Genomic DNA, 143,819 nt, shown 5'->3' on the forward strand with positions numbered 1-143,819 from the left:
CTGGTGTCTGTGGGAGTTCATGGAACTTTGTGTGAAAATTTGTTTGTGTGCTTTGAGACGCTGTAAAAAGAGACACGGCTGTGTTGGGACTGAAGACATCATCGGACATGTGATTGGCTGGTTCGACCTCGTAGCTGACAGGTGGAACTCCAGAGGCGTCCTGGTACTTCACGTTATCGTTCATGATGTTCTTTTGTAACTGATTGCCCAGAGAGACGTGGCAGTAAAATGCTTCGGATACAACTTGTGTTTAATTTTTCCATTTACAGAATGTTTTGAATTATTTTCTGATGAGTCTCTCTGATAATTGTTAGCTCTCAGCTGCAACAAAGCTATTCTGCTGCTACACAGGACAATTTAACCAGAGATTCATAGTGTGGGTTAAAGGATATGGTCTAATATATTTTTAAGTCTTGAATGTGTTGAATGATTTATTCCTATTAATAAAGGCAGACTGGTTAAGGGAAATATTCAAACTTCTTTAGAACAACGTCGATGTTGCTCAGCTAGATTTTGGATATTTCTGTTTATGGCCAAATGAGCCATTTTGAATAGAGGATCTGGGCCTGATGAGCTGATTCATCAACGGTTCAGTCTGCAGAGATCTGAAGCAGAGGAGAGGTGTTTTTACTAAATCATTTTAAAATGATTGCTGGTTTTAATTCCTAACTGGAGTTTGCAGATAAATTAACAGACTATAGCGATGGTTAAAGGCATTTCTTCTAAACTAAACAGAAACTGGAACAGAACATCCTGATGAATAGAGCTGTTCTGCAGAGCGTGTTTAAAACACTCCCACACTTTACCAACGTTTAGCTGCAGCGTGTTCTCCACAACAATCCAACAATCCAATCCAACCAGGGAAGTGAACACCTTTCAACACGCGTGTGGAGTTTTAGTTAGTGGTTCGTCAGTTGTGTTACACTTCTCAGCCCCTGATTGGATGATTTTGATGACAATCTTTTCTCACAAACTTGGTTGATGTTGATGTGTTAAAATTGAAATACTGAATCACACCTAATTTAGGTAAACAAACATCAGTTTCATTGCAACCCACAGAAGATGCAGTATATTTGCTTCTTTCCATAATCCCAAAAAGGTAGAACAGGATTTACTGGAATCTAAACTTGTGCACACATGGCAACAGGAAGTGAACTCTCCCGTGCTTATTTTAGACTTTACATAATAGTATTTCATAAGCAGATTCTGGAAACAGATCGGACTGAAGTCAGATTCAGATGATGGGATATTAGATCAGCCCTGCCATCCTAAACTCTGCCCTCTTCTCAAAGGATGTAGTGCTTGGTCCTCCATGTGACAGCTGACTGCTGGTGAAAACACTCATACTGATATTATAATAATACATATAATAATATTATTGTATTACACAATAATTTATGAATACAATAAAGAATGCATTTTAAATTAAATTAACTGAGGTGTGAAATTAACTGAAGTGTGCCTTGTTCACCAGTCAGTGACTGGTAACTCCAGGCACTTGTGTTCCACACACCAGTACCTCCACACTGGTGCACTTACAGGTGACTAATCCTAGTTCTTACAAGTAACTGATAGCAGCATGAAACACACTGAGCATGAACAACCAAATGGAGTGGTTGTGTTGGCTTCTCTGTGCAGAGGACTCATTTTGAAAAGTTTGATTGTTGTTGCCACAGTGCACTCGAAAAAGGAAAATGAACTAATGAATGAGTGAGAAGAAGGAGAAACATGCTCTATTCATCCCCGAAGGAAAATTCTTTTTCCATGTTGGGTGATGGGGCCTTGCTCAAGGGCGCCTCGGCAGTGCTCAGGAGCGTGAACTGGCACCTCTCCCAACTACCAGTTAACGCTACAAAATTTTTGGTCCATGTGGGTCTTGACCCGGTGACCCTCCGGTCCCCAGCCCAAGACTTAGTGGACTCTACTGCCGCCCCAAACTGTTACTGTTTTCAGGATCATAGTCAGAGGTCTACATCTGAACGTTAAAAAATATTATCAAATGTGTAGTAAAAATAATCAAAATCATATTAATTCAAAGAAAGTGTTTGTTTAAATGAGACTTAAAGCTGGAAACAGCAGTGTAATTAAACAATGTCTGACATCAGCATTGTTTACATTAAAATATGTTCTAGAATCAGAATTCTTTGTACAGTATTTTCCACACTACACCTAAAAGCCTATAATTTTATCATAAACCTACAGTGCACCTTATAATCCGATGCACCTTAGATGTGAAATAAATTTTAAAATAAACAATTCATTAAAGGTGCGCCTTATAAACCAGTGCGCCTTATATTGTGGAAAATACTGAAGTTGTGCAGCAACCACGTAGGACAAATATTCTATCAAACAATATTGAGGGGAAAAAAATGTACTTTTATTCCTGCTTCCCTTCCTTCCGCTTCTAACGTGCATTGTGATTGGCTGTCACAGAAACCAGTAGCCAATCAGCGGCCACCTGCTATGGAGGAAGGAATAAATGCAAGATGGCTGCTCATATAAAAACAGTCATCTGGGATGCCCTGATCGTGCGACAAAATCACTCTTTACACCTGATTCGGCTGACGTATTTGTCCTCGGGGGCCTCCGAAGGTTAGCTGTAGCTCCGGGCTGGAACTCTGTGGTCTCCACTGGCAGAAGGAACCGCGGAGAAGACGGCACAACGGGGCGGACGTGAACTGATGGTGGACGGAGTCCTCGCAGCGGAGTGGGGTGCTCACGGCCGCCGGGCCCGGCTAGCTAGCGCCAGCTGCTAACGGCTCAGGACTGCGTTCCCTGCCCGCTGCTAAGCTAACGACAGGGAGCGCCCCGTTTCTGAGCGCCGGTCCTGCTGCGGGACGCGAACCGACACACACCCGCCGGACATGGCTGTTTCCAGGTGAGACCGACCCCCCCCCCGGCTTCACCTGGGTGTTCAGTTAGCCTCTAAACCTGCTAATCCCTGCTAGCATCCCCTGCTAATGAACGGTATGGCGGCGGCTAACGTCAGCTAGCGAGCTAACGGGCAAACCCTCCGGTGAGAGGCTAGCGGTAAAGCAGCTCCGGGACACCGGTGAGCACACCGGGACGGAACCGGGCCCCGAACTGTTTGGGATGGAGCCGCGGCGGGTGCGAGGTGTCCGGGCTGATGCCCTGGAACCAGACCGGATGGGGGGGTCACGGACGCTGTTGGTGACCCAGAACCCCCGGCTGGAGGTTCAGCTCTCCAGAACATGTCGATCCGGTCAGCCCGCTGAGCTGGACCGCTAACAGTCCGGTCAGGGCGGGTGTGGATACCAGGTCCGGTGGTCTCAGGTATCTGGGTCTCCAGCTCAGGTGTCACCTGGGTCAGGCTCTGGCACCTGTAATCTACTGGATTATCAATAGATTACCTGTGAGCTCACTGTAGCCTGCTTGTGTTTACACTAACAGTGTGTGTAGTAATAAAGGGAAGGTGGTGTGTGTAGGTGGGCTCCTGCTGCTCAGCGTTTTGTTCTGACTATAGATAGAAACCATTTTATTGATCCTCAGAAAGGAGTATTGAGATGATTTGAGGTAAGAAGTTAAAGTCGTGGATGTTTGATTCAGTGTTTCGTGACAGATCCAGTGGTTCCTGTACGGGTAGACGTGGGGTCATCTGTGGGGTCACAGGATGGTGCCACCACTGTTTTGTCCCTGTTATAGTTCAGATCTTGAGTTATTAAACTGATTTCTTTTCTGTTTAAAAGGTTAGAAGGTGTTTGTTTGTAGATATGGGTTTGTATCCATGGTTTCTGCCGATGCCCCACATGATCCAGATGTAAACACGCTCGGGAACGTGGGTAATGTTCCTGCTTTTGGCAACAGAAAGAGAGAGAGCATCATGGTGATGATATATGAAATCCATGTTTATTTTAAAATGTGAAAGAAAGAACATTTGACACAATTCTACCTGTTATTAAAAGATGACGACAAATTCCTTGTCTTGAACAGTGAGCTGGTTAAGATGTGAAGCTGCTGGGGGTGTTGGTCTGTTGGGGTGTTGGTCTGTTGGATTAGTCTGAGGATGGTTCTGTGGAAAGTTCACCAGATCCCCCTCAACGTTCAGCTGGGCTCTCGTTCACTAGTGATCTGCTCTGCCTGGTAGATTCTTTCAGTATCTTGTCAGCATCACATTTATTTATGTTTGTTTGTGTCGTAAGGCTTGATCGTTTGTTTATCCTGCTTGACACCGGAACAACACCCGTCACCAGGAAAGCAGCAGCCCAACAGCTTGGAGAAGTGGTCAAACTCCATCCACACGAGCTCAACAACCTGTCGTCAAAGGTACGTTGGACCGATGTGTTTAAACACTCTAGTAAGACAAAATGTGAGGTGATGGATTCTGTTTTGTTGTTCTTCCTTCTCTTTACCTGTAGAAAATAAAATCTCCTGTCTTTCGTTTGCAGGTCTTGACCTACCTCAGGAGTCCCAACTGGGACACTCGTATTGCTGCAGGTCAAGCTGTAGAAGCCATTGTGAAGAATATTCCTGAGTGGGACCCGACCCCCAAGCCTAAAGATGGTGAGGTGCTAGGCGTGTGTGTGTTTGTGCGTGTGCGTGTGCGTGTGTGTGTGTGTGTGTGTGTGTTTGTTTGTCTCGGGGCTCTGAACCAGAATATTTTGGCTTCCGGTTCGTTCCGAGCAGAAACAGAATTATAACGTTTAGGGTTTTACGTTCCACCCAAGAATTGATGTTCCTGAAGTTCCCGAACCGGTTCATAATGTTCAGTATAAATATTAATAGGTAGGCAATTAAAGCAATTAGTTGACATAATGTAGACACGTTCCTACAGTAAATATAGTACAGCAGCACTGATCCAGTTTCGGAACAGAGGATGGAGAATCAGGGAGAGACGGAGAAGGTGCAGCAGCTGATGGTGGAACAGAGTTTGTGTGTGTCAGAGTGTCAGAGGTCATCGGGGAGCAAACACACGAAGCATCTTGTCATCGGTCAAGAACAGAAAGAAAACACCGATAAATGTCCGGAGCGTCAGAGGAGGACGTCCACCAAAGGAGAGTAATGTCTACAAAGCTTTAGGCAGAAGGGACACACTGCACTAGAAATGACTGGCAGAGGTTGGGAGACTCTCTACTCCTTGACTGATTTGCCTCAACTTCTCTCTGCTCTCATCACACATTTAGTGAATGACAGGAAGGGAAACATGAAGTCAGATATTTATTCCAAAAACGAAAAAATACCAAAACTTTATTAACCGGTTTACAATAATTTTCTGTTCCGGAACATTAAAAAATGTTTTTGTTTTCGTTCCACGAGGCGGTTCACAGCGCTGCTCTGTCCAGACTGTCGTCCATGAAGTCGTGTTATCGGTGAGGCTCCCGTCATTCCAGAACTGAACCGTGGGATTTTGTTCTGTTTCCCCAGAGTCCAGTGAAGACGCGTCTCCTGAAGACTCGTCCTGCGACAGGCTGACCTTCTACCACTTTGACATCTCACGCCTGCTCAAACACGGGGCCTCCCTCCTGGGATCCGCAGGAGCCGAGTTTGAGCTGCAGGACGACAAAACCGGTTTGTACTCGCCCTCCAGTTTGACGGATCTTTCTTTCTCTTCTCGTTTTGAGATCCCCTGTTGGGTGGAAGTTGAATTTAGCAAGTTGTTCCTGTATTGACTATAAATCTGTGAGTTTTCCCTCTGTGACTGTTTGGGGTTTGTTTCCAGGAGAAATGGACCCAAAGGAGCGTCTGGCCCGCCAGAGGAAGCTGCTCCAGAAGAAGCTGGGTCTGGACATGGGTGCTGCTATCGGCATGGACACGGAGGAGCTGTTCAACGACGAGGACCTGGACTACAGCTGCCAGACCAGAGGACAGGGGGGCAAAGCCGCAGCTGGATGCAGCTCCCGCAACCACATGGTGGGTCTCCTTGTCGTTGTCGTTGTGGGTTTTGAGGTTTGTGCTACATGCATCATCATCTTGAATGATGATGTCATCATCCCCAGACATCCTTTCAAATGAAGGGGTGAGAAAAGTGTCCCAAGATGTCAACGTAAACCCGGGCATTTATCATCACTCAGAACCTTTACCGGACACACAGCCCAGATCATCAGCGGCTGGAAGTTTTCTTCAGTCTCAGTGGAACCACACCAAACGAATGACTTCCATCCAGTCTTCAGTCCTCAGCCCACTGGACCCGCTGTGTTTTTGTGTTCAGGTGTTGATGATTCCTTGATCTTCTCCTTCAGCCGGTTTCTTCTGGTCACAGATATCGACTCCAGTTTCCTCCCGTTTGTTCCTGATTTGTTCTTCTGTTTATTTTCCAGACATGTCGCTTTAATGTTTGTGTGTCGATGCTTTGATGTCTTCTTCTACTCCCTTGTTCCTTCTACACGATTGACCCTCTGTCATGTGACCAGTCCACCTGTGTCCCCCGTCACGGGTCCTCAAGTACTTAAAACTATTATCAGAGATTAACAAGACTTATTTCTTCAAGCAGATAATTGTGGAGCAACGCTTTACTTAAGCAGGTTTTGTATGCTGTCCCTACCCAGCACAGGACAGGACAGTTTGGCTCTTTACAGAGTCTACACCCCCCACCCTTAGACCAGGCATCTCCAAAATCCGGTCCACGGGCCAATCACGGCCCGAGGTTGGATTTTTTTATGGCTCATGCCTTATGTCTAAAAATGTGTTCTATTTGACCCTCAGACAGAACGCAAACTGAACCTGCAGTTCCGTTACTCACCTCATGGAGGCAGCGCCGTGCAATACGTGTCAACGGCCATAAACCTGTGTTTAATTCAGTCACGTGGTCCACAGCTGTTTGTGTCTGGTTAAATATTAAAATCCTAATCAGCGCCACTGTTTTTTTGTTTTTCTCAGCCCCTTCAGGCCGCTGAGCTGATCGACTCTGAGTTCCGGCCAGGCATGAGCAGTCGTCAGAAGAACAAGGCCAAGAGGATGGCAAAGCTGGTGGCCAAACAACGATCCAGAGACATGGATCCAAACGAGAAGAGGCGAGTCCACACGTCTGCACATGTCTGCTCTAAGGGGAGCTGTTTTTGATCGTTACTAATGAAGGCTTGGTTCTGTCTCCACCGTTCAGTAACGACAGCTTTGAAGGGGAACCTGAAGAGAAACGGAGGAAAACCACCAATGTCGTTATTGATCAGCCAGCAACAGAGAGCAAAGTGTTAATCGACAATGTTCCAGATAACTCCAGTCTCCTGGAGGAGGTAAGAGGGCAGAACGAGTCAGTGGTTTCATCGATGTAAAATCCTCATGAACTCAAGGCCCGGGGGCCAAATGTGGCCCTCCACATCATTTTATGCAGCCCACGAGAGCATAAAAGGTCAGAGTGTCTAAAAATAGTTGATCAAAAGTTTGCTTTGACCAGGACTACATTTCCCACAATGCAGTAGTTCAGCCCATTTTAACGTTGACAAAAACATTGTGAACAAAGTTAATGTCCTAACTCCTGTCTGATGTTATTTTTCTTTATTGATTGATAGTTTGATCCTTGATTGATGGAGTTCTGTGGGTTTAATGACCTGACAAATGAAAAGGATTTATGTTAGAACAGAGAAACAAACAAACATGTTTTTTCTGTCTAACTGTAATGTTTGGAACTAGAATCAGTCATAAATTATTACTTTTACATTAAGGAGTAGTTACATTTAGTTTACATTACATTGAGTTACATTGAGTTACATTTATTAGTTACATTTATTAGTTACATCCGGCCCCTTGAGGACAGCCGTGATGCTGATGTGGCCCTCAGTGAAAATGAATCTGATGGTTTTAATTTCTCTTGGCTTCTATTTCAGACAAATGAGTGGCCTCTGGAGAGCTTCTGTGAGGAGCTCTGCAACGACCTCTTCAATCCTTCATGGGAGGTGAAAACACAAGTTTCTTTTTTTTGAGAAATAAAGTTGAGCTTAGTTTGAACTGCCGTCAAACATTTGAATTTGAGTTAATCTGAGACTAAACTGTTCCCCAGATGATATTTAAGATCTTTTCAGAACCAGTGCTATACTCAAAAAACACAATCTTGATATGATCTTAGTCTCTAACGTCCGAACGCTTGTCCAAAGGTTCGTCACGGTGCGGGTACTGGTCTCAGGGAAATCCTCAAGTCCCACGGTGCCGGGGGTGGGAAGCTGTCGGGCAGCACTGCAGAACAGGTGCGTTCCAGCATTGCTCCTAAACCTTCAGTGGGAACGGAACACGACGTGAACGGCTCTCGTTGTTCTTCAGATGTTCCGGCAGCATCAGGAGTGGATCGAGGACCTCGTCATCAGGCTGCTGTGTGTCTTCGCTCTCGACCGCTTTGGAGATTTCGTGTCTGACGAGGTGGGTGTGGACAGGAGGGGGATCTACGTTGACTGACCTTTATAGAGTGGAGTCACACGTGAAGTGAGATGCAATGAAAAAGGTTCCTGATTTGCTTTTGTCATGTAAAGCATGGAAATAAGACGCGTTATGCATATTTTCAATATTTTCGATGCTTTGCTCGGATCATTTTTTCTTCGCTGAGTGCTTCAGCAATTTTTTGCCCAATCTGAGCGTAAAGATTTCAATTAGTCATCACTAGTTCAGTTTGACAGATTCATTTTTTACAGTGCGCCTTATAATCCAGTGCAATTTAAAGGTGAAAAGGGTTTAGAATATGCCACTCATTGAATATGGAATATGCCCCATCACTGCTCTTCTAATGCGGGTGTGTAACAGGATCCAGTCTGCTCAGGTTCTCTCATGAGGATGTTTGACTAACGTTTCCTTTTCAGACATTTGTTCTACCTGACAGGTGTGGTTAATTTCTCAGGTAGTGTAATAAAATTAAAACAAATAACATCCTCGTGCTATGAACTGGACCGACTCCACCTTGTGCATCATCTAATAAGGCTGGGGACCTGTTGTACAACCGTTTCCAGGTGGTGGCTCCCGTCAGGGAGACGTGTGCCCAGGCTCTGGGCGTGGCCCTTCGACACATGAATGAAGTCGGCGTTTCCATGACGGTCGATGTCCTGCTGAAGCTGCTCAAAGAAGACCAGTGGGAAGCTCGTCACGGAGGCCTGCTGGGGATCAAGTACGCGCTGGCTGTCCGGCAGGTACCGCGCGTGAACGCTTACATCAGCAACAACGTGGGAAGACTTTGATTTGCCTTCATCTGATCTCATGCCCACGTCTGTCTGCGGGGGCCGTGGCTTTCTTAGGACCTCATCTCTGTTTTACTGCCCCGGGTGCTTCCTGCCGTTACCGTGGGCCTGCAGGACCTAGATGACGACGTCAGGGCGGTGGCAGCCTCAGCCCTCATTCCTGTGGTGGAAGGCCTGGTACTGCTGCTGCCCAGTAAGGTCAGCCATGTGTCACACACAGCCAGTTACTATGCAGAGTGTTATACATTTGGAGATCTTAGATTGACTCAATTCTATCTTTTGCATTGATTTTTTTTATGGTGTAAATGAAAGTATAGAAAACAAAGACTCAATAGTTCCTTTGACACGAGGCTCTGCACGTCTTTCAGGTTCCTTTTATCGTCAACACGCTTTGGGATGCTCTTTTGGACCTGGATGACCTCACTGCCTCCACCAATAGCATCATGACGTTGCTGTCGTCGCTGCTGGTCTACCCACAGGTGCGTCAGTGCAGGTGAGTCCAAGAGAAAAAGGTCGTTTTTGGTGCTACTGACTGATTTTTGTTGGATGGAAAATTGTGACTGGACACATCCAACACAGCAGTACGGGCAGAGTGGAGTTTATTTTCTGTATTTACATGAACACATTTCCGTGTCCGTCCCAGCATGCAGCAGTCGCTGACGGTCCTGGTCCCTCGGGTTTGGCCGTTTTTGAGACACACCATCTCATCTGTGAGACGGGCAGCGCTGGAAACACTTTACACACTGCTGTCCAAAGCCGACCAGGTAAGTGTGACACCACACCTGGGTAATCAAGTGAAGTATTTGTCAGTACAGGTAGTCCTCAACCTACGAACATTCGACTTATGAGCATTCAGAGATATCACCAAACACGCTCCGCCACGTCAGACTGTTGTCCTGCAGTTCCCCTTTCTGCCACAACCCCCGCGGGGCAGCAGCGCTGCGTTCACTTAACTCCAACACTCGTCTCCCCCTCTTGTTGTTGTTGTTTGTTGTCTCTGTTAGCATCTCAGAGCGTGAGGCTTCGTACCTTGGATACTTAACTGTTTATCATGCATGACAAACCAAAGGCTAGTGCAGGTAGTGGTCGTGGCGACCATCTCTCTGATGACGACTCTGACTGTTTTTTTTTTTTATTCTCATGGATTAAATTATAAGGAGAAAAAGTTTACCGTAAACTAATCTGAATTAAAACGATCGGGTGAATCATGAGTGACACTTAATGGTAGATATTGGAATTACACGTACATATTTTAATATGATTGCAGTATTTTCCGCACTATTTGTTTGTTTTATAATTTATTTCACATATAAGGCGCACCGGATTATAAGGCGCACACAATAAAAAATAAACACAATTTATTTGATAAACTGCAGCGGCTGTAGTTGCGCAATCCGTCCACTAGATAGAGCCGCACTCAGGCAGTCATGATTGCATTCATGACTTCCTGACTACCTTTGAATGGCCCCTACTGTTATGTCAATAATCCATTCTGAGCCTCATCAAGGAAACCTGATCACTTGATCACTTTGCCATCTTAGAAAGAAGTCAACACGCATATTAAAAAACCTGACATTAAAAACTGCTTATATTCATTGTGAGTTCAGTCAGTGCGAACAGAGTGGATTATTTCCTGATCTGAAGTTTGAAGCAGATATTTAAGCTCTGACATTCGTCTACGTTTATTAATTAAATATTGTTTCGATCGATCGGTAGTCCAGTCGGAGGTGAGGTGCAGCTATTTGCTGCTGTGTGTCCTAAACAATTCTTAACTAGTTTTAATGTCAGGCTTATAATTTACTGACAAACGTGACGCTGTTTTACTCCTAGAACTGACTCTAACGTCGGTGTCTCACCGCTGGGAATCTCACCGCACGTCACTGCAGACAGAAAACACAAGCCTGAATGCGCCCCTCCGCCCCCCCAGAGCTATCAACTACATTTGTAAATCAATGTAGCACACCCGTTGACACCTTTGTCTAGCAGACCACTCAAGAACAATTCAGCTTACAAACAACCAGTCTGAACCAGTTGTGTTGGTATACTGAGGACTACCGGTATATAACGCTGGTTGACCCGTTACACAGTCCATACCCCAGACGGAACCTTTTGTTCCTCAGAGCTGTGCTGCGTGGATCAACCCCATCCTGCAGGAGATGCTCCGACACATCTTCCAGTCCTGCATCTTGGAGAGCAACGAGGAAATCCTGGACCTGGTCCAGAAGGTATGTCTCATGGGCGGGGCCACCACTGGGTCTGGTGGGTAAAGTTCCTAAGAAGCTTCGGTCCGTGATGAAGGGGGTCATGGGTAAGTCTTTTTTAATCAGGTCTCCACTGGTTCACCGTCTGCAGGTTTGGATGGAGCTGCTGTCCCAGGCCCCCCAGCAGTACGTGGTAGCGGCCAGCTGTCCCTGGATGGGTGCCTGGCTCTGCCTCATGATGCAGGCCTCACAGATTCCCATCGACCTGAACATGCTACTAGAAGTGAAGACCCGTTCCAAGGTACCAGGCCGAATTCACGACTACAGGAGACTCCGAACGCCTGCTGTCTCTTCATAACGGTGACTGTTCTGTTGGTGCAACAGGATAAATCGTGCACAAAGGCACGGCAAGCAACCAATCAAGTGAAGGAAACGGTGCAGGAGTACATCGCAGGAGCAGAGACGGTGACGGACGACCCGGTGACCAGAGACTACGTGGTGATCCGAGCTCGCCTCACGGCTGCTAAGTAACGTCTGGTTTTTGCTTCGAATGGGAAAATTTGTTTTCATGATCTTGAGCTGAACTGAAGTTGGTCTCTGACTAAATTTGCAGTTATGTAACAACGACATGCTGACGCTTGTCTCTGTCGTGGTCACAGGTTGCTGGGGGCTCTTTGTCGGTGTATCTGCGACCCTCAGCTCAACGCTGTTTCTCAGGAGATCCGACCGGCTGAGTCTTTAGGTCAGCTGCTGCTCTTCCACCTCAACTCCAAGTCGGCGCTGCAGCGTGTCACTGTGGCTCTGGTGCTGTGTGAGTGGGCTGCACTGCAGAAGGTGATCAGAGCAGCTTTCAACAGAATACTGCACATGAGCAGAACAGACGGACGTTCTCATCGTTTACACTTCCTCTGTCTGTGCCTTCAGGATTGTGAGGTGGTGTCATCTATGGTTCTGCCTCGTCTCCTGGCCATCCTGTCAGAACACTTGTACTATGATGAGATCGCCATCCCCTTCACACGCATGCAGAACGAGTGCAAACAGCTCATTGCGCTGCTGGCTGATTCCAACATAGACCTGCAAGACCGCCTCAACTGTAGCATCTTCACTATCGATCAGGCTAATGACCTGGTGAGAGCATCCGATCACTAGCGGTGGATGCTAGTGATTGGATTTCTTATAATTATTCAGTCGATCCTGCTGTTGTGTTGCTATGGTGATGTTACGAGGGCCACCAGCGTGCCGGGTTCTATTGTGGAGTGTAAGATAATCCCACAAGAGGACGCTTCACAGAATGTTCAAAATTAGATGTGCTGCTCTTTGTAGGCAGCAGATCCGACACAGTTGGTTTCTTTTAACTATTCTGAATGTCTGATATTGTAGATGATATTGATTATTTAGTGTTCTGACCGGTTTACAGTCCTGTCATCATTTTTACATCCCGGTGTAGCAGTGATGAAGTGTAATTCAGTGTTCGTCCTTGTGTTAGTCCATCAAATATCTTCACAAGTGTTGCAGATAAAAAGATGAAAGAAAAAACACATTACTCGGGCAGCAAAGGGGATGAAAATGAGATGATGACCTTGACCTTGAGAAAACTAGGTCAAGGTCAAATTTCAACTTTCATACTGTTTTTGCATGTGTCTCAGGAACTGTAAGACAGAAAGTCAAAACAAAAGGCGTAATATTCAGGGAGGCAAGGGGATGAAAATTGGATCACAAGCGTGACCTTGGAAAACTAGGTCAAGGTCAAATTTTTACTTTTACATCTATTTAGCTACGCATCTCGGAAACCTGAGGAGATAGTCACAAAACAAAAAGCAACATTTTCAGGAAGCCAGAGGCACAAAAATGTGACGATGACCTTCACCTTTGGTGAAAGGTTAAATACTCGATAGTTCAATATAGAATTCATTACTGCAACCATTATGAAAGTAATGACTGTCTGTTTTTTGGGTTTTTTTGAAAGCGTAAACTACAACGTGTGAGTTGGCACATAAAGTATTCCAAAGTTACACATCATCCGACTGTTTTTCTGTCAAAGCTGTCATTTCCTCAAGTACGTAGTTTGTTAACTGACAGTTCCTCTTGTTCCTTAGGTGACCACCATTTTCACGGAGTCAACGGTGGGCCTGAACGTGAAATCCAAGCAGTGGCAGGCGCTGGACAGCAAACGACAGCAGGCTCAGGCGACGGTGATGGAGACCAGCACAGAGTGGCAGCAGCTGCACCTGCGGGTCCACATGTTCACAGCCTGCGCGGTGATCAACCTGCAGGCGCTTCCTGACAAGCTGAACCCGCTGGTCAGGCCCCTGATGGAGGCCATCAAGCGGGAGGAGAACACGCTGGTCCAGGGATACACCGCTGCTTTCATAGCAAAGCTGCTGCAGCAGTGTTCCACGCGCTCCCCGTGCCCCAACCCCAAGATCATTAAAAACCTCTGTGCCTCCGCCTGTGTCGACTCCATGGCCACGCCCTCGTCTGCGTGCCCGGTACCGCCCACACAGGAAAATGCTAAGGGTAACACAGCACAGTCTCTGTTTTAATGTATTTATCAGCAGAAGTCCATCAGTTATTGACTGTTTCTGATGCCTTTAGGCAGTGGATTGGAGAAAGACGGCCTGCATCACATAGTCAACAAAACCCGGGGTATCATCACCCTGTACCGACACCAAAGAGCAGCGTTTGTCATCACCAGTAAGAGGGGCCCCTCCCCTAAAGCGCCAAAGACCCCCGCCACAGACCTCCCTCCTGGCAGCACCATCAGCGCCGATAATGATGAGGTGGAACGACACCCTAGAACCCTTCACTCCATCACCTGGAGGTCTGTTTGTAATCCCTGTGTGTCTGCCTGTTTGCTTTTAGACCAAGAAGCCCTTCCTCATCCAGAGACGGGGGGCGGAGTTCTCCCTCACCACTGTAGCCAGGTACTTCGGTGCTGACCTCACCAAGTCTCTGCCGTACCTGTGGGAGAACACAGTGGGGCCCCTGAGAGCGGTGGTGACTGACAGTCAGTGTATCGGTACGTTAACGGGCTCCATCACTGTGGCCACGCCCACTGGAAACGACACGACATTTCAAAGCGCTTTAACAGACAGAGAACCCCAACAGAACCCCCCCAGAGCATCAGAGACAGAAGTGGGAGAAAAACACACTCATTGAGGAAGAAACTCCGGGCAGGACCCAGACTCGTCTGGACCAGTTGGGTGGGAAAGGAAACACAATATGGGGATAGAGACGGGGTCAGATGACGGATCCCTTTCCCTAAGACGGCTAAACGTGCAATAGATGCTACAAATACAGAGCACAGTAATCGTGACGTCATCACGACAATCAAAGTTTGCTGAACGTTGTTCATACAGAGTCCATACCATGAACCTCTCAGTCGTTTCCACACAGCCTGATTTCCGGTTCCAGCAGGAACTTGACCTCTGCCCCCAGAATCTACTGGGAACTGGTTGATGGCCATGGTAACTGTGTTTGATTGGTCGACCTGAAGCCTGTGTAGAATCCGACATGAAGGCTGTGAACAAACAAGCTGAACAGATCCACAGGACCCTCACCTCCGTACCGCTGACGCACTAGTTCATACCAAAGGAGGCGTGACCACACACACATCGTGTGTCTGTTGTGTGTTCAGACAGGCAGGCCCAGCTGGACAGAGGAGACGCTGCAGCGCAGGACCTGGTCAACTCTCTGCAGGTGCTGGAGGTGATGGCTGGAGCCATGGACGCAGCGCTCAAACCAGTGGTGAGACGCCTCCAGCTGGTCTGACTGCTGGTGACGGCTCTGATGCCGTTACAGTACTAGAAAAAGATATGATGAGTTGGAGAAATGTTGAATTAGCAGAGTTATTAGTATTTCATACGGAAGGAACTTCTTCTCTTCCTGCAGCTGATGGAGCACCTGCCCCACCTGTTCACGTGCCTGCAGCACCCCTACACGGCCGTACGCCACATGGCAGCACGCTGTGTGGGGGTGTTGAGCAAAGTAGCCATGCTGGAGACCATGAACAGTTTCCTGGAGTGTGTGCTCCCCTGGCTGGCTGCGATTGAAGACTGCACCAAACAGGAAGGCGCCGTGGAGGCTTTAGCATGTATCCTTCACGTCCTTCCTTTCCTGACGGCGGCCTGAGGCGGTCGCTGCTGTGTGTCTGTAGAGTTCTGTCCTTGACGACCGTCCCCTCAGGTGTGATGGAGCAGCTGGACGTGGACATCGTGCCCTACATCGTGCTGCTGGTCGTACCGGTGCTGGGCCGCATGAGCGACCCCAGCGACAGCATCCGTTTCATGGCCACGCAGTGTTTCGCCACCCTGATCCGTTTGTTACCCCTAGAGGTAGGAGCACGCTAACGGGATTAAATCATAAAGCATAAAGCCTTCTAAACAATAAAACCAAACTGTTATTGATCACCAGGCGGGTATTCCAGACCCCCCAGCGATGTCCACCTACCTGATCCTGCAGAAGGCCAGAGAACGACACTTCCTGGAACAACTGCTCGACTGCAAAAAACTGGAGAACTATAAAATCCCCGTTCCCATTAAGGCTGAACTCAGGAAGTACCAGCAGGTGTGTGTCACCAGTTAAGGCCCCTCCCTTGAGAACACCCCCAAACTTAGTGATTGTGTCTGTGTGTGTCTTTGTGCAGGACGGAGTCAACTGGCTGTCCTTCCTCAATAAGTACAAACTGCATGGAATCCTATGTGATGACATGGGCCTGGGCAAGACGCTGCAGTCCATCTGCATTCTGGCGGGGGACCACTACCAGAGGTAATCTGATACCTCCACAGGGAGGAACGGTGTTCAGACATTCTGACATGAGCTCCTCAGCGCTGTGGGATGGGGTGACGTGACGATGTGTTCAGGTTTACACCGAAATAAAAGAGAAACGCCCATGTGGTCTCTCTGTAAAATGTTTGAATCCCGGTGTGTTGCAGGATGTTGCAGTCTGTGACTGCATTATTTCTAATTCATTCTGTGACTGAGCTTGCAAGACAAACATTTCCCCATTTAACATAAATTATTTTAAGCCGTTCCAACTTTATTAAAAAAGCCCTGAACCCCCTAAATTATGACAAAAACGCATTTATCAACCAATAGAAGTGAAGACGTTGCCTGTGTCCGTATATAAGTCACTACAAAACCATTAAAAGCACATCGTATGTTACTGTACAATAAGAACATGGTGAAGTTTGAGCTGGGTGTGTTCCTGAGAAAAGTGTTGGTCTTTTGTGTTTGACGTGTTGTGAAGGATGAAAGTACTGAAGCCAGCTTGTGTGCCGTCTCTCCAGGGCTCAGGAATACACCAGGACTAAAGCTGCAGAGTGCGTCCCCATGCCGTCTCTGGTGGTGTGTCCCCCCACGCTGACCGGACACTGGGTTGACGAAGTCGGCAAGTTCTGCTCTAAAGAATACCTGAACCCCCTGCATTACACCGGGCCGCCCACAGAACGCATGCGGTAAAGTTGACTCACTTATGACCCGTCTGTATCTAAAGGGCACAACGTCCACTTTCTAGTTTCATGTTTGGATTCAGGTTCCTCCTCTTGTGTGAATGAACCCCAACAAACGTCTTCTTTTCCAGGTTGCAGCATCAAGTGAAGAAACACAATCTCATCGTCGCGTCCTACGATGTTGTTCGGAACGACATCGACTTTTTTAAGTGTGTGTCTAAAATCCGTCTTTGTGTTGTGGTGTTGTTGTTTTGTTTATTTTCATTTGTATTCATTTCATCTTTTTCAGGAACATAAAATTTAATTACTGTATCCTTGATGAGGGTCATGTGATCAAGAATGGGAAAACCAAACTGTCCAAAGCCATTAAACAGTTGGCTGCCAACTTCAGAGTCATCCTGTCAGGGACGCCCATACAGGTAAGGCGCCACCTCAATGATTTGTCTGTTGAGTTTGTGTTTCTAATTGTTATTTAAAGCCCCTCAACCGCCACCTTAAGGTGGTGACGATGGTATAAGAGAACCTACAAAGAAGTTGAGCTGTTTGTTATAAAAAAAAGACGTAAATCTGATAAAAATACGACACCTATTGCACAATATGACAAGAAAAACATTTATTTTAAACATAAATTACAATGACAGATAAAAGGAATGCAGAGTTATTTCCTAAAGATATACAGGACAGTACATACAGTACATAAGTTCTTTGATAAATTTAACAAGGTTGGAGTTTTTTTTTATTGGAGGATGAGAATAACTGCGTGAAATTTAGGCAGTTTGGACAAGATGTAATGAAATTCATCACCAAGAGTGTCAAAACAAATGGGACAGGATGAAGCGATGTAGTAACTATACAAATACCATTGATCAGCTATAGGGAGTGAATGATTACCACAACAGAATTTCACCAGAATATTTTGATCGACAGGGAGTACGATTCAAAACATAAATTACCTTTTAAAGAATCTATAATTTGAGCAGAATATATTCCTGTTAATCTCATCTTGCCAGTCTTGGGTAGATATATCATCCAATATTTGATTAATTACAGATTTAAACCACCAAACGTCATTGTTCTCAACACCATCCCAAAAAAGCCGAAAAGCCGGCATCCCTGCTCAAACTGTTGCCCCTGTGACTCTGGTCTGGATCAGCAGTTGAGATCAGGAGAACGTTAATCTGTGTCATCCGTCCCCAGAACAACGTCCTGGAGCTCTGGTCGTTGTTTGACTTCCTGATGCCGGGCTTCCTCGGGACAGAGCGCCAGTTTGCCGCTCGCTACGGCAAACCGATCTTGGCTAGTCGCGATGCTAAAAGTTCTTCACGGGAACAAGAGGCCGGTACGTCAGCTCCCTGATCCCGTCTTTCTGACTGAATATAGTTTGTGGAATGACGCTTGTTTAAGATGAAGACATGAACTGTCCCTCTAGGCGTTCTGGCGATGGAAGCTCTTCACCGACAGGTGCTTCCCTTCCTTCTGAGGAGGATGAAAGACGACGTCCTCCAAGATCTTCCACCCAAAATAATTCAGGACTACTACTGCAACCTGAGTCCTCTACAGGTACCGTCACTCCATCGGCGTGACTGAAATGTCACCATTTACAGGGTTTTAGCCAAGGGTCAGTACTTAGTGTTAACAATGTAGGGTACCAGAGGGCGCTAATAGGAACTCCACAGCTCCACAGCGATAACCTGTAGACTCTGGACATTCTGCAGGTTCAGCTGTATGAAGACTTTGCCAAGTCTCGAGCCAAGGTCAGCGTGGAGGACAGCATCTCTGCTGCGTCTGCAGAGGAGGAGGAGAAGCCCAAGCTGAAGGCCACGGGTCACGTCTTCCAGGTCTGTTCCTCAGAGACTCGCCTCCTGCTGCCGTCGCAACGGAAAGCTGCTCGGTTTCTGTTCACCAAAGCCCGTTTCTGTTTGTCTTGGAGTCCAGCGTCTTTGTTAGCATGCTGCTGCGTGTCTGCCAGTGCTACTTCTTGATTAGCGCACAGTGTTCTCATTAGCGTGTGTCTTTGATGCAAAGCTCTCAGGGACAACAAATGTTTTACTGTAAATACTTACAAAAAATTAATCAATACTGCCTTTTTGTGCGATAGAATATTGGGAAAAAAATTCACTTCCATTCAACAAAAATATTCACAATTAATTTTATACACTGTTATAATCACCCAAGGGGAAATTAAGAATGCACACTCTAGTTTTTTTTTTTTTAGTCAATCACACGCATGCATGTTAGTGTGTACAGACCCCTGTAATACACACAACCACACACAGGGGGGGCTGTAAGCATGCAATGGGAGGTAAAGTGGCCATAAGAGTAGATGTTATTAATAAAATCATTAAAGTTTAGTTTTTATATTGTTGACAAAACTCAGTCCTTGCGTACGCTTCTATTGTATGTTCTGTTATTACTTTTGGGATGTATAAACGTCGTGTTGGGATGCACACATTTGTTTGTAGCGCATCCCAGGGATGCACTACTTCCTGGAGGTAACGTGAACGCTGAGTGCAGACCGTTCTCCTGATGAACACCGTCTGAAGCCCTTCCTGTCTCCCCCCTCTCAGGCTCTGCAGTACCTGCGGAAGCTGTGTAACCACCCCAGCCTGGTGTTGACCTCGCAGCATCCTGAGTACAAGCGCATCACGGAGCAGCTGTCTGAGCAGAACTCCAGCCTGAGGGACATCCAACACGCCCCCAAGCTGTCTGCTCTGAAGCAGGTGAAGACCAGCGACACCCACCAGCCACGCCCCAGAGCATGATGGTCCGTCTGATATTGAAATCTGCTGTGTCTTGTTTGCCAGCTGCTGCTGGACTGCGGTCTCGGTGACGGGGGGGCGTCAGAGGGCGGCACCGAGGCGGTGGTGGCCCAGCATCGCGTGCTCATCTTCTGCCAGCTGAAGAGCATGCTGGACATCGTGGAGCACGACCTGCTGAAGCCCAAGCTGCCCTCGGTCACCTACCTGAGGCTGGACGGCAGCGTGCCGGCCGGCCTGCGCCACTCCATCGTCTCCAGGTCAGTGGGTCTCTGAACGCTGCTCCAGAGCGCCTCCTGCTGGCGTGAAGGTGAACTACAACCACGTTTCACCTCCAGGTTCAACAACGACCCCTCCATTGACGTGCTGCTGCTCACCACCCACGTGGGGGGTCTGGGCCTGAACCTGACGGGGGCAGACACGGTGGTGTTCGTGGAGCACGACTGGAACCCCATGAGGGACCTGCAGGCCATGGACCGCGCCCACCGGATAGGACAGGTACGGCTCGGGCCACGCCCTCTGATACCGATGACAAAGTCGGTTCCACATTCTTTGGGACGAGGCTGCGTGTTGGACATGTTGGACATGTTGGACACACAATCCCAGTACAGCGGTACCTCTACTTACCAAATTAATTGGTTCTGGAAGAAATTTCATTAGTAAAAATTTTCATAAGTAGAGACGCGTTTTCCATTCAAATGCCCTAATCCATTCCAAGCCCCCCAAAATTCAGACATAAATGTTTTATAAAGCATAAAAATGCATCAAAACATGTAACAAATACATGTTACGATTAGATTATTACACAATAAATGAGAGTTGTGTATAACGTAAAAAACAAAGAACAGAGTAAAGAATAATAATGATGGTCATTTACCTTTTAACTGCTGTCCTCATTGTTTTTGCCCTCTTTGGTTCATGCCCTCTTGCCCCCCCATGAACAACAGAGTGAATTCCAGTCCTCCTTCTGAACTTCTCCAACCACCCACGCGACGCCTTAAACTCCTTAAACTTCCTTTAGTTTTAATAACGTGGTGATTGTAGATGCATTACGGCCATATTCTTTGGAGAGATCAACTAAACGCATCCCTTTTTCAGGCTTTCTATCATCTCTTGCTTTGTTTGTACGGACAAAAAAACTCTTCATCTTTTCTTTTCCTCTTTTCTCCGTCACTTTCTTGGGGTCCATAGTGAATACTCTAAAAGTTAATATATTTACGTAAAACTATCAGAACACCTCGTGGGTCGAGGGCAGAATGACGAGAACGCTGCATAGACACCTATCTAGCTACACACAGAGGTCCCTCTGAGCCAATGGGATGCCAGGATGCTAGGTAATAGCCAATGGCAGAGCAGCTATGAGAATGTTGCGTTCAGGAACCTGTGGGAGCTCAGAGTATCAGCCGATACTGTGTTTTTACCTTTCGTAACTCGAGGCAATATTTTCCTGTTGAGGCGTTTCGTAAGTAGAACATTTGGTATGTAGAGACGTTCATAAGTAGAGGAACCTGTAGTTGTCGTTGTGTTTCTGCAGAAACGGGTGGTGAACGTGTACCGTCTGATCACGAGAGGAACCCTGGAGGAAAAGATCATGGGTCTGCAGAAATTCAAGATGAGCATCGCCAACACCGTCATCAGCCAGGACAACTCCAGCCTGCAGAGCATGGGCACCGACCAGCTGCTCAACCTCTTCACTCTGGATAAGGTGAGACCCCCCCCAGCAGGAGGAGCCTCTTGAAAGAAAGACAAACAGTGACATCACTGGTTCACATGCAGCTGACTCTACTGTGTGTGTGTGTGTGTGTGTGTGTGTGTGTTTCAGGGTGAAAAGGGGGAGCCGTCGCCATCGACCTCAGGGAAGGCCTCCATGAAGTCTGTGCTGGAGGGGCTGGGGGAGCTGTGGGACCAGCAGCAGTACGACACCGAGTACAACCTGGACAGCTTCATGCACTCCCTGAAGTAGTACCACACACACACACACACACACACACACACACACACACCTGCTGGCCAAGCAGGACCTGGTCTCAGGTTGGATCCCTGCTGCTCCTCCATCGTCACAACCTTCGTTTCCATGGTTACCGTACCAGTTCAAACACAGCCAATGAAGTGGTAACCACCCGTCTGCCGCAGGGACCGTCATCTTTTTTAAATCATGTTCCCAATCCCAGAATTCCTTGAGAGCGAGTGACCCACGTGGTCAACGCCGCCGTTCAAAGTTCATCTTTCTGTAGCGTTTGTTACAAAGTGTCCGATCTGATGCTCTACCCATGATGCATCAGCAGAGTAATCAGTGTTAACCACATCCATCCTCCCCACCAGTCACCGTTTTTAAACCCCGACGACCGGCGCGCCCCCCCATCCCACGCGCTCTGATTTTTGCACAATGAAGGGAAAGTGGGACGACGGAGCTTCCTGGACAAACGGCGAGGACTTTGAACGCCACACGGAGCTCACTGGACAAACGGCGAGGACTTCGAACGCCACACGGAGCTCACTGGACAAACGGCGAGGACTTCGAACGCCACACGGAGCTCACTGGACAAACGGCGAGGACTTCGAACGCCACACGGCAGCCTCTTTTTGGCGCGAGCTGCCGGCGTGGCCACGCCCCCTGACCTCCAGGCGGCGTCAGACTGAACCCGACTCCTGAAACTCACCACAAGTGTTTTAAAAGAATAGATTGTACATATTATTGTAGCTGCTGCTTTTTGTTTATGAATGTGGAATTAGAATAAATTCTGCAGATCTTTTGAATCACGCGTGTCTGGATGATGGTTGTCAGGTTATTAAACCCACAGAAGTCCATCAATCAAGGATCAAACTATCGATCAATAAAGAAAAATAACATCAGTGATAGACTTCAATCAGATCTTCATGTCAGACGGAGCCTTACAGTGGAGAGCTTTATACGTGATCATGAGGACTTTGAATTGTATTCTATAATTAATCAGGAGCCAATGAAGTGACGCTAGGACAGGACAGATGTGTTCTCTCCTCCCAGTCCAGTCAGCACCCAGGATTTAATATCCCTGAGGCAGGTTTCTAATTTAATTAGTTGGTCGGATTAATTTGTTTTAATTGATAAATATAATTGGGTATCGTCTGCATAGCAACAAAAATTAATGTCATGTTTTCTTATAATACTCCAATGGTAACATTAACAGAATGAACCCCAGAATAGATCCTTCAGGTACTCCACAGGTGAGAGTCTCGATCTGAAGATTATTAAGGTGTCAAACATTGTGTATTTTCAGAACACACACACACACACACACAGAATCACATGACCAGCGTGTACTGTATGCTCCATTCTGCAAATTTTATTTTATTGCCCGTTCATTTTACACTGTGAATCACACCAACCACCAATCTGCTGTTTGTGAGTCGATTTTTTTTTCCTCTGTAGATCATTTTCACACTAACGTAAGCAACATCAGCCAATGAACACATAAAGCTTAGCATTTCAAGAATCAAGACACTTTAGTAACAATAATAAAGTTTCTCAGCTCCTAGAAATAAAAAAGGTGAACTTGAAAAAAACCCCGAAAACTTTAAAGTAGCATCGGACAACTAATTTATTCCAAGTAAAAATACAAAATAATATTAATGACTTTGACCAGATATGAAAATCTCCCCCAGAAACTAGTAATGGTTGAGTCTGCAAAAGAAAAACATGAAATGAAATTTAAAAAAATAGGCAAAAATGTTTAAATTCCTTTCCTTTTTTGCAAACCTTTCTAAAAATAATGGAAATTTCTCAGTACAAAGGCTACATTACTACTGCAAGGTACTAGCAGGTAGAGTAGGTAAATACACAGTAGAAAATGATTTTAGTGAATCACAATGCCTGCAATGAAAATAATTCTGCAATAAAGATTCTGCGTCTTTTTTCTTGTTTTCTTCTTTTCTACAAACGGTACAAACAGTATTGCACATTACAACAAAGAATCAAGGTTGTTTAGCCTTAAAAATGGGACTAATTCAAGTCTAGTGTGAACAGAAGGCCACCAGTTTGTTGATGCACCTTTGAGCTTCCATCAAGTTCCGGCTGAAAACACTCGTCTTTAAAAAAATAACTCCGTCGTTCAGCGACGCTCACCAGTCCTTTAATTCCAACAAGCACACCGTCGCTTTGCTTTTTTCTTTCTTTTTTTTTACGAAACAAACGGGAGCACAGATTGTAGGAAACATAAAAAACATCTCTTAAAAATAATAAACAGGATCTCTGATTATCTGAATAGAAATATAGAAAAACATGGGAGCCGTTTTCCTGTCTGATGCTTCCTCCGGTGAGACGCCTCAGATCCTCTCTAACTACAGCGTTAGCGATAAAAGCTCTGGATCCTTCAGCCGTCTGTCAAAAATAAACTCTTAAAACAACAGCAAACAAGCATGACAAAAAAAAAATCAAAAATCAAAAAAACAACTGTTAAATCACTTCTTTTGAAGAATTAAATTAATATATTTTTTCTTCTGAATAAACTCACTTAGAAAATATCAGTTTCTCTCCTAATATATTTCAAAAATTGAGGTATTGCAAAATATCTAGTCAGTCAGAAAAGCACACTTTATCCGCTCAGTTCGTCTTCACAAAAACAACTGCCGACGTCAAAACCCTTCAGATACAAAGAGTAGTGCATAACAAACACGCGTCACAGAGGAGGAACGAACACGGAAACGCTGCTGGGTGTGGGGGGGGGTTGGTGGGGGAGTCACAAAACACCCAGGGTTCACGTTGCTAAGGAGACGGTTAGCGTTGAGGTCACGTCTTCTGTCGGTGAGAAAAGATCTGCTCAGATCGGCTCTTCTAGACAAACAGAAACATCTCAAGTCAAACTGGGGGGGGGGGTGATGAAGAGGAGGGCCAGTGGGGGGGGGGGGGGGTTGACACAGAACAACCACGACTCGTACAAACAGAGGGGGATGAATGACCCCCATCCACAACCCAGTTCAACCAGTGTCTCCGCTCGCCCCCCCGGCTCACCCCACCCCAAAGCCAGAACCGCAACCAACAGTTCATTAATGTGAACCGCATCAACCATAACCCCCCCCCCCCCCCCCCCCGTGATTGCACTGCTCACTATGTGTGTGATATCGTGTGTTTAGCAGGTCCAATACTTCAAGCTTTGCAGGAAATATCTGTTATAAATACAGAACCCCCCCCCCCACACACACACTGTCCTGCTCTACGTCTCCAGTAGCTTCACTGGTTCCACCCCCACCCCCACCTCCACCTGGAGGCGCCGCCGCTTCTCCCCCGTGTGTCAGGGGGTCATGTGACCTCTTTGGTAGCATTCTGGGACACGGAATGCGTGACCTTCATCAACCAGGGAACCAATGGAGAACCTCAGCTCACACCGTGACCCACACCAGTGTGTGTGTGTGTGTGTGTGTGTGTGTGTGTGTGTGTGTGTGTGTGTGTGTGTGTGTACACTACTAGAAAGATTCACAGGACTTCTACGTGGGACAGTAACAACAGTTAAAGCAGGTCACAGTTCTACTCACACCGAACGACACGGTAGAAAAATTGCACGATTATATGAACAGTTACTTCACCTCTCAGACGGTCACATGATCATCCTACATCCGTCACATGATCACCCTACATCCGTCACATGATCACCCTACATCCATCACATGATCATCCTACATCCGTCACATGATCATCCTACATCCATCACATGATCATCCTACATCCGTCACATGATCATCCTACATCCGTCACATGATCATCCTACATCGGGTTGTAATTATTAAGGAAGAGTATTTTTTTGGGGGGGTGGGGGGTGCAGGAGCAACGTCCTCCGGTGGGCGTGGCTGGCCGGTGGGGGCTGTGTGATGGTTTTCACACCCCCCCCCCCCAGCTTCATGCGGTCACACCTGCGTCTGTAGAGTTCAAACACAGGCAGAATGGAATAGAACAGGTGATACTGAAGTGTTAGCATGCAGCAACCTGATTGAATGAAACATGCAGTTAAGGGGCGACGCCCACAAAGGTAGCCCCTCCCCCCTTTGATAGCTCCTCCTCCTTGATTTTTTTTTATTACACCCTTGCCTGAAGAAAGCGCGTGTTTCCTCCAGGGGTTTAGCAGCAAAGCCGTCGCAGCTTCAATTCTTTTCTTTATTTAACGCTAAAAAGTCTTTTTAATAAAAACTGAAGACCATGAGGTATTAACCCTTTCAGAGTCCAAACACACGCGTGTTACTCTTCCTGCCCACGTCAGTGGAGAGTTGGGTGCTACATCCGACGCCACCTACTGAGTGTGTGTGTGCTGAATGGACTCCTTTGGTAATGATTCTTTTTTTTGGGGGGGGGGGGTGCATGCTCCTCTTACGTAAACTGTTAAATGATCTCTATATGTATGGATACAAAACTACATCTATATTTTAAAACGGACGCCCCCCCCCAACCCCCACGTGATTCGGTAAGGACGGTGCTCCCCCACCCAGTCAGCAGGACGGGAGCTGCCGTTCTGGGTTCTCTGCATGCGTCTAGATTTGGGTTTTGTGCCAAAGTGCAAATTGTGAGTTGATGGACTTTCACATTTTCACGTCCCTCCAGGTCTTCATCAGGCTGGAGCTGGGGGGGAAAGTTTGTCTGGGGGTGGGGGGCAGTGCTGCCCCCCCCCCCCCGGAGGATCAGAGGGATGCTAGAACTCTTCAGGGGTCAGGTGTGAGTGTGACGGGGCGGGGCTGACGCGTGACCCCCCCCTTCAGCTCCAGCGGAAGGACACGTGGCGAGGCCGGTCGCCCCCCTCCTTCACCAGGGGCTTGTGGAACTCCCTGCCGGCGCGGGAGTGGATGCTGGCCCAGCAGAACTCGCAGTAGTACTGCAGGCAGGTCACGTTGGCACAGAAGAAGGGGGCGAACTTCCCCCCACAGCGCCCCCCCTGGCACTCGTCACACATCTGGTCGTCCAGGACGTAGGGCTTCACCTCCACCTGCAGGGGGCAGCAGCAAGCAGGTTAGTGTGTAACCAGCAGTGTGTACATTAGTTAGTGTGTAACCAGCAGTGTGTACATTAGTTAGTGTGTAACCAGCAGTGTGTACAGTAGTTAGTGTGTAACCAGCAGTGTGTACAGTAGTTAGTGTGTAACCAGCAGTGTGTACAGTAGTTAGTGTGTAACCAGCAGTGTGTACAGTAGTTAGTGTGTAACCAGCAGTGTGTACAGTAGTTAGTGTGTAACCAGCAGTGTGTACAGTAGTTAGTGTGTAACCCGCAGTGTGTACATTAGTTAGTGTGTAACCAGCAGTGTTAACATTAGTTAGTGTGTAACCAGCAGTGTGTACATTAGTTAGTGTGTAACCAGCAGTGTGTACATTAGTTAGTGTGTAACCAGCAGTGTGTACATTAGTTAGTGTGTAACCAGCAGTGTGTACATTAGTTAGTGTGTAACCAGTAGTGTTAACATTAGTTAGTGTGTAACCAGTAGTGTTAACATTAGTTAGTGTGTAACCAGCAGTGTGTACATTAGTTAGTGTGTAACCAGCAGTGTGTACATTAGTTAGTGTGTAACCAGCAGTGTGTACATTAGTTAGTGTGTAACCAGCAGTGTGTACATTAGTTAGTGTGTAACCAGCAGTGTGTACATTAGTTAGTGTGTAACCAGTAGTGTTAACATTAGTTAGTGTGTAACCAGTAGTGTGTACATTAGTTAGTGTGTAACCAGTAGTGTTAACATTAGTTAGTGTGTAACCAGTAGTGTGTACATTAGTTAGTGTGTAACCAGTAGTGTTAACATTAGTTAGTGTGTAACCAGTAGTGTTAACATTAGTTAGTGTGTAACCAGTAGTGTGTACATTAGTTAGTGTGTAACCAGTAGTGTTAACATTAGTTAGTGTGTAACCAGTAGTGTTAACATTAATTAGTGTGTAACCAGTAGTGTTAACATTAATTAGTGTGTAACCAGTAGTGTTAACATTAGTTAGTGTGTAACCAGTAGTGTTAACATTAGTTAGTGTGTAACCAGTAGTGTTAACATTAGTTAGTGTGTAACCAGTAGTGTTAACATTAGTTAGTGTGTAACCAGTTTGAACCCTACCCTAACCCCACACCAGTCAGGTTCTCTAATGAAACCAGACTAGTTTGAGGCAGGTGTCCTCCTGTTTAGCAAGACATTAATTTTGCCAGTGAAACGGGAGACAGGAAGTCGGTCTCCATGGAGACGTGTCAGCACACCAGTGAGCAGGGAGGGTTGGTTTAACCCTCAGAGTGTGGAAAAAATGAAAGGTTAACAAATCTGTCAACTGCAGGAGGCAGAAATCGGCTAAAGCCGAAACGACAATGCTGTGTAGCATTTAGTGACTATAACACCAGACTTCAGCTGACCAGGGGGCAACAAGCGTCTATGTCCCCCCCACCAAAGACAAAGAAACGATGGGGACTGAAGGGAAGACCAGAGGCACCGGTCTTCTGCACCACACCTGGAAATGACAGGGATTCTGAAGGACAGCTGTACGTACAGATACTTTACCTTCTCTTTTCTGCCAACATGAGTCATTTGAGTTGGTGAAAAAAAAGCCAATGACAAAGGAACATCAGACCTCCGAAATTTAACATCACTCATGGCATCAGAACACTGGCCACAGCCGGGCTGGGGTGTACTGGAGCCCCCTGCAGCGGCCCAGCCTTCTGGCTGACTGATCGTCTCTCTTGGTCTCCCTGTTCCCCACTAGAACGGGCCAACAGAGCAACCAGGCAGCAGAACAGACCGACTGTATGCCCGTGTTCAGGGAACGGTTCAGGGAACGGTTCAGGGAACGGTTCAGGGAACGGTTCAGGGAACGGTTCAGGGAACGGTTCAGGGAACGGTTCAGGGAACGGTTCAGGGAACGGTTCAGGGAACGGTTCAGGGAACGGTTCAGGGAACGGTTCAGGGAACGGCCAGGCTTAAACCGAAGCCTGTGTTTGCAGCTTCAGTCATCTGTCTGAACCCTAGCAGCTGAAGGCCAGACTGGGCCCAGTCGTCTGTTCTTGTGGGCGGTGCCGTGCAGCTGGCAGAGCCCCCATCTGGAATGAAAGCTGTGACACACCGAGGCGAGCTCAGGCAGAGTCCAGCTCTGCAGCGTGCCGTACGAATGACTCTGGAAACCTCAGCTGTGGTGGACAGGAAGCGTGTTATGAACGGAGTGCATGAACTCGCTCACCCTTTTGTCGATGTCATTGTGCTGCAGCTGAACGAAGCGAGCGCTGATGGCGGCGATGTAGCTCTGCTGATTGGAGAACGCCACGCGGCCAGCTCCCTTCGGGTATTTGAGCTCCGGGTCGGTGTCGATACCAGCGTAGCAAACACCTCCGTATAGCCGGTCCATGATCATGGCCAGCTCCACTAGAGGGGAGGGCAGAGAAAGAGGTGAGGGGTGCTACAGCAGGTTCACCAGGACTTCTGCATTTCCTCTTTCTTCTGATTGATCATATCCAGGGTTTCAAAACAAAACAGGAAGCAGTTTATCTTTTTGATCAACACTTGAGCTTGATGCCAGCTGGTTAATTACCTGCACGAAGGGGTCGTGGCACCCCTCCTACAAAGATGGTCTTGCGGGGGTCCAGAGGTTGGGAGCCATCCATGACAAAGTCACTGTCGCTCAGGTTCCAGGGACGGATCTGCACCTGCATCAGAGGATGGAAAAACAAAGATTACCTGGCTGGCAAACTTTTGGTTCAACATCGCCCCGGCCCGCGGTGGTTCTTAACCTGGGTTTGATCGAACCCAAGGGGTTCGGTGAGTCGGTGAGTCGGATTCAGCGGAGACGGAGGTCTTGACCTCCGCCGAACATACATGAATCAGTGTGTATGTGTGACACATCCTGTCAATTCGTGATGCCGCGCTTTGGAATAATGTCAGTGTGTACGTACAAGCCACATTGGGACAGTCTTCGAATCTACCCCAATGAAGGATTTCCATGTCCTAAAACAACCCCATCATCAGGTCAGAACATCAGTGTGTCCAACACTTCATTTTGATGACATTCTAATCAGCCTGACATAGAGCGCGACTGAAATGAGACCCGTTTGAAGGGTCTGAAGGGTTTGAAGACCTCGTTTCTCTGGTCAGTCTACAACTACCCCACTTCCATCAAAGTTGGCTGTGTAGAACGTCAATAAAACGAGTACATCATGATTTTCAAATCACTGAAATGCCAGATGCGGTTCCCCTGATATGCTTCTATTGCCGTCAATGAGTTGGGGCAAGTTTCAGTTTTAAACACTTCTCCGAGTCTCCCTTACTGCAGTACCCAGCCATAACTAACCCATGGCCAGAGGAGCTTAACTAATGCTCACCCCCATTAAGACTGTCTATCCCTCAGACCTACAGAAATGACATACTATCTAAGTCTGGAAAAATTATCTCTATTAACTGCAGTAACTTTATTCAGATTAGGTGTGTATAGAGACAAAGTAAGGACAGGTAAAATAATATTAATTAATATTAATGTTCTTCTTTCTGGTAGAATTTTCTGAATTTTTACCCAACTTTGCTGTGACCTAGATAAGTTTGTAGTAATAGGAGATTTCAGTGGTCACTTTGACATTGTGAATGATATTGTTTCCGTGTTAGTTCCAAGTCTATTTTAGCCTCTTTAGGATTCTCACAGGTAGTAGATGGTCCGCCCCACAAGCCGCCACCACATCCTAGACCAGGGGTGTCAAACTCATTTTCACCAAGGGCCACATCCGCATAATGGTGTAATCAAAGGGCCATGTAACTACTCCTTAATGTTAAATAACTCTGAATTTATTACTTATTCAAGTTACAAACATTACAATTGCAAAGAAAAACATGTTTGTTTGTTTCTCTGTTCTAACATAAATCCTTTTTAATTTGTCAGGTTATTAAACCCACAGAACTCCATCAATCAAGGATCAAACTATCAATCAATAAAGAAAAATAACATCAGACACAAGTTAGGACGTTAACTTTGTTCACTATGTTTTTGTCAAAGTTAAAATGGGCTTTATTACTGCATTGTGGGAAGTGTAGTTTTTGGTCAAAGCAAACTTTTGACCTATTTAATTTTAGACACTCCGACCTTTAATGATGTGGTGGGCTGAATTTGGCCCCCGTGCCTTGAGTTTGACACCTGGCAGCTAGACCTTATTCTTCCCTGTGGTATAGACATACAACATCTGACTATTTTTCGTCAAAACAATATCCTATCAGATCAGTTCCTAGTTAGCTTTGACTTTACCCTAACCAGCATTAATCCACCAGATAAAGTCACCCTGACAAGATCAATCTCTGATAGTGTGACGGCTCAATTTAAAGAATTTCCTCAGCCATGGAGTCAGTGTGTTCCCCGAGTCTTACTCTTGCATTAGCTTAGAGATTGAATATTCAAAAGATATCAACATGGTAAAAACAACTTAAAATAAAAATTACTTAACAGGAAAGGTCAGCCCCACAGTTTAACATGTTTTCATAGACTGGACAGAATTTGGCAATCAACTAAAGCTAAAGCTAAAGCTGAGCTTTGCTAAAAAACCTCAGAAACACATTGTGGTCATTTTTATCCTAAAAGAAGGATTGCTGTGAATCTATTTTCATTTGAATGAAAGGTTATTTCAATTCATGTTTGCAACTTACTGGTTTGTCTTTGATGGTTGGACTGGAGACACACAAGTAGAGCTTTCCCTCCTCTTCAATGCAGGCATCGATCAAGGCCTGGACAGAAGTCTCTTCCTGGAACAGCAGGAAGGCATAGCCTGGGACAAAGAGTGGAGAGACATTTATAGCTTCAGATAAGTGTCTCAATGGAGACACCTGTAAGTCACCTCACGATGCGTCTGCTTCTGCCTCACCTGCCTCAATTAGATGCTCAATACCCGTCACCTTTCTGTCTGTGCTATTAGGAATACATGTCTAAAAGTACTCCCATCCTGAAGAAACCATGCAAAATTGATCAGCCTGACCCGTTGCTGATTGTTCTTGGGTTAGGGTTGTTTCAGGAAAAGACTTTGGTGATGTCTGTGCTGAGCAGAAATAAGGAGGTGAGATCGACTGTCACTCTCTGCAACTGAATTATTTAGCTCAAAGAACAGAACTCATCCGAAGTAAAAGCTACAAAAGTATTTCAGGAGGGGTAGAGAGCTCAGCTAAGTACAACCATCACACAGCTCCAGAGGGGCGATGAGCCCTGATACTGAGGAACAGTACAAATACAGGCTGACGGGGACAAACTAACCCTCACCCACTTTCTGGAAGCCAAATAATGAGAATAAAGATGGAAAGTAAGAAAAGAGAACGTCATTCTGCTCATGGAAACCATTTCAATGAATGTCAACCAGAATGAATGAGTTGGAGGGAACAGTCCAAAGAATCAAAATAGTGAAATAATAGAGTAGATAACAGGGGAACACCAACAACAGTAGCTGTAGTAACAACAATAATAATGAATAGTAATGATCCTGATTCACAATGTGTGTCAGGGAATCTTAAAAATACTTTTTTCATTCATCATGAACACAACAATAAAAATAAACAGACACAGGTAACTTTGTTCAGAGAAAGCTTGAGTGTGTGTGTATTTATGTATGTACTTTTGTATATGTGCATACAAATATACAGGTAGTCCTCAACCTATGAACACAATTGGTTCCGAGAGGTTGTTCGTAAGTTGTGTTATTAAAGTTGTACATTCTGCCGTTTTAAATTAATTTCACACAACTACCGAATGTCCAACCACTCTCTCTTTGAAATGTGCTGCTCAAAACTGATCCGTGGTCATAATATCTCTTATTGAAAATTGATGAAATGAGTTCCCTGTTGAAACACTGTGTGTCTGGGCTGGCCACTAGATGTTAATGAGCTCCCTCTGTCAACGCCTGCTACATGCCCCCACTGATGTGGTGCACTTATGTTCGTACGGCACTAGGTCCAGCAGTTGTAAACTTTCAGTAACTTTGCTTATCGGTATTTCTCTTTTTCTTGATTTCCACTCTTAGTTTTCATTATATAATGTTTAATTTTTTAATCATGGGCCGACCGGCTCAGTCTGCCGAACGTGACTCTGTTGTCTAAACACTTATATATTTTTAATGTATATCCTATATATTTATATATTTTACACACACACACACACACACACACACACACACACACACACACACACACACACACACACACACACACACACACACACACACACACACACACCTTATACTTATAAGCATAAACAACAATTACAACTTTATGCGGACTCTGAAGTAAATAAATGTGACAAGATTGATAGCAGATTTTTCTCCATGCTATAGGAACAGCCTACACTCCGTTGTGTGAGTTCATGCATCTGACATTGTGCAAAGTAACCAGCAGCCTCTCCCTAATGAACAGTGTTTTAGCAGCCGCTTTCATGAGCCTGTGACCTCAGTAATCATACCATTGTGGGTGAAATCAAACTGTCCACAATTAGCAATCAATTGCTTCAAATGACTAGAATCACAAAAAACACATCTCACAAACACCCGCGAGAAATAAAGGATTACACACAAGATTATAGCTCTTAAGATGTCAATATCTTCAACTTGGGACAAAACAACCACTCAAAACGCTCGAAAAGGTCAAACTCTCCAGCAGCTCATCCAGTCTGAACAAGGGAACAATGTGTTCCCTGACCCAGAGAGAGAGAGAGAGATGCAGATGGAAAGAGAAAGTGAGAGAAGGTGGGGAGAAGAGAGGAGCAGAATTACTGCCAAACAAACACAGTTCACATTACATGGAGGGCAAGTGTCTGGGAGGAACCTGGAGTACATAAAGCTACCGTTTCATGTGCAATGCTTGACGTCGTTAAACCAATGCAGGAGGCTCAGGAAGCCCTGAAACAGTGCAGTTAATGTTCAGTGCTGACTCCAACATTCTTCAAACCTGTCAGCACAAACGATGCGGCCACCAAACACTGTGTGCAGAACACGAAACGAAAAGAGGTGCCCTAAAAACCCCGACCTGGCTCCTGTGGTCACTTTGGACCTTTTTTCCCCGGCTCAATGTTAACACCCCTGAGTCAGAAAGAATGGGGCATAACAGTTGAGCTGGAGACAATATGTTTAAAAACTGTTGATAATCACTTCAAATGTGTCCTTTTTGACACTGAATTACAGATTAAGACGAGACACTAAGCCGTGTCAGTACCTGAAGCCAGACACTGCAGTGCTCTCTGCCTTAGAATTGTTCTATTTGTTGTGAATGGACGTTTCATAGAGGCTAATGTCACCAGAAAAATCATATTAATGCCTTTATTTCAAACACGCGTGATTTTTGTAACAAACACTCATGGCCTAAACCTGAGACTTGATTTTATTTAATCTCTGCAACACAGCTCTCACCCAAACAAGACAACACATTAGTTCAACGTCCTCTTCCTGATGTGTAAAGGTTTTAAAAAGAGAACAATCAACAACAATCTTTAACTTCCTCTTTCACCGCTCGGCTCCAGAAACGTCAGTTATCTGCTGCAGATTCATGGAGCCAACAGACCATAATATAGAGCACACTTCCTGTAAATGTCACACTACCCCTAGACATCAGCTCTAGAACACACCACCTCTAGATATCAGCTCTAGAACACACCACCTCTAGATATCAGCTCTAGAACACACTACCCCTAGATATCAGCTCTAGAACACACCACCTCTAGATATCAGCTCCAGAACACACCACCTCTAGATATCAGCTCCAGAACACACCACCTCTAGATATCAGCTCCAGAACACACTACCTCTAGAAATCAGCTCCAGAACACACCACCCCTAGATATCAGCTCCAGAACACACCACCTCTAGAAATCAGCTCCAGAACACACCACCTCTAGATATCAGCTCCAGAACACACCACCTCTAGATATCGGCTCTAGAACACACCACCTCTAGAAATCAGCTCCAGAACACACCACCTCTAGATATCAGCTCCAGAACACACTACCCCTAGATATCAGCTCCAGAACACACTACCCCTCGATATCAGCTCCAGAACACACTACCCCTAGATATCAGCTCCAGAACACACTACCTCTAGAAATCAGCTCCAGAACACACCACCTCTAGATATCAGCTCCAGAACACACCACCTCTAGATATCAGCTCCAGAACACACCACCTCTAGATATCAGCTCCAGAACACACTACCCCTAGATATCAGCTCTAGAACACACTACCTCTAGATATCAGCTCCAGAACACACCACCTCTAGATATCAGCTCTAGAACACACTACCTCTAGAAATCAGCTCCAGAACACACCACCTCTAGATATCAGCTCCAGAACACACCACCTCTAGATATCAGCTCCAGAACACACCACCTCTAGATATCAGCTCCAGAACACACTACCCCTAGATATCAGCTCTAGAACACACTACCTCTAGATATCAGCTCCAGAACACACCACCTCTAGATATCAGCTCCAGAACACACCACCTCTAGATAGCAGCTCTAGAACACACTACCTCTAGATAGCAGCTCTAGAACACACTACCTCTAGATATCGGCTCCAGAACACACTACCTCTAGATATCAGCTCCAGAACACACCACCTACATTACAAATCAGATACAGATAAAACAAGAACCAATGGAGTCAGAGATTGCAAAATCCCATAACACTCCTGAATTCAAAATTTTACCCTGACCTACTTGCATGGGTCAAACATCTCAGCTAGTCGTCTGACCTACTGTCATTGATCAAAGCACTAGCTCTGATCTATGGTCTCACGCTCACTGGCCTTCTTCCTCATTTTTCTATCTTATTCGGTTCCTGAGTGTACAGAAGTTATGATTTGACCTTGAACTAGTTTTCTCAAGGTCAAGGTCATCATCTCATTTCCATCCCCTCTCCTGCCCGAGTCATGTGCTTTTTGTTTCATCTTTCTATCTGAACGGTTGTGAAGACATTTGGCGGACGAACGGACGGACAGACGAACACACAAACACTATTACATCACCGCTTTGACGCGATGTAAAAAGAACACAAACGAAACAGATGTGTAAAAAATGGATAAAAACAAAAGAAGAGAGGCGACACACATTCACTAACGCCGTTCACAGTATGGAATGATGGATCATGTATATCCATTGCACATAGACATTTCAACACTGCACTGATACACGTATCTGTACATGTTTCAGAGGAGTTTGCTCGTGTTCTACAGATTCATGGCCGTTGCTTACAAGCTGTTTATCAGTCTGCTGGTTTTTGGTTTTATTGCCCTGCAGCGTCTCCTCGATGGCGGCGTTCAAACAGGCTGTGACCAGGATGGGACGTGTCCGTCCTGATGTTCACTGCTTTCTTGAGCTGTAACGTTAACTGTACCAGATACGTTTTAAGACCAACTGCTGACAGTAATTAAAATGATTCAGGGAGAGGAGAAGAAAAAGGCTCGACAGCACAGATAGAGGGAGACACAAGCATCTGTTGTCAACAAACACACCCCAAAGCTTTGAATCACTGAAAAGCGTTGAAACCAAGCATCCCTGATCATCTCACAGTGAAGAAGTCACTCACTGAAGAAAAGCTTATGAAGGCTCTTTAATAAAAGCGCCTTCATAGTTCAATGCATCGCGGAGCCACATGAAAGACAAACAACTCACTCACACCTACGGGCAGTTTGGATTGATCAGTTCACTTATGGTGCATGTTTTTTGGGGGTGGGAGGAAGGCAGAAAACCTGGACAGAGCCCACACAGACACGCGGAGAACATGCAAACTCTACACAGAAAGGGACTCGAACATTGAACCCTTTGCTGTGAAGCAACAGCGCCACCCACTGCACCACCTGTTTCTACATAATATAGACTTAAAGAGCAGAGAGTCTCCTCCTCTACCCATCATGAGCTCCTTTATTCCCCTAAAAGGACCAAACGTTTCCTCCGGTCTGGGTATCAGTGGAGCCGAGCATAGTTCAAATAATCCTCGTGAGCTAAAAGCGACGTTAGGGAGGACCTGTCCTGAGGTTTGGTAGGTCCTCAGGCTGCAGTATGTGACCGTCTGCCAATGGGACGTCTTTATGAGCTGTCCCCCCCCAAAGCAGAGAGATGTGAAGGTCTGGAGGTGAGGAGATCAGCCGTTAGGTGCTCCTTCACACAAACACGTCTCGGAGACATGAGCACACACTGCAGGAGTCCTTCTGCTGCATGGGGTAACTCAGATAAACACAGGCCTCCATTCATACCCAGCAGGAGCCGAGAACTCTGGGTAACATGATTCTTTGCCAAACTGGACACTAGCAATGCACCTGATGTGATGTTTATTGGTGTAGACTTTGATGTCTGATGGGAAATTTCAGATGATGTTCTGTTACCTTTAGGTGGGAAGTAGGATTTGCTCTCAGCTTTGTGAGGCCAGTCCACCACCAGGTGTCCATAGCGACGGAAACTGTTGGTGATCTCGTCTACAACAGCGGAGACAACAGAAAAAGAATAGACTAGACGTTCTTTCATCAAACCAACAGCGTTGTTAAACTAATCAGTTACTCTAGTTACCTTCATCTATGTCAGGGGGGAGGCCCCCAACAAACACCTTCCTGGAGTAGCGCTCCATCCTCTCTCCATTCTGCAAACGGTTCAGTGAGTTGAGGCCCGGGGTCAAGCAGGGGTCACCGTGTCCATCGTCAAGGAAACCGTCCTCAAAGGGGAAAAGACAGGAGCGACCTGGAAGGACAAGAGAGGTGAAGGACACCCACAGGGGCAGACGGTCGGTAACGGCTTCGGTTTCTGAGTGTCCTTATACTTTTGTCCACATTGTAATCATGTCGTAATGTCGTTTTGGAGGCTTCCTGGTGACTTGAGACACATCATGTCTGCTGGAGGCTGAGCACCGGTGCAGACAGCAATACTCTTGAGTATTGACTGCCCTCAACCAATGAACTGAGCAGAAACGTATTTGTGTTTCTCTACAGGGTTCAGGTTCAGGACGACATCTTTAATAGCATGCAACGTGTTCTCCTCTCATGTTCACATCAGCATCTCGTGAACATTTTTGCATGAAAGCATTCTGGAACGCAGCGTTCACCGGTTTCACCACATGACAACGACAACACACGGCCCCACCCCCCCGGCACTGCAGCCACCCCACAAACGTCACAGAGCGGCTTTGCTTCGGGCTGAGTGAGTCAAAATGAACATTGAGCCAGAGGCCATCCTCACCGAGACGAGGATCTCATCTCATGCCCCAAGATTCAGTTTGAAACTCATGTTTATGGGCTGTGAAGCGGGTGGAGGGTTGGTTTTACGTCTGTGAAAAGATACAGGGCTCTGTGAGCTGCTGCAGGGACACCTGCAACCATGGTTTGAGACGCATTGGCCCCCCCTTTCTGTTCTGGGGAACACTGATCCAACAGTGAGGTGGACTAGTCGCACACTTGCTTTGATGCTGATGCCCTGGCTGACTTTCTCTTGCTGGGTGGTTTAACTAGAGCCCCGTACCTTTTGAACAGACGGATGACTTTCCTCAGGGGGGGGTTGAATTTGTGACACATCTGTCTGTAGAACACTGACTCAGAAAGAAATCGTGAGGAAAGGATCAGCCAGACTTCTCACGCCACACTGATTCAGACAGACTTGATGGCGACTCGCTCATGTTCACGACGCAACCAGTGGAAGACGAGCTGTTGTCATTTTGTCATTAACGTGTTGTCATTCAGTCACAGCAGATGATAAGCAGGTAGGGACACACGGAGACCCCCGACACCACAGCGACGCATGGCCGGCACGGCAAACACAAGCCAGAGGAAATGCCACGTTACCTCTTCTGCGGCCAGAGCTCCGGGCTGCCCATCAAAACAGGGGGGTGAGGGAGGGGATGGGGGGGTGAGGGAGGTGGAGGTGGGGGGGGGGTGAGAGGATAGGAAAGAGATACAGAGACACTGGTTTGTGGAAATAAACCAAGACATTTCTAAAGACACAGTGAAACCACAGACAGCCATATCTCAGGTCCGGCAGTAGGTGGTTGATTATTACTGCCTGGCTCAGGCCCCCCTGGGAACTGCCCGGGCAAAAAAGATGCATGTCAGTGACGGGGGTAGAGGGGAAATGGCTGAGAAAAACGTAACAGCGATCGTTTTCTCTGCTTAATGATCCCATTCATGTTAATCCCTGTAGATGTCCCTACATGAGGCCACAATGCCGGGTAGTGGGGGCAGGTTAGTCATTACCACGGCCTCAGTGAAATGTTAAAGGTGTTCTCAGATCAGGTACGGAGGACAGTGGAAACTTCCCACAGGATCAAACATAGTAGAGTTGGCTGGCAGGTAGAACGACATGCAGGGAGGGGGGCATTAAGAGGCTCTGGACACAGTTCCATTTTTTTATTGGGCAAAACCACGACTTTGGGACTTATGTTTGAGTGTTTCCTTTATCGATTCAAGGTTCCCACCAACAACGGGATTCTGCTGGCTCTAGATGTGAGCAGGGGAAGATTCCACCGATCAGCAGGAGGGTTAGTGTCCAGTCCTTCTCAGAATGCAGACCCATCCCCTCAGGAACTACCATGGGCCTTTGCTCCGTGAATACCCCGCTGGCCTCTGCCTATTCAAGAAATATATTGCCTCTAAGCTTCTTCTCCCTTGTTATGCTTTCATTAAAAAGATCTCTTCGTCTCAAAAAACCTGGGTCATCCGCCTGCAACTTTAGCCCCTCACCATCTGGCCTCAGTGGTAACAACATCGCCTAGCAACCGGGGCAAAATGAAGTAAACCAAGAGACAGTGTACCGTAGGAGAGAGGAGGAAACAACGGTGGTGTCCAGGAGAGAGAAGAGGTCTGAGAGGAATCTGGTTTAATATTTAATGTCTGTTCCTCATCTCCACTTCGAGAGAACAGCATCAATAAATCTGGATGGAGCAACTACACTCACAGCGTCTGCTCCTTCTTCTTTGCATGAGGTGATAAAAGTGTGCTTACACGTACTCAAAACTCAAAATTAAAGGGGTAACATGAAGGAGTAAAGTCTTTACAGTTCCTTGTATGTAGATCAGACGCCGCAGCAGAGAAGCCGGTTCTGGCAGACCGCAAAGATCACCAGAGGTCAATCCAGAGGCGCTCTCTGGATTGAGCCGTGAAAATTAGAACCAAAGCAGTCAGAGACGGCAACATCCTGCTACCTACCCTGACCTACTACCCTGAAAGTAGTACCCGACAGCTTTAACCTTTCAGGGTAGGTCAAAGCTATGCACTAACTTTGACCACAGATCACCTGGACATTGTGGACTAACTGATCATGTCCACACCAGGACACGAGGGCTGTAGTGGCTTCACAGTGCTTCCAGACATCCTCCACATTTTGTCTTGAGGATAGAAAGTGTAAGAAACCTCATCCCAGAACTCACCGACAGGCTAAAACCACTTCTACAAACTTTGTTCAGTTAGAAGAACATCACCTGAGGACGAGGTCGTGTGAGACGGGGGGGGGGTCAATTCATCAGCTGCATGTTTCTGGAGGGGACAGGAAGCCGGAGAGAACCCACATAGACACAAGGAGAACATGCAAAGTCTGCAAAGGAAGGACTCAAACGCAGACGCTTCATACTGTGAAGCGATGCCCCCCCAAGAGGAGGGGGGGGTTTCAGTAATATCCAATCAGAAGGAACTGAAATACAATCTATTAGCACTCTGAGTCCATGAGGCTTCACTTCCTGCTATAAAAGAACCAAAATGAGCCCATCCCATCCCATCCTAGCATGATGATACCGGGATCCAATCACAAAGCCCTACATCACGCAGTCCTGAAACACTGAACAGCATTTTTGAAGCTTGAGCTACTGTTTCTTTTGCCCGGATTCAGCTTCTTCTAAATGGCATCACTGTTGGGTTCATTCAGAGGTTTTCCCTGTGACGCTACTCGATGAAGAGGCTAAAGAAAGAGCACTTGGAGGGAAGGAGTATGACGACCCGGCGGCGTCCATGCAGCAGCACATGGCACGAAGACACCGTGTGTTTCTCGGCTCATGTCCGGTCGCTGCTGTTGGACTGCCAGCTCGTGGGACGCTGGGGGAAGCTAGTCTTACATGTCGGGGTATTTTTGGACGTGCTATTCACAGGTCAACCAGTGCTGTGAGGCGTGTGGTGTCAGATCCAGGCCTTAGCAAAAGGGCAGGCAGGTGTTCCTAGGCCTCAGCAGTTCGTTTCCATGGTTTCCAGGGAAACGTCATCATTATCGTTTCAAAACATATGACATCAGCGATGACAGAACTGAATGAACCAGTAGAATTCAAATCCTCTTTAATGCGTTAATGAATTATGAGCTGATTCTTGTACAACGAAGCAGGACTTACTGTTCAGAGGCATGATGTGGTCGACTCCAGGGTGATGGAAGTTAAAGCCCAAACGTCCTGTCGAAGTAAAGAAAAAAACATGTGAACTTCTTCCATCCAGCCGTAATCACACCAATCACAACATATTTAAATGAGGTGGGGCAGCAGCAGGACGACCGGAGACCCCAAAGCTAATGTTAGCCTAGATAGCAGTGACAACTAGGCCCATTGAGGACTTCATACATAGTTCTGAGCAGAGCATCCCACAACATCCTGTCACACTAAAGTCTAGCAATACGTCTCACATTCAGTGAATTATGCTCAAATTTTTTATTTGTCTATAATTTTGAAATCCAATTGTATTTCTGTAGTTACAATTAACGCCACCTGACTGTTAGATAGAGGGGTTTTGGGGGTTTAGTACAGCTCAATAACAGGATATCCTGAATGTGTTGAATGTGACACCTCTGAAAACAAGCATTCAGAATTTTATATATATATCGTATAACGTATACACACATACAAACTCACACACATGCACACATTTGTTTGGTTTTCATAAATTAAATAGCAGCACAACTCATGTTGAACACATGAGCGTTCTGTGAAGTGTGTGCTGGTGGCAGGGTTAGATGGTTGGCAGGGTTTGCGGGGTGATTGACCAATCAATCAACCAACCGAGGGCAGATCCATTCTCCATGTTGGGCCAGAAAAAACACGACTGAAGGGTCTACACACTGCTGAGTTTTACTTTGTAGTCCATCTTTCCCACTCAATAATTGATCATCTATCTACTAATATTTCATTTTAGTGTTGAAGACAGATGAGACCTCCACCGGGTTTACAAGGAGTGAAACCAACAGTTAAACTAGAGAGGCAGTGAGGAGGATGGGGGGTTGCCACCCTGCAGATCCACAGATGTGGATTTCCACAGTCCTTTCCACCAGAATCCAGTCGACAGTCAGGCTCGGGGGCAAACAGAGTGCAGCAAGCCCAAACATCCACTCCGCTTTGCTTGAACACGTGTGTGACCAGACTTAGTCCTTCAGTATCTGAGCTCTCTCTAACTCGCTGCTATGAGGAAACACGTTTGCAGGCCAGCATGCAGCCAACAGGAGTGTCATTCAGTGTTGTGTCCCCACACGGAGGCCTTACAAACAGCCTACGACTGACCGTCATGACCAGACTTGTGTCTAAAGCTGGAGCTGAGGGAAATCATGTTTACTGTAAAATGCGTGGGACATGCTATGCACTTTGACCTGGAACTGTTGATCTGGATGGATCAATGAAGAATAACCTTATATAGCACAGACCAGACGTTCTGCTCAACACGTTGCTGATAAGAACTCCCAACAGGTCTTCCCTTTGCTTCAACATTAGTCATTTGGGGTTACGGAGGAGGACAGATATCCTGAAGCCTTAAAATAACTCTGGATATGTGCCATTTGCTTAGTTGGGAGTTGAGCGCCTCAGTCTGAGGGGCCCCCGAGGGGCCCCTGAGTTGCTACTGTGGATGAAGCTCCTCTGCTGGCATTTTCTCATGACGTCCTTGGACTTTTCTAGAAGTCCACATGATGGTCACTGGGGAAACATGCCAATCACCCCCCAGAGAAGCGACGGGACATGATCTCACGGTGACCACTTTGGTCACCATGAGAACTAGTGAGAGACCACTGGTGCATTTCAAGTGTCTAAACTCCAGGTGATTGTCGCACAGACCAGAACTCTTGTCTCCATCTCCACTCCAACTCCAACATTCACCTTACCCAATAAGACATCTGGAAAAATGCTCCAGCAGCTCGTATCAGAGCTGTCTATCATGAAGTGTCCCTGTATACTGCACAGAAACATGTAGTTAATATTATATTAACTACATGTTAATTTACAATAATATAAATTAATAATTAATACTAGTAAATTAGGCGTTTAAATACCGGCAATCGTGTCCATGACACCATTTTATCCCACAGTGGGATAGTTGAGTTTCTCTGGGGTAGCAGGCCGTGGAAACTTCGCTCTGTCCTCATGCTGGGTTCAATGGCAGCAAATTACATGACTTGTGGAAGTGTGTTTTAGACAAGATGTTCTGACTGCAGCCACTGTGGACTGGTAGAACTTATCAGCAATAGAACCCCTGAGAACACATGGAGTGTGTCCTCCAGTGACACACCGAAACAACTGTTACCTCATTCCAAGCCCTTATTAAGGGGATTAAAATGATATTGTGCTTGAAATAAGCAGTTGTGTGGTTGTAATGGTGTTGATCCAATAATTATTATATATTCTAGTGTAAATCATTAAGTTGTTCAGGACTGTAGGCCAACGACTGTAGGCTGAAGCATTCCTACCAATCCCCAATGACACGTGCTTGTTCAATGTTTAACAAGGAAAAACATCCATTGACAGCCGACACACACCGTTCTTTCCTGGCTGTATAAAGCACAGGACATCCCTCTGACACATTTCTAGTGTTTCAATGGCTGAGAGGTTCAAGACCCGCTCACTGGTCAAACCTCAACACACAAGCCAATGACTATGACCTTTAGTTCAGGCTTGAATGGAAATAAACACGTCGATCCTGGAAACAGCATGACACAGCTGTTGGTACAGGGGAGACCATAACTGGGATGCCTGTGAAACCACTAAGAACACACTCAGCTGCATGTGGCCGTACTGTTGAGCAGCGCAATGCTAAAGTGACCTCGCCCAACAACGCGCCCCAACAGATGGGTGGATTACACACAAGGTAAACGTGTGTTTGGCATCTCCAGTCGACTGAGGTCAGCTGATGATTGTAAACACACCTACCCAACGGTCCCATCCCAACAACCTACAGTGAACAAAGCCACAGGCATAAAGCTTAGATAGCATGTTAGCACTCCTCCAGCCCCAGAGGTGTCTGGGTGATGTCTTACTACTGTATTACTAACCCTAATCCTTTCACACAGCCTACTGGGGCGGGGTGGTTGAACCTACATTACCAAGCTGATCAAGTCCAGATCTGTTTGTGGTTTCTTCGTGTTCCCTCCCTGACACTGAACCAGCCGCGGGGCCTGTTTCTGATCAGCAGCCCCTCAGCATTTCAGAAGAAGAAGAAGAAGAAGACGACATATCACACAACACAAATCAGGGGTGTCAAACTCATTTACGCCGAGGGCCGCATCAGCATAATGGCTGTCCTCAAACGGCCAGATGTAACTAATAAATGTAACTAAATGTAACATAAATGTAACTACTCCTGAATGTTAAATAACTCTGAATTTATTACTTATTCTAGTTCCAAACATTACAGTTAGACAGAAAAAACATGTTAGTTTGTTTCTCTGTTCTAACATAAATCCTTTTCATTTGTCAGGTTATTAAACCCACAGAAATCCATCAATCAAGGATCAAACTATCAATCAATAAAGAAAATTAACATCAAACACAAGTTAGGACATTAACTTTGTTCACAGCGTTTTGGTCAAAGTTAAAATGAGCTTAACTACTGCATTGTGGGAAATGTATTTTTTGGTTATAGCACACTTTTGACCTATTTATATCAGAATCAGAATCAGAATCAGCTTTATTGGCCATCGTTTGTAGAAAGCAGACGAGGAATTTGTTTCCGGCAGGTGGTGTCTCAAACTGTGCAATCATAACTTAACTATTCTAAATACTTTAAATATTATAAATAACTATACTAAATACAAAATGTAAGCTGCATATCTAGACACTCTGACCTTTTGTCCTCTCATGGGCCACATAAAATGATGTGGCGGGCCACATTTGGCCCCCGGGCCTTGAGTTGGACACATGTGATATAAATCTTTTCCCTCTGCAGAAGCACCTTTCTTTAAATCATTTATTTTGATCTCTTCGTTTACAGTAGTTGTCTCCAACTTCTGTTTGATAAAGAGCTGTGTCTTCTGAGTAGAGGTGGGCCATGATAATATGAGTACAATCATTATTAAGGCATAAAATAGTCTTATCACGGTATTCTGACATGCTGTCATCTTGATGTTGTGTGTTTGGAGTCTGCTGAAGCAGCGTACCGCAGATGACAGAAATAGTTTGGGTCCAAAAGAACAGCGACAGAACAAACACAGTGTTAACACAAGAGTGAAACCAATGGAATTTATTTCTCCACCTCAAACGAAGCATCTGATCCAGCAGGTGGCATGGTCAAAGTCCTGGAGGAGTGCCCAGCAGCTCACGCTAGCCACAGCAAAAACTGCTCCAAAACACCATACAGCTCCTTTGACTCATGTTCTCCACATGACAACAGAAGCAGACGCTGGACAGACATTACCAGAGTCCTGTACCATAAAGCTGGATTAACCTAGCCGGGCTTCCTCTTACTTATCTGGCTTCACTTACCCAGACATCCGCCCTCCGGATTTTCGGTACCATAAAGCCGGCTATCAACTCACTAATTCAATTCAGGCTTGTCCACTCTAGATCTGTGTGTGCTCACATAAAAAGGGCGGAGTTTGCTGCATGCGACCAATCACAAACATGCAACAAACCGGCCCGAGCCGCATATTTCACAATGGAGGAGCAAACAATAATAATTAATAAATACGATCAATACAAATCAATAATCCAGGCAAAAAGGAACACAGTTGCAGCTGCCAAACGGAGCAAGGATCGCTGGGAAAACATGGCCGACTGCGTCAATGAGGAAGTTAGTGCCATTATAATATTACTGCCCCACTATGACTGCACTTGTGTATCTGACTACAGTAACATGTGTGTGTTCATGAATGTGTGTGTGAACCACATGTTTGGTTATGACATGTGATCGTAGCCCCCGTGACTTTATGAACAGCTCTACGTACTGTGTTCTTCACAGGTTTTCAGCATCGCCAACAGAATACATAAAAGTACCGATCAATCAATCAATCAATCAATCCATGATTTACTGAAACAAATCATTGATTAATGGCATTTTATCTGTGTCTTGCTTGTAACCCATCCAACGAGGGATTTAAGGACATCATAATAATTACCAACATCACTGTGGGACTGTCAGCGCGTGGTTGGGGTGCGTTCCATTCCTGATGTGAGGCTCCAGCAGCTGACAGATGTAATGTAACCCCTCCCCCCAAAACCTCTACCTTTCTACAGTCATTGTTCAGCCAATCCCACCGGATTACAGCCATCCCTAAATATTCTCTCTGCCTGAGCGCTCTGCACACAAGCTGTGCACCGAGATCCACCGGGTTCTCAGGAAACGGACGGCCCGTTTTCAAGAGAACTGATTGGTCAGTAGGTGGGGCTGTTATACCCGCTGAGCTCCGATTGGTCAGTAGGTGGGGCTGTTATACCTGCTGAGCTCTTATCCTGAACTTACCCTACTCCGGAGCAGGTTAGGTGTTCAGCATAGGTTACCGCGACAACGTAGCCCGATAGAAAGTCAGCCACCTTTATGGTACCGAAAAGCCAGGGTTAAGCCTGAAGTTATCTGGCTAAGCCGTACTCCAGCTTTATGGTACAGGCCTCAGATGTTGGACCTGAGACCTGATGTCCATCCAGACGGTGGAGAACGCTGTCTCCAACCCGCCTGGTCAAAGCTGGAGCCCAGAGTTGACGCCCATCAAGGAACAGCTCCTAGACAGCAGTCCTGACCTCCAGCACTGCTTCTATGAGCTGAACTGTTTAAGGTGCAACGTGTGGCTTCAGGACAGTCAGAACACTGATTGTGTGCAACTGGATCTTCAACATTTAGTCACATCATCAATAATATACTGTCATAACGCCAAAACTTCCTGAAATACCATCACATTATTTTAGATCCATATTGTTCACCGAGAGAGAGACAAAGACAGTATTGCTGTAGTCCCAACTGTTGTTAAACTGATGGGTTTTCCAGGCAAGTGAATGTGTGTATGCTTGTGTGGGTGTGTCTAACTCCACACGTGAGCTCAGCTGACCCAGTTCAGTGTGTGCGTGTGTGTGTGTTTGTGTGTGTAGCGCCGCAGAAATGGCCTATTTGTTCCGACATCCCCATGTCTCTGTTTCCCTCACCCAGAAATAGAGGCCAGCTAGACTTTAAAGACTGACACACACACACACACACACACACACACACACACACACACACACACACACACACACACACACACACAAACACACACACACACACACACACAATGTGAACTATGTGAGAAATGTGTGATGGATGGCTGTGGGTGAGTACAGCTGGTTGAGAATGTACTACTGGGTCTCCTGGACTATTTGGTTTGGGTTACTGGTTCTCAGCTGGTGGAGAGTCACACCTTCAGGTTTCCCTGTCCCCTATGCTCTGGAGGGTTCTGTTGGGTTTTCCTGTCTGTTAAAGCACTTGAAATGTCTGTAGGTGATCAAGCGCTACATAAATACAAGTTGATTGACTGAATGTCTACACCTTCATAAAGGATAACAATGTTCTCGTTTGCCTGACATTGACTCCACATCGTCTTCAGAATTGAACGTATCCATTTAGACTAAATCAAATAAATCTGTCCTCAGCGTGTTTGTTTGTTGGTAGAGCCAGTGATTCCAGCAGTTGGTCTTTGGCTCTGTCAGAAGGTGTGTCTGCACCGGAACTTTGTCTGGTTCCAGACCTCCTCAGTTCAACCTTTGTCTCTTCTTTTTATCAGTCTTTTAGACTGGGCTGTTACTGCACTCACTGACAGCCTCGTATTGACCTGCCCACCTCCCTTCCTACCTATGGATGGTAGCTTAATGCTGCCCTAGGCTGTCTGTACGACAACAAGAAGATCAACAAGATGTTAGTACGCGCACAAGCACACACACACACACACACACACACACACACGTCCTCCTTTGACGATCAACTGGAGGAAGCCCATGCAGGACGTGACCACACCTTTCCAGTGCTGTGACAGGATGAGTCTTCTTCACTGTAACAAAGCTCTCAGCACCAGAAGAGAACAGACTCCAGCCTCTGGACCTCCCAGGTCATGACATGAAGGCTGTGTTCCCCCTTCACAGGACCACTATGCTTCCAATAACCGACACACACACACACAAACGCTGAAGGAAACACAACGCAGAGCTAGCAAACTTTCACCAGTTACGACGTTCGGTCAGCAGCAGCACAACACCAACGAATCAGCACAAAGCTCACAGAGGACAGGAGGTAACAGGAAATGCGTATATATTCCCACCATAGTCCCTGGTGGGCCACTGGGGGCTGTGGTTTACCTTTGTCATGGTCAGTCCGGATCATGTCCATCAAGGAGTTCTCCAGGGAGTGCAAGTTGAAAGCATCAAAGGGCCGGTTCCGCTCCTGCAACACAGCAGAACATGCAGAGGGTGAAGACCAGAGCCAGAAGATCCTGGAGACCCTTCACCGTGTGTGTGTGTGTGTGTGTGTGTGTGTGACCCGGTACATCTAACAGCTGCAACTACATCACTTCCGCGGCCACGCCCTGAAACACTGAGTCTCAACCACATCGTGATCCACTGGACCTGGGAGACACACTCCTGAGTCTTCTCGAGATCATTTAGGATTACATTCTCATGAGAGGGTAGTATAGTCTAACTAGTCTACACATCTAAGCAGGTATTATTTCAACAGTTTACATGTCTAAACAGATATTGATATAGTTTACATTTTCGCACACACAGACACACACTTTGGATTTCATTGCGATCTGGACTGAGGGTCAAACCAGGAAGTTTTTGTCTAAATTTCTTTCAATCTGTCATTTCTCAACATTAATTCTTGAAATGCTAAAAGTGATTTTTACAAACTGCCTGTGGAGGTGGTCTGTACTGAGTTTTTGTTTCCCTTTACCAACAACAGAGGTCAGGTCATCCATTTGTTCATAATTTGTTCATAAAAAATAACATTGTACAGTGTGAGTTTAACAATCAGGAATGACATGTTCCAGGAGACGTGCAGCTAACGAATCAGGGTCATGCCTAAAGCTGGAGCCAGAGCCTAGAGTCAAAGGGAGGGGTGGGACTCCTGGGGTAATTAACTCCTGACACAAAGAGTTACCCCTCAGGGCTTTCTGGTCAAAGCCTCTGGAGTTTCAGTCCTGGGTTTGGCTCATCTGCACAAGAGAACGCCTTCAGTCACCTTCTGGGTCAGTTGGTCAATAAAAAAATGCACATTTGGAACAAAAAATTGGAAAAAATATATTTCAAAGAGTATGTTACGTCCTACTTCGATTCCACAATCAAGATGATCCTTCACCTGGATGGTGAAGATAGCAATCACACACACTTCCTCGTCATCATCATCATCATCAGTGAGATTATCTCTGGGAGATGCTGCGGCAGACGCTGGTGAGTGGTGCTGTTACAACAGGAATGTTCCAGTGCAGGGAAACACACATACCAAACAACAAACTACCAGAGTTATAGACAACAAGGACGCAGACGTCCCCACAATGTGCCCATGTCCTAAACTAAAGGGACATCAGACTTTGGATGGACCATTTCAACGGGAGCCTCGGTGTCCGGGTCACATTGTTCACACTCCCACAGCAATTGTGGTCCATTCAGTGAGGACTGGGGGGTTGTCCCTCCACTCTAGGACCAGCAGCACCAGCAGATTAAAATCTGCTCACTGGTACAAATGGTGAACACAGAAAACGCTGAGCTGTGACTTCCTTCTCTGACACACAGGAAGCTCAGGTCGATCAGAGACCAAACAGTCCCAACAGACCTACTGGTGAACACAGTATCCCAATCTGCCGCTCATCTTGTCTCACGATGGATTATAAATCAGGGAATGCTGAGGGGCTGCTGATCAGAAGCAGGTTCCGCGGATACGATTGGCTGATATCTGTTTTTAATGGTTCCTTTCTGCTTGGGCTGGCTGTTTCTTTAGTAACAGTAAATGTCCCAGCGGCAGCTTTAAGCTTCATGTTGAACGTTAATGAAGAACTTCAGACCTGATCAATCAAGTCATTAGAGATGAACATAACCATCAGACCTGCCCTGATCCATCAGACGGGTGCTGTGGGCTACATCACCTGCTGACCAAATATTTGATCCAACACCACAAATCACTCCAATCCTGATCATTTTTCTACTTTATCTTCATGCTCAGGTGCCCAGGCATTAAAGGAATTTAAACCTGGAGCTGGTATAAGCTCCTTCCGCACACCCTGATCATCATATCGTGACACCGTCCATCAGTCTACCTGGAAACCTCCTGGTGGGACTGGTCCAGAGGACCACACCGGCCCCAGCAGCACTTGGGATCAGAGTATCTTCTGAGCAGCTCATGTGACTTGGCGTCCTGAGCCTCATGCTGACACGTTAAGTTGAATTCCTCACATTCCGAGGCTGCAGGCGAGTATCAGCAGATCAGAGGACTTCCCCTCTTCCTCTGGGCATCTGAAGGTATTATGGGAGTTCTGCAGAGTGACAGCAGGTACACCTGCACCAAATGCCCACATGGCCCTGTGGGACCAGTCCATGGACCCCTACTAGCTGTTGGGCTCTGGAATTAGCCTTGGTTTCATGGGGGTAAACAGCATGTGGGACTGCACTGACCTCACATTGTGGCGATAACTGTTCTCCGACTATGGGTGTAGGTGTTTAACGGTTAAGTGTGAGGTACAAGCTGGATTTCACACATGAAGCCATCAAGAAAACTTCTGACAAAACTGTATTCCAAAACTAAAGATGCTGGCAAATCTTTTGAATGATCCTAACGCAACCATTGATGTTGGGCCTACAGACACTGAGGACAATGATGAAGAGTAAACCTGTGAAAAAAAACTGATAACGTCATTGCAGTTCATCTGCATTTGGACTGTTTGTGCAAATATTTGCTTCCTGTAACAGGCAGAAAGGTCTTGAAAGGTTATTAAGCTGAATCATGGCAAACAGGATCAGAGTAGAAGTCCCTGTCTGACTAGAAGACACAAATCTACTGGAGGGCCAACAGTCGTACGCCTACTGGAGGGCCAATGGTTTGATTCCAGGCCCTTCTACATGTCTAGAGTTCAATTAGTCCCAGAACTGAGCTCGTAAGTCAAATAATATTTCCCGATTTAAAAGAACTGAAATCATTTTAACTATTACTAACAGACTGGCTGGGGCAGAGGTCTGAGGGTGGGGGCACCAACAGACTGGCTGGGGCAGTGGTCTGCCCCAGCCCATAAGAAAGAGTAAGATCTGGTCTCAGCTGATGTTGTATCCATCCACCAACTAGCAGTGGTGTCCTGAAGCACGACTTGTATCTCAGATTTTGCTGATATGTTAAACAAAAAATATGGACAGAAGGACAACTCTTATCTCAAATAAGATATCTGGAGCACTTTGATCTTGAGGTGTGCGTGTGTTATATAAATATGTTCATTGACCATTCCTTAAAACCTCTACAGTCTATATTATCTGGTACTGCACTATATTACAACAATTGACATTGCATTATTTTTTTTGAGTCAAAAGAAAAATACAGGAATATTCACCAGACACATTCAGAGTGTTACTAACGCACACGGGGAAACCATAAAAAAAAATAAAAAAAAAATAAATAAATATATATATATATATATATATAAATATATCACTGTTCAAGAAAAACAATTCCCCCTCCTAGTTGGTTCTACCCTCTGAATCCTAAACGACACTTCTGGTTTCATTTATGTAATTCTGATAATGCAAAAAGAACAAGATTATAATTAATTCGTATCATAAATGTAAGTACTATTATTATCGTAAGCCCCCCCTTCAACCGAAGCAGTCAAAGCAGAGGCCCCTCAAACTATGGCACAGGATCTGTCTCAGCTTTCTGCCAGTTAACGGCAGCTTTTCTGTACTGGTCCCACATCCCCCTCATGGAAGACAGCATGGTCTAGGCTGACTCGTTGGTCACGTGGTGCTGGATTGTATTTGTGCAGTCGTCTACCTCAGTGGTCCCCAACCCCCGGGCCGCGGACCGGTACCGGTCCGTGGGCCATTTGGTACTGGGCCGCACAGAAAGAGAAAATAATTTACATTACTTAAGTTTTATTTATTTCTGTCTGAAAGATGTTTTATTTTGAAAAATTTCCCAATTCTCCGTTACATCCGTCTACGTCACTGGTACCAAACCACCAGGTTGCGACCCGGTCCCAAATCGCGGAGTAGATTGAACGTCCGGAACACACTTCAGGTGTCATTGTCTCCCGTTACCCCAAGATCAGCTGTCCCCAACCACTAATTCTCATTATTTTAATTATTATTATTTGATTGACTTGTCCACCCTTTTATTGGAAATGATCAATATTTCTCCTACGTTGAATGCACTGATTGTATGTCGCTATATTTCAAAATAAACCTCATCAGTGCAGACACTTGAATCGAGTTCTTAATGTAATTATTTCTTAAGATTATTTAGCATACAGAAATGTTGATTGTCAATTTATGACAAAAAAGGTTGTTTACTGTCTGTTGATGTCTGCATTTTACATTAAACCACTGCGGATGATTTATTATTAGATTACAGCTGTCCTAGCATCATTAACTATTATCGAGCTAATGAAGACCGATCCGTGAAAATATCGTCTTAGATGAAAATGGTCCGTGGCGCAAAAAAGGTTGGAGACCACTGGTCTACCTGACAACCCGAAAACTAGTCATCAGTGGTGACATCCATACCACGCTAGGAGCCATGTCCAGCTTCAACAAGTTATTGAATGTCAGTTTGCTCCACCGGTGTGATTGAAAGAGTGATTACCATCCCATGAGTACATGAACACCAGAGAAGTACACTAGTACCTCAGATAATAATGACAATATTAATAATAGTACTGGCTCCACATCCCCCTCGTGGAAGACACCAAGGAGCCACCTGCTCCTTAGTAACCATTCACACCATCACTGACACACCAGTGGACGAGATACTGGAAATTCCACGATAAAACCACAATATCAGACTTCATACCAAACATATGAAAAAAATAAGTAGCTACCTTGTTCTGTGGACCTAACGCTACACTGCTAACGTGCAGAGCTCCAGCTAAACAATAGCCAACTGATGCTAGCCGAGTTTTTGCTGCAACACAACGTGTGACACGGTGATATCATGTATGCTCGCGCATATTTCTTCTAGATTACTTTACTACCTGAACAGTGATTTCTACATTTTACGTGAATACATGATGAATGAATGTATAAACTTTATGACTCATAAAGTAAGAAACGGCGTTTTGGTCTCGGATATCTGCGTTGTCGTGTGGACGAAAGGAGTCACCGCAACAAAAAGCCTCGCTGGCCGATGCCTTACGCCATATTGTTCACGGGATTCCTCCTGGCAGATGCGCCGTGATTGGTTGGGTGCTATGATTGACAGGTAGTGGGTGGAGTTAAAAAGCGCAACAGTGTGAAGTTTAAGTATATAGAGTGTATAGAGGTGGGGAGATGACAGGGGCTGTAATTGCTTACAGGCCCCGTGTGTGTGTGTGTGTGTGTGTGTGTGCGTGCGCGCTACAGGCCTGTACACGCTACATATGAATGAAAGCTTAACTAACAATGTGTGCTAGAGTCGTTTAATAATTTCCCTATGGGGATTACTACAGTCAAATAAAAAAACAAAACAAAAAAAAGCTGATTCATTGATTGATTCAGTTTGAACTACTGAGCCATTGCTTCTCGTCAATGATTCCCACTGTGGACTTTCTCACATTTCATGTCTTGCCCAAACAACTTGATGATATTCAACTAACAATGATGTGAAAAAAGCAAAAGATGAGCTTTACTGTTTTCCTTGTATACCTCAAAATATTTGTATATTACTGTTGTGTCAGCTGACGCAGTTGTCACTGACCACATGAAACTACATGACTACGTTACCTGAGGTGCTGCTGTGATAAAAATTCAACTGTGTACATACAACATGACACGTGGACCTTTGACCTTGAGGCCTGATGATAACGGCGGCTGTGAGCAGCACAGGTCAGCAGAAACACAACAGTAGAACCAGTACAGAAGCCTAGGGAGGTCTGACTGACACACAACCAGTATATCCTCACGAGACTATAGGTTTCAAGCAGTGTTGAGTGTCCATGCTGCCCTGGGCTCCATCTGCCCAGCAGCCCCGTTGGCTGACTCCATCGCTACGATGAGGTCAATAAGTGCTCCTACTTTAAAGACTGACAATAAAGAATAAAAATTTAGAAGCTTTTTTTGAAGTTGGGCTTCTTGTTAAGCAGCATACCTAACGTTGTTAACACAAAAGAGTGGTGAATGGCTGGCCACCTTTTCTCCAGTCAGACACGTCAAACAGGATGTAGACAGAATGCCTTCAAACCAGTCAGGAAACGACCTGATGGGTTTGGTGAGACGACCAGATGGTGAGACAAGAATGAAAACACGACTGAATATCAGCGTTCAGTGTCTTCCTGAGACCAAAAACACCTGCACTACCTTTCTGCCACAGCTTCGAGCCCCGCCCACTGTCCGTTCCTCATTATACCATGTCAAAATTATCCTAGCACTAATCATACAGGAAGCATCAAATAACTTGGTTGTGTTTACTTGAATGCGTCAAATGTGACAGGTGAGCTGGCAGTAGATAAACTGCCACCATCACCAACTCCTGTCATCATGTGATCCAGTCATGGGTTTGGATCTCTAGAAACATCTTCCATTAAAAGTCACTGGTTCGTTCAGGTTCTTTGACTTTTGCATCAGTTCTCATATAATAAAAATGTGATAACAGAAAATCCAAACAAAGGACGTTTGTCGTTTTCTAAGTGGAAAGTTAGTCAGCCAGTCAATCAGAAACATGGTTATGGAAAATAACCGACAATTGGGTTTGATCAATGATCAATGTGAAAAAAAGAAACTATCGATAATATAATTCACACACTGGAATGAACCTGTCACAGGCCTACTAGTAAAGTCAGGTGAAGCTTGACTTGCTTCCTGTAGTGACCGTGTGGAGAGACAAACACCCACAACACACAACCTGTAGGTCTGTGCATGTTAAACACAAGTTGAGGCAGTGGCTGTAGGCCTGGACCTACTATGACAGTAAACACGTCAACGTTATAACCACAAGTTGAGGCAGTGGCTGTAGGCCTGGACCTACTATGACAGTAAACACGTCAACGTTATAACCACAAGTTGAGGCAGTGGCTGTAGGCCTGGGATTACTATGACAGTGAACACGTCAACATCTTTAACACGTACTATGGCGGTAGCTGTAGGCCTAGACCTACTGGGACATACCTGGAAAGGCAGGATGTTGTTGCTGTTGTCGATCCTGAAGGTGCTGTCCTCCACCCAGGGCTTGGTGGCAAGGGGACCAGGTCTTGGGATTTTGGGTGGTGCTATCACATTACTGGTATAAGGCTTCTTCATGGGGGAGATGGGGTTGAGGGGTGAGGGCCCCCCGACCCCCACCGCCCTGCGGGGGTCTCTGCCTGCCTGCAGTCCGGTCCAGGGATTGGAAGCTGTGCTCCACGCTGAGTTCTGGTGGTTATTCCAAGCGGACGACAGGACTGAAGAAGACGAGGAGCTCTTGTTGTTGGTCATGACAGTCTGGTAGGGGTTCCTCTGGGGAAAGGGGGCCTGGTTGGGACTGATGGGGGATCTCCTCTGCTGGGGCTGCTGCTGGGCTTGGTGATGCTGCTGCTGGGACTGCGGAGCCAGACCCATGTGAGGAGAGAAACTGCCTCCAAACACCGGGTTGATGTGATGGGGGAAGTTCTGGAACAGCATCGTCCCGTTCACCGACGGGATTCCCTGGAAAAAGCTGTCGTCCACGGTGTTCGCACTCCCCGTGGACCAAGTGCTCCCAAACGAGGAGGGTGAGGACAGGGGGCCGCCGGTCTCTTGCGGCTGCTGGAAGCTCAACCCCGGCAGGACCGGCGCCTCCATCGGTGAGGTCTCCTTGCTGCTGCCGGCCACCTGGTGGCTCCCGGGCGACGGGCTCTCGGGGTCGGATGAAGGAGAAGCGGGTTCCAGGAACGGGATGGGGGTGGAGGGACAAGGGTCTGCTTGATCTGGTTGATGGTGAGGCTGGGCTGGGTTTTTATCCATCAATAAATCATCCTGCATGGTTTGCGGAGCTGCAACGAGGGCAAACAGAGACGAGGAGTTAACGTCCGCGGGATGGAGGTCGGGCACCGGGTTGGCCGGACGGTACAACCTGAACAAACAGGACAACTCCGACAGGGTTAGGATGGCAGGGGGGCCAGGCGGCTGCACCGCGAACGCCTGATCGCCCATTTAGCCGAAGAGAAACGGAGCTCTCTAGATTGTACCGGGATGATTCAGAAATCCCACAGATTATTCCCGGGACCTGGACCGGGGAGAGTCAGCGAATTCGCCACGTCTCGTTTTTTCCTTCCACTCAGGAACCCGGAGCCGCAACGTGAAACTGATTCAGTGTTTTCTGCCCAAGCACCTCCCCTAGATCCATGTCCACATCTGCCCTTCAACGGGGATGAAACCCCTACCTTGACCGACAATCCGACGCACAAACTATCACTTTGCCCTCGGATGCGGTAGAAAGTGACGCACCTGAAGCGCAACATTTAACCGCATGTGTACCGGCGGGGTATGAACCAGAGGGGTATGAACCAGAGGGGTATGAACGCACCAGCCACGACAGGACCAATCAAATTTAAACTACAGCACTGTTTTATAGGGCAGATAGACTAGATCTGAGGTCCGCAGTGCACCGCTGGAAACAGACCGAGCATCTAACAACTGAAGCTCCACCACACCTGAAACCAATTCTCCACCAGCATCCTCCAAACAATTAGTACTTCATAGGCAAAGTGTTCCAGAGAACAAGCAGCTCCAGCGTCACCATGACGGCACCGGGTGGAACATCAACATGTGACCGGATCTCTGCGGGGCTCACGGGGGGCCGCCAGCTGGGGCCCCGGACGGAGACATATGCTGTGAAGCGGTGTCGATTCAGCCAAGGTTAACGTGAACCTGATAAGGCTGTCGACGGAAAACACACACACACACACACACACACACACACACACACACACACACACACACACACACACACACACACACACACACACACACACACACACACACACACACACACACACACACACACACGCAGAGGCCCTTCACCCACATGAACGCAACAGCCTGCAGACTTTGACAGGAAGCTTCCAGATGACATGTCAGATCATATGAGCAGCGTGATGCCAGGAGCCGCATCGCTCACACCCCAGCAGCTCGTCCGTGTTTTGTCCGCTTCCAAGGTCACCGGAGCGGCGGTCTACCGGGGCTCGTCTCCACGGATCCACCGACACGCACCGCCCGGACCGGCCCGACTACACGCGCATTCAGAGCGTCGGTCGAGGCGGTTCTTGAAGCCATCTCGCTTTGAGATCCCCCATACGCGTCTCTCTGCACAAACGTTAAATCGGTATAACACGAATCACGACGGCTTCCAGCCTGGTTTCAATCTGGATTACCTGTAGATTCACCTCTCAGCTTCTTTCTAAAGAAAGGGATTCTTATTTGCCTCGTCAGGGCTGAGTTATGACAAACCAGCTACCCTTGTGCCGAGGTAGTCAGTTGCTTAAACAGCTGATTGACTGCGGCGCATGGGTGCTGCCACAAAGGCTGCTGGGAGTTGTAGTTTTAGTACTACTGCAGAGGCAAGTAAACACATGCTGTGTGTTCACTTGAAATTCCGTCTTCACGTTGTTTTGTGGAATAAAAATACGACCACCCAGTTTTAAAAAGTCATCTGCGTACAGTTGAGGTTACAAGATGAAGAAACTCAGTTTGAAAAACAACAACAAACGTAGTAAAGTCAGCGTTCACTATTAAATGATAGTCAGAACTAGATAGATAGATAGATAGATAGATAGATAGATAGATAGATAGATAGATAGATAGATAGATAGATAGATAGATAGATAGATACTTTATTAATCCTGGAGGAAACTGCACATACCCACTGATCAGGTTTTACATAATGAATAAATACTGGATGGACCGACTCAGGCACGCGGCTGGAGGTCACGTGCCTCCTACAGGTGTAGTTTTGTTTTTCTGAGTCAAGTTTAACTTTAAAGGTATTTAGGCTCTAAACGGAGGAACAGCAAATAAAACTACATTTCCCGTGAACAAGAGGAGCGTCCCTTTAAACTTGGTGTTGTTGTGATGACGTCATCACGCACGACCCCCGTTCTGTTTTCCTCAGAGCCTGACAGTCAATGGAGCCCGTCGGTCACGCCATTAACGAGCACATCCACGACACGGGAGCACGCAGGATAGTTAGCTAGTTTTGTTCACCGGTCCTGGAGGACTGTTGCTCAGACTAACATGAGTGACTGTTTCACGCCTGGTGACTGTCTCATTCGCAGCTGAGACGCCTCATCAACACACAGGCCCATGTTGTTAGTTAGCGTCAGTTAGCTAGCTAGTGATTTAACGCCAACCTTACTACGTGCAGCAGATCTACAGGCTAAAAGTGTTTTAAATGTTTTCTCCACAACTCAGTTAACAAGACAGCACTAAAACATCCGTCACCCCCACCATCATGTCGGACCAGGGCGCAGCGACACTACAACAGAACCTGGACAGGTGAGTTGAAGTTTACGGCTAGCATGTAAGAGGAAGCTAATCTAGCTAGCAGTGCTCCGGTCCTCTGGAACGTTATACCCACTTATACCTACAGATTTAACGTTATAACCTCTACCGATCTGACCTCCATATTCACGAATCCCGCTAACGTTAGCTTGGTAGTGTTAGCTTGATCATGTTAGCTTGATCATGTTAGCTTGATCACTTTAGCTTGATCATGTTAGCTTGTCGTCCGTGTTGACATAGCATATAGCTGTTGGCAACACTGCGACTGTTGACCTACATTTGGGCCTCAATTTGAAGTTATTACATGTAATCATAGTCCGTTTGATATTTTTATCAATATAATTTAAAGGTCTTAATGTCATTTGTATCCTTTAATACCCATTTATCCTGGAGTGTCCAGAAACATTTGAAAATTTCACGTTTAGTAATAATTATTATGACACTTAATGAGTGGCAGTCAGCTAGTACACATGAGATTGATTTTAATTCTGTTTTCTTTTCATTTGGTGCTTTTTATTTAAACATAATTGGCCTTAAAAAGAAGAAACCTTCAGAAAGGTTAGTCTTACTGGTTTGCATGAAAAAAGTCGCAAGAATTCCTACCACTAAGAGGTGCTGCCCTAAGTCAGTTTCCCATAACTTTGTGTCTTCTTTTCTGTCTGCGCTGACTTAAAGTGGAAACAGTAGGAGGAAGGTGAGGCTTAAGTCCCTGTCAGTTCTACCTGCATACCCACCCAGGTTCTGAATACCTGATCATCAAAGTGTGTGAAGGCGCTACACAGATATGATGGAATGGGGCTCTGCACACTAATGAAAAATGTATAAATGACTTGACATAAGGACACAACACCAATATCACCGCCTGTCATGTGGTCTCTGTCCATTTGTCCTTTCATGAAACAGGCGTCTGTGGAAGGTAGCGGTTGGAGTCAATGGTTATTACTTTAATTTTGACTTAAAATACATCATGTGCAAGGGAAACTATTGTTGCCAGACTACGACAAGGGTTTCAAAGATGAGTTGAGATGGAAGTGGTGACAAATTAAGTATGTACCTTGGAAAGGTTAAAAACAAATGTGTCTGAAAATTCATTAACAGTCATTAGGAAGGCAGACAATGGCCTACATGTTACCAGTGGCTGTGTCTGTGTGACTAAACAGGACAGCAATTGTTTGTGTTCACAAACAGACAGTGCAGTTAAAAACAGATGATGTACAGTATTTGTTTGGTTTGAAATGGGATGAAAAGCGATTTTCACTTCCAGCCCTCCTGGTCACACACAGGTTCACTCTGAGCTGGGAAAGAAGCAGTGAACGCTTTCTAGAATGTTCCATTTCATTAAATCTTCCAAGAAGGGTTAGTTCATGATACCGATGTAACTGTTTTTAGTTACTGACAAGAAATGAAGGATTGTGTTGTTTTCTGCTTGAAAAAACATCAACAGATAGAGGATTTAGAGAAAGTCTGTCACAGTTGATCTTTTTGGTGATGATAACCACTTAATCTAATATTATATAATATAGTTCTGCATTTCAAATCAGACAGCGTCATGATGGCCCATTGTCAGTGTGAATGGTAGTGAGCAGAAAGCCTAATGTCCAAGTGAACTGTTTGGTGATATCCCATGGTCAGCAGCAGAAACAAAGGGTGTGTGTGTGTGTATGAGGGTTGTGTGAAATGGTGTTTTCTGCTGCAGGTGTGTGGCAGGAGAGCTTGTGAAACTGATTGCAGGGAGATATTGTGTGCCCTTGCTTGTACAGGGCTGCCTATCACTGACAAACAGAAGGCTCCACAGGCTGTTATCTGTCTGCCCAGCAACCACCTGCTTCTGCAGGGCTGTGTTTCACCAACGGGTGGAACACATCAGTTCAGCCTGACCTTTGATTGACTCTCACACAGCCTCCTGTTTCTCCTGTCAGCATTTGTTGTCCAAGACGGTGGTGTTTTGTTGTTACATCCCGCTCCAAAGTGGTTATGTATTATAATTGTCAGTGTTCGTCCGTTTGTCTGTTCGTTAGTCCACCAAATATCTTCGCAACTGTTGCAGATAGAAAGATGAATCAAAAAGCAGATTACTCGGGCAGCAAAGGGGATGAAAATGAGATGATGACCTTGACCTTGAAAAAACTAGGTCAAGGTCATATTTCAACTTTTGTACCCTCAGGAAAGAGAAAGACTAGGGAGAAGGCCAGTGTAAGACCACAGATCAAAGCTAGTGCTTTGATCTATGAAAGTAAATCAGGGTAAAATTTTGAATTTAGGGGTGCCACGGGATGTTGCAGTCTCTGCCTTGTTCATTAGTCTGTAGATGTAGATGTCAAACGTCATATGATGACTGACCCTGTAACTACTGTGATTATTTTATATGGGGTGGTTCAGTGGCTAAAGGCTTTATTAAATGAAGTTCATAGTTACTGTCAAAGAAGATATGATTTACAAAACTGTATTTTAAAGTTTTATGATTGTTTTGAATAAAATTTATCAGTCCATCGGTATGCCTATAAATAATTTGGTCAGAAACAAGTTCAGTATTTCTCCATGAAACAAACACATCAGAATATGTAAGTGTGTCATTTTTTTAGGATTCTGAGTATTTTCATTATTCTTGTTTTGGGGGAAAATACGTAGTTTTTTTTTGTTTTTGATGTTTTGAGTGTTTGTTGGTTTTGAGAGTGTCCAGAACAATCTGGAAAGATAGCATATTTCCAACAAACTGCGTACACATCAAACTTATTCTGGAGTGGTGCTTTTTCTGTTTGCACTCTTATTTTGCATTTCCATGGGAACAACATTCTCAGTCAATGCTAACTTGGTATTTATTAAGTCATTACAGGTAAACCTCGATTTACGTTGTTAACTGGTTCCAGGAAATATGACAAAAGATTAAAAATGACATAAATCAAATGATCTAGTGTCCATCCTAACCTGAAGATAACCATTCCCATTTCTGTACTGACATTTATTAAACACCTGTAAAGAAATCCACTAGGACTAGGTTTCATTCAGCTGTGAAAGTTGTTGGGCTGTTGCCGCATCTCGGTTTAACAGAGAGTCTAGTTTATGGTCTGTGAGGAGGTCCTGGATTAGATGCCTCTCACCCGTCGTTGAGCAGAGTGAAGTTGAATGCCATATTGTCACAGCTGGTGGTGGTGCTAGCGACTGAGCTAGGTGGGCTAACATGTTGTGGTCAACAACCGAGCTGGTGGAGCGTGGATGACGTCAGACACTGGGCCAGATGGACTTTTTTGCTGCCAGGCTGCTGTGGTGGAACTTACAGCGGGACCCTCAGAGGGTGTCTCGTTGGCGGGGTTGGAAGGTGATGTCTGGGTGCCGTAGGTCCAGGAAGGCGATAGCGCAGCTGCGTACAGGAGCAAGCCCATCACTTTCAGCTGAATAAGTAGGAAAAGGAGCCAGGGACATCAATCTATTAATCAGCTTTCATTTATAAAGCACTTTATCACATCAACAGACATTTTGAAGTGCTTTTGGAGACAGAGAAACCAACAGAATCCTCCTGAACAAGCATAAGAGACAGCGGGAGATAATCTCCCTCATTGAGGGAGAAACTCCTGCCAGGATACAGACACTGGTGGGTGGTCGTCTGCCTCGGCCATTTGAGTGGAAACGCACAACAATGGAGATTGGAGATTGCCATGAAAGCCATGAAAAAAAGTGTGACTTATAGTACTTAAAAAAAATTCTTTTTGAAAACCGACACAGAATTAAGAACTTGAAACAATGTAACCCCAGGCGTAACTATTATGTTCTATAATTACTTTACCAGTCATAGTTTACGTACACCAGGCTGTGGACATATTCCAACAGGAATGAAAAGCTGACGTCTGACCTGTTATGGCGTGGTAACATGTACACAGTGGAATGACCTGTGGAGTATTCATGTACTTTACTAATGTCTTAAGGTCGGTGGTGTAGCAGAACTGGCTCGAGGTACTCCACTCACAAGCTGCTAACTACAGTTAGATTGACCCTTTTGTTCCGTTGACCAAAATGTGAGGTTACATTGACCTGATTTTGGCTATTTTATTTTTAAAATACGGTCTCCATAGTGTTGACCACGTGTCAAACTGAAGGCCCGGGGGCCCAATAAAAATCATTTAATGTGGCCCGTGAGAGCATAAAAAGTCAGTGTCTAAAAATAAATAGGTCAGAAGTGTGCTTTGACCAAAACAACATTTCCCACAATTCAGTTCTGTAATTCAGCCCATTTTAACTTTCACAAAAATATTTTGAACAAATTTAATGTCCTAATTTGTTTTTGATGTTATTTTTCTTTATTGATTGATAGTTTGATCCTTGATTGATGGAGTTCTGTCGGTTTAATAACCTGACAAAAGGATTTATGTTAGAACAGAGAAACAAACATATTTTTTCTGTGGCACTGTAATGTGCGTAACTTAAATTTAAGTAATAAATTCAGAGTTATTTAACATTAAGAAGTAGTTACATTTATTTTACATTACATTGAGTTACTTTTAGTTGTATTTATAATTTATGCCACATCAGTATGATTTCCAGTTATCATGCTGATGTGGCCCTCGGTGAAAGAGTTCAATTTAACTTAATTTAGTGTGACACCTCTGGTGTGACTATATACAGCCTGGCCTTCTGCAGGACTGCCATGTTACCAGCTTGATTTGTGCTGATGAAGAGAATGTTACGGACAGAAAACAAGAAAAAAACATATTGGACTTTGTTTTTTTGTGCTTTTGTGTTTTTTAGACTCTGTTGAGTTCATTATTGCAGATTTACTGCATCACAACTGTGATCTCATTCCGTGGTGCTGATTTTTAAGGCCAGTCATTGCCTGGACAACAAAACTGCAGCGTTTTCAGTTGTTTCAGTTGCTTTGCAGACCCCACCTCGGACGTTATTGCTGCAGTCCTGCACAAATCCCTCTCACACGTGGAGAACAGACTCCTACATCAGGATGCCCTTTATTGACTACAGCTCAACGTTCAACATAGTCATCCCTCACAAGCTCAATGATGAATTATTCTCTTCCGAAGCCTTTGTTTCTGGACTTAGACCTCAGTCTGTTACGATAGGAGGAAGGAATTCATCTCTACAGAGCATCCACAGAAGAAGAGTCCAGAAAAGGACCACATCAATCATCAGGGACCCCACCCATCCCAACACAGACTATTCATCCTCCTCCCCTCAGGCCTGAGGTACATGAGTCTGAAGTGTAAGACATCGTGATTCGAGAACTCTGTCAGACAGACACGGTACTTTCGTGTCTATCTGACGGCCGTCGCCTTGCGATTTTACTGATTTTTACTAATCTGGACCAGTCCAGTCAGGGAATTTTGTGAGAATTGAACTTGAGAAACACGATGCCGCCGGGCCGCGTTTCTGACCGGGATTCGAAGCAATTTGACGTTTCGCCGTCGGACCGCCGTGCCTCCGCAGCCCGCTGACATCGACAGCTCCCGGAACAGGACCAGTCCCAGGCCAACACCAGGCTCCACCCGATCTAAAGGCAGCTTCCCAGCTGCTAGAGCAAACAAGATGCCACCAAAATCAAGGAATAACGCAGCCTATGAGGAGGAGATTTTGAGGAGATAAAGAAATCACTTGACTTTATGTCTGGTGAAATAACAACTATCTCGAAACATCAAAAACTGATTCTGGAAATGGTGGGTGGAATTAAAGGACTCAGGAAGCAATGTGCCGAGAAGGATAAGATGGTGACCTTTCTGGAACGCCGTGTAGCAGACCTGGAGCAGTACTCCCGCATGAACAACATTGTTGTCAGCGGGATGCAGACCACACCTCGGACATACGCCCAGACCCACCGTCTAACCAGGATTCCATCGAGCAACAGGTGATTACATTTTTCAATAGCAGAGGCATTCCGGTAAATGACAGTGACATTGAGGCATGCCATCCTCTCCCTCGGAGGAATAAAACAGACAAGGCAGCTATAGCTAATCGCTTCACCAACACGAAGCACAAGGACGCACTGTTCATCAAGGAAGAAAGCTCAAGGGGTCAGATGTCCATGTGAACGAGAACTTAACTAAGAAAAATGCAGATATTGCCAGGAAAGCTTGCTTTCTGAGAAAGCAGGGGAAAATTCACTCAACATGGACGGCAAACTGTAAGGTGTTTATCAAGTTGAATGGATCAACAGAGGAGGACAAGGTTTTGGTCATCAGAGACCCGGGTGAGCTGGACAAATACAAGGGACCCCAGGGTAACTATAACCCATAGACAAGGGTAACATATGCACTGACAAATCACAGAACTCAACATGAAGGCAATTGAACAAGACTTTGATCCAGACAGTAACTTCTTTGACCACTTGAACAACACATGTTGCTACTACACAGATGGACAATACAATGACCTGAATGTTAAACAAGACCACGGAATGTCAATAATTCACTTTAATTGTAGAAGTCTGTATGGCAATTACAATAGCATCAAAGATTACTTAAGTACATTTAAAAAGCTATTCAATATCATTGCATTGTCTGAAACCTGGCTCTGTCCTGAGAAGGGATTTGACCTTGAGCTGAGTGGGTATGAGCTCAAGTATATGAATAGAAGGGGGATGAGAGGAGGAGGTGTGGCTCTATACATTGAAAATAGCCTAAAATACAAAGTAATGAAAATATGTCACCTATTGACAACCTGATGGAATGTATCACAGCTGAGATAGGGATGGAAAGACAAAAAATATCATTTGTAGTTATGTGTGTATAGAACACCAGATTCATGCATTTAAAAATTCAAGGATAACATGGAGGAGTCGTTTACAACTGACAATCAGAAGGTTATAGACATCTGTGGGGACTACAGCATCGACCTGTTAAACCCCAATAAACAAGGACTGACCGAAGAATTTATTAACACTATGTACAGTTTGAGTTTATAACCACTGATCACCAAACCAAGTAGAATAACAGTAAAAAGTGCAACGGTAATAGATAACATATTAACAGATTACATGGAGAACACTCTAGTGTGTTGCTGTTCTGACCATCTTCCCATTTTTGTTATCCATGACTGTGACTATATTAAAGATACAGAGAAATATACTGTACATTTTAGTACATGAGAATGAGAACAGAACAAAACATGAATGCATTCAGAAATGATTTACTGATTCAAAATCGGAATAAACCTCTATGAAGAAAAGGATATTGACAAAGTTTATGAAATATTTCTTGAAACTTTTAAGATGTTATACAACAAAAATTGTCCAATTAAACAAATCAATGACAGGGAAAACCAAACCATCAACAGACCATGGATAACAAGAGGATTGAATAACGCTTGTAAGAAAAAGAACTCTATATACTATTTCTGAAACAAAGAACTTTCGATGCCGAACTTAAATACAAGAAACATAAAAACTAATATAATGAGGAAATGTTAGAAGGAATGTTATACCAAACTATTCGAGAATAGTAAAAACAACATTAAAGGTGTATGGAAGATACTAAACAATATTATTAGAAATGGCTCAAATGATAGGAAATACCCTGAATATTTTATTGATAATGAGAGTTCTTTACATAACATGAATGATGGGGTTAATGGCTTCAACAATTTCGTTGTGAATATAGGTCCAAACTTGGCCAAAAAAATAAATGCCACTTGATAGGGATAGGGATGCTGAAGGGAGCATCACAAATCTCAACTCCTTCTATTTAAAGGCTGTAGGAAAAGGAGAAATCATTGATATTGTCAATAAGTGCAAGAATAAATCATCTGCGGATTGGAATGGAATTGACATGACGATAATCAAGAAAGTGATTGATTGTATTATAGATCTCTACAGTTTGTCACTGACAACTGGTACATTTCCACAGAAAATGAAAGTTGCCAGTTATCCCAGTTTATAAAGCCAGAGAGAAACATCATTTCACTAATTATTGGCCAATATCATTACTCTGTCAGTTCTCTAAAATATTAGAAAAAATATTTAATGCAAGGTTAGATAATTTCATTGAAAATAATAACATTTTGACTTACAGTACGGGTTCAGGTCAAGCAGGTCAACAGCGATGGCACGAATGGAATTGACAGCGGAGATCACTGACTGTATTGATAGCCAGAAATATGCACTGGGAATATTTATTAATCTGAAAAAGGCTTTTGACACCATTAATCAGGACATATTGTTTAAAAAACTAAACAGGTGTGGTATAAGGGGGGGGGGGTGGCATTAAATTGGCTGAAGAGTTGGATCAACACAGACCGCAATTTGCACAAACAGGTGACTACAAATCAACCTGGGCCGACATTACCTGTGGAGTCCCACAGGGGTCAGTGTCAGGGCCCGATACTATTCATTCTGTATATCAGTGATATTTGTAATGTGTCAAATATGTTGAAATTTATTTTATATGCCGATGACACAAATGTATTTTGTTTAGGGGAAAACCTTCAGCAGCTTTTAGAGGTCACCACCGCAGAAATGAGTAAATTAAAACACTGGTTTGACGTAAACACATTGTCTTTGAATATGAGTAAAACCAAGATCATGCTATTTGGAAACCGCACAATAGATATACAAGTGCAAATCATGGTAGATGATGTTAAAATCGAAAGAGTGTATGAAAACAAATTTCCGGGCGTACTGCTGAACCACAAAATCTGCTGGAAACCCCATATAAGTCACAGAAGAACAAAGCTTGCACGTAGTATTGCAGTTTTGGGTAAAACAAAGCACATATTGGACCACAAATCACTACACATCTTATATTGTTCACTTGTACTCCCCTATCTAAATTATTGTGCAGAGATTTGGGGTAACACCTACAAAGGTAACTTCAGACCATTGTGCAGTTTACAAAAAAGAGCCATTAGAATAGTTAACAAGGTAGGCTATCTGGAACACACCAACAGACTGTTTCTAAAATCATTTGCCATGAAGTTTATGGACCTTGTTGAATATAAAACTGCAATAATAATGTTTTGAGCAAGAAACAATTCATTGCCAGTTAACATCCAAAAAATGTTCAGTGATAGAGAAGGGCATTACAACTTAAGAAGAGAGCTCAACTTAAAAGTACGACCAGTTAAAACAACACTGAAAAGCATGAGTATCTCTGTACGTGGAGTGAAGCTGGAACAGACTGAGTGTGGAGGTTCAACTCAGTCCAAACATCAACCATTTCAAGAAGTCATACAAAAAGATTATATTTGGGAGGTATTTAAAAGAGGAAGGCCTGTTGTTGCAGCAAAATTAACACTTAAAAGTAAATTCAGTTAAAGGTCAACTCTTTGGCTTTAATGATTATGTTCCTCATTTGATCACTATAATGTTTCAGTTTACTTGTTTGTCTGTTGGTTTGTTTTTAATTTTTTAATTTTTCCATGACTGCAGTTTAAATGATTGATTTACTTCTGTAAATATTATTAGCAAGTATTTTGTAATGAGTTTTTTTTTTTTACAATAAGGGGGTAGGACTTAACTAGTTTGCACTTCTTCCTACTCCTTTTCGGATAGTGTTCACAGCATTCTGGTGTATTTATTATTGCTTGTGATTGTTATTTTGTTTTGTTGTTACTTATGTTATTCGAAATAAATGGACTCATTCATTCATTCATTCATTCATTCATTCTTTCTTTCTTTCCCTCCACCATCAGACTCCCTAGCACTCGATAGTCTGTCATGAAAAGTGTGTCATAAAAACACCTGGTGGTTTTGCACATTTTGTATTTTAACATGTGTTATGATACACATCATGCGCATTGTGAAGATAACTATCATTATGTTTATATAGTATTTGTTGTAGTTGGTTCATATATATGTTGTTTTATATATTGTTTAACAATTCTGATGGTATTACGTTGGGATGGCAAATTAGTTTTTCATCGTACAGGGACGCCCTGTGTCTTTACGGTGCACATGACAAACGCTTTCAATCATTGGATATGACAGAGATTGCTGAGGACATGTTGGCAAGTGAAAGCAAAACCTTTTTAAAACGAAAGAGAAAAAAAACGCCTCCTGAACAGGGAACATGTTTGATAGCCTGAAGCTTCCCTACAGCTGCTGCAGTTCACTTTAGCATGCCTGCCTCCAGGACATACTTGATAGATAGATACTTTACTAATCCAGGAGGAAATTGCACATATCCACTTCTCAGGCATTACATAACGAATAAATACTGGATAAACACCAGGAGAAAAAGAAACACATCACAGGACATACCACAAGACAGACACTACACCAAACAGTATAAAATTAAATAAAATCCATTCAACTATGTGCTGAAATCGGATTCCAATCAGTTTCCCTTTCATATCTGATTTTTAGCAAGTCTTGGATCTTGACTAGGCCACATGATTGGCCGATATGACAGGTTGCCGTAGCAATGACGTCAGTGGAGGCATCGTCCAGCACATGCAGTGTGTGAGGTCATATAATTGCGAGAGCAGCAACAACAAGGACAAACATGGAAGTTTGTTACCTTAGAGTTTTGGCGTTATGACTGTCTAGTCGAGGTGTGGAAAACTTGGAGGCTTGGAGTCTCCCCGTCAGTCCAGGGACTGGTGTCTCAACTTCTTCTTCCATTTTTACCGCTCTGCAATGGGTGACGCTCTTTCTTGTGGTGCATTGGCTCCTGCTTTGGGACGCCACGGACGGGCACATCCGATCGGTGTGTTTGGAGCGGTTCAGACGGATCCGTCCAAATGCGATTTGAAACTAATTTCTGAAAGTGGTTTCAATCCGTCTTGTAAAAATCTGATTTTATGCGATATGTGACTGTTCAGACTACAAAAGAGATATCCGAATCTGGATATGCTCTTTGGCTGCCAGTCTGAATGCAGCCAATTATAACTGGGAACCTGCTTTGTCAAGAATTGGAGCTTTCTTTAGAAGTGGACCACCTGCCCTAAGTGGCCAGTTGTCGTAAACCCTGGTTCTACAGACATTTGATACTTTTGTAATAGGAGTAGAAACCATTTTTATCTCCCAGAAGGAGGTCTATTTTACTTTATTCTTTCTCTTGGCCTGTTTGCAAATTAGCAGAAAATGTCTATAAAAAATACTGAGCAGATTTCGATGAAGCCTGGTTGAGATGGGGTTGTTGAAAGATTTTGTGGTAGTGTGGGCTTAAGGTGCATATCAGCCAAAGAGGCAGTATGCATGTTGTCTACATACAGTTGAGGAAAGTGTTTTTTATGTACAGCACAGACTCATTTTCTGGATTGTTCTTGGGTGGGCATGACGGCTAACTAGAGATTAAGGTTTCACACAGGAGGTAGCATTTCAGTACTGTTGTATGGGGCCTTGCTGGGAGGCTGGGTTACAGGAAGAAAAGCCAAGTGCTGGGTTTTGTTCCATGGAGGTATCGATCCACCGTCCATTCCTCAACTTTTATGACCACCTCAGTTTCTGTCTGTATTAGATGTATTTCATCTTTTCCAGGATGCAGAGACAAATACGAGAATTGCAGGAGGAGTACAATTAATGGATTAGAGTGTGTTGCGGCTCTGTGTATCCATAAGAGGAGGTGAGCAGCTGTTAAATGTCAATAGAGGGTTGGAAGTTTTTATCTCCCTCAAACCTGCCCATTGTAGGCCCAGCCGTGTCACCTGAGCGCCCCGACCCGAGGGCTCGTCTCCTGGGTCGTCATGTTTTATTCACCACCACAGGAGTTTTGGAAAATCATCCATTGGCAGGCAGCAACATGAGCAATCGGAGTTGGCCATCCACAGATGAACCCTGGGGTGCGCTGTAACAGAGCACACCTCCAGCTCAGGGTGACGACAGAAGGCCACAGATTTGACTTCAATTATTCAGCAGTGGAGTATACATGGTGTACTGTAACTGTTGAATCGAAACGGAAATTCATTTACTGTACTTTGATGTAAATGCCAACATCCCGCGACACCCCTGAATTCAACATTTTACCCTGACCTACGCATTTTTGTGCCTCTGGCTTTCTGAAAATGTTGCTTTTGTTTAGCATTTATATCTCATCAGGTTTCAGAGATGTGTACCTAAAAAGGTATTTAGAGCGACAAACTATTTTATTATTTACGGTAATTTAAACGTTTATCGAACGCTCCCCATACTGATATTAAACCACCTATCTGTATGAACTTATCCCACACTCTGATAGACTGTTTAAAACACTTTTGTTAAAAGTGCGAGACTCACGGAACGTAGCGCTCAAGTTCATCATCACATTTTCTTCTCTTTGCTGCCAGAGTAATCTGCTTTTTGTTTCATCTTTTTATATGGTTGTGAAGATATCTGGTGGACGGATGGACGAACACATAAACACTGACAACTACAATACATCACCACTTCGTGGGATGTAACTATATTCCTCTCCCGATGTATTTTGGAGAGATGATCTCTATTGGCTCTGTCAAAACACATGTCAAAACCTGCATCTGCATCACTTAGTAGGAGAAGCAAGTTGGTTTGAACCCACTCTTTGGCTTTTTCTTTGTCTTCATATATCTCTACTGGAACAATCCCCCGCCACCATCGATGGTTCTGGAGCAGAAACCCTTCAGAATTAATCTGAAGTCAGTGACTTCATTGAAACAATCAATTTTGTTTGCCTAACATCGTCATTTTTTAATATGTCAATCGTAGTCATGCGAGTCCTGACCGCCCCGTCTCCCTCTCTAAGGTGTGTGTGTGTCTTTTACTGTCTTCATCCCACCTGTGTGTGTGTTTTCTAGGAGCTGCTGGGTGTGTTTTGCCACAGACGAGGACGACCGTACGGCAGAGTGGGTCCGTCCGTGTCGCTGCCGCGGCTCCACCAAGTGGGTCCATCAGGCCTGCCTGCAGCGCTGGGTGGACGAGAAGCAGCGGGGCAACAGCACGGCGCGGGTGGCCTGCCCACAATGCAATGCAGAATACCTCATTGTGTTTCCCAAACTCGGTGGGTTGCGTCTCACAAAGACTGAAATATAGCTATGACGACTGACTGACTTGGCTTGCAGCCATGTTGGGTTCTATCGTTTTCTGCCAGGGGCTGAAATGATGAGGTTGAATCCCAACGACAGGCGTGGACACAGGATGTGTATGGAGTTGAATCCAGCGATGACAGCACAGGATTTGAAGTTTGCAGGACAAACTATGTGGAGATGTGTCAGTCAGAGTAGGATAGACAGTGAGATAATGGCAGGTGGTGCAGGTCTTCAGCCCCCCACTGAGCACGAGACCATCCCTCTGGCTGCGATGTTTGGAGCATAATGATAACATTTGTTCATCTGTTCATAAGTGTCCAAATGCGAATGGTCACGTTATCGGCCGACCTGACAGGTTGTCATAACAACGACAACCTGACAGGTCTAAACTTGTGTGTCAGTGTGACATTATTTGAACAAACACACTGTCCACTTACTGTACCTGTGTCCACATAGAACCAATAGGGCATCTGTGTGGATGACCCAAACTGGATCAATGACATGACCAGAAAGATTGGCTCAGTGATCGACACCCCCACTCCCCCACCCCCCCAGACAACAGGGGCCTGACTAAAAACAGGCCTGTTCTTTGAAAGCCGCCGTTTACTCAGTGTTTTTGATGGGATCAGTTAAGCTCTTTCAGTGAGCGACTAGTGATGTCTGATGAGTTTTTTTGTCACATCAGATATTTTAATGAACACTTGTTCACAAGTGTTTATTATTGTAAATTTGTCAATGTTTTAGACTTATTTGTGCCGTTCTATTGATTGATTTGTTGTATGTTTCTGTTGATTGTTGTGATTTGGTAACAAATAAGCTTCTTTATTGTTCTCTAACCTTAACTCCAACATGAACATCTTTTCTGCTAATTCAGTTTTTACTTGTTTTTGCGGCCCAGACCAGCTTATTGTAGTAACTTTACCAGCCATATAACCAGTGTCCTTAAAGCTCCTTCATTCCTAACAGATCTACCACCTCTACTGCTGAGAAACTGCACCCACTCTTTATCCTGATTATTATTTTGATGACAATGTGCTGTCAGATGCTGGATTGAATTTCTTGGCTCCCTGTCCCGTCAGCGGTCATTAAGGGCAGCCCTGTTTCCTCGGCGTGTGAAGGTGTAACGCTTCGACAGGGAGAATGTCGATGAGATTCCAACCCCGTCATCAAAATGAGCCCCGTTAACGCGCCGAGCAGCATGAGGCCAGTCCAGTCAGCAAACACAGGAGCGCCTCAGCAGGCTGCTTACCGTCTGTTTTTAGAACTGCTTTTAAAATCAGCGAGGGATATTTCTGTTGCGCGCTAACGTGCTAACACGTCCTGTTTGGTTTGGGCTCCTGCCCCAGTGGGCGGTGAGACTCGGGGTCACCGGTGTCTAAAGAGAAGGGCCTCCAGCAGGAGCTCTGAATTCCTCTGCAGTAGAGGGAGCGTCCAGGAATAGGTGAACGGCTGACAGGGGCTGAGTTGTGTACGCTTTGGGGCAAGGACTTATGGGTAACAGCCTCACGGTGGCCACGCTCTATAAGCAGCTTAATAAAGTCTGTCTTGTGTCCAACCTGCTTTAAAACCATAACCCCAAAGTAATCACCAGCACCAGAGTTATTTCTGGAATCTGCTGCTCCTCCTGACTGACCTTCACAACCTCCACATCCAGAGCCAGCAGAGGAGATGTTCAGGTTGGACCGATGGAGGTCCATCTGGAATAAAAACCAGTGTGTAGAACCCCCCCCCCCCGGGCTAGAAGCAACACATTCATGGAATGGCTGGATGTGATATGTTTGTTGATGATGACCAAATGTTGATAAGATGCACCTCAGAGGTGATCAGTCAGGTCTTTACAGCAGTGGACGTGTAGGAGATCTGGTCTGAAGGTCTTCTTCTCCTCCATCAGGTCCCGTCGTCTACGTGCTGGACCTGGCCGACCGCCTCATCTCCAAGGCCGGCCCCTTCGCCGCTGCTGGCATCATGGTGGGCTCCATCTACTGGACGGCCGTCACCTACGGCGCAGTCACTGTCATGCAGGTACGACCAATGAGCAACGACCAATGAGTTAAGGTCAGAGGTCACCATCACTTCGCTAGCAGCTGGGAAACGACAGACGTGTGGTTGGGTGCTGCTGGAGGAGATGTTTAGAAGGTCTTTCCTCGCTCTGCTCTCCAGGTGGTCGGCCACAAGGAGGGTCTGGACGTGATGGAGCGGGCCGACCCCCTGTTCCTGCTCATTGGCCTGCCCACCATCCCCGTCATGCTGATCCTGGGGAAGATGATCCGATGGGAGGACTACGTTCTGCGCCTGTGGAGGAAATACTCCAACAAGCTCCAGATCCTCAGCAGCATCTTCCCAGGTCAGGACCTTCATCTGTGAAGAGCGTGTTGTCCCCGTCAGGTGTTTGAACCGCCTCCCGTCTCCACAGGGATCGGCTGTCCCGTTCCTCGCATCCCGGCGGAGGCCAGCCCCCTGGCGGATCACGTGTCGGCCACGCGGATCCTCTGCGGCGCTCTGGTGTTTCCCACCATCGCCACCATCGTGGGGAAACTCATGTTCAGCAGCGTCAACTCCAACCTCCAGAGGACCATCCTGGTGGGTACCAGCAGGAACTCCTCACACCTCTGCTGGATGTACTAGAGCTACAGATGCTAATGCTAGCAGTGATGCTAACAGGTCTTTGCTTTTCTCCAGGGGGGAATCGCCTTCGTCGCCATCAAGGGGGCGTTTAAGGTCTACTTCAAGCAGCAGCAGTACTTGAGACAAGCCCACCGCAAGATCCTCAACTTCCCTGAGCAGGAGGAGGCCTGAGGGGGGTCAGTGCTGGGGGAGGGGGGACGCCAGCTGTCAGACTCTGGATCAGTGTCACTTGTTACTCACCTCGACTCCCCCCACCACCACCCCCTCACCCCCCTGGGGGTGAGGCTCCGCCGCTGCCATCCGTGTGAGGACCGGACCGCCGCCTCTAAAGGTTTAGACTCTGAACGCTTTATGACGATCACACCCGTGGGGGGCGGCGTGTTCTTCGTCACACACACCCACTGCTGACCTGGTCCCAGACGTGCCGCCGCTGTCACACGACTCACACTTCAACCCACTACAGCTTAAGGAAACACAAATCCAGGCATGAGTAACGAGAGTTTTATAAAAGAAACGACAGACAACGTTTTTCTATTCTTCAGATTTGCCAACATTGTGTTTGTTTTGATGGAATGTATTAAAGATCAATAAAATGCTAACAGGAGTCAGTTTGTTACTGCAGCCGACACTCTGGCCTGCTGGACATGGATTACCACTGATGTGGTCCCAGGTGGACGACGAGCGTCTGCCGCCAACCTGATGACCTCATGAGTTCAGACGGATTGACCACAGGTTCACCTGTGATCTGTTGTCGTGGTGACGTTCATTCTTCAGCTGCTTCACCAGCTACAGGTGACGCGGGAACCTATCACAGCTGACTATGGGTCACAGGTTCTTACTTGGTGGAAATTCAGCATAAAAAAAACAAACCCATGTTGGCCACTGAAGGGTTGTGGTTCCTTATGTTTCTTGACCCCCCCAGCAGAACAAAATGGGACTCAAACCTGTTTGAATGCTTGTGACATGATGGTTTTCTGTGTTTCCCTGAAGTAGCCGACCTACACTGGTCAACTTTTAATCTCGTTGTCACGGCTGACACCGAGTTGAACAATGGCTCTCTGTGTGACCAGCCTGACGTCCCCTGTCTGCAGAGGTCAGAGGTCATGCATTAAAACACACGTGGTTCCATTCAGTAGTTTATTCAGTAGAAACACAGATGCGTTAAACAGAAGACATTAAACCTGTTTGTGAAGATGATTGTGAGCCTGGAACCAGTCAGGTGGTGGAACTACAAGATGCTCCAGAAGAGGAACCGGTGAGCTCTAGACTAGATCAGGATGAACAGACGGGTCCCCAGATGTTCTCATCTTAGATTAGGACTTGTTTTAACAGAATGGGTTCTGGTGAGTCAGTCTGAGGAGGTCACCACCTCTAAGGTTAAGTGGACTTTAGGTGGACTCAGATGATGTCTCTCCATCTATATGTCATAGATGATACAGATGATACATCTATGGTTTGTAACCAGTTTGTTTTACAGGATTAGCATTGGAGCTAACAGGTCAGAAGGATCAACCCACACGTTTTTTCTGCCCTGAAGCTCATTCTGTTTAAATAAATAAAATCTGCAATAAACCTGCGACCTATAATGAAGATGGTTTCATGCTCTGGTTTCCAGCTTGGCTACATCCTGCTAGCAGCTGGTCGCCCTCAGACCACCAGTCCTCCAGACTCTAGGTGGAGCTGCAGCTCCTTCATTATATATTGCTGAGGAAGAGAAGTGCAAGCGGCCTCAGACAAAACATCGACACGTTCTGCTTGATCCAACTGGTTTTTGGGTACAGAGGCCAGCGAACGTTTTTGACATCGATACTGGAAAATGCAGCAAAACGAGGGTTAAAATTCTCCGGGATTCTGTGAAGGAACGACGGAATCAAAGTTCTGATGTAGATGATCGACTGATAAAAGTGTTTATTTGAATCCATCACTAGTAAAACTCAGTGTAAAAAAAAACAACAAACCAGCATGGAGGTACCCTGAGATGTCTGAGTGACATGCTACTGTAAAACCTGATCAAAAATAAAAGGAGCGGTCGTCACGGCAACCTCCAAACAGCTGCTCAGAGGCCACACATCCACAAGCTAACAGTCCACACGCTGTCAGGGTTAAAAACCAACGCAGGATCCAACGGAGAACCTCAGAAGAGCTACGGCGATGAAGACCTACGGCGCCTTCATCACACAACCCACATCCTTCTCTAAGCTGCACACTAATTAAACTTCAAATGTTTGAAGGAACAAACCCTCGTCTTCATCACGATGACGTCACGCTGGCAGCGTCACGCTGGCGTCAGTCTGACGGGATGATGCTAGCGTGACGTCACCTCTTCTATAGGCTTCACCCTTCTACACACACATGCACACACACACGCTAATGTGAACTCAGATGAAAGTTCTCCTGCCGGGGGGCGTGGCCTGGTCCGGGCTCCGCCCACCCCGGCGCTCTGCTGTTGCTCAGCGGCGCCACGCTCACAGTTTGGCTGCCATGAAGTTGATGTGAGGTTTGACCAGAGGGAAGAGGGGCAGGCTCCGCTTGAACTCCGTCATGTCCCGGATCAACGTGGGCTGGAAACCAGAGGGGCAGGTCAGAGTGGTCACATGGTCTGTGGAGAACCCCCCCCCTACATGCGAGACACAGCCTGGTCCTTACCTGAGGCAGGGAGGGGGCGGGGGCCAAGGTGACATCATTCTGGGATGGAAACTCTCCAACAACTGGACCTGGAAAACAAAGACAGCTGTGCTCATGCTAACCTGATGCTAAAGGAGATGCTAGCTCAGCTCCAGGTGAGACCAGTACAGACACACACTGGTACTGGTCCCACTGGACGGACTCAGGATGAAGATCCTTCCTGAACATAAACGCCAGCCGGACGCGTCTTTGTGTCGCTACGTCACTGAAACGTTGCCCACGCTAACACCCCTGTGAGTCAAACCCTGGTGGGAACGGGATACTCACAGGAGTCCGTCTCTCTGGACAGGACGTGGACAGACACCTTGTGTCTCCTCGGGGCGTCGACCATCAGCCGGTCCTGCAGGGACAGACATCGTTTCACTGTGTGGACCTGGACTGTTTCACTTCCTCAAATCCACATGTGTGAACACACAACCTGGTCCAGTAGTGTGTTGTGTTCCAGCTCTGCTGTTCATCTACACCACATGAGTCCAACTCAAGGCCCGGGGGCCAAATGTGGCCCGCTACATCATTTTATGTGGCCCGCTACATCATTTTATGTGGCCCGCTACATCATTTTATGTGGCCCGCTACATCATTTTATGTGGCCCGCGAGAGAATTAAAGGTCAGTGAAAATGATCTACACATAATGTAAATGTTCAACTACACAAACATTAATGCATTGGTTGTTACCCCGAGGTCCATGGGGTGTTCCCATGGCAACCAGAACAATCACTCCAGACTAAATTCCCGACGTAGTTCCAGGTTTTTACATTGTGCCACGCGTCGGCTGAAACCTTTAAATGACATGTTCTTGTTTTTGTTGTCATTCCTCCTTTGCAGAATGGGAGTAGAACATCTGACCTCCTCATTCAGAGCTGAGCTGATCACAACGGTCATGTTAGGAACAGAAACGTCACTGGACTCTCATGTCTTACTCTGTAGAAGACCATGATGTCTTCCTTCGTCAGCGTCTTCAGGTAGGACACCTCAATGTTATCTGAAACACAAGCAGACAGGAACAGTTCCTGTTACACCTGAGAGGAGCTGGACAGCACTGACAGGACACACACACACACACACACACACACACACACACACACACACACACACACACACACACACGGAGCCCACAGCCGCCCATAGATATAAAGTTTATTGTATATTTTTTATTACTATACATGTTTATGTGGAATTTGGGTGAACTGTATTTCTAAATGTTGGAGCAGAGTTCAGAACTCCTGATGAAGACATTTCAACTAGTGGATGAGTAGAAAAACATGTTTTCGCAGGTGTGTGAACACAGACAGTGGGTCTGTGTCTGGGTTGTGGGGTGACTGTGGGGTGACTGTGGGGTGACTGTGGGGTGACTGTGGGGTGACTGTGGGGTGACTGTGGGGTGACTGTGGGGGCAGTGTCTTGCTGCAAACAATGAAGATCATGTTTCATTATAACATGTCAGCATTACTGTATTTAGTAATACCATATACAGTGATACCTCTGTACTCGACCGCCTCTATACTCGACCAAATCGGTGCTCGACCAAAAAATTCGAGTAGAAAATGTATCGGACCCCGAACAGATTTTCGGTACTCGACTAGCCGAGTCGACCCGAACGCGCTCCTCGGCCAGCGGGTAAGCGTCAGTTCGACTCAGACCGCCAGCGGAGTAACACGTACGCAAATTACGTACGCAAAGATGTACGGAAATTATAGCAAAATATGAAAGTGGTGTACGAGTGTCCGACCTCACGTCGCAGTACGAAATGGCAAAGTCAACCATTTCCTCTATCTTGAAGCGGAAGCAACTGACAATGGACAGGTTCCTTCTTAAAGAAAAGAGGAAGGCTACTGCCCAGCCAGATTCACCTCCACGGAAGAGAGAGAGAAGGGAGAAAACCCCTGGAGGCGCGTTACCTAGCGTCATCATGGAGGGGATTCCCCTTCCATGATGACGCTAGTGCCATCAACCACTCTCCAAAACGTAAAGTAAATTATACAAAATGGTTTATAATGCTTTATCTTTATCATGTACTGCTTGTGCACATTTACGTATTCATTGTTGTTTAGATACACGTTCTTATAATATTTTAGGTATTTTTCTAAATGGTAAGAACGGATTAAAATACTTTCCATTATTTCTTATGGGAAAATTGGTTTCGGTGGTCGAACAAATCGGTGCTCAACCACCACCTCAGAACGGATTATGGTCGAGTACAGAGGTATTACTGTACATATATTATAAATATTTGATGTATATACCTGTATAAGCTTATAGTATATGAAAAATATGTGGTTATAGTGAGAGCCAACTGGACCATTTTGACCATTGTAGGTATTGTGTGTACATAATGAAAACCTGCTATTCTATACACTTCCAATGACCTGCATTAAGGAATTTAGAACATAAAGATGAAAAAAATTCCTGTACTGGAAATATTTAAAATATATTTAGTCTTTTAACTGATTTATTGGGAGAGAAACAGAAAAAGCAACAAAAACGTCACTTTTGGGCCCAAACAGGTCCCCAGGGTTAAAGCGGTGCGTTTGTCCCTGGACCAATGAAAAGCCATGAGGTGAAGACGACGGTCGGGCCCCACCTCTGTCGAAGTTGTACTGCTGGGAGATGATCTCGCCCCAGTACTTTGCACACTCAGCAGACAGCTTCTTGGGCTTGTCCAGGCGGCGGATGGCCAGAGCCTGGATGTGTTTCTGGAACGCCTCCTCGTTCATCTCCTCCACAACCTTCTCCATGGTGCAGAGGAAGGCCTCCACTCGGCTCTCCAGGTAGTGGGGCGCCTTCTCCGACTGGATGATGAAGCGGAGGCCCTGCACGCCGTTGGCCCGGCGAGGCCCGCTGAACACGATGTAGCCTGAGGGGCGGAGAAGGGAGGAAGTCGGGTCAAAACATTGCTCAGAGGACTTGTGGAAAGGAAGAAACGTGGTCCACATCCATGTTCTGGAGTCATGTGATAGAAAACACTGATCTGAACACAAGTTTTTTTAAGAAAATGACCCGCGTGTGCACTGGTGTGTCGCTCCTGAACCAGGTGCTCACACACGTATGTCAGCTCACGGCTCACCCAGCTGCTCTTTGGTCCTCAGCGTGTTGAAGCAGGGTTCAGAGATGATCTGACAGAACAGCTCCAGCAGCATGTTCTCATGAGTCGTCTGCATCTCCGTCTGATAGTAGATCTCGATGCCACAGTTGTTGTGCACCTCGTTCCTCTGCTGGTAGACGTACCAGCCACCTGGGTGCAGGGGGGACACGTTCAGTTTCCTCTGGTCTACGTCTCTCCTGGACGTAGAATTTACCCTTCAAATTCTCTGCTTTCGTTTTCTATCAGTCCTCTGAATAAGCTCCTAGTATATTAGATGTTTTTATTCTGATTGTTTGTACAGTAACATGATATTATGTGCTGTAATGATCCACTAGTAAATATATGATTCATATTTGTGGCCGACTGACGCACATCACCTACCGTCTGGAACCTGCACCTCTCGGTAGCGAATCAGCTGGCTCGGGAGGAGGGGCTTCGTACGAGCATGCTCAATGAGCGTGTCCTCCACCATCTGCATCATACCCAGAGCAGACTAGAAGGGAGGAACAAAACGGCGTTTCTTCCTCAATGAGGGAGGTTTTGCTCAGGGGGGGTTCTGTTAAGTTTCAGATTGCATTGATAAGAAATAAAACAAACCTCCTTTGTGATGTTGCCGTGGATCAAGGCTTCAATATGGAACCTGGACAGCAGCTGAGATATGAAGGCCTTCAGACGTGGTAGAGTGACATCTGAAACAGATCAGACCACACCCATCAACCACGGGAGACGTCCCAGCGTCTGTGTGATCAGACTACACGCCCACGTCACACGGTCACACACAGTAACGTCGGGGCTGATGGGTAAACTGCTGCAGGAAGTGGAGGCCCTGGTGCTGCAGCAGCTACACGAGGGCTCTCCTTTATTTCCCACCTCAGTGAACTGCTGAGTCAGCAGACGGACAGAAGAAGCGGCAGCTCACCGTCCAGAGCCTCTCGCAGCTCGTCTTTGGTCCACGCCACCTCCGTCATCAGCAGGCGGAGGTAGTACATGGCGTGCTGGTGAGGCTGCTCCGCCCGGAAGTTATTCAACGACCTCATGTACTGCAGGGGGGGGAGAAGACCGCGTGGTTCAGCGTCCGCGCTGGAGCCCAGACAAGCGTTCAGCAGACAGCGTGGACCCGTCAGAGTGCGTACTGATGGGGGCGCTGCACCACCTCTTACCGCTTCCTTGATGATGTCGAAGCGCTTCTCGTCGATGTCGAAGGTGGCCATCTTCTCGATGATCTTCTTCAGCAGGATGTGCTGCTTGTCGCTGTAGCCTCTGACGGACAGCTGCAGCAGAGACGGAGTGTTACCCTCAGACGCTCCTCTAACTCGTACTGACACCCCCCCACCATGAAGACACACAACCACGACTAAAACATTGCAGCTGCTCCTGCCTTACCCCCACCACACCCCCGTTGCACACAGACGCTCGCTGTCAAACGGTTAGAACAAAGACGGAGGAGTTTAGTCCAGTTCCTGCTCTGAGTAGAAGACACGTCTGATTGGTTGAGAGTCCATCGCTTAGGTCAGAACTACTGACGCAGCACCGACTGTCACGGTGTGAACTTGTGTTGTACCTCTCCTTAACTAACATACAGCACTGTAAGGCGCACCTAAAAGCCTGGTCTCAAAAACCAACAGTGGACGTTATAGTATGGAAAATACTGTGATCTTTTGCTCTTGCATTCACTCTTTTCCCAGTTGATTACTGCGGTGTTTGCTTCACCACTCAGTAGAAAAGTCTCCTGTTGGTAGTGACACACAGACAACGCGTGACCCAGAATTCAAATCTTTCATTCTGTGCTATTTACTGCACAAACATATAGTTTGTCCTAGTTATTATCTGTAAGGAGCTCTCCTAGTTCACCACAGCTTGTGAAGTCATCTGCTCCTCCCCTCATGACACTGACAGGACGGGGGCGGCAGCGACTCATCTGTTCATGATCGACTAGACCTGTGCAGTCCTAACGTGTCCTCCAGAAACCATGTATGTTCTCAGGGTGGTTCAAACATGTCGCTCCAGGACGCCCCCATTCTGAACAACAACTCAGAGGGAATCCCTCCCTACATGAACCTGAACGCCCAAACTACTGACTGTCCATCACAGACAAGGACGTCTCATTAAACACTTCAGTCGTGAATGCAGGGGTGAGAGACAGCTCAGAAAATCAGGTTAGTGGGTCACATGACCACGTGTTAGAGCGGGAGTCAGACAGAACAAACGTCCAGCACGGCAAACCAGTCCGTTCCACAGGTGAGTCGAACACGATGCCTTCATGACACACCCGCAGCTGAGAAACCCGCTGCGTTCAAGAGCAGGAGAACGACTTCCTGCCCGACAGACAGGAAGTAGAAATATGTCAGAGAATCTGCATCATTTGGCGTTTGTTGGTGGTGTCTTACTGAAATGTCACCGCTAACCGTCTTGATGACACCTCATGAGCAGATTCTCATCAACATGCTGGCCAATCAGAGCACACAGCGTTTCATTTCATCACACCAAGGCTCGACTCCAAACCACTCCCACGTGCTGACCCCCCCAGCGGGAGGAGGGGGGGAGGTCCTGCAGCCGTTCTGACTTACGAGGATAGCATTCATCCCCGAGGCTACGCCGTACACCAGCCCCGCCAGGCGAGCTGCATATGTATACTCTTTTAAATCATCCTTCAGTAACCTGAGCAACAGGTAGGTCATGTTGCAGTGCAGGGGGTCTGCGTAAAGGTAGCGACTATTGGAAGGGAAACAGAGCAAAAAAAATCAAAAACCAAACCATGTTTGTTGGGTATGAGGGTCGTCAAGGAAACACAAGACAATGCCAGTGTGATATAAGAAGAGTATGTATATGCAGCCTCATGACCAGCGCTACACCTTCAATCTAAGACCCCTGACTACCGCCTGGACCCGATGTGACGTACACGTGTGCTTCAAGTCTAAATGAATCAGTGATGAGGAGGATTTGAAAACATAAGGAATTACAGGAGGGTGGGGGTGAGCAAAAACGGAACAGCTTTGATGAAGAATGAAGAAGAAGATACAGAGAGGACGGCGCTCAACCAGATCTGGGTGGGACGTTTTTTTGGGCCCAATCAGCATCGACCAGGAACACCTGTCTCAACATCTCTCCCTTTGAAATTTGTATCATCCAGAGTGATTTTACCATCACGAGTCAACCGAGGCCTGGCTGAGCCACAACAGTCCAGTCTGAGGATAACAAAGGTTGGGGGGGTAAGGTCTGGGATGCAGCATGAGGGCAATGGGGCGTGAATACTTACATACATCCCATAGACGGTATTTTGGAGGTCATAGTTCAAGCCAGCTAGCTCGGCTGCATATGCATACTCGATGAGGGAGTCCTTGAGGAGCTCCAGGTATAAATATGCCATGTTACAATGCAATGGGTCCACGTACGCAAACGGGCTGCGGAGAGAATGGCAGTGGTCAAACAGAAGAGAGAACGTGAGTGTGGAGGCCCTGGAGCTGAAGATGCTACAGAGCATGTCTGATCTCATTCATCTGGACGAATACACGCATTCTGTTCTCCAACACAGCAACACGGAAAAAGCAGCAGATGCTAGCATTTTTCATCCGTTTCAACCGCCGTTTTACCAAAAATGTCATCTTCAGATCGTTTCTGCTGCGAGATCAGCTCTCCAAAGCAGCCTGGAGATTTACTCCACATCCTCACTAAACTGGTACTACTCAAATCACATATCTGTCGAGTTCTACTGTTCCTGAAAAAATAACATCTCCTGCAGCTCCTTTTCTTGATTTGTTGGTCCAACACTCCTTAAAAAAGTTGTTTACGCACCTGAAGAACTCAAAGTTAAGGCATGCTTTGGGCAGGAAGAACTTGTCATCCTGCTTGAACCACACTTTGCTCATAGCGGTGTCCTGCAGGGAGGTCAAACACAGGCGGTCATTTTCATTCTCACTGAAGGCACAAAGATGGTCTGCAGAACCTGCACATGTCAGCTAAAGAACACTAAACGTGTTAATAAAATAAATAAATAAATACATTTCTTTAAAAAATTATATATATATATATAATAAAATAAATAAATGTAGACTTATGACGTTATCTGATCAATAAATATCTCCTGGTCTTTTAGCAGTGAAAGAAAAAATGTAATCTTTGGTTTAGATAATGGAAAATATTCTCTGCTGTTGACACATAACAAAATGGTACTGTTATAAAAGCTCTATGTATAAATAATACCTCATTACCCTAGGGACACATTGAACGCGTGACACAGAAGGGGCTACAGGTTCTCCATGAAGCTGAGATTGAAAAGCGCTTGCCTTGATTAAACTTGGGACCGATGGGGAGTCTTTCTCCAGAGGGTAGATCTCAAAGTTGGTGGGGATGAACTCGTTCCTCATGGGCAGCGTGAACTTCCCGTTCAGGTCTGCACTCGCCCATTTCTGAAACACAGGTGTAGGACGGAGGAGGCGGTCAGTACACACTCATCAGTGTGAAGACAGAGTGTGTCTGCGGCCGTTCACCTCGATGGACGCGTCCGTGATGGCCTCCTGTTTGTACTGCGTTCCATACCACTCTTCTGTTCTGTCCGTCTGCCCTTCGAATGACTTTGACACCACTGCAACTCTGGAAAGAGTGAAACAGATCAAACAGCAGCTGGAAGGCAGCGTCCTTTATCCGTTATCCTCCACGTTACCAATCGTGAATGTTCGGCCTCACAAATCCGCGTCTGACAGGGAAGCTAAAGGATAAGTGAATTCATGCCTGCTCTTGGACGTCACCACACTGACCTGACATGTTCTGGTCTCAGCTTGTCCAGCACCATCTCTATCAGATCTGGCCTGAAGTCCTCCAGGAGGTACTCAGCAGCCAGGACCTCTTCCAGGGGGTAGTACTGATCACAGAGAGCACAGAGCTGTTAATCTGCTCGTAACAACATCAGCTGCATCGCCCTGGAAACGACCTTTGCACATGGAGGAGACGTACGTGCAGCAAACCGGACACTTTGGAGGTGTATCCACGGGGTCTCTCCTTGTCCTTGAACCTGAAGGCCACTTTGTTTAAATCCTACACAGACAGAGATGATCAGGACTCAGGATGAACAGCTGAAAGCGTTTAGATTGAACAGTCAATGAATGGACCGGACGCGCCGTACGACAAACCAAGCACCAACACACACTCATACAGTGGTGACAGAGGCTCACGCACCAGCCAACAACGTTACCTTGCACTCCTCAAACACCCACTCCTGAGGCCCCTCAGTGCGTAGCTTCTGGATGTACTGGAACATGTGGAAGATGATGTCCTCAACATGCACTGCAGCGACACAACAGGACTCAGTGAAAACCGCTCTGAGCGTGGGCGTCACACCCGTAACACACCCCGCTGCTGGTTCAGGGAGACTCACAGAGGCCCTCCTCAGTCAGGTCCACGTTGATGATGAAGAACATGAATCCTCTTGCTCCTTCTTTCTGCCCTCCAACAAGTGTGTTCACCCAGCCTTAAAAAAAACAAGCATGTCACTCCTTTCCAGAAAACACACCAACAACTTTCAAACACCAAGATGATCCCTTCAGTTTAAATGATGCATTATTTTAATAGTCTGTTAAAAGGCAGACGTCAGATCAGTCCACATTCTCCAAAGTGAAGCAGACGCAGCAGTTGGACTCTTACAGACTGAAACTTCCACTTACTCCCCTTTGTTTGGGGATTTTCTTATCATTTCTGGGCCACATCAACTCTTTCCTGACTGTGTAGCGTCTTCTACCGCAGCATGAACGCATCAGCCGTTACCCTGGAGCTCTACTTCATGACCTACCTTTGGATTTCAGCTCAGACAACAAGCTTCCAGGTCCCTCGTGACCAATCAGATGTCCCAGATAATGTCCTGGGTTGGATTTGTAGTATTTTTGCAGGTCTGGGATGGGGAAGGTCACGTACAAGTTCCGAATGTCTTTAATGGGCACCACCTTGTAGAATTGCTGAAACAGAACAGATCACATATTATTACTTAAGCTGTTCATGTGATGTTTAATGATATTATTAAATGGTCCTATTATGAAAATCCCACTTTCACAGGTCTCTACATATACATATTTGTCCTCCCTAACCCGACCATTTCCTAGAATCTGGTGAACAAACACTTCCTCCGTCAATAGATATGTAGAATCTTTTGGATTCATGGCTGGACAGAATCAAAAACGATCGGATTCATAAAGCACCGAACCTTACGTCATCTCCAGTGTGATTGATAAAGTAAATTGACCTATCCTGAGTCACATTTGATTGTCCACTCGAATATGGGCGCGGTCATCACCGAGGGGGGGTTCGCTCCGGCTACAGTAGCAGTGTGTAGTAATGCCATGGTTCAGAGCTACACACTGAAAGTTCCTCACAAACTGTTGAAGTCAGCTAGCATTTGGCTAACTAGTTAGGTCCACTTCAGTCATGTATGTATATGTGTGGGTGTGTGTGGGGGGTCATGTTCAGGCTACCCTAGCAGTGTATGGTAACGACCTGGCTCAGAGCTACACACTGACAGTTCCTCACAAGCTGTTGAAGTCAGCCAGCATTTTGCTAACTAGTTAACGCCACTTCAGTCAGGTGTGCGTGTCTGTGTAAGGCTATCCCCAGCGTGATTTACAGAGGGAGCTCGGAGCCACGCCCATTAACACAGAACGTTTCAGAACCGAAGTGATTTTATCAATATTCAATCAAAGACACTGAGGACCACGGATCACTTTGTGGCAAACCATTTCAAATACAGTGTAGTTGGACATCTGGCAGCTGAATGACATCAATTAAAAAAAGCATAACAAACATTAACTAACACTCGGTCTCACAGTGACTTAAGTGTGACTCACTCTGAGGTGCTCCTCCTGGAATGGGTGCTCAGTGAATTCTGGGACGGGAACATTCTTGTTCTCCACTTCTCCAAACAGCTCGATCACCATGGAGGTCAACTCGTCTAAGGATTCTGTTGGTGTGGAGAAGACGAGGAAACAGAAGGATAAGAGATGACATAATCCTTTATTGTCCCACAGTGGGGAAATTTGTGATGTCAGGCTACAAGTGATCATGTCAGCACAAACAAATCCCAACAAAGTACAACTCATTCTGAAAGACACGACGATCACACCAATAAACAAGACATCAACAGGCTGATAACAATGACACTAAATCTATTATTTCAGCTGGTGATGAAACACCAGACATTTCAGATTTGGCACCAGAATGAACACTCAGAAAAACACTAAGATGACAAATCCAATGCTCCTGACTAGTTAATAAATACCATGGGTCGCTGTCATCACCATGAACATATGACACCGACTTTGACCAATAGATTCATTCAGGTTTACCCATCAATACAAGATAAGAAGTTGGATACTTGGTTTGTTAAACAAAAAAATACTGCAAGGAAGAGGAAGCTGTTCTTTCATTACTAGCAGTTCTATGAATGAATGAATGATTGAACAACTTCCACTGAGTAAGCTAAGCTAACAATAAACAGGTCTAATCTCTGCAGCCGGATCAAATATGGGACAAGAACATTTTGTTCTATTTGCTTTTTTACAACAAGTAATGCAAGCAGTTTGTGGCAAATAGATTTCAGCTCCAACAATTTCATAACTATATAAATGTTGCCTTGTTTGAATTTATACCTCTAGTTGCACATGGAAAGCTGATAGGTCAAGTAATAAACCTGACCCAATCCCTTCCTGTCTTATCGCATTATAGAACCAGATTAGATGTGAGCGTTCCCGTTCGGGGATGAACTCTCACCTCTACCGAGCACACAGAGTCCCATCAGGTTAGAAGAATAGTTTGTCAAATGAAACTTCAGGAGCTCCTGACGAATGTCAACCCCTTCCTGAGATGGCCTGGTCTCAAGGGTCAGTTTGTTCCCTTCAAAACAAAAATCACACGTTATAAAAAATAACCAGTCAACCCACAGATCTCAGTTCAACTGGAGTAGAAAAGTTGAAGAGCACCACCTCAGGGTGGTCTTCATGAGGGTCATGTGACCTCTGTAATTTAAACATTTATGAACCCTCCCCATACTGATATTAAACCACTTCATGTCTGCATCAACTTTTCCCACACTCTGATAGATTGTTTAATACACTTCTGTAAACTTGCAGGAGGAACTGTGAGTCTTGGAATGCAGCACACACACGGATGCCGTCAGCCAATAGCATGCGTGTACAGTGTCATGTGACTAACGCTTATGGGAGACACTTGCTCCTTGCCTCTCACCCTCTCCCTTGTCCTCCATGAGATGAAACTTACATCTCATTGAGGACAATGTATAATATTTATATATAATTTTAAAAATCCGCGACGTAGTGAAGCCTCACACCTTGAAGTGCGAATAAGCGAGGGATTACTGTATATAAGTCCAGCTTACATAAGTCCAGGAAAGACCTTATATAAATCCAGACTGACATCCGGAAGTTACTCTGAATTTGAAGTGGTTCAGAAGTCTGATCTGGACACAATGACAGAGTAAACTTTCTTTCTGCTTCGAGACACAGAAGATTTAAACGGCTGCTGTGTTTCAGCTGATTTGATGCGTTTCTGCATGTTTCCTGGATGCAGAGCAGCATGCCCTTTACTTTACAAATTAAAGTGTGGCCATTATGTCATATTTAATCCTTTATTATGTCATATTTAGCCTAAATATGTGTCCCACATTGGAGATGTGTTTGAAAATGCTCAGTACTAATCCTCTAGTGTTTAAACAGGCACAGTTTTAGTCATATTTACACTACATGATGCTACAAATATTCTACCTGTTCCAAATTTGCTGAAGGGGTGGTTCGGGTTGCCAGTAGCCTTCTCCAACTGAAACAGCCTCCAGGCATCATTCATCAGGTTCTTCTCATGCTCGGAGTCCACGGCCTTCACCTCCCGGTCCTTGCAGCTCTCATCAAACAAGGGACACAGGAAGAACTGGGCGAACCTACAAAAACAAAATGGAAATAAAGGAAATGTGGAAACAGTGAAGAATTGATTTTCAAGCGCAAAATAATGCTCCTCATTTTCATAATGTATTCTGTTCTGGGTTTAATGAAAGTTGTCAGGTGTGGGAAGACAAAGAACAGGATCTAGTCAGAGTAAACACCAATCAGTTTGCATCTGAGCCGTGCTGAACATGCAAATGAGCAACAGACAAGCAGCGACCATGTGGATGTCTTTCCAGCTGCAGCCGTGGTTCGTTTGTGACACTGATGTGTGCAGCAAAAGTAAAGGCTCTGACACCTCCTCCAAGTAGAAATGTAAAAAGAAAATCAATCCCCACGTCACATGAATATGAACTGGAGGGATTAGAAATGTCCTGCAGAATGCATCTTTTTTCGTTGTGTTCAAAGATTACGACTGACTACTCTCCATTTTTACATTTGTTGTATCGACGTCACACACCACAGATCTGTTGTGGTTTTATCTTCTTCCACATATTAGTATAAAGACATAAAATATACAAAAAGGTAGAATTAAAAAATTAAGAATAAAAAGATTTTCATCCGTACAAAAAAACACAAGACTAAGAATCAAATACTAAGAAACATAATGAAATATTTGTGGATGTTTCTCTTTACCTCTGGACAGCAGCTGGACATCAGATCAAAATGGTTTTGAATACAATATTGGTCTAGTTTACCTCACAATTGGTATACAAACCCATTCACTTAACAAAGTATTAAAAAATTGTGATTACAGCAAGGGTTAAAGCAGTATGAGCGTAGCTGATGACACCTGATGCCCTGCTTTTTTTAATTTGCAAAGAGGCAACTTCATCAATATTTCACCGCCATGCAGGATCCAGATGGCCTCCACGACGCACCGGCAGAGGGGAACAGCTCCCCTGCGACACCCCAACAGGTGCTTCCTGGACCATCATTCAGTTCTGAATGGCTTCATTTGTAACACTGCCTGACTTATCTAAAATAATAATACTGTACATCACACATGACTAGATATCAAAAAATCTAACTGAGTCTCCTGCAGGCTGAGTGCAGTATCAGGCAGACCTCAACAAACAGAGTCACGAGCGTTTAACCCATGTAATGCACTAAAGACTGAAACCCTTGAGTATCTTCTGAATATGGCGGCTTGTGTTGTACCCAATTACTTTACAACATGGGAAAATAAAGCAGTTGACACATGACAGCTGCGTACCTATCCAGGGCTCCTTGCAGATGTTCATGAGACACGTCAAAGTAGTAGTTGGTGTGCTCGCCACTGGTGAAGGCGTTGGAGCTGCCTGCGTGCTCGCTGAGGAACTGGCTGTACTCATTCTCCTTGGGATACTTCTTTGTTCCCAGGAACAGCATGTGCTCACAGAAGTGAGCCAGGCCTGAGATGTTTGCTGGGTCTGACAAAGAACCTGTGGATTGTAAACACAAACAGAAAACCAGGTGATACAGATGTAGACCTCAGCGCGTCGAAGATCACAGGATTCATGGAAGAAAGACCCAACGGGACAAAAGACCTTTACCTATGTGGACGTCCAGAGCAGCAGAGGATTTGTCAGTCGTTGGGTCACTGATGAGCATGGCCTTCAGGCCATTGGTGAATTCCAGGGCTCTGTAAGCTCGCTTGTCTTCAGGAGAGCGAATGATGTCACTGACCACCCTTTTCACAGCCGGGTCGGTCATTCTGAGTGGTGAGGATGACACCAGCCTGCAGCAGAAGACAAACAAAGTCAAGATGAAGGGAGTCAGTCGAGCTGATCCAGAGAGGAGGAGACATACATACTGTATATATGTATATGTAGGGTTGACTGTATATACATATATATAGTCTATCTATATTCTATATATATATACACCATAAACTGCACTGTATACTGTTTACCATAAATAAAAAGGGGTAGAAATAGACACTGTGTTTTATTTTAGTAAAAGATATCCTGTCGATCTTTGAACATGAATGCGCTACGGAGGAAGCATCCTGGGCAGTTTGCTCGGCTCCTGAGTGAGTCGCGTTCAGGTACGCTCGGCTTCTTTCGGTTTGGTCGCGAGCCGAATTTTGGTCGAGTTCAGACACGTAAAATTCTCGGATTTTCTGGTCGAAAACCGATTTGGTCGAGAACAGAAGCGTTCGAAAACCGAGGTTTGACATTATATATATATATATATATATATTACATATATATATACAGTGCGCCCTTGCGCATCAACGCTCACGACTTCACCTCATTGCACTTTTGGTAGGCAGTCACGTGATACCGCACACGCATTCTATTGGCTGACGGCATCCGGAAGTGCGCTACGTTCCGTGAGTCTCACACTTCCGTGAGACACAAAAGTGCTTTAAACAGTCTATAATATCATGGGAAAAGGTCATACAGATAGAAGGTGGTTTAATATCTGTATGGGGAGGGTTCATAAATGTTTAAATTACCGTAAATAATAAGATAGTTTCTCGTTCTAACGCAGAATTCGTTATTCCCGTGTGGTTCCTGTAACGCATTAACTGCGAGGAACGAGGGCGCACTATATAAATATATATGCATACATGAGTGCATATATACGTAATGTACATATATACGTAATGTATATACAGTATGTATACCTGTGTATACATTATCCACATCGCATATGTCAAAGTCAGGGCCCGCGGGCCAAATCTGGCCCGTGATGAATTATTTATGGCCCGCGGGATGATTTTTAATTACTATTATGTAGGTAGGTGGATCGGTACATAAATCACATGTATGACGTGAGCTTGAAGCTACTCTAACACACGTCATCAGAGAGCCACAGGTGAGCTGGTGTGTGCACTATTAGAGTTACACAATTAAGGTCTGAATACAGTATAAATATAAAATGAAGGGAACTTTCACCCCTTTTTTTTGTCTATCACTGATTATTTGACATCTTTGGTTAATGCTGGCAGCTCCACATCCGAGCCCCCCCCGTTTCCTCTCCGGACCACATCGGAGCTCCGCAGGAACCCTCAGCGGGCGGCCGCGTTCGAACATGCGTGTAGCACGTCATTACTGGTGGGAAGGTTAGCGCGGTCACAGGGGAAGGCAGGAGGCGGACGGCGTCGTTGTCCAGAGGTTCACCGGTAGGTGACGTTTAGGGGGGTTCGGGTCGACACGCACCGGTAGGCAGGAGAGGAGACGCAGGCTGGAGTCCGGCTCGGAGAGCTCCGAGAACCAGCAGAGCTAGCATCGACAGGCTAAGCTAGCAGCTGGGACACACGGCTCACCAGCGGGCGGGTCGCTGCTCTAACCCGGTTTAACCCCCCAGGTGTTCAACATTCGACATCCGTAGAGAAGCTGCGCGCACAGCCGCTTGTGAGGAGCTTCAGGGCCAACAAACGTCCGCCGACATGACCGCCTGAGCTAAGGTCGGCAAACCGGCCGGAACGAGCAGCATCGGCGGCAGGTCAGCTAACCAACACCCCGGTGCCGACATATCTTCAGGTTTTCATTAAAACTTACGATATTGGACCGACAGCCTGTACCTAGGTCGTTGGTGGAGGCGGAGGCCGCTGCCTGCTGACCGGAGGTGTCTCGTTAACTGGGCTGTTCGGTTAATGCACTTAAACATACTTCGTACCCATGAAACACAGCCATCGGCTCTTACGGCACCATGTTGGAACAGGCAAGAGTAGTCGAACACAGAAAACCATTTCTTTTAATTTGGAATATTAATAGTTTTTCAGTGACGTCATGCCAATACATTTGACCACAAAAGTATTTTTAACTAATTTAGCTAAATGTTTAGTGATTTGATTTCGACAAACTGTGTAGAATGCGTTTAAAATTCACCACACGTCATTGACTCTGATATCGATTGGACGTGCCTGCCAGGGGAGTCCCGATTTGCTTCTTTTTTTTTTCTTTTTTTAAAAATAAATTTTATTAAAGAAAATTCAGTTAAGTACAGTATACTAAAACAGTTTACAATACAAACAGAGAACATATGAGAGAGTTGCCGGGGGGGTATGACCACATGTCCTTACATTACACAAAAATAAAGCAGAACATATGTTTAAGGTCGTTACGGCTTTTTTGTTTGCTCATCAGCTTTATTCCTCTGTAGTTGACACAACTCTGCACATCTCCCTTGTTCTTAAAAATGGGCACCAGCACACTTCTCCTCCATTCCTCAGGCATCTTCTCACTATCTAAGATCCTGTTGAACAACCCAGTCAGAAACTCTACTGCCACCTCTCCTAGACACTTCCATACCTCTACAGGTATATCATCAGGACCGACTGCCTTTCCACTCTTCATCCTCTTCAGTGCCCTCCTAACTTCATCCTGACTAATCTTTGCTACATCCTGGTCCACAACAGTCACCTCTTCTAGTCTTTGTTCTCTCTCATTTTCCACGTTCATCAACTCTTCAAAGTACTCTTACCATCTTCCCATCACACTACTGGCACCTGTCAATAGACTTCCATCCCTATCCTTAATCACCCTAACCTGCTGCACGTCCTTCCCATCTCTGTCTCTCTGTCATCTCTGTCTCTCTATAGATCAGTCGCTCCCTCCTTACTGTCCAACCTAGCATACAAGTCATCATAAGCTTCTTGTTTGGCCTTTGCTACCTCTACCTTCACCTTACGCTGCATCTCCCTGTACTCCTGTCTACTCTCCTCAGTCCTCTCAGTGTCCCACTTCCTCTTAGCTAACCTCTTTCTCTGTATACACTCCTGTACCTCCTCATTCCACCACCAAGTCTCCTTATCTACTTTCCTTCCAGATGACACACCAAGTACTCTCCTACCTGTCTCCCTGATCACATTAGCTGTAGTTGTCCAGTCATCTGGAAGCACCTCCTGACCACCCAGAGCCTGTCTTAACTCCTTCCTAAAAGTCATGCAACATTTTTCCTTTTTCAGCTTCCACCATTTTGTCTTCTGCTCTGCCTTTGTCCTCTTCATCTTCCTCACCACCAGAGTCATCCTACACACCACCATCCTATGCTGTTTGGCTACACTCTCACCTACCACTACTTTACAGTCACTGATCTCCTTCAGGTTACACCAGATGTAGTCTACCTGTGTGCTCCTACCTCCACTCTTATAGGTCACCCTATGTTCCTGCCTCTTCTGGAAGAAAGTATTCACTATAGCCACCTTATAGTGAATATATGGTGGCCATATTCACTATATGGTGAATATAGCCACCAAAGTCAAAAAGTAGTTGCAAAGTCAACTACTTTTTGACTTTGCAAAAAGTAGTTGACGTTTTGCAAATTCAACTACCATCTGTTCTTCTGCGTTCCTCTCCTGAATACCAAACCTGCCCATCATCTCCTCATCACCTCTGTTTCCTGCACCAATATGTCCATTGAAGTCTGCACTGATGACAAGTCTCTCATTTCTAGGTCCAACCATAATTTCTCCTTCTCCTCCAGCTCACATCCTACCTGTGGAGCATACCCACTAACATTGAACATCACACCTTCTATTTCTAGCTTCAGACTCATCACTCTATCCGACACTCTTTTTACCTCCAGGACATTCCTAACAAACTCCTCCTTCAAGATAACTCCTCCTCCATTTCTCTTCCCATCTACACCATGATTGAACAACTTGAACCCTGCTCCTAAACTTCTAGCCTTGCTACCTTTCCACCTGGTCTCCTGGACACGTCTACCTTCCTCCTCTGCATCATGTCAACCAACTCTCTACCTTTTCCTGTCATAGTTCCAACATTCAACGTCCCTACTCTCAGTCCTATACTCTTGGTGTTCCTCTTCTCTCTCTTCCTACGAACACACTTTCCTCCTCTCCTTCTTCGACTTTGAAATTTCAAAATTTCTCCGAATTTGATGTGACCAGACCTAATCTCTATTTATCATATTACAGAGGAATTGAACTCCATTGAACTCCATTGGCTTTTATATTTAAACGTGAGATGAGTGAGAAACTTTCGGGATTCAGAGCATATTTAAACGTATGTCAGCATGACAATAAAAAACTCTGATTCATTGTCAACGTCCGGCCACTAGGTGGAGATAAATTTCTTTACATAGTGGGTGGAGTTCAGACAGTCCCTTCTAGAATCAGACATCATAATATGGAAGTGGATTAGGCCACATTTAAAAATGACAATAAAATAGATCAAGTTTAGAGCTATGAGAAAACAAATCCATGTGGCTGAAGCCTCTTCCGTCATACTTTCATTTGTAAATTGTAGTGTGAATGTGGGTGAAATATTTCTCTAAGTTGTAGATCTCTGTGTGACAGTTTGATCAAGGTATTGTGATAACAGCATGGACTCTGGGGTTACATAAGGGTTAACAGGGAACTTCTGACCCTTGAGATTTGGAGGACAGGTGAGAAGATAGTCATCAGCATATAACTCACCAATGAACTGAGTTATTTTTACTGATGTGTTTATCTGTTGATTGGTCAGATCACATGTGTTAAACTCAAGGTCCAGGGGCCAAATGTGGCCCTCCACATCATTATATGTGGCCTGCGAGAGCATAAAAGGTCGGAGTGTCTAAAAATAAATAGGTAAAAAGTGTGCTTTGACCAAAAACTACATTTCCCACAATGCATTAATTAAACCTATTTTAACTTTGACAAAAACATTTTGAACCACGTTAACGGCCTAACTTGTGTTTGATGGGTTTTTTTAATGTTATTTTAATTTATGCATTGATAGTTTGATCCTTGATTGATGGAGTTCTGTGGGTTTAATATCCTGACAAATTAAAATGATTCATGTTAGAACAGAGAAACAAACAAACATCTTTTTTCTGTGCAACTGTAACTTGAATAAGTAATAATTCAGTTATTTAACATTAAGGAGTAGTTACATTTATTTTACATTACATTGAGTTACATTTAGTTACATTTATTAGTTACATCTGGCCTTTTGAGGACAGCTGTTATGCTGATGTGGCCCTCAGTGGAATGAGTTTGATGCCATTGGGTTAGATGGATTGTCCACTGGACGGTCCAGATGGGTTTGGGTTGAGAGCGATGTTAGGAAATAATTCTTGGCTCATATTACTGTGTGCAATTTGGCATAGATCCAAATAAAAGCATGGATTAAATAGTGGTTCTTGGGCTGTGAATGTCTTATTTTGACTGGGACTGACTGGGATACTGGAACCTGTTCTGCGCTGAGAGGTAGAGTTTTGCTTGGCTTAGTGCTCTCTCTACATCACACCCTTGTGCTGCTAGAAGATGTCAGTAAATCTAAGACGGGGTTTGTGGGACTATATGTTTGAAAACAGACCCCAGTCCAGCAATGTAAAATGTGAGTACAGTGTGTGTGTGTGTGTGTGTGTGTGTGTGTGTGTGTGTGTGTGTGTGTGTGTGTGTGTGTGTGTTTAATTCAGGATCAATGCCATGTTCTTCACTATGAACTACTATGTGGAAAAAAACAAAACATTGTCCTGCCGACCCAATCAGAGTGGGAGTGGGCGTGGCCTTGCCTTAGTAGGCCTCCCAGCATGTGACAGCGCTCCGTCAGGCTAAAAGGAGGGATTCTATTTTGTTCTCTCCAGCATTGAGTACACATGAAGCAGGACTAAACCAAAGGCATGTCTCCAGTCCAGTAGGTCTATTTGATTTGGCCAAACTGTGCAAAGTCCTGCTTCTGTGTTTGTTTTCCAGGGGGAGGTCCTGACCCCGTTAGGGTTTGTGACAGTCCTGTACTCGTCCTGTTTGTCTGAACTTCTCCATAAGGCGTGTTACGCTGAGCAGTGAGGAGGTCAGACCACAGCTGTTAGCACCATGGACGAATCATCCAGGGAAGCAAAGCGCAGAAAGGTGGTGGCAGTGGTTGGTGGGGGCTTGGTAAGAAAACAAAAAACTTTCACTTCATGTATTTATGTTCAGATCCTTTGAGTCTTTACCAGCTGTTATCTGTTATCCCACACTAATGTGTGATGGTTTAAAGCAGTGACATTGGTGTCACGTCTTCATCTGCACCTCTTAGGTTGGAGCGCTGAACGCCTGCTTCTTCGCCAAAAGAGGTTTTGATGTGGAACTATTTGAAGCCCGAGAAGGTAAGTTCAGTCATGTTTAATGCAAAACCTCTCAGGTGGTCGACTTCATCACATCCCCTGACCCCAGGAAGAACGTTTACAGTGTCGATGAAACGACACACACACACGAAAGGTTCGATAACCAAATAAAATACAGACTGTGAAATATTTTGTCAGACATCCGGACAGCCAGAACCGTGAAGGGGAGAAGCATCAACCTGGCCTTGTCTCACAGAGCCCGACAGGCCCTGAAGCATGTTGGAATGGAGGAGAAGGTACGCCGACATGTCTTCACTGACGGTAGTGGGAGTGAGGAACCTCATTGAACATGATGTTATTTACAAGTTGTCATGAAAAAAAAAATCCTAGTTGTGTAGGCCTTCCTATTCCTACGCATTCTCTTAAACCACACCTCATGCATGGACCCTTTGGTTTTCGGTGAGCTGGAGCCTCATGGGGTCACGCTTTCCGAGGGATTTGAGTGGATTTTTCCATGGGTGAGGCATGTTCTATATGCATCAGAACACGGCACAGGACCACGTTCTCTCTGCATTTGTATGACCTTCAGTCAAGGCATGCCTTTCGAGTTTCCACTGACTGGCCGGCCACAGGGACTAGTTGTGTAATGAATGAGACTTTGCCTTTGCGTTGACCACAGAGTGGAAACATGTATTTTCCCAGTACAGGTACAAACTCATTTCACAGTTTTGTCCTCAATTTTAACAAACGGTTGATTTCTAAAATCATTTCTCCTCAGATTGTTTCCCAGGGAATCCCCATGCACGCGAGAATGATCCATTCTCTGAGTGGGAAACACTCCGCGATCCCTTACGGCAAAAAAGGTCAGGTAAGGTGACGACTGTCAGTCTAAAGGTGTGTGTGATCATACACCTGTCTCATCGTCCATGTTCAGAAGAGAAACGATGCTGTGGTCACTAGAGATCACGGTCCTGATGCCACTGATTTTGATATTTGTCTTTCTGCTAGACTCCATCATTAACCCTTTATAGGAGGAGAAGAAGTAGATGAGGCTTACTTTAATGACCTGTTCTCCTTTCAGTACATCCTGTCAGTGGATCGAGCCAACCTGAATAAACAGCTGCTAACCGGTAAGAGCATCAGCGCTGTCTTTGATGATTCAGATCAACACAATAAGAACAGCTGTTTCACAGTGTGACTGTTTGGTTGGCTTTACCCACAGATCAGTCGTCATCCGCTGACAGTATCACGTCTAACTCCTGTAATGTTTGACTCCCACAGCAGCGGAGACGTATCCAAACACGACGCTGAAGTTTGACCGGAAGCTGCTGGACTGGAGCCCTGAAACGGGTGAAATGACCTTTTCCAGGTAAACAGTGACTGACCAGAGGTATAGCTGTGCTCACAGTACAGACATCAACACGGATACAGCTGGAGAGGAGGGAGTGTTCAGTTAGCAACAGCGTTATAACCCTGGACGAGTTTGTCAGCTGAGCACAGCATCTGAATGCTTGTGACTGATCGTTCAGCCGCCCTTAATTACAAAATGTGAGTTTAGTTTAGAACCATTAGAGTAGCCAATTAAAACGCTGAACCAAAATGATCCATGCAGCAGACAAACAATACCGTGAGCCATTGTCCTTACATCACCTTTATGCTTTCAGAGAGTGTAGCGCAGCCTTGACTGTCTTGAAAAACACTAATTCATCAAACCATAAAAAATAAATATTTGAAAAATATCTGCATAAGTATTTAATTTACTTTGTTCATGGAACTTCTGCTCCTACTGGCTTTCAGTGAGTGTGATGCACAAGGATGAGAGTCGCATGAGGCCCCGGGGCCACAGGCTGCCGACTCCTGAACTAAATGAACTCTGACATCCTGTTCACGCCGCCCAGCTTGTAATTAAATAGACAGAGACTGTGTAGCCGGTTTCCACCCACAAGAGCCACAACATTCACAGAGCCATCAGCATGGTAGAGGTCACATGACCTGTGTCACACTCTGGTGTCCAACCCCTCTCCAAAATAATAAACATTAACACGACATGGTCAATTCTTAATTATTTCATGTTTGTGAATCAAGAGTAGAGTCAAGGTTCACACGGTGAAACAGTCCAGGTTCACACGGTGAAACAGTCCAGGTTCACACGGTGAAACAGTCCAGGTTCACACAATGAAATAATCCAGGTTCACACAGTGAAACAGTCCGGGTTCACACGGTGAAACAGTCCGGGTTCACACGGTGAAACAGTCTGGGTTCACACGGTGAAACAGTCCGGGTTCACACGGTGAAACAGTCCGGGTTCACACGGTGAAACAGTCTGGGTTCACACGGTGAAACAGTCCGGGTTCACACGGTGAAACAGTCCAGGTTCACACGGTGAAACAGTCCAGGTTCACAATTAAACCCGGACTGGGTTTAATTGCAGGTCCAGGTTCACACGGTGAAACAGTCCGGTATCACACGTTGAAATAGTCCAGGTTCACACGGTGAAACAGTCCAGGTTCACACGGTGAAACAGTCCGGGTTCACACGGTGAAACAGTCAAGGTTCACACGGTGAAACAGTCCAGGTTCACACGGTTGGTTATATCTATGTTGAGCTTTTTAATTTGTTCAGGGAACAGACATTTAAGTTCGATTGAATTAAAAAAGGGAAGAGAACCGTGATTTTTTTTTTTCATAAAATGATCTAAAGTCATAATTTCTGGCCTGGTTATTTGTTTTGACTCTTTTTGAAGTTTCATCTTTTAGAAATATAAGTTTCCTTCTTAAGACTTTCTTTGTTACTGAAGTCAGATGTCTGCCTGGTATATTTTCATGTAATGTGTGTCAATTTAAGTCGGATTTACACATATTTTCAAAACTGATGTTCAGATATAAGTGTCAGTAAAATATGTGTGTGTGTGTGTGTGTGTGTGTGTGTGTGTGTGTATACAGTATGTATATATATACACATATACACACACACATATATATACATATATATACTGTATATATATAAGATAAAGATAAAGATAACCATTTACAGTTCTGTTCTGAACTTTATTTATGAGTGCATTTTAGATAATATTTGGTTTATACAAATCTATTGTAAGGTTACAAAAAATTAAAGTTTATTTCTTAATGTAGTAGAAATCAGCTGCTTCTTCCTCATGGCGGGTCACAGGGGTTGCTATGGGCTATTAATAGGATATTATCATTTTTATTCTTATAAATTGTACAATAATATGCAAAAAAATTCATTTAGAAGACAAGGTATTCCAAAACTGATTAAAAGGCGAAGTATGTGGAAGGAAAGGACAACGATTCACAAACTCTGATTTCTCACAGGTTGGATGGGCTGGAAGAGCATAGCAAAGCTGACCTGATTGTTGGTTGCGATGGGGCTTTTTCTGCCATTCGTAAGCAGTTTCTTCGTCGCAGTCGTTTCAACTACAGCCAGACCTACATCCCCCACGGATACATGGAACTGTCAATGCCAGCCGTCAAAGGGGAGGTGGGCTGTCTGCATGCTGTCCTCCTGTTACTGGAGCTGGTAAAAGTCTGCTGGCGTTACACTTTTCTTTGTTTCAACTGTCCCCAGTTTGCAATGGAGCCTAATTACCTGCACATCTGGCCTCGTAACACATTCATGATGATTGCCCTGCCCAACATGGTGAGTATGAAATCTGCTGGAACTGTCCTGGACCTGTGTCTGTCAGACTGTCTCGATTAAATACACATACAGCCGCTGGCCCTAACTGACAAAAGGATAACCATTTCACAGAACAGCATAGAATTAACTAGTCCTATTTACAGCCCTTTTTTGGACAGTAGAGGATTGGTCACACTTTGTCTCAGGCGGGTCTCTCTTGTCCCCACTGCTCTTCATCTCTACTGTCCTTCATCATCCCAAGGATTTTTCTGCGTGGCTGACTCAGCACACTGGCTTTGCTTCCCTAGGTGACACCAGGTTAAGGCTGCTGACTTTGGAAGCATTCAGTGTCACCCAGTTTGGGTTGAGAACAGCAAGACTCATTGCTGCCTCAGTAGTTGCCATGGTAACAGAGGCCTTGCTGAGTCGTATAGTCATTCTCTTGTTTATGTTCTTATAACCGCTGTGTCAACTTACTCGGGTCACGGGGGTTGCTGGAGCCTATCCCAGCAGACTTACGGGCAAGAGGCAGTGGACACCCGGGGGCGCAAGTCAGTCACACAGGATAGATACAGAGTCGGAGCTTATGTAACAATGTTGTTTGTCTTCCACGCTAGGACAAGACGTTTACCTGTACCCTCTTCATGCCATTCGAGGAATTTGATAAGATCACCACAGAAGATGAAGTCATCGAGTTTTTCCAGAAGTACTTCTCAGATTCCATACCTCTAATCGGAGTGTGAGTGACTTCCTCTGTTCCACCACACGACCCGTCGTCTCTGTCGATATGTCTCCACAAAACACTTTGAGTTCATCAGTTTATTATTCAAAAACAGCGTTTTAATATGCAATAATGTAATCATGTCATTTCCATCTGTGCCTCCCAGTGATGCTCTCAAGAGGGATTTTTTCCGGCTGCCTGGACAGGCCATGGTGTCTGTCAAGTGCAGCCCGTACCACATTGGTGACAAGTGTGTCATAATGGGCGATGCAGCCCATGCAGTGGTGCCTTTCTACGGCCAGGGGATGAACGCGGTGAGTAGCACGAAACAGAGGGAAACGGGCTCACAAGCAGGAAGTGGAGACTCATTCATCCCTGGTGTTTGCAGGGCTTTGAGGACTGCATTGTGTTTGATGAAATAATGGAGAAGTTCAACGAGGATTTCAGTAAGTCCCTCCAGATGAAGCCTAGCGCCTCCAGAGCAGAATGATGTGGATTCACCTGAAGAATCCGTCTGGTTGTCCCCCAGGTGCCGTCCTGCCTGAGTACACCACAGTGAGAGTTCCAGACGGCCACGCCATCGCTGACTTGGCCATGTACAACTACGTTGAAGTAATAATTATTAACAGTTTAGCGATACTCCAACATGAAACATGATTATTAATCCCAGGCTTGTACAGGAACTTAACATGGTTATTGATGAATCTAAAGAGATGGAGAAGCTACTTCCTGTTGCTCAGTGGTACATAGTGCACTGGTCAGAAGATGGAGTCTTGTTGCTAATGTTGGTTCACACTTCTGGAGTTGCTTCGTATGCATTTCATGTATACGTGTTGTCAGAGAGCAAGAGATAGGGTAGGTCAGAGTAAACTGAAAGTAGTACCTGACAAGTGCATAGCTTTGACCTTTCAGGGTAGGTCAAAGCTATGCAGTAGCTTTGACCATAGATCAAGGCTAGTACATAGGTAGAGCTTTGATATACCTATGCACTAGCTTTGACCATTATCCAGTTCTTGAATGTACTAAAGTTGAAATTTGACCATGACCTACTTTTCTGAAGGTCAAGATCATCATCTCATTTTCATCCCCTTTGCTGCCCGAGTGATGTGTTTTTTGTTTCATCTTTCTGTCTGTAATGGTTGTGAAGATGTTGGGTGGACTAACTAACGAACGGACACACCAACACACACCAACAGATGTTACAATACATCCCCGCTTTGAAGCGGGATGTAAAAAATAGTCCCAGTGCACCTAACCTCCTGAAACTTGGACTCTTCACTGCCCAGTGGTGGATGTATTGATGTCAGTCTAAAAGATACATATATGCTGTCCCTTACAGACACACACTGTGTGTGGACTGGGGCTGTGGTCCACTGGCTCTATGGTTTGATCCCAACCCTGTCCAGGCGTGTGGTAACACGGTGAAGGAGCAATCCGTTTGAGTTTTGTGGTGATCAGGATTAGGTTTGACTGGCCTCACTGGATTGTGGTTCACTAGTGCTAAAGCGGCTATATTTTCAGTGAGGGCCAGGTGTGTGGCAGAGAAGAACCCACTGATCAAGGATCTGATGCATGCTGGTCTTTCATAGCCAGAACCAGAATAATACAAGAAGTTTGGTTTGTGTTCTGGTTACTATTAACAGGTATTTATGTAGCTTCTCCATCACCTCTCACCAGCAAATGTTAGTTATCGGTTCCAACACTGTTCTGATTACCAGATCTTTAATGTGACCTAAAGGAAGACCATGTGGTTTGTGTGACTTGGCTGTGAAACATTCCAAAACACAGGGCTGATGTTCTCCTCACACACTTTGTGTGTTACAGATGAGAGCCCACGTCAATTCCAGGTGGTTCCTGTTCAGAAAACATGTTGATAACTTCTTCCACTTCCTTATGCCAAAGACAATGATTCCGCTTTACACAATGGTAGGTGTCTGTATGAGCACAGCTGTCTCTGCCATGCTGCTTCATTGACCACAACATCTGTCACGCTGTCCTTCACTGTGTCCAGGTCACGTTCACCAGGACACGGTACCATCAGGCAGTGGAGCGCTGGCATTGGCAGAACAAAGTAAGGTTCTTTTACATACATGTCCTGCAAACCGTTTCCTGTTGAGGATATTTCACAACTTTCACCTGTTTGTATCATGATCAGAGAATCTGGTGAAGTGTTAACATTTTATCAGCAGGAGCATGGAAGGCAGATGTTACTCTCTCTGGGGAAATAGCACACCTTTTAGGGGCATCTGGAACACAGCGGTTTGCTGCAGCAAACGAAAGCGTCTGGTTGGTTCTTAGCCGTGTGATTCTGTTAGTCCTTCCACAGTCAGAAGTCAGCAGAGACTTCACAGCCCTTCCTGCAAATGGTTCAACCCTGCAGGGACGTTTGGACAACATGACCTCTTTTGCGAGGGAGAACACTGCTGTTTAAAGTGTCAAATGATATCGATTTGCTGTGTAGAGGATGTTGTTGTCTGCTTCTTGATGGACTGGTTTTACTGAAGATGGACATGGCTGGAGAGGATGGTGAATAGGTGTGTGTTCTGGAGGAAACGTTCATCAGTTATATCAGTTAATATATCAAATGTAATATCAGTATATTTAACATTTAAATATACTTAAAATATAATTTAAACCAAATATTATTATATTTAACAATTTATATATGATGAATATTAATATATAAACATAAAAATATAAATATATAATATGTATTTATTAGGGCTGTCACTTTAACGCGTTAATTAGATTAATTACGCTGCTAGTGAACGCGCTATAAAAATTAACGCAATTAATCGTGATTGGCAAGTCAATGTGCAAGCATTTTAAATTTGGCCCATTGAGGTATAATTCCAGTATAATATTCATATATATATAATTAAATGTAATTGCATATAGTAAATATATTTATATGCTTAAATATAATTTAAATTAAATATAATCTAAATTAAATTTATTTTAAATATGTTTATATTTATCTTTAATATTATCAGTATATTTTTCAAAACTACCAGTTTTGATAAATATACTGTAGTACTGTGTGACTGATGTCCTCAAGCCCACACAATAAGGCTGCAGTGGTTCTGTCATGGTGTGACAGCATCTCCTACATACTATTCTCTATTCTTAGTATTATTGGTAGTAGTATTCATACTGGGCTTTGTTTCTTGTGACAGAAATGAAGGAAATGCTAACATGATAGAAACCATCGTGTAACATGTCGTCCAACTAAAGCACCGGTGGTGAAAGAAGACTCAAAGACTGTTGTCAGTGATGTTGAGTAGAAGGATTCAGATGAAATATTTTATTTCGAAGAAGAATTATCATGAAACATGCATGAATGTTCACAGCAGTAATGAGTGAAGTGGAATACATTTAACACTGTTCATCTAGAAGTAGAAGCAGCTGATCGTCAGTCAGGAACCTTTGTCAACAGTGACATCATGTGAATGATGTCTGGGACTGATGATCCTCCCTGTGGACCTAAAGATCTGCTTCTGGTCTCCACAGGTGATCAACTACATCCTGCTGGGCAGCGCCACAGGAGTTGTTCTGGGAGTGTCCTACTTACTTCTTAAAAACCCTCCTGACGTCAGCCGGCTCAGACTCTCCACTGACAAGGTGTGGAACAAGCTGCTGGCCATCAGGAGCCCATGAGCTCCACCTCTGATCGGATGGAACCCCTCACTCAGTCACTACAGATATCAACAAATGTTTGCAGTCAAAAGGCTTTTACCTCGGCTTACGTCGTTTGGAGTTACGTCTTGATAATACAGTAGTTTTCAAAAAATTAAAAAAATAAAATTCAAGTTTGTCATTTTACTCTACTTTGCATCTGTTAACCACAAATACTGGAATCATAAAATCACTATTAAACCATTAAAAACACAGTATCGTTACTGTACAATGAATCAGAATAAAAACACAATCATTATTTAATTTAATTCTAAATTTAAATTGGATGGATGGATGTATACTTAAATTTAAATAATAATAAAATATTTAATTTTAAATCAGAATACTGTAAAAACAAAATCATATTATCCTCTATTATCTCCCAGCGACCCACAATGAGGAAGAAGCAGCTTTTTCGGTTCTATATTAAAAAATAAAATGTAATTGTAAGCTTAAAATATATTTGAATGAGCCAAACAATATTAAAAATACATTCTTTAATAAATGACAGTACAGAACTGGGAATGGTTACCTTCAGTTTAGCCTGGAGACGAGTTAATTCACCTTATGTTTGTTTTTGGACTTAATGACGTGGGCTGATGTTTACATGTATTCTGTATTTATCAGAATTTGATTAATATGCTATACCCATGCATGATTAGCAACCTAATATTTATCTTATATATACCAACCTATCTCGTCCTTCTATTTTTACCTCAGCCACATTAGACACACGTCTCATTCAGGCACACGGACCTCCTCAGTGAACAAGGTTTACATCCGCTCAATCCATTCATCGCGTCTATTCATAGGTGACAGCCCAGGGGGTTTGGAACGTCTTGCCGCAGCGTCCGGAGGTCTCAGTCTCATGTCTAATTAAAGTACTGCAGTCCTCACACATGAATGTCCACCGCAGGTCGTTTCTCAGTGTCTGTGACGTCACCTTCAAGGACAGAGCTCAATAGAAGCAGCATTGGTAGAGACTTAGATAGCATGTCTTTATTTCATTCATACACAATAACATCAGTTGTTCTATTACAATTCACTTTCAGTTGGTACCAACCAAAAGTAACATGGGAACCACCTGAAAGTCCAAAAGGCTGCTAGAACACCGGTGCATGTGATACGGTCGACAAGACAACAAGCGTGACTGTTTTCCAAAAGAAGCATTCGACTGAATCATCATGATGTATGATTCTCACCACGATAAACACGAGCTGCTTGAACAAAACTAGCGTGTAGACCACTGGTCTCCAACTTTTGCTTCTCCACGGACGGGTTTAACATCAGACAGTAGTTCAATGGACGGTCCTCTGATGTGTGGAGGATAAACACAACAAAATAAAACGCTACGAACGATATGAACTGTTTCATTCTGATCTAATAATAAATGTGAATCCAGTTTGTATCAACTTTATTAGCAGTGTCCTCGTAACGTCACACCAACGTTTATTTTTTGTTGGTTCTGCTAGTTTGGGAGTTTCCGTTTAGCTGTACTTTATTCTGTGTTAGCAGCAGGAGCGGCCCCTTTAAGAAGGTAGTCATGTGACCGAGGCAAGCATCTCCACAAGCGTCATGAGTGAGTCATAGACGGATGTGGAGGAGAGAATCCATTCATTTAAAACAAAACATTGTTCAGAACCAGATCAGAAACAGAAAAATGGAAGTTCTGGATTCTTTCTGTGTGACCCGGCACCGACTGAGCCACAGACCGACTGACCCACAGACCGGTACCGGTCCATGACCCGGGTTTAGGGGACCAATGTTTTAGAGGAAATCTGTGGATGAGTCTTGAAACAGCATGAGAATGCAGAGATGTCCACAGAGGTCAGACTCCACTATTGTGGCTCGGTTGTTGGGTCCTGAGGCAAATGGGTGGGTGGCGGAGGGCAAATCCAGTCCTGGTGCATCACAATGGTCTCACTTGGATTACATTAACCTGGCTGGAATCTCCAGCCTTGGAGGTAGCGTCTAGCTGGTTGCAGTCATCACTGGTGATGATGAAGACGATGGAGGAGGAGTTGAAGGTCACCTTCTTCTTGGGTCTGTTCCCTGCACTGCAGGCTCTGGATATGACGATGGGCCGTATGGGCCGCTCCACCGGAGCCAGGGGGCGCTCTTTGAGGCTGTACTGGAGCCACGACAGCCGGGAGCAGAGCAGCTGCCTCAAGCAGCGCCGGAACTGTGAGGAGAGAAGAAGAAGAGAAGGCGTTGAACCAACTGATGGAGGACCAGCTTTTACTCTGGTGTCCGTCACACAGGACCTGCCTCTGAGGACGAAAACCCCTGAGGCAGCTTTAATCTGACACGGCAAAACGCTACAGAACCTCAATGATCCCAGTCACTGACTTAAGAACATGATGCCAATTCTTTTCTCATTACATCCCGCTTCAGAGCGGTGATGTATTGTAATTGTTAGTGTTCGTGTGTTCGTCCGTTCATCCGTCCGTTAGTCCACCAATTATCTTCACAACCGTTGCAGATAGAAAGATGAAACAAAAAGCACATGACTCAGGCAGCAAAGGGGATGAAAATGAGGTGATGACCTTGAACTCGAGAAAACTAGGTCAAGGTCAAATTTCAACTTTTGTACACTCAGGAACCGGATAAGATAGATAAGGGAGAAGGCCAGTGTAAGACCATAGATCAAAGCTAGTGCTTTGATCAACTATTTGCACTAGCTTTGACATTTCAGGATAGGTCAAAGCTATTCACCTGTCTGGCACTACTTCCAGGGTACCCTGACCTACCCTTGGAGGTATGTTGCAGTCTGTAACTGCCTTGGTTCTAGTGTGCAATATTTTTTGAGCAGTAAAGGAACTGCACTACGCTGGTGTTAAGGGCTAATTATCTGACAATCTCAATTTGCATATGTTAAAGCTGCAGTCGGTAAGGATAAGACCTGACTTAGCCCCTCCCCTTGCAGGAAGCTGCTGACAGCATGTGACGGGGAGGAGCAGGTGTGCAGCATGAGAATGACTGACTCGTCATCATCACTGCTGTTGTCCCTGATTAGCGATTCGCAATTAGCCAGAGGGGATTTCTGTATCAGGAGCACTGGATGCCAATAAGAGAGGGATGTTCTTTACATCTTTAATTTCTCACGCTGTCCTGTCAGGACAAACTGACAGTTTTTTGGACACGTTGCCTCCTACGGCTTTACAGATACGCTTGAGTAAAGTTTTTCTTCTTAGACCACAAGTCTCACTGCCCACAGGAAATATAAAGTATTGTAAAACTACATAAACCAATGACCTCATACCAGGAAGACTTCCAACAGGGGTTGTCATGTCACATTTTCAGGAAGCTGCAAGCATTAACAGTTATATTTTCCAATCTCCAGACATATACAAACCTTTCTGCTCATAAACACGTAGATGAGAGGGTTGTAAGCCATGCTAGACTTGGCAAAGAAAGAGGGGATGATGGCCACCGTGGGAGACACCATGCTGTTCCTGCCAAAAGCCTCCATCATGGACACAACAGCATAGGGCGTCCAACACAGCAGGAAGCAGGAGATCATCAGGAAAAACATCATGGCCACCTTCTTCTCGTACCGCAAGATCTTGATGATCTGAGCTGTCTGGAGGTCCTGGATGGACCGCAGCTACGAGAAACAGAAGAGAATAGAGACTCTCACACTGAGGATAGTCATCCATAAGGAGACAGGAAGTGTGCGTGTTGTTGCTGCTTCTATAGTTTCACCGTTCAACCCCAGTGGTGACTATCTGAACAAGGGAATAGAAACTTTGTAGACTCATTCAAGACGGTCAACAATGAAATCAGGGGTTTGATCAAATCAACATGTTAAATTGTTCTTGGTGGGAATGGTTCTGCACATTATGAGCTGGCGGCGCCTTCATCTCTGCCTTCTTGTTTCTGGTGGTGCGTTTGAGGTAGTCTTTGCCTTTTTGTTTTCCATTCCTGAGATCGGGTCATCCCAGCAGCCATCGTGTTATTAAAACATGTTCTAAAACTAAAACTGAGTAGAGCTTGTTGAACAGACAGGATATGAAAGACACAGAGCCACGTTGTGATAAGGTCACCTCATTCAGAGGTTATAAAATCATCCAACAACAGAGCAGAAACATCTCATACAGATCATTTACCATTCTCACTGCATAGAGAATGTTCCCATAGCAGTAGATCATGATGCCAACAGGCACAAAGAAACAGGCCAGGAGGAAGAAGAGGATGAAGGAGGCATCATTGGGGTCCTTAGAGGCCCAGTCCAGGGAGCAGCCCAACTGGTGGATCTCCAGCGTGTAGCGGTTCCATCCCAGAAGAGGAGCTCCAGTCCAGGCCAGGGAGTAGAGCCAGATGTGGCCGATGGCCCGTCTTGCCCACGGGTAGTCCACCACCTGGGCGTGCACCACCCGGATGTAGCGCTCGTAGGCCAGGGCAGCCAGAGTCATGATGGAGACGATGCCTGTGGGGGGAGGAGAGGCAGAGCGGGGGTCAGCAGTAGATGATAATACAGTAGAACCTAAGATTATAATACAGTAGAACCTCAGATTATAATACAGTAGAACCTCAGATTATAATACAGTAGAACCTCAGATTATAATACAGTAGAACCTCAGATTATAATACAGTAGAACCTCAGATTATAATACAGTAGAACCTCAGATTATAATACAGAGGAATACAACCACCAACACGTTGTAAAGAATGAGATCCGGTCTCACTGATGTCGTATCCATCCACCAAGGTCAACAGGTCAAACAGAACACGTTAGGGCTTCTACAAACTGGTCTGTGTTCATCACCGATCAATAGTAGCTGATCAGATGTGTCACAGTGAACCTGCATCTGTTAACCCTTTGTTACTGATTGATCTCTGATCCCTCGGGTTCATTCAGTCACTTGTGCTATTTAAATAAATTCAATAAATGCTAATTGGATGATGTGTTTGTATTTATTTACCTTTACACATTTAGTGTTGGAAATGTGGGTCAACCCTTCATGTGGTTAATGGGTAAATGGGTCAATATGATGATAAAATTATTGTCTGTACGCTGTAAGAACACGGACAAGGTCAGCTTCTTGTTTTGACCACCTATAGAATCGACAAACCCTACACAGAATGTAAATGTGACCGCGTTCCAGGTCGCGTCTGGGACGACTGACGACATTCAGCCGATGTTCATTCAAGGTGAACTGATGGAGATGTGTGCAAACACACACACACACACACACACACACACACACACACACACACACACACACACGCACGCACGCACGCACGCACGCACGCACACACACACACACACACACACACACACACACACAGACAGTGACAATGATGTAATGAGATGCAGGTTGTTAAGACTGCTGTAACAACATATCCAAAAAAATGAAATAAAGCAAACAAATGAATGAATGAATGAATGAATGAATGAATAGATGGATGGATGGATGAATGATAATAGAAGTAATGGCTACCAGCCAGTCTGCCACATGGTAACAAGAGAACATGTCAGTGAATGTCAGAGAAAGGACAGCAGGACGGCCGTCCCTGTCCAGTTTGCACTGAGAGCCTGGTGGGGGTTGGTTCTAATGAGCTCCTGATCACACGCCCACCCCCCCTGAGCTCCGGTTCACACACCACCGGGGTGTTCATTTACACTCACCATGCAGATCAGCTGCAAACCCACAGGCATGCAGTAAAGAAAAGTTAAGAGTAAGACCTGTCTGAGGTGGAAGGGTCCGACCAGAGAAGACTGGATGGGTTCATCCCAGCCTCACACAAACGTCCACCGTACTCATAACCAGTCCCCTGGATTAAGTCACACTGGGAATCATAACCCGTCCTTTAGATTAGGTCACACTGGAAATCATAACCCTAGCTCTGGATTGAATCACACTGAAAATCAAAACCCTTCCTCTAGATGAAGTCACACTGGAAATTATAACCCTAGTCTTGGATTAAATCAAAATAGAAATTATAACCCTAACTCTGGATTAAGTCACACTGGAAATGACTGTACAACCCTAACTGGATTAAATCACACTGGAAATTATAACCCTTTCTTTGGATTAGGTCACACAAGAAATTTTAACCCTTCCTTTTCCCTTTGGATTAAGTCACACTGGTAATGATGTCTGAGTCCAGCTGTCATGTTCCTGCCAGTGGAATCCAGTGGAATCCAGTGGAATCCAGTGGAATCCAGTGGAATCCAGTGGACAGACGCACCAGACAGACTGGTCCTCTTTGACGTGACAGAGACCAGCTGGTGGATGAAGGGGTGAATGAAGGGGTGAATGAAGGGGTGATGAAGGGGTGGATGAAGGGGTGAATGAAGGGGTGATGAAGGGGTGGATGAAGGGGTGAATGAAGGTGTGGATGAAGGGGTGATGAAGGGGTGAATGAAGGGGTGATGAAGGGGTGGATGAAGGGGTGAATGAAGGTGTGGATGAAGGGGTGAATGAAGGGGTGAATGAAGGGGTGGATGAAGGGGTGGATGAAGGGGTGGATGAAGGGATGAATGAAGGGATGAATGAAGGGGTGATGAAGGGGTGGATGAAGGGGTGATGAAGGGGTGACTCACCACACAGGCTGTTGCTGAAGCCATCCCACACACACGTCGCCTGGTTCCAGGTCCAGCCGCCTCGGACGCACGAAGCGAAGGTGAAGTTAATCCCGACCAGGGAGCCCAGCAGGTCGCTGAGGCTGATGTTCAGCAGCAGGAGACTGCTGGGGGTCCGGAGCCTCTTGAATTTACAGAAGAGGACGATGACCACCAAGTTGTTCCAGAAGCCGAACACTCCGATAGTTCCGATGGTGAAGGCGAGAAGTTCGTAGGTTCCCTCAGAGAAGACGGACTGTGGTTCTGGTTCCGTTGGGTCGGTTGGGTCGGAGGGATTCATGGCGCGGCGGACGGCCGGTGCGTCCTCATCCTGGTGGAGCTGGACGGCAGAGATGGTTCCGATCCAGCCTGTGGTCACGTCAAACCCGAGTGACCCTCGGCTCTGGGAAGGGACGCGTTCCAATTAGTTGAAGTGAGCAGCGCGCTGTGACGCGACCCCCAGCCCGTCAGAACGAACGTCTCCTTGGGTTGGTCCTCTGGAGCTTCTGGTCACTGACTTGATGGAGACTCACATCTCATCCACACAGCTGGAAACGCGCTGAGGGGGGGTGATGACGTCACAGCAGCGCAGACAACAGGGGACTGGTGTTCCTGTGCATTTAGTATCAGCAGCACTGAGGGCCACATAAAGAGAATAAAGTCATTAAAAAGTTAAAACCGCTGGAACTCCTTTGTCGGCTCTGGTGGAACAACCCCCACATGGGGGCTGGAGACAGTTGTTGTGAATGTTTTCCTCGTTGTCTTTAAAACGTTTGTCTTAAAGATGTGCTGTTTGAGCTGTTGAGTGTAAAAACCAATTAATAAATGGGTCAAAAATATTAAAATATCTTCATGATGAAGAGTCTCAGCATGTGCTGTAATATCAGACATTGACTGACTTATTCATACCTGGGTCCTGGCTGTTCTGTACAGGTGTTCTGATTTTGTCTGTTGTTGTTGTTGTTGTTGTTGTTGTTGTTGAAATTGTTGTTGTTGTTGTTGTTGTTGTATGACTTACTTTTCTTGTTGGAGCATTTACTGACATCACTGCTGACGCTCCTGAGCTGCTACGAACAGTGGGAACACTGTGACAACACCGTGACAACACCATCACACGCTGACAACACTGTGACAACACTGTGACAACACTGTGACAACACTGTGACAACACTGTGACAACACTGTGACGACACTGTGACAACACTGTGACAACACTGACAACACTGTGACAACACTGACAACACTGTGACAACACTGTGACAACACTGACAACACTGTGACAACACTGTGACAACACTGTGACAACACCATCACACGCTGACAACACTGTGACAACACTGTGACAACACTGTGACGACACTGTGACGACACTGTGACAACACTGTGACAACACCATCACACGCTGACAACACTGTGACAACACTGTGACAACACTGTGACAACACCATCACACGCTGACAACACTGTGACAACACTGTGACAACACTGTGACAACACTGTGACAACACCATCACACGCTGACAACACTGTGACAACACTGTGACAACACTGTGACAACACTGTGACAACACCATCACACGCTGACAACACTGTGACAACACTGTGACAACACTGTGACAACACTGTGACAACACTGTGACAACACTGTGACAACACTGTGACAACACTGACAACACTGTGACAACACTGTGACAACACTGTGACGACACTGTGACGACACTGTGACAACACTGTGACAACACTGTGACAACACCGTGACAACACCGTGACAACACCGTGACAACACCGTGACAACACTGTGACAACACTGTGACAACACTGTGACAACACTGTGACGACACTGTGACAACACTGTGACAACACTGTGACAACACCATCACACGCTGACAACACTGTGACAACACTGTGACAACACTGTGACAACACCATCACACGCTGACAACACTGTGACAACACTGTGACAACACTGTGACAACACTGTGACAACACCATCACACGCTGACAACACTGTGACAACACTGTGACAACACTGTGACAACACCATCACACGCTGACAACACTGTGACAACACTGTGACAACACTGTGACAACACTGTGACAACACTGTGACAACACTGTGACAACACTGTGACAACACTGACAACACTGTGACAACACTGTGACAACACTGTGACGACACTGTGACGACACTGTGACAACACTGTGACAACACTGTGACAACACCGTGACAACACCGTGACAACACCGTGACAACACCGTGACAACACTGTGACAACACTGTGACAACACTGTGACAACACTGTGACAACACTGTGACACGCTGACAACACTGTGACAACACTGTGACAACACCATCACACGCTGACAACACTGTGACAACACTGTGACAACACTGTGACAACACTGTGACGACACTGTGACAACACTGTGACAACACTGTGACGACACTGTGACAACACTGACAACACCATCACACGCTGACAACACCAGCCCCACCCTCATGCGTCTCCTGCAGGTGGCGTGCTGCGGTGGTTTACTGATGGATCCGTCTCTGGAGAGGCCCCGAGCTTCTAATCAGGGCCACCGAGTCTTTCGGCCACTGGAGCCACTGATGTGGACGTCAACACCACATCCAGACGGGGGGAGTTTTTCCCCGCCGTTGTCTCTTATGCATGCTGTGGAGGTTAGTTTCTGTCTGTTAAAGTGATTTGAAACGTCTGCTGATGTGGTTAAGCGCTATTTCAACGACAACCAAGGCAGTCGATTTTACCCTGACCTACTTTCATAGATCAAAGCAGTAGCTCTGATCATTGGTCTTACTTACTCTGGCCTTCTCCCTCGTCTTTCTATCTTATCCCGTTCCTGAGTGTACAAACGTTGAAATTTGACCCTGACCTAGTTTTGTCAAGGTCAAGATCAAGGTCATCATCTCATCCTCCTCCCCTTTGCTGCCTGAGTCATGTGCTTTATGTTTCATCTTTCTACCTGAAGATATTTGGTGGACGAACTAATGGACGGACAAACACTGACATTACGATACATCACCGCTTTGAAGCGGGATGTCATGAAAGTTGAATGATTGGTTGAGCCATGCACGCCACCCGGACTGTCCCCCGCCTCACGCCCTCTGTCAGCTGAGATAGGCTCCAGCTCTCTCCGCTACGGCAGATAGAGCGGCAGAAAATGAATGAATGAATGATTGATTCAACAAAGCTACCAGAAGCGTGGTCTGTTCATGTGTTTCATCTGCTGGACAAGTTATTCAAGTCATCAGCAGACAGGGAAAATCCTCACCCTCATCTCAAATGCAGGAAATAAAGTCCTGCATGAAATTCCTCCTTTTCACAACTTGAAACTTGAATCCAATCCTCCTAACGACTCCTTGGTAGTCACAGTGAGTCCTCTGTATGCCAGAGGACATCTTTCTATCCTGTGGACATCAAACTGTACGATTCCTCACTTTGACATGTAGTGAAAGGGATGTGCGGCGCCAGGTTCAATTGCCCAACACACACCATATGATGACAATCCCGGGTCGTCTATGATTTCCACTGCTTGTCAAAAGTGTCCTGGAGTTATCAGTGCTAATTTGCTACTTGTTGGTTTTGCACTGACGTCCTTTTTGATGCCTCATCCCCTGCATGCAGGCAGCCCTCAGTGTCCTGCTGTCACAGTGAGGACGGCTGATGGTTCTCCAGTCCCATTAATTGGGTGGAGGTCCCTGAAACAAACAGACTTCCTGGTCAGCACAGGACTAACTCTAGGAGTCCTGACAGCCGTGTCTTTAGAGACTGTTGGTCAAAACGCAGCGACACGTCAATGAATAGAAAGACACAGGCACCGACTCTGGATCGCTTTCAGTCTAAACAGTGGGTTTACAGCCTCTACGCTGAATGAGCACAGTTTGCCCATTTGTGCGTTTCACATTCTATATTAGAATGTAGCTACTTTAGCATACGGTCCCTGAGCGTCTGCGCTGTATGGACTGGTAGTTGACTGGTTTCATGAGGCTTGGATGGAGCTGCATTACGGAATAAGGCGAAGCTGAGGCAGCTGTGTGTCATTCATCTGCCATTCGATCTGATGCTGCTGCTTTGTGGGGGAGTAGATGATTGACAATAAAAAGACCTCTTCACTCTCTAATGATCACGAGACCCTGTGAGGCCTGGAAAACCGATAGACACGGGGGGGTGCAACCAGAGCCGAGTCGGAGGATAGAGGCCATCCGATCCTTCCTGGGACTCCACCCCCGTCCAGCTGCTCACCTCATAGCCACAGCAGCTGGTCAGGGTCAGGGAGAACAGGTGGACGCTTGTTAGAGGTTGCAGAGCTGCATAGGGTTAAAATGACTGTCCTTCAGCCCTCACTTCAAATATCATTCTTTATCAAATATCATATTCTGTTGGAACGAACAGGATGAGTTTGTCAGAATGAGCCAAAGTCAAGATAAACTCTCAACACATCTTTACATGAGGTCCATGTATTTAGAATGAATAGAAACAGGCAGAAACAAACTGGACTGTGTTGGAAATGTAAGTATCCAGTGAATGAAAGAGCCCAGTTGTCCCGGCTTGGTCTCCATTTATCTTACAAGAGGAAGTTCAGAGGACCAGGGCGGTCTAATCAGGTTGGAAGAACGAGGGAAATGGGGGGGGGTTATTGATGGGACAGTCTAGAGTGTCATCGTCTATCCAGATTCAGACTCTATGGTGTCCAGTTACATATAGCTGAATGTAAGGAGCACCGGTGAGCAGAACAGAATCAATCAGCTATGGGGTTAGCACTGCAGCACTGGTTCATGAGTTAATACTCAGGACCATTTAGAATGATCGCTTCTGATCGACTCTTGTGTCCGTCAGTTCAGACACCAGATGTCAGCAGCCTTTGACATCCATCAGACACTGACAGACCTCCAGCATTACCTCGGTCTGCACTCAACTCTTTAATGGCCTATTTTGTACAGGCGTGTTCCCAAGTGGATTGTCGTTTGCTGATGTATTGGGATATCGCCTGCTCCCGTCTTCCTGTGTGACGGTCATGTGATCTAACTGGCCAATCAAAGCAAGGCCACCCTATCTTGACATTACTTTGCTGTTGGCTAGCCCACAGTCACTTCATTGAGAGCTGTGCTTTGACTTGACTTTGGCTCTGCACGCTGTTCTTAGCTTATGTGAGCATCGCTTCACCCCCCGACTCCAGCGTGGGACGGAATGGACCGTAGGGTAAAGACGTATAGAGGACATTTAAACAGCCCAGATGATCCCTATCAGCCTACCAGCACAGACAACACAGACACACAGAGGAGCTACTCGGGGTGTCAAAGTGGGTCCAGAATCTGTTCAGAATGTTTATTAAATAAAATAAAATAGTACAGGTTTTCAAGTATCAAACTACAACATGACCAGTGTGATCCAGGGTCTAGTTTCAGGTTTCCTGAGCCAGGAGTCACATGATGAGAGCCACCCTATCAGGGACTTTCTGGAGAACTTGTGGTGGAGGTCAGAGTTTATTTTACCTCCAGAAAGTAGTGCATCCCTGGGATGCACTTCAAGAAAAATGTGCGCCTCCCAACATGACGTTCATGCATCCCATAACAGAATGACAGAATATACAGTATAAGCGTATGCAAGGATTGAGTTTTGCCAATAGTACAATATAAAAACTAGACAAACTGTTAATTCAATGTTTTTATTAATAACATCATAACTGTTTAAGTAAAAAGAAAAAAAAAGAGTAAAATCATGTATTAGTTTCATCAAAATGTTGCCATAAGCCTGGTAGTCATTTAAAAAAACTGTTTTAGGGAAAAAAAAGAAATACAGTTTTGTTTTTTTCAATTTTGCTTTTCACTCAATAGTTTTCTTTGCCTTTAATTCCTATTTTCTCCTGTGGACACTGAACCAAGCTGACAGAACCTTCACACACATTTCAGTAATATCTGTAGTAATATCTGTAGTAATATCTGTAGTAATATCTGCAGTAATATCTGTAGTAATATCTGCAGTAATATCTGCAGTAATATGTCTCTTTTTCTTTACTAACTTTTGTTTGTTTTTTATATGAGAAAACACTCATTATCACTTGCTTTTTCTCCAACTTTTGCACTTTTTCAGAGGCATGGTGATAATCAATCAATCAATTAATCAACCTTTATTTGCTTAATCGCATCAGCAGACGTCTCGAAGCGCTTTAACAGCCAGAGAAGTCCGACAGGACTCTCATTCTTGCTCTGGAGGGTCTAACTAACTCCTCTCTCACTGCAGCGTGTTAAACCAGCAGACGTCGTATCGCCGTTTGGTTGATTTTAATAAGGGAGAATCACACAGGTGAGTCTCGTGACGAGAAACTCGCATGAGATCAAAACATAATGGAGATTTCCGGGTTGAAAAATTAAGTGGAGAAATGGACAAATTGTGAATATGATTGTGCGTCCCTGTCAAAAAATGTGCGTCACAGACACCAGGACGCACGGAAACAAGAACGCTGTGGAGGTGTGCTCTCTCTGAGTGACCTGTCATTTTACACGTGAATGATGTGACATGCTACCCGCACCTGAAACAACTTTGCACCATAATGAACCTGTCCTAACATGTCATGTGTTCTGACGCTGCGACAGGAACCAGTTTGTGACCAGATCCTGATCTCAGCTCCGCGCTGGCTGGAGCTGAGGTGATTTCCTTCTTTCCAGTAGCTCAGCTTTGCCCCCACGCTGGGCCGAACCGGGCCGAGGCCGACAGTCGGTGGGCGTCGGCTGATTATTCTGAATCAACACACATTAAACCTGTGTTCACTTTAACAATGAATGACACACACACACACACACACACACACACACACACACACACACACACACACACAAACTTTAATGAGATCCCACAGCAACTAAATATGAACATCGGGGTCACTTTTTGATCCGTTCCACCAGAGGATTTAGAGGAAAATGACATCTTTGAGCCGAGCTGCTGTGCAGCACCTGAAAGTAGGTCAGAAGAGAAGGTTATGAGGACGCTTTGAAAGGAAAGGAGGTGAAATACGGATAGAGAGTGAGACGGTTTGGTGGGAGGACCTTCAAGGACCTTTTGTCACTGCCACACCACACTGGTTAGTCTGGATTAGGAGGTGTTGGACTCGCTCCTTTATCACATACCAGATCATCCACACCCGTAAACAGTAGCTCCCCCCTCTGATCATTTGATGAATAGCACAAAGATGCTTAGTAACCGGGACAGTAGGTCACATGGATGTGTTCTGTTCATTGTCTAGAGCAGGGGTGTCATACTCATTTTTCACTGAGGGCCACATCAGCATAATCGCTGTCCTCCAAGGGCCAACGATAAATGTAACTAAATATAACTTAAAGTAAATTAAAATTAAGATAACTACTCCTTAATGTTAAATAGCTCTAAATTTATCACTTATTCAAGTCACAAACATTACATTTGCACGGAAAAAATATGTTTGTTTTTTTTTCTGTTATAGCATGAATCCTTTTAACTCCATCAATCAAGGATCAAACCATAAATAATAAAGAAAAATAAAATCACACACAGGTCAGGACGTTAACTTTGTTCGTTTTCATCAATGTTAAAATGGGCTGAATTACTGGATTGTGGGAAATGTAGTTCTTGGTCAAAGCTTTCGACCTATTTATTTTTTAGACATTCTGACCTTTTACGCTCTTGCGGCCCAAATAAAATGATGTGGAGGGCCACATCCGACACTTGTGGTCTAGAGCTACCTATAAGAACGGCTTCAAAATGAGATGTTTGTTCAAACCCAGGACCACTTCAAACAAGGGTCAAAACTTTAAGAATAAACTAAGGTCATTACTCCAGAATAAAATAGTTTAAATGCAGCAACCCCCCCCAAAACAACAACAACAACATCAACAACAACATCAACAACAACAAACAAACAAACAAACAAAGGGAAGTCTTCTGTGCCATTTTAAACAGGGAGTGGTGGATGCTTTTTGTGTATCCAGTAGCTTTTCTTGATTGCGGTCAGGCGCGTGCGCGTGTATGTGTGTGTATGTGTGTGTGTGTGTGTGTGTGTGTGTGTGTGTGTGTGTGTGTGTGTGTGTGTGTGTGTGTGTGTGTGTGTGTGTGTGTGTGTGTGTGTGTGAACGTGATGAAGACGATGGTAGGAGGAGTGCTGCATCTCAAGGACAAGGTCGTCCGCAAGGGGTGGGGGGATGGAGCTGGGGGGTAGGTTGTGCATGCACATCAACATATTCTCGCAATGTGAGCTGGGATGTCACACTGGGAGTGCAGTGTGGAAACATCACCATGGTGACGGTGGGACTGCCTTCAGTAAACGCCGGCAGGGATTCATCTGTCAGCTCCAATCATCTGCTCCCTCTGAGTGTGGCTCTTCATCGCTTTCGGTCTTCCTCCTTCATCACACTCCAGAGGAGGCGTTAATCAGCAGAGGAAGGCACAGCTTCACACACCCCCGCTCACCTGTGTGAACCCTGTTCTGTGTTTCTGGAGAAGTTAACGTGTGATCAGGGAAACCTAGTAGTCTGAAGGTGACTTTAGAACGACTTCACATTCAGTTCTTTAACCTGTTCCCTGCTCTCACTACAGATCACAATGTCATCTGCAAACATCATAGTCCATGGAGATTCCTGTCTAACCTCGTCTGTCAGCCTGTCCATCACCATAGCAACAAGAAGGGGCTCAGAGCTGATCCCTGATGCAGTCCCACCTCCACCTTGAACTCCTCTGTCACACCTACACACACCTCACCACTGTCTTACAGTCCTCATACATGTCCTGCACCACTCTAACATACTTCTCTGCCACTCCAGACTTCCTCATACAATACCACAGTTCCTCTCTGGACACCCTGTCATCAGCTTTCTCCAGATCTACAAAAACACAATGCAGCTCCCTCTGGCCTTCTCTGTACTTCTCTATCAACATCCTCAAAGCAAATACTGTCAGGTTTACACGGAATTTGTTGGACTCCGCCGTCCGTCATTACCTGCAAGTGACTAGTAGTATTTTGCAGGGTTTTTCTTTTCACTTCACAATGACCCTCAGTCATTCACTTATTCTTTAAACAAACTTCAACTCACCACCGTTGTCTTCCCTCTCTTGAAATACCTCTTTTTTATTCTCTTGGGGCGTTCCCTGTTTACATTATTTGTCTAAGGGATGGGGTGCAGAAAAAACAGCAGTAAAACAACACCTGTGGCATGATGCCATAAAAGAATTAATACTTCTTTTTACGACATCCTCTCCTTAAAAAACAACAACCAGGCACGTTCCTAATTAACAGTTCAGAGGTCACATCCTGCTCAAGGGACCTCTACTATCACTCCAGTGATCCCATTGCTGATGTTGTCTCCCTGGAAAAATAACTCAATACATAGCAAGACACTTACACACAGGTATAAACCTTTATATGGTCATGCTATGTAGTACAAAGAATAAAGGCATATAAAAGAGCAAATATGAAATAACTTATATATATTACAAACAAATACTGCATCTGTAGTACTCTTTTTTTGGCATGAAACCATACTGCTGCTCACAAATGTTCACTTCTGCCCTTAGTCTAGCTTCCACTACTCTCTCCCATAACTTCATTGTATGGCTCATCAGCTTTATTCCTCTGTAGTTGCCACAACTCTGCACATCTCCCTTGTTCTTCAAAATGGGCACCAGCACACTTCTCCTCCATTCCTCAGGCATCTTCTCACTATCTAAGATCCTGTTGAACAACCCAGTCAGAAACTCTACTGCCACCTCTCCTAGACACTTCCATACCTCTACAGGTATATCATCAGGACCGACTGCCTTTCCACTCTTCATCCTCTTCAATGCCCTCCTCACTTCATCCTGACTAATCTTTGCTACTTCTTGGTCCACAACAGTCACCTCTTCCAGTCTTTGTTCTCTCTCATTTTCCACATTCATCAACTCCTCAAAGTACTCTTTCCATCTTCCCATCACACTACTGGCACCTGTCAATAGACTTCCATCCCTATCCTTAATCACCCTAACCTGCTGCACGTCCTTCCCATCTCTATCTCTCTGTCTTGCCAACCGGTATAGATCAGTCTCTCCCTCCTTACTGTCTAACCTAGCATACAAGTCATCATAAGCTTCTTATTTGGCCTTTGCTACCTCTACCTTCACCTTACGCTGCATCTCCCTGTACTCCTGTCTACTCTCCTCAGTCCTCTCAGTGTCCCACTTCTTCTTAGCTAACCTCTTTCTCTGTATACACTCCTGTACCTCCTCATTCCACCACCAGGTCTCCTTATCTACTTTCCTTCCAGATGACACACCAAGTACTCTCCTACCTGTCTCCCTGATCACTTTAGCTGTAGTTGTCCAGTCATCTGGAAGCACCTCCTGACCACCCAGAGCCTGTCTTAACTCCTTCCTAAAAGTCATGCAACACTCTTCCCTTTTTAGCTTCCACCATTTCGTCTTCTGCTCTGTCTTTGCCCTCTTCATCTTCCTCACCACCAGAGTCATCCTACACACCACCATCCTATGCTGTTTGGCTACACTCTCACCTACCACTGCTTTGCAGTCACCGATCTCCTTCAGGTTACACCGTCAACATAAGATGTAGTCTACCTGTGTGCTCCTACCGCCACTCTTATAGGTCACCCTATGTTCCTGCCTCTTCTGGAAGAACGTATTCACTACAGCCATTTCCATCCTTTTTGCGAAGTCAACTACCACCTGTCCTTCTGCGTTCCTCTCCTGGATACCAAACCTGCCCATCACCTCCTCATCACCTCTGTTTCCTGCGCAAACATGTCCATTGAAGTCTGTACCAATGACAACTCTCTCACTTCTAGGTATGCTCTGCATCACTTCATCAAAGTCCAACCAGAATTTCTCCTTCTCCTCCAGCTCACATCCTACCTGTGGAGCATACCCACTAACAACATTGAACATCACACCTTCTATTTCTAGCTTCAGACTCATCACTCTATCCGACACTCTTTTTACCTCCAGGACATTCCTAATAAACTCCTCCTTCAAGATAACTCCTACTCCATTTCTCTTCCCATCTACACCATGATAGAACAACTTGAACCCTGCTCCTAAACTTCTAGCCTTGCTACCTTTCCACCTGGTCTCCTGGACACACAGTCTGTCTACCTTCCTCCTCTGCATCATGTCAACCAACTCTCTACCTTTTCCTCTCATAGTTGCACTATTCAATGTACCTACTCTCAGTCCTATACTCTTGGCGTTCCTCTTCTCTCTCTTCCTGCGAACACACTTTCCTCCTCTCCTTCTTCGACCAAAAGTAGTCCAATTTCCACCGGCGCCCTGTAGGTCAACAGCGCCGATGGCGGTCGTTGTTAACCCGGGCCTCGACTGATCCGGTATGGAAGTCATAGGTTTGATTCGCATGTTTGATTTGGCAAAAGTTTTACGACAGATGCCCTCCCCAACCCTCAGTATTTATCCGGGCTTGGGACCGGCACAATAAGACACTGGCTTGTGTCCTCTGACGGCTACATTAATAATAATAATAATAATAATAATAATAATAATAATAATAATGCAGTGCTCATTCTTCTCTGATTAATGATTGGTCACCCCCCCGTCGACCCTGGAAACAAGGACCTCAGCATGGGACATGTTGACTGGGTGGAAACGACCAACTGTCATGTGAGCTGGTCATTATCCAGCTGGACCAATTGTGTTCGTTTGATTTTGGTTAGTGAGAATGCTGGAGGTCCGAATGAAGGCTGGAAATGATGAACAGTCCTTAGAAGGTTTATTACAGAATATTCTGGACACAAGGAACTTACAGGAGAGCTGCAGCGGTGCACATGTGCAAAGATAAGAGAGAATCACACATCATTTATACTCTAGAAGGCAGGATTGTGGGCGGTGAATCACATTGTTTAACCTCAAAATATCTGTTCTAACCCGGTTTCAGTTGGTACATCATGATCTCTAGGTCTTAACACAAAATGTCAAGTTGACAGTTTCATAAAATTATCTGAGAATACAGCATTATTAATCACGCAGACTGGTGCACTGGCGTCGTGCCCGGAGTGTCCCCCACCTCACGCCCTATGCCGCCGAGATAGGCTCCGGCTCCCCGTGACCTGCTGCGGCGGATACAGCGGTGGTAATCTGAAAATGACTGACTGACTAATCACGCAGACTTCGTGAGGACATATCTATTGCGACAAAAATTGTTCATAGATATTGACAGTTACGCAAGCATTTCCAAATATGATTAAACAGTAGATTATTTCCATACAGAACATTCATGACCTCAGACAGCCTGGTGCCATCCTCAGGAGCGCTGACTAATATGAGACACACACACACAGACAGCCTTCACTAGCCACAGCCCAAGATATTTATAGGTCTGCACAGCCTCCACCTCCTCCGTTCCTATAAGAACTGGTCTAGGTTGGGGTCTGTCCCTCCTGAAGTCAAGATAGATAGATAGATAGATAGATATATACTTTAATGATCCCAAGGGAAATTCAGGTGACATCTGCTCGCAAGACATACAATAAATACACATAACAATGACAGAAAGTAATGGCACAGCCAAAGACGCTGTATAAGTTACATTATTTACATAGTGTTACATAATTATAACAACAGGATGACCAGCTCAATGACCAGCTCTTTAGTTTTGGAGGTGTTGAGCTTCAGGCTGTTGCTGTGACACCAGTCAACAAAGTCCTTCACCAAGCATCTATACTATACTCCTCCTCATTGTCCCTGATACATCCCACGATAGCTGTGCCATCTGCGTACTTCTGGATGTGACACAGTTCTGTGTTGTAGCAGAAGTCCGCCGTGTACAGGGAGAAGAAGATTGGAGACAAGACAGTCCCCTGTGGAGCACCGATGTCGCTGACCAAAGTATCAGACGTGGTGTCCTTTAGCCTGACGAACTGCGGTCTGTTGGCGAGGTAGTCATTGATCTAAGCAACCAGGCCGGGGTCCACTCGCATTTGTAGGAGTTTTTCCTGTAGGATACAAAGCTGGATGGTGTTAAAGGCACTTGAAAAATCCAGAAAAAGGATCCTCACAGTGCCGCTTTCCTTGTCCAGATGCAAATGGTCTCGGTGTAGCATGTGGAGGATGGCGTCCTCCACGCCGACCTTTTCCTGGTAATGTTCACTTAGATCAGAAGCAGAACAGGATTTTTCTCATTTTATTCACTCATGAACCAAGGTGCCTTTGTTGAATTACCAAATCATCCAGTCCCAGCTGAACTAAATGGTGAAACAGCTTCCAGTGGATTCCCACTGGTTAACTGTTTGATTAATTGATTATTTAATTTGGTAACTGCAAATTTTGCCTCACTATTTTGGTCTGCTTATATTTTTAATGGTAAAAAATAAATTTTATATATGTGAACAAATGCCATGTCTTCTCTGTATTCGCCTTCTCTTTCTCCACCGTTCTCTGGAGGTTGTCCGTCAGGCTGTACTCATCGTGCGAGTTCTCTGAACCAGGTGTGTGTCCCTCCATTGACTGATCCGCATTCGTGCGATCGTCAACCATGCATTTTTGGATCCTCACGCAGGAAGTCTGGCGTACGTCAATTCTCTTCTGGGGCCACGTACGATAAAAGATCAAATTCTGTAACAATTGTCAGGGAATCACTCTTGAAGTGCTCTGCTCTCCACACCAGTACGTATTAAATCAGGGTGTCCAACTCATTTTCACTGGGAGCCACATCAGCATCATGGCTGTCCTCGAAGGGCCAGATGTAACTAATAAATGTAACTAAATGTAACTCAATGCAATGTAACATAAATGTAACTACTCCTTAATGTTAAGTAACTTTGAATTTATGACTTATTCAAGTTACAAACATTACAGTTACACAGAAAAAAAACATGTTTGTTTCTCTGTTCTAACATAAATCCTTTAAATTTGTCAGGTTATTAAACCCACAGAACTCCATCAATCAAGGATCAAGCTATCAATGAATAAAGAAAAATAACATCAGACACAAGTTAGGACATTAACTTTGTTCACGTTTCTGTAAGCGTTAAAATGGGCTGAATTACTGCATTGTGGGAAATGTAGTTTTGGTCAAAGCACACTTTTGACCTATTTATAGACACTCTGACCTTTGATGTTCTCATGGGCCACATAAAATGATGTGGAGGGCCATATTTGTCCCCTGGGCCTTGAGTTTGACACGTGTATTAAAGACAAATGATTGATCACACCGTGTCCTTAACTTATAATTCTTCAAAGAATTAGCAATTTTTTTTTACTGGGAAGAATTTCACTAACAAGCAGCCATTTCCTCAATGTGAATTTCATTTATTTCATTTGTGTTCATGACCATGGTTCTACCCGTTCTCCTGACTATCATATACACTAATATTCAGATTCAACTTCAATTGAAAGGAGATTGTGATCCACCTGGAACACTTCCCTGAATCAGTCACGGAACTCGCCGCCTGGAGACGTTCCAGGTATGTAACCCACTACCACCAAAGACCCACAAAATGGACAAATGTCACGGCTAATTCAAAGATGTTTCAACCAATGGCGAGTTGAAACAATAAAGCTGGCTTTAAACAATAAAGCTGGCTTTGAACTTTGATGTGTTGGCTTTTATCTTTGCCCACTGGAAAGGTGTCTTTATAGTTGTAGTTATTGTTCACTTAAGTGGGATGCAGGATAGACGAAGACAACTTCAACCTCCTAGGAAACCATCATATTTTCAAGGTAGGTTTCTATGTGAGCAAATACAATGCTGAGTTACCTTCAGTAACTAATTAGCTGCTCATTAACTACATGTTAATGTGTCTTTGTTATTGTAATTGGTTTTACTTTGAGTCATTCTAACAAGCTAGCTAATGTGAGCCTGAGACTAGCTACAATATCATTAGCCAATATAACCTGCAGCTCTACTGATCTGACATATTCCTGATGTGTGTGTTGGAGTCATGATGAGCTCCATGCTGCCCTCCTCTTAGCTCCATGCTGCCCTCCTCTGAGTTCTGAGTAGGGAGGGAGTTGAGCCTCCTGACCGACTGGTGAAAGAAACTGTTCTTGAGCCTGCTGGTTCTGGCCCCAGACTCTACAGTCTCCTACCTGATGGCAGCAGGCTGAAAAGGCTGGGGGGTCACCTGCAATGCTGATAGCTTTGCAGGTGAGGCGGGTGTTATAAATGTCTGTACGGGAAGGGAGAGAGACACCAGTGATCTTTTCAGCTGCTCTCATGATGCGCTGCAGGGTCTTGCGGCAGGAAACGGCGCAGGCGCCGTACCACACGGTGATTCAGCTGGTCAGGATGCTCTCGATGGTGCCTCTGTAGAAGGTGAGCATGATGGGGGGTGGGGCTCTTGCTCTCCTGAGTTTGCGGAGGAAGTAGAGGCGCTGTGGGGCTTTTTTGGCCAGCGATGCGGTGTTGCGGTCCCAGGACAGGTCCTTGGAGATGTGTACACCCAGGAACTTGGTGCTGCTGACCCTTTCCACTGCAGTACCATTGATGATTAGTGGAGCGTGCTGGGTGCGTGTTCTCCTGAAGTCCACAACAATCTCCTTCGTCTTCTCCACATTCAGATGGAGATTGTTGTCCTTGCACCACATAGCCAGGAGGCCCACCTCATTCCTGTAGGCTGTCTCATCGTTGTTGTTGATGAGACCCACCACAGTCGTGTCGTCTGAAAACTTGATGAAGAGGTTAGAGCTGGAAGTTGGTGTGCAGTCGTGGGTCAACAGAGTGAAGAGGAGGGGGCTCAGAACATATCCTTGGGGGGCTCCTGTGTTCAGCGTGATGGTGCTGGAGGTGTTGTTACCAACTCGAACTGCCTGTGGTCTCCCTGTCAGGAATTCCAGCAGCCAGTTGCATATGGAGGTGTTGAGTCCAAGCTGGTCCAGTTTATAGATGAGCTGCTGGGGGACAATTTTGTTGAATGCTGAGCTGAAGTCGATGAACAGCATTCTGGCATACGAGTCTTTGGTCTCCAGGTGGGTGAAGGTTGAGTGTAGTGCAATGGAGATGGCGACATCGGTAGAGCGGTTGGACCGGTAAGCAAATTGAAAGGGATCCAGGGTTGAAGGGAGGGCAGACTTGATGTGCTGCATGACTAGCCACTCGAAGTACTTCATGAGGATGGGAGTGAGTTCAACTGGGTGGTAGTTGTTGAAGCCAGATGGGGGCGACTTCTTTGGAACTGGGATGATGGTGGTGGCTTTGAGGCAGGTGAGGACAACAGCCTGGCTCAGGGAGATGTTGAAGATGTCTGTGAAGACATCTGTGAGCTCATCAGCAAAGTCTCTCAGGACACGACCAGGAATGTTGTCAGGACCTGGAGCTTTCCTTGCGTTGGTCCTTCTGAGGACTTGCCTCACGCTGTCCGGAGAAAGTGTCAACACCGCCAGGAGTGGGTGGAGCCTTCTGTGCCGGGATGCCGTTGTCTGCCTCAAAGCATGTGAAGAAGTCATTCAGCTGATTCAGCAGAGTGGTGGAGCTGTCGCAGGACTGCGGAAGGGGCTTGTAGTTCATAATGGACTGAATCCCCCGCCACAGGTTCCTAGTGTCTCTGCTGTAGCTGAAGTGGGTGGCGATCCTCCTGGAGTACTGTCTCTTGGCCACTCGGATGCCTCATGACAGGTTGTCCCTAGCTGTCCCACAGGCTCCTGAAGGCGCGGAACGCGCCTTCAGTGTGTCACACTTACAGTCAGTGTGCGAGAGGGAGAGAGAAAGAGATAGAGAGAGCACATGTGTCCGTGTGTGTGTGTGTGTATGTGTGTGTGTGTGCGCTATGTAACAGTTAAAATACAGTATCTATACAGTATATAAATCAGTTAAAGCACTTCAACACGTCTGTTGATGTGACTAACTGACATGAACTGACATGAACTGACATTAACTGTCTGGCAGCGATTTGTTGCAATCAATCTCCTTTGGCGATCTCTCAGAAGCTTCGCTAAAGATAAGGCCAGGTTAGAAATGAAGGTGTGTAGCATGGGTTACGTCAGATTGTGGGTAGTTTAAAGTCAGGATTGACCACTTGTTGACAAGTTGAATTCACATGATGCAGATTGTTAACCGAATGAAGTAAATTTAAGAATGGAAAAAATGATGAAACAAGGTGGTGATAGGACTGACAGCATGCAACTGCTATCAGATGTTGATTAATAATAATCTAGTTATTGTTTTACATTGCGATAATAGTTACCATTATTCTGTGACTGTATCCCACCCAACAGCCTCAGATCGCCCCAAAGACGTCAGCCCCCAGAAGCCATGGTTCTAGCGGCGTCAGCCACCAGCACAGCCAGCGGCTGGTTGGATAGGCTGGTCATCCTGCTCCTGTTCTCTGTGCTTCTGTCCGGCGGTGAGACCCTGGATCTTGTCTATTCTTCACTTGCTTCCATTTAATGGTTTGTCTAACTGTGTTTTCTTTTCTTGCCCAAAGGCTTCCTTCCACAGACGGACGCACAGAAACGTAAGTGCGTCCACACAGATGATGAGGATCTTCCTCACAACCTTCTAGATGAGGTGTGGTGTTTTAGAACAACTTTCCACAGTGAAAACCTTTCCCGTGTTGGTTACTGTGGAAAGCGTTGGGAAACTACTGGTGAACAGAGTCCCACACCTTTTTAAATCACATGTTAAAACCTGATGAGTTCTATAAAAGCAAAACAAGGGGTAAAACACAGAGAAAAACATTTTTTAATAGAATTAATGCAATACAGGTGAACCTCGGTTTAGGTTGTTCAGTGATGGGCAGTGACTTTGCGGTGCGCCCAAATTGAGCAACTAAGTAAGGGGACGTCGCCTTGCTCATGGGCGCCTCGGCAGTGGCTGGGAGGTGAGCTAACGCCTCCCACTGTCAGCTCACGTTCCGAGGATGGCTGGGCGTGAGCGGGAATCAAGCCGCCGCTCTACTACTGAGCCGCTGCCGCCCCTGTTATGTACTGAACTTTCTAAATTAATGCATTTTAATAATGTTTGATTATTTATGAATCTATTTAAGTTTAAAAACATTTTTTTATTTAATATAGTACAGAAAGTCTTTATTGACGACATCACCCTGTCCATTGAGCCCCATTCTAAAGTCCTGCGAGACACCAACGTGATCCTGAGATGCCAGCCCAACATCCGATCATATGATGAGAAGAAGTGGCTGACTCGTGAATACACCATATATAAGAACAACGAGCTAATCCACATCAAGACCACCAGGACCTCAGAAGACCTGGTGTACTCACTGCCCCACGCCCAAGTCTCCAACAGCGGAAACTATAGCTGTGGCATCAACATTCAGGGTGAACAGAAGATGAGCAGTGAACAGGAGCTCACAGTGAAAGGTCTGGTTGTTGTCATGCAGCTTTATCTGAGGTGGATTTGAACGTGTACATTTACCATTTCAAAGATTTTAAGTTGCAGGCATATCATTCCAGCCTTGTAAAAAAAGCCCCAAAACACCTAAAATGTATTAAAAAATTTTTTTTTTGTCAACCAGTAGACATGCAGACTATACCCGTGTATAATTAATTATGTATTAGTTACACCAAATGTAAATAGAGTTTAATCTGGTCTAACTGAGCTCGTGGGTCAAACACTTCCCTATTTAAAATAACTAAAATCATTTTAATCCAGTATTCAGCATTTGACGCATCACCCTGTTCATCAAGCCCATTCCTGACGTCCCACGGGACACCAAACGTGACCCTGAGATGTTTGTAGGATTGGAACATGACCCGGTTCCATCTGTTCTCATCTCATGTCATTTCCTTTCCAGCACTGCTCAAACCCCTCCTCCATTTTAACAAAAGTGTGGTCATGGAGGGGGAGGAGCTAACAGCCACATGCACGGCACCTGGCGAGACAGGCTCTGTTATATTCTACTTCTATGACGGCACCACAATGATCGACATAGTAGAGAACTCCTACGAGGCCGAGCTCAAGTTTCGCCTCAATGGCAAAGACATTCACCAGATCCACTGCTTCTACTCAGTCATCTTGGAAACAATACTCTTTTACTCTGATGAGAGCAACTCCATCATGGTTGAAGTCAAAGGTAAGAGGGTTTCAAACTCCCTTTGGAAAAACCAGACCCGTCTCAGGCTTTGTCTTCATGTGTTGTCTCTCCTCAGAACTGCCCTTTACACTGGTTATGGAGATCGCCCCGCAGTCCAAGATCTATGTGGGAGATGAGTTCTTCATCTCCTGCACTGTTAGCAACAGCTCTGACGACCCCTTTCTCAACTCTGGAGAGCCCAAACTCCTTCTCTACGAAGGTTACAATCTACTTGCCACAGGAGGCACCAAAGTCAACCACAGGATGTTGGCGAAGCCTTGGGGCCACCAGGAGTTTGAGTGTGAATTAGAGATGGGAAAAATAAAGAAAACCACCACCAAGAAGGTTCCTGTGTTGGGTGAGTGGATCCGTAGGGACCCGTTTGTGTGTGCTGGTTATTCAGGCTTTCATGGCAGGAAATAACTGCGGCTAACACAGAGGCCGAATCCGCTGCAGCTACAAAAGAACTTCAGATGTGGTTTAGGTAATACACCAAATGCATATAGAGTTTAATCCAGTCTAATTGAGCTTGTAGGTCAAACATTTCCCTATTAAAAATAACTAAATTCATTTTAATTCAGTATTCAGTATTTGATACATCACCTGTCCATCGAGGCCGGTACTGACGTCCCGCGGGACACCAACGTGACCCTGAGATGTTTGTAGGATGTTTGCAGGATCGGAACATGACCGGGTTCCATTTCTTCTCATCTCACGCCATTTCTGTTCCAGCACTGCCAGTACCCATCCTCCATGTTGACAAAAGTGTGGTCATGGAGCAGGAGGAGCTAACAGCCACATGCACGTCACCTGGCAAGACAGGCAATAATAGATACGTCCTCCGTGATGCCACCAAAATGGTCGACAAGGTGGAGAACTCCTACAAGGCCGAAATCAAGTTTCGCCTCAACGGCAAAGGCATTCATCAGATCCACTGCTTCTACGGTGTCAGCCTGGGAACAACATTCTATGGTTCTTACGAGAGCAACTCCATCATGGTTGAAGTCAAAGGTAAAAGGGTTTCAAAATACCTTTGGAAACACCACACCTGTCCCAGGGCTTTGTCTTCATGTGTTGTCTCTCCTCAGAACTGTGTGTTGAGTGACAAATGTAATTTCCCCTAGGGGATCAATAAAGTGTATCTTCTTCTTCTTCTTCTAGAACTGCCCTTCACACTTGTTATGGAGATCACCCCGCAGTCTAAGATCTGTGTGGGAGATGAGTTCTTCATCTCCTGTACCGTTAGCAACAGGTTTGACGACCCCTATCTCAACACTGAAGAGCCCAGGCTCTTCCTGTACCACGGACAAAATCTACTTGCCAGAGGAGCCACCAAAGTTAACCACAGCATGAAGGCGAAGGTCAGGGGGCTGCAGGGGTTTCAGTGTGAATTCAGGATTGGAGATGTACAGATAAAAACCACCGAAAGGATTTGGGCGTCAGGTGAGTGGATCTGTATGGATCTGTTTGTGTGCTGGTTATTCAGGCTTTCATGGTAGGAATTAGCCACGGTTAACACAGAGGCCGAATCCACTGCAGGTACAAAAGAGGTTCAGATCTGGTTTAGATAATACACCAAATGCAAATAGAGTTGAATCCGTTGTGACTGAGTTCATAGGCCAAACACTTCCCTATTAAAATAACTAAAATCATTTTAATTCAGTATTTAGCATTTGACAGATCACCTGTCCATCAAGCCCGGTCCTGACGTCTCGCGGGACACCAACATGACCTTGAGATGTTTGTAGGATGTTTGTAGGATCAGAACACGACCCGGTTCCATAGGTTCTCATCTCATCACATTTCCATTCCAGCGCTGCCCAAACCCCTCCTCAATCTTGACAAAAGTTTGGTCATGGAGCAGGAGGAGCTAACAGCCACATGCACGGCGCCCGGTGAGACAGGTTCTATTTTATTCTACTTCTATGACGGCATCAAAATGATCGACATGGTGGAGAACTCCTACAAGGCCGAGCTCAAGTTTTGCCTCAACAGCAAAGGCATTCACTGGATCCACTGCAAATATAGAGTTGGGGCAACAGAAACCTTTTACTCTTCCGAGAGCAACCCTGTCATAGTTCAAGTCAAAGGTAAGAGGGTTTCGAAATCCCTTTGAAAACACCGCACCCATCTCAGGGCTTTGTCTTCATGTGTTGTTTCCCCTCAGAATTGCCCTTCACACTGGTTGTGGAGACCACCCCCCAGTCTGGGATCTATGTGGGAGATGAGTTCTTCATCTCCTGTGCCGTTAGCAACAGCTCTGACGACCCCTATCCCAACACTGAAGAGCCCAAACTCCTCCTTTACCAAGGAAACAATCTACTCGCCACAGGAGCCACCAAAGTCAACCACAGCATGGTGGCGCTGGCCAGTGGCTCCCAGGGGCTTCAGTGTGAATTCAGGATTGGATATGCACAGATAAAAACCACCGAAAGGATTTGGGTGTCAGGTGAGTGGATCCATATAGATCCGTTTGTGTGTGCTGGTTATTCAGGCTTTCATGGTAGGAATTAGCCACGGCTAACACAGAGGACAGCTCCTCCGAGAGCTGCCAATTTATTGTGGTGGGGAAGTTTGAGTACCCGAATGATCTCAGGAGATATGTTGTCAGGGGCTTTATGCTCCTGCTAGGGTCTCCCTTGGCAAACAGGTCCTGGTTGATGGGAAAGACGAGCATTACAAAAACCCCTATGATGAGTAAAAAATCAAGGACCCTGATGTCGCCCAGTATGGCGCAACTGGGGCCCCACCCTGGAGCCGGGGTTGGGGCTCGTATGCAAGCGCCTGGTGGCCAGGCCTCTGCCCATGGGGCCCAGCCAGGCTCAACTCGAAAGGACGACATGGGCCAAACCTCCAGTGGACTCACCACCCGCCGAGGAGACCGTAGGGGACGGATGCAGTGTGGAGGGGAGAGCGGTGTACAGTCAACACTGTTTACAGTTGAGGTGGACAGCTGCTGACCTCGACTGGGTACATTGTCAGGCGGTGGAAAGAATACTGCGAGGATCTCCTCAATCCCGCTTGTCTTACACAGAGGACGCAGAGGCTGAGGTCTCAAAGGTGGACTCGTCCATCACCCATCACCCATGCTGAAGTGACCGAGGTGGTTGCCAAACTCCTCGGTGATAGGGATGAACGGCCTCCCAGATCTGAACATGAGTGGTGTTCTGTTATTGGACGTCTGTGCTAGTCAGTTTGTCCATAACAAACATCTGGTTCAACCACAGGGATGTCCATAAGTGCACCTGGCACCAGGACACCCTAGGCTCCTCGGGTGGATGACATTCGCCTTGAGTACCTCAAGTCTCTGGATGTGCAGGGACTGTCATGGTTGACATGTCTCTGTAACATCACGTGGCAGTCGGGGACAGTACCTCTGGATTCGCAGACCAAGGTGGTGGTCCCTCTTTTCAAAAAAGGGGGACCGGAGGGTGTGTTCTAACTATAGGGGGATCACACTCCTCAGCCTCCTCAGGAAAGTCTCTTCTAGGGTACTGGAGAGGAGGATTATACCTATAGTCGAACCACGGATTCAGGAGGAACAATGCGGGTTTCGTCCCAGTCGTGGAACACTGGACCAGCTCTACATTCTCCATCGAGTGCTCGAGGGTTCATGGGAGTTTGCCCAACCAGTCCACATGTGCTTTGTGGATCTGGAGAAGGCATTCGATCGAGTCCCTCGTGGTATCTTGTGGGGAGTGCTTCAGGAGTATGGGGTCTGGGGCCCTTTGTTGAAGGCTGTCTGGTCCTTGTATGTCCGAAGCCAGAGCTTGGTTTGCATTTACGGCAGTATGTCAGACCTGTTCCAGGTGCATGTTGGAGTCCGGCAGGGCTGCCCTCTATCACCGGTTCTGTTCATAATTTTTATGGACAGAATTTCTAGGCGCAGCCAGGATCCGGAGGGAGTCCGGTTTGGGGACCAAAGGATTTCATCTCTGCTTTTGCAGACGATGTTGTCCTGTTAGCCTCATCAAACCTGGACCTTCAGCGTGCACTGGGACGGATTGCAGCTAAGTGTGACGTGAGTGGGATGAGGATCATCACCTCTAAATCCGAGGCCATGGTTCTCGACCGGAAAAGGGTGGTTTGCCCTCTTCAGGTCGATTGAGAGTCTTTGCCCCAAGTTTTTTTTTTTTTTTTTACTCCGGTCTGACTGAGCTTGTGCGTCAAACACTTCCCTATTAAAATAACTAAATTCATTTTAATTCAGTATTCGGCATTTGACACCACCTGTCCATCGAGCCTGGTCCTGACGTCCCGCGGGACACCAACGTGACCCTGAGATGTTTGTAGGATGTTTTTTAGGATCAGAACACTACCCGGTTCAATCGGTTCTCATCTCACCACATTTCCGTTCCAGCGCTGCCGAAACCCCTCCTCCATCTTGACAAAAGTGTGGTCATGGAGGGGGAGGAGCTAACAGCCACTTGCATGGTACCTGGCAAGACAGGCTCTATTTTATTCTACTTCTATGATGGCACCAAAGAGATCGCAAAGGAGCAGGTCAACTCCAACCAGGGGGAGATCAAATTTCACCTCGAAAGCAAAGGCTATCACAAAATCCACTGCGACTACAACGTCATCATAGGTGGATACTCCTTTAACTCCAACGGGAGTAGCTCCGTCATGGTTCAAGTCAAAGGTAAGAGGGTTTCAAATTCCTTTTGGAAGCACCGGACCCATCTCAGGGCTTTGTCTTCTTATATTGTCTCTCCTCAGAACTGCTCCCACCGGTTCTGGAGATCACCGCGGAGTCCATGATCTTTGAGGGAGATGAGCTCTTCATCTCCTGCACCGTTAGCAATAGCTCTGAAGATCCCCTGCCCAGCTCTGGACATCCCAGCCTCTACCTGTACCAAGGAAACAAGGAGCTCGCCAGAGGAGTCACCAAAGTCAAACACAGCATGGTGACGCTGACCAGCGGCCACCAGGAGTTTGAGTGTGAATTAGACATGGGAAAAATAAAGAAAACCACCATCAAGGAGATTCCTGTGTGGGGTGAGTGGATCCATAGAGACCCGTTTGTGTGTGCTGGTTATTCAGGCTTTCATGTTAGGAATTAGCCGCGGCTAACACAGAGACCGAATCCTCTGCGGCTACTAAAGAGCTTCAGATCTGGTTTAGGTAATACACCAAATGTAAATAGAGTTGATTTCGTTGTGACTGAGCTCATAGGTCAAAAGCTTCCCTATTTAAAATAACTAAAATCATTTTCATTCATTCCAGTGTTGTGAAAAAGCCCCAAACCACCTAAAATTCATTTAAGAAAAAGCAAACAAACATGTTTTCATCAACCAATAGACATGTAGACTTTCTTCTTGTTCTTTCCTTTTGGCTTCTCCCTTCAGGGGTCGCCACAGCGAATCAATTGCCTCCATCTAACCCTGTCTTCTGCATCCTCTTCTCTCACACCAACTACCTTCATGTTCTCTTTCACTACATCCATAAACCTCCTCTTTGGTCTTCCTCTAGGCCTCCTGCCTGGCAGTTCAAAACTCAGCATCCTTCTACCAATATATTCACTATCTCTCCTCTGGACATGTCCAAACCATCTCAGTCTGGCCTCTCTGACTTTATCTACAAAACCTCTAACATGTGCTGTCCCTCTGATGTACTCATTCCTGATCCTATCCTTCCTGGTCACTCCCAGAGAGAACCTCAGCATCTTCATCTCTGCTACCTCCAGCTCTGTCTCCTGTCTTTTCCTCAGTGACACTGTCTCTAGACCAAACAACATCGCTGGTCTCACCACAGTTTTGTACACCTTTCCTTTCATTTTAGCTGAAACTCTTCTATCACACATCACACCTGACACTTTCCTCCACCCGTTCCATCCTGCCTGGACACGCTTCTTCACCTCTTTTCCACACTGTCCATTGCTCTGGACTGTTGACCCTAAGTACTTCAAATCCTCCACCTTCTTGATCTCTTCTCCCTGTAACCTCACTCTTCCACTTGGGTCCCTCTCATTCACACACATGTACTCTGTCTTACTGCGGCTAACCTTCATTCCTCTCCTCTCCAGGACAAACCTCCACTTCTCTAGCTTCTCCTCCACCTGTTCCCTGCTCTCACTACAGATCACAATGTCATCTGCAAATATCATAGTCCATGGAGATTCCTGTCTAACCTCGTCTGTCAGCCTGTCCATCACCATAGCAACAAGAAGGGGCTCAGAGCTGATCCCTGATGCAGTCCCACCTCCACCTTGAACTCCTCTGTCACACCTACACACACCTCACCACTGTCTTACAGTCCTCATACATGTCCTGCACCGCTCTAACATACTTCTCTGCCACTCCAGACTTCCTCATGCAATACCACAGTTCCTCTCTGGGCACCCTGTCATCAGCTTTCTCCAGATTTACAAAAACACAATGCAGCTCCCTCTGGCCTTCTCTGTTCTTCTCTATCAACATCCTCAAAGCAAATACTGCATCTGTAGTACTCTTTTTTAGCATGAAACCATACTGCTGCTCACAAATGTTCAATTCTGCCCTTAGTCTAGCTTCCACTACTCTCTCCCATTACGTCATTGTATTGCTCATCAGCTTTATTCCTCTGTAGTTGCCACAACTCTGCACATCTCCCTTGTTCTTAAAAATGGGCACCAGCACACTTCTCCTCCACTCCTCAGGCATCTTCTCACTAACTAAGATCCTGTTGAACAACCCAGTCAGAAACTCTACTGCCACCTCTCCTAGACACTTCCAAACCTCTACAGGTATATCATCAGGACCGACTGCCTTTCCACTCTTCATCCTCTTCAATGCCCTCCTCACTCCATCCTGACTAATCTTTGCTACTTCCTGGTCCACAACAGTCACTTCTTGTTTATGTTCTCTCTCATTTTCCACGTTCATCAACTCTTCAAAGTACTCTTTCCATCTTCCCATCACACTACTGGCACCTGTCAATAGACTTCCATCCTTATCCTTAATCACCCTAACCTGCTGCACGTCCATCCCATCTCTGTCTCTTTGTCTTGCCAACCTGTATAGATTAGTCTCTCCTTACTGTCCAACCTAGCATACAAGTCATCATAAGCATGTTGTTTGGCCTTTGCTACCTCTACCTTCACCTTACGCTGCATCTCCCTGTACTCCTGTCTACTCTCCTCAGTCCTCTCAGTGTCCCACTTCTTCTTAGCTAACCTCTTTCTCTGTATACACTCCTGTACCTCCTCATTCCACCACCAAGTCTCCTTATCTACTTTCCTCCCAGATAACACACCAAGTACTCTCCTACCTGTCTCCCTGATCACATTAGCTGTAGCTCTGGAAGCACCTCCTGACCACCCAGAGCCTGTCTTAACTCCTTCCTGAAAGTCATGCAACACTCTTCCTTTTTCAGCTTCCACCATTTCGTCTTCTGCTCTGTCTTTGCCCTCTTCATCTTCCTCACCACCAGAGTCATCCTACACACCACCATCCTATGCTGTTTGGCTACACTCTCACCTACCACTACTTTGCAGTCACTGATCTCTTTCAAGTTACACCGTCTACACAAGATGTAGTCTACCTGTGTGCTCCTACCTCCACTCTTATAGGTCACCCTATGTTCCTGCCTCTTCTGGAAGAAAGTATTCACTATAGCCATTTCCATCCTTTTTGCAGTCAACTACCATCTGTCCTTCTTCATTCCTCTCCTGGATACCAAACCTGCCCATCACCTCCTCATCACCTCTGTTTCCTTCGATTTCTAGCTTCAGATTCATCACTCTATCTGACACTCTTTTTACATTCCAGGACATTCCTAACTCCTCCTTCAAGATAACTCCTACTCCATTTCTCGTCCTATCTACACCATGATAGAACAACTTGAACCCTGCTTCTAAACTTCCAGTCTTGCTACCTTTCCACCTGGTCTCCTGGACACACAGTATGTCTACCTTCCTCCTCTGCATCATGTCAACCAACTCTCTACCTTTTCCTGTCATAGTTCCAACAATCAACGTCCCTACTCTGTCTATTACTCTTGGCATTACTCTTCTCTCCCTTCCTGCAAACACATTTTCCTCCTCTCCTTCGAAGACATGCAGACTTTACCTGTGTATAATTGTGTATTAGTTTGTACTGTTCTCTTCGTGTGTTATACGTTCTAAGCGTTAACATGAATGAAACAGCCAGCCAAACTCCTTTCCAAGAGCCAGGAAGTGAGCGACCTTGCTCCTTTAATAACTCTCCACACAATTTAGTGGCGATGACACATTGAAATGGAGTGAAACTGTTGCAGAAGATACCACAGTTGGGATGGTGAGGTGTGGGTGCATGGCTGTGCAGTGTTGATTGCTCTCACACTCATTGCATCTCAGCTCCACTGGACATTCTCTGGCCATATGAGTAGCAGAACAGCACCGGAAACAACGTCTATTCTCTTTGAGTAGCTGTTTGCGTTCTATGAACGGCTTCATTTTAAAGGCTCTACACATCTCCAAAGGGTGAGGTTTATTATGGATTGGACAGTGCTTAACTAAATTAGTACCATTTTTCTTGTATGGTGCTGCTTTCTGTGCTGTGCTTGAATTTGCAATTGCTGACATATCCGTCTTATGCACCGAAATAGCTGTCTTCGCACTATCATATTTGGCTGTGGGTCTTTGCGGTATTGACTGTGGTTGGTATTTAACAAGATGAAACTGGGATCATTTCTGGCTTTTGCCTGTCTTCTCACAAAGTCAGCGAAGAAAGAGAAAGGAGGAAAGGAAACTCTGTGCTCCTCTTTGTAATGTGAACCAACACACAGCCATTTTTCTTGCAAGCTGAATGGTAACTTTTCGACAATGGGTTTAATTCCTCGTGGTGTGTCAAGGTAACTCAGTCCAGGTAGGTATCCATCCTCTTTGGCTGAGAGTAGTTCTAATAACAGATCACTCAGTTCTCTTAACTTAACGTTGTCTTTTTGAGTGAGATGAGGAAAGTTGTCCAGACGCTTAAACAAAGAATCTTCTATCACCTCAGGGTTGGCGTAACACTCTTGGAGTCTTGTCCAGGACAAATGGAGCGCAGCTTGAGGGTTGGCAATGTGGACAGCATGTATTCTTTTGACATGTTCAGACGACTCGTTCCCTAGCCATTTTACAAGCAGGTCCAACTCCTCACTGGCTGTTAACTCTAAGTCTTGAGTGGCGTTAAGAAAGGAAGACTCCCAAGCTCTGAAGCTATCTGGATGATCATTAAATTTAGTCAGCCCTGTGGCTACTAACTCCCTGCGAGCGAGGTACTTAGCAAAGTCTATTACATTAGTAGCTGGAGCTGTGGGGGAATTCTCTCTGTTGTTTCTTGGAGGATAATTTGGATAGCTTGGACATCTGAATGAAGAGGGTCCATGCTCCTGATAGGTTTTAGAGGCAGACTGGACTTTCTGAGGTTGTGGGATAGGAGGCTGAAAGGGAGAGTCTGGATGGTGAGGCAGATGTATCTGATGCTCAGGTACAGTTAACTCATTGACTGCCAGACACTTTCAGAGCGGACAGCTCCCCAGTGCCAGAGATTTTGAGCATTTTCACTGAATTTTGAAGGCCCACCAAATATTCATTTTTTAGGCTACATAAACATTCCACATATCACCCGAAACTTTAGACTGTCTTCTTTCATCAGAAAAAAAAGTTTGTTTCTAGCATCTATGTGTGTTTAGTTATTGCCCGTAGAACACAGGGTGGTTTCAGCAAAAACGACTGATTTTGACCAGAAAACGGAGATAATGACGTTTTACTGCAGAGAAGCAAATTCAAGCAAAACTCCAACATCAAACTTCTGAAAATACTTTCTTATTGAAACAATGCAAACAACATTAGAAAAAACATTTTTGATGAACAAATGATTTTATAACAATTTTGAAAATTAGACAAAACATAACAAAGTACATTCATTTCACTCTCAACTGTCAGAACCATTTACAGGTGAGTGTGTGTGGGTGAGTGTAATCAATGATATTTTTTTTGCGTGTGATACGCAGTGAAGCATTCTCCTGCATGCAGGGGAATACGACAGGCCTTGCACCACATCCTGGTCTCACTCCTCCCACCCCTTCTAACACACACCCGACATTTCCTTGAGGGATGTGCCTTCTTTGTGGTGGCCCTCAAACGTTCCAGCTTGTGCCTGGACATCAGGCCATCGAGTCTGCCTTCTGGGTCTCTGTTTCTGAGTGACCTGGTTTGCAGCACGTCTTCGACCTCCATCTCCTCGCCCTCCTCATGTGACACGTACCCCTTTTCAGTCCAGGACCTTGCAATATCCTTCATGAAATCAAGGTGGGATTTCTTGATCCCTGGGTTCCTGGACCTGAACAACACATAGGCGTTGTACACACAAATCTGGAACAAATAGGCGACAAACTTTTTTGTCCAGTTTTGAGTTTTCCTGATGAAGGGGTAGTACGCAATGTTCTGGTCTAGTTTGTCCACCCCATTCATGCAGGAATTGTACTGAACCACACACTCCGGTTTGAGCTGTGCCACTTTTTCCCGCTGACCCTTCTGCCACACCTCCACCCTCTGCATCCTGTCGTTGTGGCAGGTTGTTATCATCCTCACCAGGCGCTTGTCCTGCCAGGCCAAGACCAGTACGCGGCCGTTGTGCCGCACCACCTTCCCCTCCTCACCCAAGTCTGTCTTTGACGGCTCTCTGATGATCTGTGGTTCGCCACGGTTTTTCCTGAGGGTTCCACAAACATTAGTCTTTTTTTTACACAACTGCTCACACAGTTTTAAGGAATTATAAAAATTGTCCATGAATATTGTGTACCCCTGCTCGGTCAGGCGGTCGAGGAGGGAGAACACGATGTCTGGGAGTGTGCTCGGCTGGCCAACATAAGGCAACATCTTCACTTACAGCCACGGCTTTCTGGAGGACTGGCACGGAGGATTGCACTCAATTATGAAGTTGTAACACACTCGATGTCATCACGCTTTTCGTCTCCGCTCGCATCGCTACTCTACTTCCTACTTCCTGTTTCCTATTTCCTGTTACCGCTAACTTCGGTCCTTCAAAATAAAAGCATCGCGATCTTTCTAAAATGCGAATAAAACAATAATAAAACACATTTATATAATCAAACTTATCTTTAAACATTCTAAACACATTAAACACATTTAAACAAACTCAGGGCAGAACAAGTTACACCAAATGTGAATAGAGTTTAATCCGTTCTGACTGAGCTCGTAAGTCAAACACTTCCCTATTAAAAATAATTAAAATTATTTTAATTTAGTACTCAGCATTTGATACATCACCTGTCCTTCGAGCCCGGTCCTGACGTCCTGCGGGACACCAACATGACCCTGAGATGTTTGTAGGATGTTTGTAAGATCGGAACATGACGCGGCTCCACCGTATCTCATCTCATCACATTTCCGTTCCAGCGCTGCCGGTACCCATCCTCCATGTTGACAAAACTGTTGTCATGGAGGGGGAGGAGGTAACAGCCATTTGCATGGTGCCCAGCAAGACAGACTCTATTTTATTTTACTTCTATGACCACTCCAAAGAGATTGCAAAGGAGCAAATCTACTCCGACCAGGTGGAGGTCAATTTTCGCCTCAATGGCGAAGGCAATCACTGGATCCACTGCGAGTATAGAGTCGGGGTAACAGAAACCTTTCATTCTAAGGAGAGCAACTATATAATAGTTCAAGTCAAAGGTAAGAGGGTTTCAAATTCCTTTTGGAAAAAACAGACCCATCTCAGGGCTTTGTCTTCATGTATTGTCTCTCCTCAGAACTGCCCTTCACACTGGTTATGGAGATCTTTCCGCAGTCTGGAATCTATGTGGGAGATGAGTTCTTCATCTCCTGTACCGTTACCAACAGCTCTGACGACCCCTATCTCAACACTGAAGAGCCCAGGCTCTTCCTTTACCAAGAAAACAATCTACTCACCACAGGAACCACCAAAGTCAACCACAAGATGGTGGCGCTGGCCAGCGGCCCCCAGGGGCTTCAGTGTGAATTCAGAATTGGATATGCGCAGATAAAAACCACCGAAACGATTTGGGTATCAGGTGAGTGGATCTGTAGAGACCCGTTTGTGTGTGCTGGTTATTTAAGTTTTCATGGTAGGAATTAGCCACGGCTAACACAGAGGCCGAATCCGCTGCAGCTGTAAAAGAGCTCCGGATCTGGTTTAGATAATACACCAAATGTAAATAGAGTTTAATCCATTCCCTATGGATTCAACTATATTTTTCAACTCCTTATTTAAAATAATTAAAATCATTTTTATTCATTCCAGCCTTGTAAAAAAGCCCCAAACCACCTAAAATTTATTTTAAAAAATGTTTCATCAACCAATAGACATGTAGACTTGTACCTGTGTATAATTATGTATTAGTTACGTAAATGAAAATAAAGAATGAAAAGAAAAGAAAAATTGATAACAACAAACTAGCATTGTCTTTACTCCACCAACGGGAATGAGATCCGGTGTCACTGATGTATCCATCCACCAACTACTGGTAAAGAACAAGATCTGATCTCACTGATGTATCCATCCACCAACTAGTGGTGGTGTCCTGATGCACGACTCGTATTTCCGATTTTTGCTTGTATGTTGAACAAAAGTATGGACAGAGCGACGCCTCGTTGGTCAAATAACTCGTATGTCAAGCAGTCTTGCTGTCAGACCCTGACCATACGTCCTAAAGGTGAGCTCAAACCATGCTCATTGAGAAAGGCTCCGCCCCTTCTGGGAGGTGTCAGCTCACCCCCCAGCCATTGCCGAGGCGCCCTTGAGCAAGACACCGTCCCCCCTACAAGCTTCTCGTTTGGGGCACAATCCCTCATGCGCAGCCCGTCACTCTGCCTCCCCCTACTGTTTGATGTTACTAATTGCATGCCTACTTGCCCCTTGTGTGTTGTGTGTCAGGGGCCTGTGAACAACTATGTATGTATGCCTAATCTGACAGATACTGTACATGCATGTAACTAGTGGGGAGTGAGAAAGACAATTTCTCCATAGGGGACAATAACGTGGACGTTCTTTCTTTCTGACCCCGTGCAGAACCAATGGATATTTAGCTGTTGAGTGGTGATGTTTAACTTCTTTCCTCTCTCCAGTTTCTGCCTCCACTCCAAAGATGTCGGTGGTGGGCCAAGTGGTCGTGGGACGACCCTTCCAGATCCTTTGTCAGTCGGACGCCGGCACCCTGCCGATAAATTACACCCTGATGGAGGATTACGAGCCGCTGAGAACGGTCAGCGTGGAGCGTTCCTCTGACCAGGCCCTCTTCATCATCAACATCAGCAGGCCTGAGCAGATCAAGAGGTACAGGTGTGAGGCCAAGAACAGCCTCAGAGCGGGGAAGCTCAGTGAACAACTCAGCGCCGAGGTCATAGGTAAATATCAATACATCAAGACACCTGTCAACGCTCACTTGAAGTGGGACATGGAAGCAGTAAATACTGTATCTGATCAGTAGCTCATGAGGTCCAGAGAGATTCTGGTCGTCTTATGAATAGAAAAAGAGTCCACATGTGTTTTAATTCCATCCAGACCCGGAAAGCATCTGAACGGCGAGGAGCCATGATGCTCCCACATGGGGGGGGGCTTAGTGATCGATCCGCGTCCGCTCATCCCGACTGCTTTTCTTTCCCAGAGCCTCTGACAGAACCGACTCTGATTGGCAGTTCTAAGTTCCCCAACTTGCCAGACGTCTCTGAGGGAGACCATCTCCACCTGGTCTGCAGCGTCAAAGGCACG

At 45.5% G+C, this 143,819-nt stretch overlaps 6 protein-coding genes across 14 annotated transcripts; 3 read left to right on the forward strand and 3 right to left on the reverse strand.

The window, feature by feature from the left end:
• Positions 1-4,140: 4,140 nt before the first annotated feature.
• Positions 4,141-22,274, forward strand: btaf1 (BTAF1 RNA polymerase II, B-TFIID transcription factor-associated). The gene is made up of 37 exons (XM_068326960.1): positions 4,141-4,284; positions 4,407-4,521; positions 5,383-5,526; positions 5,678-5,868; positions 6,835-6,968; positions 7,058-7,187; positions 7,779-7,847; positions 8,046-8,135; positions 8,209-8,304; positions 8,886-9,062; positions 9,168-9,308; positions 9,479-9,603; positions 9,754-9,874; positions 11,231-11,335; positions 11,463-11,612; positions 11,696-11,838; positions 11,971-12,145; positions 12,236-12,439; positions 13,408-13,828; positions 13,907-14,091; positions 14,174-14,330; positions 14,949-15,058; positions 15,203-15,404; positions 15,497-15,645; positions 15,725-15,877; positions 15,957-16,078; positions 16,600-16,767; positions 16,893-16,970; positions 17,051-17,180; positions 17,959-18,100; positions 18,191-18,321; positions 18,477-18,599; positions 19,329-19,481; positions 19,566-19,777; positions 19,856-20,015; positions 21,052-21,222; positions 21,340-22,274. The coding sequence occupies exons 1-37, from the start codon at positions 4,141-4,143 to the stop codon at positions 21,478-21,480; spliced, it is 5,562 nt and encodes a 1,853-aa protein (XP_068183061.1). The 3' UTR covers positions 21,481-22,274.
• Positions 22,275-24,614: 2,340 nt separating this feature from the next.
• Positions 24,615-57,263, reverse strand: cpeb3 (cytoplasmic polyadenylation element binding protein 3). 3 transcript variants are annotated; one of them, XM_068327082.1, is made up of 11 exons: positions 57,146-57,263; positions 54,924-55,765; positions 47,946-48,030; positions 40,776-40,832; positions 38,251-38,274; positions 36,989-37,156; positions 36,808-36,897; positions 31,106-31,224; positions 29,016-29,130; positions 28,668-28,849; positions 24,615-26,461 (listed from the first exon to the last, which is right to left on the reverse strand). In XM_068327082.1, the coding sequence occupies exons 2-11, from the start codon at positions 55,752-55,754 to the stop codon at positions 26,234-26,236; spliced, it is 1,899 nt and encodes a 632-aa protein (XP_068183183.1). In that variant the 5' UTR covers positions 55,755-55,765; positions 57,146-57,263; the 3' UTR covers positions 24,615-26,233. The 3 variants fall into 3 exon arrangements, with proteins under 3 accessions (XP_068183183.1, XP_068183181.1, XP_068183182.1); XM_068327080.1 differs by lacking the exon at positions 57,146-57,263 and having other exon boundaries at positions 54,924-56,112; XM_068327081.1 differs by lacking the exons at positions 38,251-38,274; positions 57,146-57,263 and having other exon boundaries at positions 54,924-56,111.
• A 614-nt stretch (positions 57,264-57,877) lies between these two features.
• On the forward strand, positions 57,878-75,571 carry marchf5 (membrane-associated ring finger (C3HC4) 5). The gene is made up of 6 exons (XM_068326535.1): positions 57,878-58,265; positions 70,956-71,158; positions 73,078-73,208; positions 73,347-73,530; positions 73,600-73,766; positions 73,866-75,571. The coding sequence occupies exons 1-6, from the start codon at positions 58,222-58,224 to the stop codon at positions 73,980-73,982; spliced, it is 846 nt and encodes a 281-aa protein (XP_068182636.1). The 5' UTR covers positions 57,878-58,221; the 3' UTR covers positions 73,983-75,571.
• Positions 75,572-75,704: 133 nt separating this feature from the next.
• ide (insulin-degrading enzyme) lies at positions 75,705-92,146 on the reverse strand. Of its 3 annotated transcripts, XM_068326529.1 has the most exons (25): positions 92,024-92,146; positions 90,045-90,229; positions 89,726-89,933; positions 88,339-88,508; positions 87,329-87,451; positions 86,407-86,519; positions 85,362-85,524; positions 84,951-85,043; positions 84,768-84,859; positions 84,530-84,610; positions 84,334-84,437; positions 84,067-84,169; positions 83,863-83,985; positions 83,372-83,454; positions 82,836-82,980; positions 80,740-80,850; positions 80,499-80,619; positions 80,177-80,268; positions 79,961-80,072; positions 79,562-79,729; positions 79,079-79,351; positions 77,418-77,479; positions 76,764-76,836; positions 76,458-76,525; positions 75,705-76,372 (listed from the first exon to the last, which is right to left on the reverse strand). In XM_068326529.1, the coding sequence occupies exons 1-25, from the start codon at positions 92,107-92,109 to the stop codon at positions 76,277-76,279; spliced, it is 3,048 nt and encodes a 1,015-aa protein (XP_068182630.1). In that variant the 5' UTR covers positions 92,110-92,146; the 3' UTR covers positions 75,705-76,276. The 3 variants fall into 3 exon arrangements, with proteins under 3 accessions (XP_068182630.1, XP_068182628.1, XP_068182629.1); XM_068326527.1 differs by having other exon boundaries at positions 80,499-80,850; XM_068326528.1 differs by having other exon boundaries at positions 80,499-80,850; positions 92,001-92,145.
• On the forward strand, positions 91,502-104,748 carry kmo (kynurenine 3-monooxygenase). Of its 5 annotated transcripts, XM_068326531.1 has the most exons (17): positions 91,507-91,621; positions 91,807-91,944; positions 96,146-96,328; positions 96,471-96,540; positions 96,697-96,794; positions 97,277-97,366; positions 97,580-97,628; positions 97,780-97,867; positions 99,834-99,999; positions 100,087-100,158; positions 100,755-100,876; positions 101,025-101,172; positions 101,247-101,304; positions 101,388-101,470; positions 102,683-102,784; positions 102,870-102,929; positions 104,369-104,748. In XM_068326531.1, the coding sequence occupies exons 3-17, from the start codon at positions 96,266-96,268 to the stop codon at positions 104,513-104,515; spliced, it is 1,416 nt and encodes a 471-aa protein (XP_068182632.1). In that variant the 5' UTR covers positions 91,507-91,621; positions 91,807-91,944; positions 96,146-96,265; the 3' UTR covers positions 104,516-104,748. The 5 variants fall into 5 exon arrangements, with proteins under 5 accessions (XP_068182631.1, XP_068182634.1, XP_068182632.1 ...); XM_068326530.1 differs by having other exon boundaries at positions 91,502-91,944; XM_068326533.1 differs by having other exon boundaries at positions 91,502-91,944; positions 96,218-96,328.
• A 393-nt stretch (positions 104,749-105,141) lies between these two features.
• On the reverse strand, positions 105,142-111,435 carry opn3 (opsin 3). Its single transcript, XM_068327808.1, has 4 exons — positions 111,084-111,435; positions 108,643-108,962; positions 107,889-108,140; positions 105,142-106,715 (listed from the first exon to the last, which is right to left on the reverse strand). The coding sequence occupies exons 1-4, from the start codon at positions 111,400-111,402 to the stop codon at positions 106,443-106,445; spliced, it is 1,164 nt and encodes a 387-aa protein (XP_068183909.1). The 5' UTR covers positions 111,403-111,435; the 3' UTR covers positions 105,142-106,442.
• Positions 111,436-143,819: the final 32,384 nt, after the last annotated feature.

Source organism: Antennarius striatus, chromosome 11, assembly GCF_040054535.1.
Source record: "Antennarius striatus isolate MH-2024 chromosome 11, ASM4005453v1, whole genome shotgun sequence".
NCBI classification, from domain to species: domain Eukaryota; kingdom Metazoa; phylum Chordata; class Actinopteri; order Lophiiformes; family Antennariidae; genus Antennarius; species Antennarius striatus.

Bases quoted from the DNA above. Each gene is read 5' to 3' on its own strand.
- btaf1 (XM_068326960.1), top strand. From the start codon at position 4,141: ATGTTTGTTTGTGTCGTAAGGCTTGATCGTTTGTTTATCCTGCTTGAC. The intron at 11,336-11,462 runs GTATGTCTCATG...CACCGTCTGCAG, and splicing joins TCCTGGACCTGGTCCAGAAG to GTTTGGATGGAGCTGCTGTC. The intron at 19,482-19,565 runs GTGAAGACCAGC...CTTGTTTGCCAG, and splicing joins AGCTGTCTGCTCTGAAGCAG to CTGCTGCTGGACTGCGGTCT.
- cpeb3 (XM_068327080.1), bottom strand. From the start codon at position 55,925: ATGGGCGATCAGGCGTTCGCGGTGCAGCCGCCTGGCCCCCCTGCCATC. The intron at 37,157-38,250 runs GTAACGTGGCAT...TTGTCCTTCCAG, and splicing joins GAGCTCTGGCCGCAGAAGAG to GTCGCTCCTGTCTTTTCCCC. The intron at 26,462-28,667 runs GTGAGCGAGTTC...TGCCCCCTGCAG, and splicing joins ACAATGACATCGACAAAAGG to GTGGAGGTGAAGCCCTACGT.
- marchf5 (XM_068326535.1), top strand. From the start codon at position 58,222: ATGTCGGACCAGGGCGCAGCGACACTACAACAGAACCTGGACAG. The intron at 58,266-70,955 runs GTGAGTTGAAGT...TGTGTTTTCTAG, and splicing joins CTACAACAGAACCTGGACAG to GAGCTGCTGGGTGTGTTTTG. The intron at 73,767-73,865 runs GTGGGTACCAGC...GCTTTTCTCCAG, and splicing joins ACCTCCAGAGGACCATCCTG to GGGGGAATCGCCTTCGTCGC.
- ide (XM_068326527.1), bottom strand. From the start codon at position 92,109: ATGTTTAAGTGCATTAACCGAACAGCCCAGTTAACGAGACACCTCCGG. The intron at 89,934-90,044 runs GTAAAGGTCTTT...TACAATCCACAG, and splicing joins TGCTCTGGACGTCCACATAG to GTTCTTTGTCAGACCCAGCA. The intron at 84,438-84,529 runs GTACGTCTCCTC...CTCTGTGATCAG, and splicing joins AAGTGTCCGGTTTGCTGCAC to TACTACCCCCTGGAAGAGGT.
- kmo (XM_068326530.1), top strand. From the start codon at position 96,266: ATGGACGAATCATCCAGGGAAGCAAAGCGCAGAAAGGTGGTGGCAGTG. The intron at 96,329-96,470 runs GTAAGAAAACAA...TGCACCTCTTAG, and splicing joins CAGTGGTTGGTGGGGGCTTG to GTTGGAGCGCTGAACGCCTG. The intron at 101,471-102,682 runs GTAATAATTATT...TGTGTGTTACAG, and splicing joins CCATGTACAACTACGTTGAA to ATGAGAGCCCACGTCAATTC.
- opn3 (XM_068327808.1), bottom strand. From the start codon at position 111,402: ATGAATCCCTCCGACCCAACCGACCCAACGGAACCAGAACCACAGTCC. The intron at 108,963-111,083 runs GTGAGTCACCCC...CTCCCCCCACAG, and splicing joins CTTCAGCAACAGCCTGTGTG to GCATCGTCTCCATCATGACT. The intron at 106,716-107,888 runs GTTTGTATATGT...CTCTCCTCACAG, and splicing joins ACGTGTTTATGAGCAGAAAG to TTCCGGCGCTGCTTGAGGCA.